The sequence below is a fragment of the Drosophila navojoa genome, chromosome 4 (genome assembly GCF_054131105.1).
Source record: "Drosophila navojoa isolate 15081-1374.11 chromosome 4, UAZ_NAV_1.0, whole genome shotgun sequence".
NCBI classification, from domain to species: Eukaryota; Metazoa; Arthropoda; class Insecta; order Diptera; family Drosophilidae; genus Drosophila; species Drosophila navojoa.
Window position 1 is genome coordinate 21,166,732 of NC_142892.1, and position 120,703 is coordinate 21,287,434.

Genomic DNA, 120,703 nt, shown 5'->3' on the forward strand with positions numbered 1-120,703 from the left:
TAAGTCTTTCCATTTTAGTTATGGTTATAATCTCGTATGTTTATCAAGTTGGTTTACATTTTATTGTTAGCATTGCATGAAATACTTTCATTAATCACTCTTCCAATAATTTTCAAGCGCCAAGTTCTTAAAACACACACACATTTACACCAATTTACTGTTGCACATTAGACAACATTCTACAGCATTGACCATTTGCAGAAATGATTATGTATGCGTGACACTCGTGCCACGACGAAGTACCCAAGCTCAGTGTGGCTAGCCTCCCCCTAACTCCTCCTCCTTCCGCTCTCCCTTTCTCCCTCTCTTTCCCTTAACCGCATTGGATAAGTTATAAAAGCAAGCGAAAAAAGGATGAAATTTGTATGCACTACACTTGCATAACATTGACGAAGCCGCTGCTGAAAGTTTCGCCCTCTGCTTGGCTGGCTACAATGGGCACTTCAGGCTTCAATCAGCTCGCCCCGATGATCCTTGGGTGGCCGACGATGTTAGCTTTGTTGATATTATCCCTGCGGCAGCTCGATTTACACCAGCTCATAAACGCTTTGTGATGTAATAATGTTTAATAGGATTATATTTTGGACTAGGGTGAGATTTAATGCAGCGGTGTGAAAATGTGTGAGAATGAGAGGGCCCACATTGTAGTTCTCTGTTATTCGTATGGTTAATACATATAAAAAGACCTCGGATATATTTGCGATACTTAGGAGTTTGTCCTAGCAGCGTCTATTGCCTGCTGCTAATCCACCATGAAAATATTTTGGCAAACGCATCTTAAGCTTCTCGCTTACAAATGCGCCTTAAGCCGCCGTAAGCCCGGGCACATATCGCAACACCTTTAAGCGCCACGTAAGTGCCGAGCCGTGCGTTGCATGCATGTGAAATGCAATTCAATTTCCTCTCTGCTGGCATCGTCCTTGGTCCTTGGTCCTTGGAGTCATGTCGCTTGGCTGCATTGCTTATTGATTGCCAGCCTTAATTCTTCAAACAGCTCCAGAAAGTCACAGCTGTCGTCATTCCCTTAATTTACAAACATATCCTGACCAGGGTTTAGTGGGCTCTTGAATCGCTTTGGCAATTACCTGAAATTGTCAGGGGCTTCAATTTAATTTGACACACATTTGAACTGAAATCACGTAGTGCATGTCAGGCAATTAAAGTGGGACTCACACTGAACGACATCGGGAGTACGAAAGGGATTTAAATGCAACTTGACACGAGATTCCCAGAGAGGCTCATGAGATTCTGTCTACACAGTATGTCAATTCATTCAGTAATTATATGTTATCCACCAGTCGGGTGTATTGACTAACAGATGCCCTGCATGAACAGGCATTCACGTCATTAATTTAGTTGCTATATTCAGTATATTCGTCTGTTGATCTTGACCTGCCACCCTTTTAAATGTCCAAATGGAATGCGTATATAATTTGAATCTGCACCGTATTTAATTGGTTCTTATTTTTTAAATGTGCGCAATTTTTTCACATATTTTATTATATAATACAATATTTATACCATTAAAATGCATAAAAAATAAATGGTGTTAATATTTAATTGTTTGATGAAATGTGCCGGGAGTAACAAGCAGTTAATATCAATTCGTACCGCTAACTAATAAACGAAGTCAATTCTTTGGCTTACGAGATCTTGTAATACATATGTATGTGTATATACATATATATGCCTTATTTGCTTTGCCACGTCCCCTTCTTCCTGTTACATATATTTTCACATAACCATTACACCCTTTCATTTGTAGTCTTCTGTTTATATAGCAGATCTGGTTTGAGTTTTATGCTGATTAACAATATATAATCTCTTTGATTACTTACTCATTTCTCATTATTAATATTATTACATTAGACACTTAAGTATTGCAATAAGTAATATGATTACTGTCCACAGCAAATAATCGGTCTCACTACCTACAGTTTCTCTATTTTTACAGTCCTTGTTAATGTCCCTGAGGCTATGTTCTACATGGTCAACTTTCTAAGGTTAGTGCCGTGGGTGTATCTATCTGCCAGTATCTGTGTCTGCTTAACAATTGATTGTTGTAGTTGTTCTGGTTGTTGCTGTTGCTCTTATTGTTGTTGTTGTTGACGCTGTCAGGTGAAAAGTAATTGAAGTTTCCCAACAACTTTTGCCATCAAACAAACCGACAGCTGCTCGCTTTATCTGTCATCAGCGACACCGCCCACGGCTCAGCTCTGTTTGTCTGTTGGCTCTTTGATGTATTTGGCTCATAGTTTCTCCTGCCTCTCGTCTCAGCCCAAATGCGAATTGCAATGCGGCGCTCCGATTACGTGGAGAGTGTCAGACTCGAGAAAAGAAAAGTTTTGAGCAACTTTCCCACCGACTATAACACACACCGAGTTGGCCGATTTGTTTACACGTTCTGTGCGCCGCAAATTATTTGCATGTGGAAGCCTAACAGCTCTCGTTCGGGTAAATCTCGTCGATTAATCTTGTGCATATGTTGGGGTCCTTCGCACTGTTTGTTTTGCAGTTTGAAATTTTCAATTTTGCACTTACAAGATTTTATGTTTGTGGTCTTAAATTCTGGCAGGTTCCTTTTCTCGTTGTTCGTTTCTTGTTTCTCGTTTTTTGTTTTTGCTTGGCTCTCAGTTTGTTTAGCCTGTTGGTTTTGGCCGAGTGCCAACTGGGGGCGTGGCACACAACTTGTGTAGTAAACACGAGCATTCGTTAGTGTTGCGTAACGTAATGAGAACTACAAAGAAATCTCGCTTAAGCTCGAAGCGAAGATGACCGTAATATTAATTTAAAATAATGCTATTCTTGCCATTTAATGGACTTTATTCTGGATTGAGAATTCATTTTTAATATTACTTATTCTTTCAATTTTATATTAAACGAATAATTTTTGGTAAATTAAATATTATTTTTTTATTAACTATTGTAAAATCATAATAAATCATAATAATAATCATATTAATCTTTTGTTAATTAAATATTATTTTTTTTATTAACTATTGTAAAATCATAATAAATCATAATAATAATCATAATGATATTCTTTTATAAAGTATAATTCTATTTGTATTTAATTTATATATTAAAAGAAAAGTGCTATTAGGCAAAAATTATAATATATTTAGAAAATAAAATTATACAAATTATATTGAAACCAAAATATTTTGATATGTATGTAAATATTTTATTTTTTTTTATTAAACATTATTTTTCGTTATTATTATTTTTATTTTCGTTATTACTATATTGTATATTATTTACTATATTTTATTTTATTTTTTATTTATTACATTTTTAAATTTAGTTGTATTATAAATATTTTATTTTATTTAACTATAATCTTCTTCTTCTGCTGCCATTTCCTGCGCATCTCTATGATGATATCTGATAACAGTTGGGCAAAGAATTTCAATCAGCTCTCAACACGTTTCTGTTTACTTTGGCCACACATTTATGAGCTGGCGTTCGTCTGCTTATCAGGTGATTAGTGCTATCAACGCTGGCGGCCATGTTGCCAAGTTCAATAAAGACAGGATTAAACCGAGAAGTGTCGGTCTTCGTGCGTGTGTGTGTGTGTGTATGTGTGTTATTGTTTACGCCTTTGGCATTGTAATCAATACACAAAAAAAAGTAGATGAGGCGAAAAAAGGCTGACCTAGAACTGCTGAGTAGGTGGGCTTGACGTTTGCCAGGGCCAGGCAAGCGTGTAAATGCAATTTCCGTTTGCTGCAGCCGGAATTTCGTGCACGCCAAGGGAACTCCTAGTGACTGCTTGACTGACAGCGGCCAACAACAACTATGGCAGCAGCTCAGCAGCAGCAGCCCCAGCAGCAGAGCGACTGGCGTCAGTGGCAGCCACAGGGCCAGCATGGTGGGACGCCATGCTGATGCACTTTCCTGGCCTGGTGCCTGCCTGCCTGCCTGGTTCGATGCGCGAATAACATTTTTGCCATTTTTACATAGAGAAACTTACATTCAATTTTCGGGTTGCGTTGCAATTCATTCACATACATACATATATCAGACGTGAGACATTTATGGCCGCGTCAATAGAAGTCTGTTTGCTTTTACCTTTGCCATTTTTTTCCTATTCCAAATATTTCATTTTCCATATGTAAGCACTTTTGCTTGGAAAACCATCCACGGACTTATGCTATTTCACAAAGATTTTTATTTTTATTTAGTTTGTTTTCCTTTTTACATGTTTGTACACATAAGGAACCGACTTGGATGTCCGTTAAGAATATATAGACCGATTCTATATTCAGGATAATAATACATATAAATCTAAAATTGAATCAAAATATGCTTTATATTAAATCAAACTGTAGTAGAGTATATATTTTATAGTTGATGTATAAAATGAGATAATTAAATGAGAATAGTTAAATAATATATATAAATTTAAGTATAATTTGCAATTTGATACCATATAGAAATTTTAAGTATATCTTATATTAAATCAAACTAAAATAAATTATAGTTATATAAAATAATATTATATCTTTAATTACTAAACTCTTATGCTACCCTCTTCTCATCCTTACAGACCTAATATTATTATACTTACTCTTGCCTATTCTCATTTCTATATATTATGTTTTCATCCAGATCATCTCTTAAGGGCATATAGGCTTCGGCTTCACGAAAATCAACATAGTTTCACGGTTTTAATATCCTTTTTTGTTAAGCTCATATTCTGCATATTCGTTTCGGCTCTCGCTGAACTCATTTCGAATCACAGTGCAGCATTATTGGAAGCATTCGCTGTTGTCTTCTGCGAATAATGTGGGTTATTGCTTTTCTGTAAATATTGTTGCGGCATTCAGTGCCGACCTCAACTGCTGCCACTTCTTTTTGTTTCTTTCTTTTTTTTTGTTGTGATTTAAGAAAAAGAAAAAACAATAAAATTTCACTTGTTGTTGTGCGCAATGAATTAATGTGCGAGCACGTTTGTAATATTAAAAAAAAGAGGCATTGTTTTCATTTTGTAATTTATTGTGAAACGGAAGCGAGATCAAAGAACAGCTCTCGTGCTAATATATTTCAGTTGAATGAAACTTGTATTCAAATGTTTTATTTTAGTGCGCAGTTTCGCACTTTAATACGGCCGTATAGCAATGCACACGCACTTTTATTGCTCGTCCGCGAAGCCGCAAACGCTGTGAAAACTCGTAAAACACGCGTAAGAATCACCTTAAGTGCAGCCATCACCCCGTCCAAGTTGCTGCCTGGCTGCCCGACTGCCTGAAATGCGATTTCGCTTGCTCAATGCTGCAATTTGTATGCTGAATGCCACACGCAACAAACTGTGGCAAGCCCTGAGAGTCGAACGAAAATGAAACTTTAAAGCGAGCACTCGTTTCTCGTTTCTCGCCTCTCCCCCCTCGCCACTCGCCCATCGCCATTGGCAATTAAAAAACGGATTCTTATCACATGTCGTACTTTAAGCAAACATGTATTAAAAATCTCTTTCCTTACAATTGCTGTTGATGAGTTTCTTTTTGTTTTTCATGTAGGCGGCCCTCTTGAAGCCGCCACAACAGCCATCATCAAGAAATGTAAGCAACAATGGGCACGAGCCACTTGGTTAAGAGTAATTTGTGCGGCAATTAGTGTGCGAGCAGGAAGGAAATACTTTAAAAAGACCCACGACATACATAGGTGCCCACCACATAACGCAGCCTGATGTGACTGCGGCAGACATTGCTCTTGTGGGGTTGCTCTGGCACTGTGGAGCTTCTCAAGCGGGCGCAATTATGATGCTTGCTTCAAAGTCTATAATAAACACATTTGCTTTAACATTGCTGCCCAAAGAGCTCTACATGTTGGCAATAAATATAATGTCGCGTTCCCTTCGATATTCCGCACACATCCACCTTTCCCAGTATCCCCCGTGGCACTTGAGACGCCTCGTCGTGGTATGATAAGCAATGCTGTCGGCAAGAGCGACAAGTTGAAAGCAAACATCAGTGCCACAAAACAATGCATGCAACAAGGACTACCAGCAGCAGCAACATTCAATGAAATGTTCGAGCAAAGCACTTACAATAAAAATGTGTCGAGCGAGTCATAGAAGTCGTTTCGTGAACATGGACACACTTAAATGCTCGTCCAGCACTTGATTCCTCTGGTTGCCTTGGCTGCAGTCAGTGGCAGTCAGTGGCTGCCAAATGCTTCCTGCTGCCTGCTGATGATGGTATTTCAGCACCAGCTACAGGCACAGAGTAAGCTTCAGCTCTGGCTGTTCCGCTTCGCTCTCTTCGTGTTGTCGGAATGCCGTTATTGTTGGCATCCGTGCCGTTGTTGTCCACTTGGCTGCGGCTTCCGTCGTATGCCGTTATCGTTACATTTCCTGCCCCAATTGCAATCATATTACAAGCCACATTTAATTTAATTTGTTGCGGAAATCAGAAAGATACTTCTCTACATGTCCTCACACACACACAAACACACACACACAGCTCTCGTCGCTCCCCCTTTGATTTGAGCAACCTTTTTGCATCTCAGCATCTGCAACTGCAACGCATTCGCACTCTGCGGTCAACTTATGGCATTCGGTCTCTGCTTTAATGTGCCGGAAAGAACATATCTGACTCTGGTAAGTGCCAACCGAACGGTCGTTGCTCTGGACACCAAAATCCTTGTCTTTGTTCTTTTCCAAGTTGCCCGCACTGCAGCATTCAAACGAAATCGAAAACTCACTCAACTCAAATTAAATCAGCTCAACTCGGCTCGATTCCCCTATTTGGCGTCCTTTGAGTATTTTTTCTCAGCGCATGCGTCAACTTTTGACTCCAATATCTACCAAACATCTGCTCCAGTGGTTCGAGAATTTCTATGTTTTTCATAGAATAACTCAAACCTGTTGCTTGGGCCAAACGCAATTTCATAATTACATTTGGGAATCGTTGCTTATCCTCATGAGAAATATGAAATTTGTTGACATATGTTGCACAAATTATATTTAATTCAAGGTTGTTCTATATTTATTTACCGCCAGTATAAAATTTGATGATAATTTTTAGCTTTTTGTACTTAGTACTCTACATAGAGAAAGATAAAGATTCCTGTATGGAGTATCAATGCCAATTTATATACATTAATAATTTATTAATTTCTCATATTATATCTCAATTATATTAATTAACTTTCTTAAATAATTAAAATAAATAATAAACTCAATAACATCAAAGCTTTTGAGAAATGATAAATGTTAGATATAGATAATACTATAAGACCAAAAAACATGTCTATCAATTTCAAATAACGGATATCAAGTCAATGAGCTTATCAATAATTATTCATTCATAACCTTGGTCAAGGCGACACTTCATCGATACTCTTCAAGCAGAATCCACCTTGTTATGCGAGTATAGCTTTCATTAGTAAACAACAGGGAAATCGGCTTATGAATTCCTTTCAATTGACGAGTTGACGGAGAAGTCTTTGGCCAACTGTTGATCTGCAAAGTGTTTACGATTGTCTTTATGCGCCTTTCGCTCGACTGCTGCTGCTTTGCTTTGGCCATTGACCACGTGCCAAGCGATGGAAATGAGCCTTTTCGACCCGACGCCAATTACGTGGGCAACAGACAGCTTACAGAATTCTCGCCAAGGGCCACAAAGGCGACTTTCTAGACGTCATTTTGCGCTTTGCAGCAAACGGCGCCATTATTTCTCAAAAAGCGAAATGAAATGCCCAAGAAAGCCTTTGATAAGTAGTAGCCAGCCCGAGGGGCAACACAGTCAGCTTTGCTGTCCCTAACCATTCGCCTGCGATGTCCAAGTAGTTGTCCGTGTCTGTGGTCTTGCCCTTGGCCTTGAGATGTCTTCAAAAGGTGCCACACCTGCTAACGGGACTGCACAGCAGCACGTCCTTGTTGCTTTGATTTAGAGAATTCTCTGCATCTTTGCATAACTGTCAATGTGATTTCGTATTGAACCTGAGCAACTACAGCTGAGGCCCCACAGACATTTCCAACTTGTCATTTCAATTTAACACCAAATGCGTTTGCATTTCCTTTGGCATTGACAATAAGCGTCAATCATTAGTTTGAAATAATGAATTCCCTTGATTAGTATTTAATTATTTTGTAACTTTGTTAGTTGATTAGCCTATTGATTAGATTAGCATCAAAGTTTTGGCTAATTATTTTATAATAAGCGTGGTTATGGTGAACCATTGACAGTGCTTGGCCTATGATTTACTGTATTTAAACTTGTTTGAATAAGATTATTATTATTAATATTATGGTAGGTCAGTAAAATCACTAACCAGAGAACACATAGACCGGACACGTAGTGCAAAGCGTTTTGCACACTTATTTTCAAGCATTGGTTCCCAGACCGTTCGTATTTGCTCGGCTCCTCACTTTTTAGGCTTGTGCTACTAAAATATGGGAACACAAAATCATTTCTCTTCATGCGCTCGACCGAGATGGTCGATTGTTAAACAAAAGATCCCTCTATGCTAAATGTTTCCCTTGCTCTCTCTCTCTCTCGATGCTCTCTGCTCTCTCAAATGTGTATATGTGTGTATGCATGTGAGCACAAGCAGCAGCTCTGAGCTGCCAGCTCACGAAAATTGAAATTTCTTCGCAGCAAGAACCCATGCCTTCCCTTCTGTGTGAAGAGTATACCGAACTTATCAAACCGTTTGCCAAGCTCGTGCAAAATATGTATATGTGCTTTCGATTTTATTTGTGGAAAGGGTATGAAAGCGTTGGTGCTCATAGTGAAAATGCTTTCGCGACGAGCCTGCACGCACACACTCTCCCTTGCTACATGTACTATGAGCATTTGTATGCCTGTGTGCGAATCTCTTGCTGCTAGTAGCAATTTTAAGTCCCAGCATTTGCATTTGGTTGATCTTGTGAAGTGCTCACATACATATGTATGTATGTATGTATATACATTTGATTGTGTGTGTATGAATGGGATCTGAATCGAACAATTATGGGATATCACTTGTAGAAGCATTTGTATGCCTATGTGCTTTTACATGTGCGTGTGTGTATGTGCCTGTGTGTATGCATGGGACGTGAACATTGGTGTGCATGTGTGTACGCATGGGACGAGAACATTGGCTGCCTACCTCAACTAAGAATTGTCTGAATGATTTTGGGTTCGAAATGAAGAGGCGCGCTTATAACTAAAGTGACAAGTGCATATGCCAATTCTTTTTAGAAGTTTTTTTTTTTTATTGGCATGCACCTGTATATGTATGTAACTATATGAACAGGTACAAAGGATCGAAAATCGCATCCCATTTGTATACTGAGCCAAATAAGGTACTAAACTTTTTTTTTAAATTCCTTCTGATAGACAACCCAGGATCATTAAAATTAAATCCAGGTGCTTAAATATAAGCGCGAGTTACCCGCCAGTAGCTATACTACACACATACACATACAGTATGAGTTATTCGACGGTCACAGTGCCACAAAGAATTGGCATATGCACTTGTCACTTTAGTTAATCAGCTACTTACATAAATACATACATACATATGTATGTATAAGCACGCCTCTTCATTTCGAACCCAAAATCATTCAGACAATTCTTAGTTGAGGTAGGCAGCCAATGTTCTCGTCCCATGCGTACACACATGCACACCAATGTTCACGTCCCATGCATACACACAGGCACATACACACACGCACATGTAAAAGCACATAGGCATACAAATGCTTCTACAAGTGATATCCCATAATTGTTCGATTCAGATCCCATTCATACACACACAATCAAATGTATATACATACATACATACATATGTATGTGAGCACTTCACAAGATCAACCAAATGCAAATGCTGGGACTTAAAATTGCTACTAGCAGCAAGAGATTCGCACACAGGCATACAAATGCTCATAGTACATGTAGCAAGGGAGAGTGTGTGCGTGCAGGCTCGTCGCGAAAGCATTTTCACTATGAGCACCAACGCTTTCATACCCTTTCCACAAATAAAATCGAAAGCACATATACATATTTTGCACGAGCTTGGCAAACGGTTTGATAAGTTCGGTATACTCTTCACACAGAAGGGAAGGCATGGGTTCTTGCTGCGAAGAAATTTCAATTTTCGTGAGCTGGCAGCTCAGAGCTGCTGCTTGTGCTCACATGCATACACACATATACACATTTGAGAGAGCAGAGAGCATCGAGAGAGAGAGAGAGCAAGGGAAACATTTAGCATAGAGGGATCTTTTGTTTAACAATCGACCATTTCGGTCGAGCGCATGAAGAGAAATGATTTTGTGTTCCCATATTTTAGTAGCACAAGCCTAAAAAGTGAGGAGCCGAGCAAATACGAACGGTCTGGGAACCAATGCTTGAAAATAAGTGTGCAAAACGCTTTGCACTACGTGTCCGGTCTATGTGTTCTCTGGTTAGTGGTAAAATGTTAGCTATATGCTGAATTTAAAACAGAATATCATACTCGTACACTTTCGAGCTTATCGATAGTAATCGATAGTCTTACATTGGTCTAGTAACGAATTTTCATGGGATAAATATGTTAATTACAGACTCTAATTGGATACGCTCGTTCCATTTGGCTGTTTAGGGTGGTGGTGGCCAAGGTGCAACAAACCAGTTTGCTAAAGACTACAGCCCCGCAATGAAGTTGATTCTACTGCTCACATTTGTGATGGCAATCGCTTCGGCGAATAGTCAAGATCCACCGGACTGCTGCTTTGATGGGTATGGCTGCCCCCACGTATTCTGTCCTAAATCAAGAGGGAAGTAAAATAGAATAAATAATAATTACAAGTGAATATAAATGCTTGCCGAGATCATTGGAAAATGCATAAAGTTTTTTCATTATGTTTGCAAAACAGTTCGGCTTTGAGCTCAATAAAATATTAGTAAAGTAAAGATTATTCTTTAATATGATTATTTTATGTGATCAAGAATTTACTCTCTCTAAAATAATTGAAAAAACACACGGCTTAAAAATGTATTTCTGTTGTATAAAAAAATCCTTTTATTGCGAGTCATTATTAAAAAATATATGCATTCATAACAAAATAAATACGCCCTGGTCATTTGTTGAGTTAAAATTAAAGTTGACACACAAAGGAAATGCCAGCTCGATTGTTGTTATTGTGTTTGTTGTTGTTGTTTGTTTTTTTTTTTTTTTCTTAAACAGCCAGAGGCTGTTTTCATCAGGCTAGCAGCAGTCGCACAATTTCCAGCACAATTTTTTCGCCGTATTTTTGCTTTTGCATATAAAAAGGGAATGAAAAATAAATTAAGATATATTTTGAAAAAATGTTTTGCCATAAGTGTGGATATGGATGGGCACGTGCAGGGCTTTGACACGCCTCTGGGCAAATGCCGCCACTCAGCTGGCTGCCACGCCTCCACATCAGCGCCTCCGCTCCATGTACTACAATCATTTACGCCATTTTGTGAACGTAATGAAGCGTGCGGCTGAGCCTAGCGGAAATGCATCGCAAAAAAAGCAGAAAAGGAAAGAAAAAAAATAAAACAGGCTGCTACAATGGAAAAAACTGGTTGGATGTGAATAAAACATTAATTGAATTTTTCTCATTTATTCATTTATATAATTGGGTCTCTGTCTGCTTCAACGCTTATTGCAATTGCATATGATTAAACGCTCGCCGGCCAGCGTTCCGGCATCGCCGTTGGCCGAGTCGTGTGTGAAGTTGCGGCATTTACGAAAGTTAATTTCGTAACGCTTCAAACATTATTCATTCTTCATAATTTAATTCATCAGCGTGAAAATGTGCAAGCGCAAAGTTTTCGCTGGGAAAAGCCTGAAGTCTACGGAATGGGCTTCGCTTATTTAATATGCATTAACAAAAGTTACGTAACTGCGATACCCTAGCCAATTGCCTGGAGGGGTGTTTCGATGAGGCTGTAAGCTGAGCTGAAATTCAGTCTTGGATATAACTGTTCTATGTATAAGCTTGAATATACTTCTTATCTACACTCTTTTAGAATTGACTTTGCATATTATTATCATGTATACAATATTTGTATTGCCTTTAACATATCTTGAATAGCCACTCAGAACGTAAGTTACGGCTGAGCACTCAAGATGTATTCGGCTCGGAGCAAGGCTGACAGCTAGCCCGCCTCCAGTGCATTGCACCTGACGCTACCCATTGGACTTCTCAGTGTTTCCGCTGTCAGAGTCAGAGCTCTGTCTGGTGGATACGCCTACACAGAAGCGCAACGTAATTGCAAGGGCTCTGAGTAAAAAAAGTCTTTTGTTTATTTTCTGCAATGGTTTTTCTCCGTTGCTCTCTTGACTTTTTCAGTTTTCCTTCGAGCTTTGTTCTGGCTGTTGATCGTCGTGTGCAGGCTGCAATATGTACAGCAAAATAGCAATACACCTATCTACACACGTACCCCTTAGAATCACACACACGTACACGCACACACACACACACACACGAGCGCCGCCATTTAATGGCACTGTCAGTCGCGCATTGAACAACATCAATCATACGCAGCGTGGTGCGGCATTCATATAACGCCTCAAGGCACAGAATAACTTGAAGTGGGCTGCTCGAGCCGCTGCTGCTGCTGCTGCCGCTGCCGCTGTGTTTACTCATGCTGCAGATACTGCGCTGACTTGACAGCTGGCACCTTTGACAGTCTGCTGGAATTGGGACTGGGCGGGGGCTGGAGAGTGAGTTCTTTCGGGGTGTGTCTGCTGTCCATTTGCTTGGCTGTCACTCGTCGCTTCTGCTGCCGCACCGTACTGCAGTGTGATTAATGAACCAAAAATTGACCTTGATTTCAGTGAGTACCACACCCAAGTCTGCTGTCAGTGCTCAGCCATTCCATTCCCAATATATATGTATATATGTGTATATGTACTATATACAGTTCGAATCAGCACACTTATTAATTAATTAATTATGATTATGCCACGCCCTGTGCACGGGTCAAGCAAAGAAGGACAAACTTACTTTTTACTTTACGAGTTTGACATTTGTGTGGAATACGCTGTTTGACCATCCAGTGGGGCATATACGAGCTTTACTGTATGGTATATATGTATGTGTAATGCATAAATAAAAAACCAGTGAATATATACCTATGTATGTATATGGTAGAAAATACATATTATTAATTACGCATAGACATTTTTTACTAAAGTATTTTTTTGTATTTTTTTTTTACTATTTTTTTTCTGAAAAGTAGTGTTATAGGCAAAAACCATAATAAATACAGAAAAAAAAATAAAAAAATTTGCATTATATCAACTAACCCTATTGGAGAAAGAATAGCATATTGTTTTTTTTTTTTATTTTTTTTTATTATTTTTTTTGTATTATTACTTTTATTTTTTTTTGTAATGTATATATTATATAGTATATAATAATGTAGATATGCAAATGAGAAATATTTACCATTTACATTGAACAACAATTTTATATTAAAAAACAACAACAAAATATATTATCATAAAAACAAAACAAATTTTAGGCAAAATATTAAGAATTTGCAAACATGTTTTTAAGAATTAATAACCAAAGTATTCAAATTAAATTTCGTATATTAATTGTTATTTATGCAAACAAATGTGTTATGCATATTAATATTTTAAATTTATATTTTATTCATGTAATAATATTTTATGAGTTATTAAGTATTGGTTTATTGCTTATATATTTTACAACTATATCGAGAAAGTATAAGATGTCTAGGTTTTTACACTTCAGCCTATTGAGTAAAGTCAACATGTTGGCAAACTTCTTCTGTTGATGTTTGTGATAAAACGTAGTTTTCGTTTCGTTAGATTTAGTTCGGTGCGCTTCGAGTGCCACGCAAGCAAATTCATCAAGCTAATAAGTCCAAATGGGTCCCATTTTGTGATGAGGGTAGTATTTGTTCGGTTAACCAGCAAAAATGCCCGTAAACTGATATCCATCAGCTGAGCACGGTTTTCGGTTGGGGCGCACATTGCGTAGGCATTTCTAATTATAGCTGTGTGCAATTTCTAATTGCTTACGGCAAACAAACTAACAAACAGCAACGAGGGCCAAGGCAGCTAAATAAATAGCCACATTGTCACAATTCGGACACGTATTGCCAAGTGCGGGTTAGCTCGACCCACTGCCGCGCGGGCGGCGCTGTTTGTGCAACGCACACAAATTATGCTCGAAATTATCAACAAGCAGGCGGTTGAGTTCACCTTAGCCGAACCGTGTATACACTAGTTAAGCCTTTACTTTCCCCATTTCCCCTCATTTCCATATATATTTTCAACTGTAAAAGCTTTACATCTTCATTTAGAGCCTCTGGTCTTGCCAGCCTCTCGATTCATTAGACAAATATTCCATACAGAGTATGTACTCTTCATCTGTTTACTTCTACACCCGCACGAGTGTATGTGGCACTCGAGCGCCATTTCAGCAACTGCTCAGACTGCTTATATATGCCATACATATATATATATGTATGTATAGCATACTTTTTGGGGCAGGCCCTGGCTGCGCCTTTGGGGCATTTCGCTGTCCGGAATATGGTTTATTTTTTTTGCCACTGTTTGGCTTAGCCTTTGTGATTGTAAGTGCTGGCAGCTCTTGCTCGCTCCTGCCTTGGTCTTTGGCTGTTCCGCTTCTAGGATCCGACTGTTTGGCTGTAATTAGAAAATCTGAACGGCTCCATTAATAATGTGTCAGTTTTGAGCATGGCAATCGGCCACGCGCATCGACTGATTTATGTGAGCCGCTGGGAGTCCGGATGGCCTTAAGGCGCATTTAATGTCCTGCTATTTGATTAGTCAATATGGGGGAAATGGCAGCGGCTTTTGCCACTTCCCGGCAGACGACAGACGACAGTTGGAGGACGGAGAATGCCAGATGGCAGACGACACTCGGCTTGGAGCGACCCTTTCACTTCGCATCTTGACTACTAATTGAGTAATTTATGCGCATTTGTCGCTGCGTTTCCGTTAGCCCAGCACCAAATCGCACGGAACTTCATAGCCCACTTGTGTAGGCATAGGGATTTGCCGCTTCTGTTCCCCCAAAGTCGCTTGAGCCTTGCGGCGCATTATCTGAGCTGACGCCGCCGCTGACAATCTCGGCAGTCAGCTCGTTTTTCTGCCTGGTCTTATGTGAGTGAGCCTGTCGAGCCGTCGTCCGGGCAAATTCACAAGACGTGACAGCCAACTCCGGGAATTTCGGTGTACGGGGCATAGTCGGCGCGGCTCAGTCTATGGCTGCTGTTACCTTGATTGAAAAGCCAAAAGGCGCACGCGGCGTTTTCCGGCTGCCGCCAGCGCGCTAAATTAATTTGACATTTCTGGCATTGTTGCGGCATTGTGGAGGCGGCGTTATCCTAGCCCTGATTTATGCCAAAAGAGTTGACACACTCCTGCTGCCACAATGCCAGCTCCAATCGTGTCGCGGCCGCATTTCGGTTTATTAGCGGTTGCCTCTGCGTAAATTAGATTCACATCGCGGCTCAGCTAATAGCAATCCTATGTTGGCCACAAATGATTGCTGCCAGCAGAGGAGCTCTGGCCATGTGAGCTAGCCCTATGGCAGCATATGATATCAAAGATTCGGTCTCAACTGCCGGAGTGCTTCATTCATCAGAGTGTTTATAATAGAAAAAGAGGCGTGGCAGACCCAGCTGAGTCGAGCTGACTAGTTTATAAATAATAATCGATAATTTTCATTTACATTAACAAAAACAAATACGTTACAGAGCGTACTAAAAGTAATATGACAGTTAAAATATTCTAATTAGATACGCCTTCCATTTGGCTATTTAAAGGGAGTCAGACCCAAGTGGACAAAGCAGTTTACTGATGACGACAGCCCCGTTATGAAGTGGATTCTGCTACTCACATTTTTGATGTCAATCGGTACGGCAATCAGTTTGCCACCACCGCTTTGTTGCCCTTTCAGTTGCCTGCATCCATCTTGTCCTATGTATCATTAATTCCTTTAAAGAGTCAAAAATAAATTGTTCGTGCAATAAATACAATTGTTGCAGGCGATGCAATTATCCGAGTATATATTTTAGAGGGGCTAACGTATAGCTTTCAGTTTCTTTAGCAGTATAATTATATTAACTGGTTGTTTATTATTGAATTTTGAATTTATGCATTATATAATAAGAAAAATTGAGTGAATTTTAACATTTTCAAACTAAGATAGCTAATCAAATACGTGACAGAACGTTATCTAATCAAATCAACTAAAGATTATAATTAGATAAGCCTTCGATTTGGCTATTTACAGGGTGGCAGATCAAGGTCGTGTTGACTGTAGTTCTAGTTATCTCTTATTCTATAATAATGTTCAAAATATCAAATTGGCTCTACCAAAGTACAACTGCTTGTTTTTGAGTCCACCTTAAAAACGTGATAAGCTTGCGATGTAGCAAATCTCTTCTATAATATTTTCTTATTTCATTTTAAATTTATCTATTTTATGTCCATTTGTATGCAAACTTTTATACGTTGTCATTTTGTATCATTAGCCAGTCCTTTTTTGAGTTTATTTTCCTCTTCTGCTTTTTTTTTTGTGAGGTGCAAAACAAAGCACATTGACAAGCTGAGCACTGGACTCGGACATTGCCCAGATTCAGTGATGCGTGGCGCGGCTTTATGCTTTGTTATGCATTCAAGTGATTTTTTAGCTGCTGTTTGGGGATCCGAGCGAATAGATTGAAAAATACTTTTTTGCCGATATGCTTGCCTCGTCAAGAGAAAAGGGCATATTGGTTACGTATCGTGTTCTTCTAGCTGTTGATTATGATATTTATATGAGAAGACTTTGCCTGCGCCACAAAAATGATTTATTGCCACAATGTGCCAGCCTGGTCACAATTTGGGCTCAAGCATCTTTGAATGCAGAATACTCAAAGTCGATATCTATTTTTATACATTTCCGAGGAGTAGGATTAAACTGGGAAATCCAAAAGCAAGCTCAGTGTTAAGGCTGTGTACTATTTAATTTAAGGAAAACCAACGAAAATGCTGTAAAAGCTCTAGCTTTTAGTTTTATTTTATTTTATTTCATTTTTTTCTTCACGTGGCTAAAAGTTTCAAACTTTGCCAAAATTCAGTTAGGATTTGGCCATTTCCTGTGTCGTGCAACTCTAACAAATCTCGTTGCATGCTGGACATGCTCTCTCGCTCTCACCCTCTCTCTGTCTCTGTCTGTATACATATATATTGTCTCTCTATATATGTTTATATAGTACATATTTACCTTGTGCATCTGTAAGTAATTTCCTGCCCCGTACACTTTGCCTCCTGTCCACAATGTGCTGTTCAATTTGTATTGTCATTGCCAGCGTTCGCCCCTCTTTGGCTTTTTTGCCACATCAGCAATTGAGTTTTTATTTTCATTGTATTTATTTATTAACTTTTTTAGTTACGGCTAAAATGTGTGAACATTGTTGTAAGCATGTAGTTTAAAGCGTCATACAAAGACAAGATATGGATTAAAGACCTTAAGTTCATTTAAATTCAGTTCTCTGCTTTTTTCAGGAATTTCAAGCACCTTTATATTATATCTGAGGCTCAAACTACTTATGTATATATGAAAGAAATGTTGACAGAGAAATGTCTTTAGTTTGATAGAGGTCACAGCTTACCAATATCTATGGATCCTTTCTCTCACTCACACTTTGAGAGAGGAGAGAGACGATAGGGTGGACCTTCGAGAGCTCTCTCACGTCACACTTGAGATGGAGAGAGGAGAGAGAGAGAGAGAGAGAGAGAGAGAGAGAGAGAGAGAGAGATAGAGAGAGAGAGAGAGAGAGAGAGAGAGAGAGAGAAGTAGATAGAGAGAGAGAGAGAGAGAGAGAGAGAGAGAGAGAGAGAGAGAGATAGAAAGAGAGAGAGAGAGCAACCCATGGCGTCGGTTCTTCGAGAAATTCGCTTCAAATCCTGAAGCCTTTTTCATTTTTGTGTTATTTAGTTTTTACAATTATTAGCAAAAGGAAACCAATAAACCATTGTGGATAGGCAATCGGCATATTGATTTTATTAAATGTATTTAACAAACAGAGGGAGGCGTGACTCCAAGTATGTTCTCCAAGTATGTCTTTAATGCTTAGCTGAACGATCACACACTTCAATTCCCTTCACTTCACTTCACTCTGCTGCATTGCACTACTGACCAGGCACGGACGCCCTTCATATAGGGCGACTTTCACTTAAAGCCGGTGCCAGGTGAGATCGTTGCGGTCGAGCATAAGATAATCTTCTTCTCCAGCTTCGTTTTAATCAAACATGAATAACAGATTAGTACTGTTGCACACATAGAGAACTGAAATGATCTACTGTAATTCTTCTGCGTCCATTGCTATTGGTAGGTAGGACAGACTGGGAGAATTAGGGAGACAGATGTACAAATAGACATGCGAACATATATATAGGTAAACAGAAGAGCATAGTTAATCGGATAACATCAATTCGCTGCTCGAGAATATATATGCTTGATAATGAAAAGTGCTGATATGCTAAATAACTCATGTATGTACATTAATATTAATATTTATTTAGATGACACTGTAGTTTCTCCTTCAACCGTATCGTTCCCTGAACGATGTTTATTAAAAGAGCGGCACACAAATAGTTGAACGAAAAGCGCTCAACCTAAGGCCAAAACGACATAACCGAAGGAGACTGTAGAAGTATGTTTGTTGCCGAATCGTTATTTTGACATTTTATTGACGGTTTTATATAAAGTATGCATATATAAATAACTGTTCATATGTACATTTTTGCTAAATTTTTTAAAAAACTTTTTCCCTTTTTTTCCCTTACACAAAAACATTTTGAATGTCTTCAGCATTAGGACTTTGAAAACGGATAGACGGATGAAAGGACAGACAGACGGGCATGGCTATATCGACTCAGCTCGTCGTCCTGATCAAGAGTATTATAGCTGAGGAGGTCTGCGATGATTCCTTCTGCCCGTTTCATACTTTTCACTAAACCATTATACCTTGATTTCCCATTTCCAATGGGTTCAGGGTATAAAAAGACTTCGGAATTTCAATGATACAATCACAATATAAAAGTTTCATGAAGGAAGACCATTCACAAGAAAAGTTATTAAAAAAATTAAGTTTCCTACACTGCAGCCCATGCATGTTTATGCTTGCGTGCCTATGTGTGTTTGCGAGTGTGTGTGTGTGTTTCTTGTGTAAGCAGAGAGACGCGAACAATTATCGAAAAATAAGTTGCTCGAAGAGTTCAGAGGATCTCCTAGTCGAGCACTCGACTATAGCTTTCATATACGTACATATATGTACATATAAGGTTGTTGATTTTTCTGAATCTCATATGAAAACTTCTCTCTCTGAAGATGACTTCAGTATAAATCTCTGTAAGTGCACCAGTTAAGCTCAGCTGATTTCTGTAGCTATGTCACTTAGCTCAATCGAGTCATGTAATGTAGATCCTCCAGTTCCCTTAAGTTGTGCTCTGCATATTCAAAGCTCACATTCTAATGATTGTGGCTCCCTGAATAGTCCACAAACTGTTTTGCAGGGTCGAGTCGAACGTTTCAAGTAGGCAAAATTACGACCATTCTATAATTGTTCGCCCACAAATCTCGTACTCTCCATGGCTATGTGTGCTAATTACGACTAAAAGTTAAGCGGATGCGTACGTTGGCATTTCGCTGCGGTTGCAAATGCCCAAAAACAATTTTTGCCGATTCACGAGAAAGTAATTAGCTCGCGGTTTTCGCCATGGAACTGAGCTAAGTCTATACGGGACTTAAAAATTACTTTTACATTGTTTTTCAATGTTGCATAGCAAGAGCAACGGCAACAAAATCAACTCGACAACTCGGTTGGCAGAGAGATGAGCTCGCAGCCACAACTGGTCACTAAAAAGTAATTTTCAATGTGCATCGAAACTCAATCAATCATTCAAAATGCATAATACACACACACAGCGCACACCCACCAGGCAGGGAGTGATGTGAGTGGAGCAGAAAATTGAAAAATAAAACATGGCAAAGGGTTTTCGCTTTTGCCATCTGATGGGGTGCGGCGCATTACGTCATAGCTTGGACAGTTGTCAGGCCGTTGGCAGGTAGACCGACGAGCAAATAATGAAGCATCAGGCAACACGTGTGGACTGCTCGACTTGTTCCGGCCCAGGAGCGAAGGCATAGATGAGTGAGGAGAGAATGTGGGGTCACTGGAGCTTACACATTCTACTTTAAAAACTTTCTAGTTATTCATAAAAAGTGTTTAATTTTAGTTTGCTATTCCTTCTGCGAGATCGACATCTAGAGAGAGAGGAAAAATGAGAGAGAGAGAAAATGATTTACATTGAAAAGGAAAACCATTTCATGGTTGTTTTCATTCTTCATCTCCCTTTATTATAGTTGTATGATAGAGATGGAGAGAGAGAGAGAGAGAGAGAGAGAGAGAGAGAGAGAGAGAGAGAGAGAGAGAGAGAGAGAGAGAGAGAGAGAGAGAGAGAGAGAGAGAAAGAGAACCCATTGAAAATGGGAAATCAGGGTATAATGGTTTTGTTGAAATGTATGTAACAGGCAGAAGGAGGCGTGGCAGACCCCACAAAGTATATATATTCTTGATCTGGGCGACGAGCTGAGTCGATTTGGCCCTGTCCGTCTGTCTGTCTGTCCGTCCGTCCGTCCGTCCGTCCGTCCGTCCGTCCGTCCGTCCGCCCGTCCGTCTGTCCGTATGTATGAACGCGTCGATCTCAGAAGATATAAGAGCTAGAGACTTCAACTTTTTTTTAAAATGTCCGTATATATCGCGCGCATGTCAAGTTTATCACTAAAAAACGATAACTCATTCCGATATTTTTTTATCGATAAAAAAACCTTATCGAAAGTCAGTTTAAAAATTATATCTCCTACATCATTATAGCTAGAGTGTCCAAATTTTAAATATATATTAAGACGTATTTTATACAGTTTCGGTTTTTGTTAAAATTTACCCCCCACCCCTAAATCCACCCCCTTACCCTCATCTTTGTAAAAGTCGTATATCAAATACTAGAGACTTGTACTTCGGTATACACATACATTTATACATCATGATTACGTTCTAAAAGTTGTATTACGATCGTACGTCTAGAAATTAAATTATTCAACAAATAAGTTCTCATAATATTGCCAACACTGCAGCGCGTGTGTGTGTGCGTGTGTTTGTTTGTATGCGTGTGTGTGTGCGTGGGTATGTGCGAATTATTATTGAAATATCAGTTGCTCGAAGGGTTCAGGGGATCTCGTAGTCGAGCAGTCTCGACTAGAGCTTTCTTACTTGTTCTTTTTCTTTTTCTTCTTTTATCATTGTAGCAGTAGAGATGATAAATATATAAAAATTCTCATGAGCTACACTTACTTTAGACGGTGCTCACAAAAATTCTCTGTGCAATTCATATAACTATAGGCAATATTTAAATTTCCATAAATAACTAATTGAATTACTGAAGGGCTCATATGTAAAAGTCGATTTATTTATTTCGCATACAATATTTATCTGGAAACAGGGACATTTCGCCTCAACGGAATTTCGCAAAACCTATGCAAATCAAAGCGCTAAGTAGGCATTGCCCGCGGCAGCAAAGGATCAAATATTTGTTGGTAATTTGAATTCTTTTTAAGCTGCTCGAGCAACTCGCATGTCCCAGACACTCGCACAGCCTTTGAGCGCCCACCGAGCGCCCGCCCAGTACCCAGCCAGCGCATACCCCATTTCAATTTAAAGCCATAAATCCACAACACATGCCAAGCTGAAGGCGCTGGGCGCAAGGAGCAAATGTAAACAGCAAACAACAAACAAATCCAAAAACTACTTTTCAAGTTGACACGCTCCGAGTAAAGACCCTTCAGAAATTTACATAAAAGCTCCGCCCCTCTCCCTCTCTCCCTCTCTCTCTCTGTCTCTCTCTCTCTCTGTGTCTATCTTGGCTAAGAGGGAAAGATAAGTGTGATGAGTCAACTGGGCTGTCGCCCCAAAAATCTGGCTAATTTTCTATGGCCCGGAATGCCTAATGAAGTTCTCGAATTGTCACCGGCAGATGTTTTGGGTCAGGCTGTGATAAAAACTTGGCTGGCTAGCAAATTATACCAAGGTCTGTCAAATCACAGGCATCCTTAGCGCAAATTTATGGAGAAATAAAATTAATAATTGAACATTGAATTAGAAATCATTTACGTAGATAGCTGACGTACTCGAAATAGTTGTAGCTGTAAATTATATCATTTAATAAATTAGGCAAATCAAAAGAGAGCAAGGCTCAATAGGAACAGATATTCAATTATGTGCTGTTGTTATTAAATGAAGTGGGGATGCCTCCCACCAACATATAACATATTTCCCAGTTAATCCGTTCCCTTTGTGCGGTAGCTATGAAATTACAATAAATATATTTAGTCAAATGGAATTATGCCGAGCTGATGATAGGCACTGCTGCAAGCTTAAACACTGCCCAAAGTGCCCGGGGAAACGCAGAGCCAAGTTTTTGCCGATTGAGTTAACAGGAGCAGCGAGCAGGAGGCCGGCCACCCGCAGCGCACAGAAGTCCATGTGTGCCCATCGATATTGAATTAAAGCGATAACAAATTGTAATTACCGGGCGTGGGCCAGAGGTTGGAGCTAATGGAGTTTCGCCCGGCACAGCACTGCGCAGTGGCAGCATAAATAAACAAATTGACATAAATTAGTAGAGATTGAAAAAATTGCTGCCACTAGTGCGCTGGTGGATGCGCTCACACGCCGGCTCCAGTTGCCCCTGGCCTGGTTCTCCTCAGCTATAAATGTCGTTTTTATGGCTGGCCACGTGTAAATCTTCTGAGGCTGCTGAGCCATGCGGAGCCATCGGCTGGCCTCCGTGTGTGGCATAAATTAAGCGCTAAATAAGGTCAAGAAATAAATTTCACTCTGATTGGCCCCAGAGACTGCCAGAGGCTGCCGTCAGATCATCAACAAGTTTCCGGTAGCTCATAAAAATCACTCAAATCGCTCAGATTACCTGAAGTACTCAGCTCAACTCGAGCAATACTACGTGAACTGAGGAGTTTAAACTCCGCATTCTGGACTAGAGTTGTGAGTCAGTACAACATTGTCGAGCTCGGGTTTCTCTTTCTATGTTAAGGAATGTCAACTATGTGAATGTGTAAAACATTTGTAAGCATTTAAAATTGTCATTTATAATTTAAACTTATCTACAGCCCCATTATGAAGTGGATCCTTCTGCTACTACTTTCGGTGGCAATCGCTCAGAGCACCGCCGATGAAAATACTAATATATTCCCTCCCACTCATCCACCGCTCTGCTGCCCGCGAAGCGCCTTGTTAGCTTGCGGACTAGCCAGGAACAACAAGAGGGACACTAAGATGAGTGTATTCATCCTCCTCCCTAAACGCTTGTTTTTCAAAGGAGTAAATATTGCTAGTGGCGATTATTTAAAAATGTATCCAATGTCTTTCATTACGTAGATCTTCTCAAAAATAATATAGAATACATAACACTATATAAAAGGGCTGACTGCTTCTGCTTACGCCTCGTCTCTGGGGACATATTTAGTTTATCCATTTTCATGGAATAAATATTTAGATAAATATATAAAATAGGATAAACGTTGACATTTTAAAACTAAAACAGCTAATCAAATACGTTATAGAACGTTACTTAATCCAATCAAATACGTTACAGAGCGTAACGTAACGAAAGATGCCAAATGATTTAATTAAATGCGCCTTGTATCTGGATAATACAATTTTGTCACACAAGCAGTTCACTGAAGACTACGGCCCCGTTATGAAGTGGATTCTACTGCTCACATTTGTCATGGCAATCGCTACAGCAATGAGTTCGCCCGACCACGTCCCACCGAAATGCTGCGAAAACAATGAGTGCCAGCTTCCAAGCTGCTCTAGACGATGATTCATTTTAAGCAGTCAAATATAAATTCTGCTTGCCGTGGCCATTAGAAAATGTGTAAAGTGTTTTTATTGCTTTTGCTAAACAAGCTAAGGCAGTCGACTCTCGCTATGTTGCTAATTCCGGAATGAGATGAGCTCCAAGTGAATCCGATTGTGGTTGCGCCAGTTGTGGATCAGACAGTTGTGGATCTGCAGCAGAAACGTGGAAGAAATATCCACTTGTTTGTACAGATCTATGCACGATTCGAGTGTCGGCATGTCTGAGAGGACCTCGAGCGTTTAACTACATTTTGTATCTAATTGATATGCAATTAGTCACAATTTTTTGTTGACAGCTCCTCAGCATCCTCTGCTTGCTTCGCTCAGTCTTCAAGTAGTTCTAGCTGAAGAGAACAGTCGTATGCCAATCGAATGCGAATCGGTAAAGAATAAGCCAAAGACTTGGTGAATGAAGTCGCACATTCGAGTTATTAGTCTGCCACTTGATTGCGTAATCCGCTTTTCGAATTAGCTGGAATTGAACAAATGCTGTGTTAATTGCGCCATGCCATTACATCATTAGGTGCATGCATGCACCGTCTATGAATATGTAATTGGAATTTGCGCAATAACGATTCGATGTCTTATACGTTATTGAAAATTGTGGTCGTGCTCTCATGTTCGCCTTGCAATTAAGTTCAAGCTGCCAGACTGTGTGTTGGCATGTGACATTTGACAACAATCCCACCTACCCACCAATACACACATACATACAGAGAGAGGGAGAGGGCAAGTGCGAGTGAGCACAGTTGCCAAGCCACAGGCACCGGGCTGGCAATATTAGCGGTGATATGACAAACAGCGAAGTGGAAACCATCGCGAAGCAAACACAAAGTGGCCCGTTTGTGCAGCAGCCAGAGCAACAACAAACCCAACCACTCAGAAGGCAGCTACGTCTAGGAATGGGCAACGGCGAAATACTCCTCTATTTTGAGTGACAAGCCACCAAAGAACTGGAGAGCGTAATATTCAGGTTCCGCTGAGATTTCGCTTGAACGTAACTCTGATTCGACTTGACTTGATATTCCATGCAAAAGAAATGTTTCGATAAACAAAATTAATTTATTATTCTATAATACAATTTTGATTCGTCTTGATGCTTTAGTTTATTTTGTCTTGTTTATTTATTTATTAATATTTATTTAATATTTATAATATACTAATTATTTTGAATTATTTATTATTTATGAATTCCTAGCATCATTCCTAGCAAATGAAAAACAAATCATAATAATAAATGAAATTAAAAAATAATCAAACATATTTCTAAAAAAATCCCATATTCCTCATATTACATATTCTTGGACTTAGGGTAGTTTCCACGGTATCAAATAGTCACCTAATCCGAGCCACCATAATCTCTACTGAGATGTAGCCGACATATGTCGCCGCCAATGAGCATTATGCGCTTTTGTGGGTTTTTAAGTTTAATTAGTGAACGCTGCCTGGCTGCCTGGCTGCTTGGCTGTTTGGCAGGTCAAGGAGGTGGCTCTGACGCAGCGCCGATAAAATTACGTTGTCGATTCGGTTTTGAGGTTGGCGAACGGCACCACTGGATGCGAGATGAGAGACGAGTGTCTCTGTGTGTGTGTGTATTTTGGGTTCTAATAGCTAAAAGGTGGCATTCACTTCAAGAGTTGCCAACGCAGTATAATGAGGGGATCTCAAATGAGCATAAGCTACCTGTTGGGATACACATCAAAACATACACACACACAGAAATGTTCCCATATGAATTTCTGGCTGCTGATGAGTATTGAATGCGCTTTTGAAGTTAGCGCAGCTCGTTAAAAAGTTATTAATGTGGCGACGTGCTTATCGAAATAGTAACCATGTGGAGCCTGGTATGGGCTTTACAGTTTAGCCTGAAATTGCGCTAGCATTAATTAGTAGCTCATCAGCTATTGTACGGGAATATAAAATACAGCAAAACTTGCTGCTGAATATTGTCGCAGCCAATTTTTGGCTCGATAATTTGTGTGCTGACATTTATTGCACCCATAAATTGATTGGCAAACTTCGCTGCATCTGCCCAATGCACAGGAAATCCATCTATATATGCCCCTAGAGTAAGGCATTTATGTCAAGCGAGACTGTCAACAAATTGCTTGCAACTGCCAACTAGAAATTTTAAATTGAATGCCATTAGGATGGGCTTTATGGACATCCATAAATATATGAACATTTTCTATTTGCAAAAAAAATAAATAAAACAAGAATGAAAGCTCTAGTCGAGACTGCTCGACTAGGAGATACCCTGAACCCTCCAAGCTGATATTTTTTATCATTCTGCACTTCTTTTATGCACGCACACATACATACACATGCATCCACCCTCACGCGCCCGCGCTCTGCTAACTGCGCAGGAAGCAGCGACTGCGCTTGGGCTGCGCTGCAGTGTGGACAACAGTAATAGAATTTACTTGGTGAATAACTTCTTTTGTAAACATACGATCTTAATGAAACTTTCAGAGCGTAATTATATGGTCAAAATGTGTGTACATTCCAAAGCACAAGTTTCTAGTACTTGAAATACGTTTTTTACAAATTAGGGGCGAAGGGGGCGTGATTACAAAATGTTTGTATTCATTATATGTATATACACAGTAAATATAAAGTCTCCACGTCTAATAGTATTCCAATGAGGCTCAAAAAACAAAATCAATTTTTCGATTATTCTCGATAAAAAATATATCGGATGAGTTATCGAAAAAATAAAGTAAACTCGTACTGCGTATGGTATAGACGAGTATGCACACATTTCAGCTCTCTAGCTCTTATATCTTCTGAGATCTCGGCGTTCATACGGACGGACGGACGGACGGACAGACGGACGGACGGACGGACGGACGGACAGACGAACAAGGCTATATCGACTCAGCGTGCTGATCAAGAATATATATACTTTATGGGGTCTGCGATGATTCCTTCTGCGTGTTACATAATTTTTCACAAAAACATTATACCCTGATTTCCCATTTTCAATGGGTTCAGGGTAAAAAAATAGGTCTCTACTCTGTATATGCGATTATTTCGTTACGGAGCGTTATTAATCGAAAGATGCCCTTTACAGATTGTAATTAGATACGCCTTCCATCTGGCTATTTGAAGAGTGTCAGACCAAGGTCCAACAAAACAGTTTATCGAAGACTACGGCTCCGCTATGAAGTAGATTCTACTGCTCATATTTTTGATGGTAATCGCTCAGTACACCACTGATGCAGATTTGAATAAATTTCCGGGCTGCTGCCCACGGGAATTTTCTGCCAGTGCATACCCCTTCAGACCAGGCTTCCCACCGGAATGCTGCCCTTACTGCAACTTGAAAGATTGCGAATATATATCTAAATCTGACCACACAGAGGGTATTGAGAATTGAGAGTATTCGTCCTCATTCTTAACCGCTTGTGAATTTCTTTGGAGTAAAATTTTATTCAGTTATATCAAATGCCTTTTGTTACGTAGATATTCTTGAGTACGTTACAGAACGTTCCTTAGCACTTCAATGGAATTTTAAATACCGGAAAATAAAGTTTACAGATTTGTCAGGCACATCAGGAGAACCTTGAGGAACTCGAGTGCTTTCAGGATTGTTTATTTGTCTGTTCATTTCTATTGGTGTGGCTTTTCAGTTGTGCTGAAACTATAGCTTTATTGGGTTGCAACCCACACTGGTGCGTTCATTAATAATGCACTGCAGGGACGTTAATGAAGCTGTGAGAGCAATTAATAAGGTGGCCCGTACTGGGGCAGGGGGTGCGGAGTACGGCCTTGAAGCTGGTGGCACAGCGCGGCTGATTTATTTATTTACTTCTAAGCCAGCCTCAAATTGAACTGAGCAAACAGCAGGAAACTTCAAAGTCTGGCAGCACACTGCACACTGTTGGGCATTTGTTCGGCTGTTGAGTTGGGTCGATGCAAACTTTGGCATTGTCAATGCTTGCCCGGCACCAAAAGGTTATTCGCGACGGCTCGGGAACAAGAATAACGATGGAAAGAAGTGCTCGCTCTTTGGTTGCATGGCTTAATTAGCACAAAAGGCAGCCTTTGCAAAAAGAAAACTCAAACAAATTGGTTTTAAATTTCAGCATGAAATAGGTTCACATCCAGCCGCTAAAGCCGCTGAAGCCTCTCAGGCCCTTCGACTTTTCTCAACTTTGCAAAGCAAAAGTAATTATGCGCATAAAAGTAGGCAACACTTTTTTACTCGTCGATGGCAGGGCGGGTTCCTGTGCCCAGTTTGCCCCAGACTTGAGAAGGGTGAGTCCGTGCTTCGAATATGTAAGACCCAAAAGCATCTACTGCCATGGCATTTAGCATCTGCTGGAAGAAATACTCAGTGAGCTCAGCATTTGCAGGGTATTTACTTAGCTACTACGTGGCAGCAGAAAAACCAAATCTCTTATTCTTGCTGCCACTTTTTGCATTGAAAAGTCAATTTTATAAAATGGAAATGTAAATTATTGAACCGTTCAATGATGCAACAGCGGGCAGGCGAAATGGAATCCACCGAAGCCAGTGGAACGTCTAATGTCCCGTTGACAGCTTAAAAATTCACTGGAATGTCCATTCATATTAACAGCTCTATGCCTTTATATTATTATACCCTGAATCCACTGAAAATGGGAAATCAGGGTATAATGGTTTTGTTAAAATGTATGTAACAGACAGAAGGAGGCGTGGCAGGCCCCACAAAGTATATATATTCTTGATCAGGGCGACGAGCTGATTCGTATGTCCGTATGTTTGATTTCAGAAGATATAAGAGCTAGAGACTTGAAATTTTTTGTTTTTTTTTTTTAAATACCGTATGTACAGCGCGGATGTCGAGTTTCTTTTTAAAGGCAGATGCCACTGTAGCTAAATTTGAATGATTTTTAATTATTTTAAATTTGTCAATTATACATTAGAATATGTAGATCATATGCTGAAAGTTTCATTAAATTCGGTTAAGTCAATCGACGTTAAAAAATAACAAAATATTTGATCAACTAACAAACGTACGTGCTGCAGCAACAGCAATTTTCCTGTACTTGTGCACACATAGAGTCACATCAGCAGTTAGTTTGGTTTAGATATGCTACTTGGCGCTGCAGCAGTGAATCTCTTTCAGTTTTGCCATTGGAAATTCGAACAGTGAGGTGGTGTCGTAATTTTAAAATTTTTATATATTTAATTAAATGAGTTTTCTATTTTATTTATATTTTTAAATACATCGAAATTGAATTGTTAACCATAGTTAGTTTCGTTCAGGGTAGTATCTAGTCGAGCACTCTCGACTAGAGTTTTCTTACTTGTTTTCAGTTGTGTGTCTGTGTGTGTTCCGATCGCACTGCTGTCAGGCGATGCGCGGCTCGCTGATTCCCGATTCTCCGAGTCTTTAACTACAAATTACTTGCTGAATATTCATAATTTGGCATAACTATTTTCGTGTTCTCCTCGAGAAACCTTGAACAAACATACTATATTATTTTCTGCTCTTACTCCATACTTACATATGTACATGTAGTGGCCAAGGCGAATTACATATACTCCGATAACAATCAGACGATCGCGGATCACCACATCAAATCGAACCACCAGTTGAAATTCAAGATTGAGTGACTTGTCGTCCTTTTTAAATGCTTGTGAATTTTGTAAGGGGTAAAAAACAAGTTTGATAGCAGCGCTCATTTAAAACTGTACCCAGCGTCTATTACGAAGTAGATATTCTCGAAGAGTTAAATGGATTCCATTGATGGTTTAACAGTTGCTACTCCCATCACATTTTAGTTCACTAATACATTAACACTATTTTATATTTGATACTCGCATCTGATGACATTGAATTCAATTTATGCATTTCAATTTATGCATTTTCATGGAATAAATATTTACATAAGCAATATAAAATAGGATAAACGATGACATTTTCAAGGTAACACGGCTCATTAGATTCGTTACAGAAGCTTAATTAACGAAATATGCCAGTCGAAGTTCTAATTAGATACGCCTTCCATTTGGTTATTTAAAGTGTGTCAGACCAAGGTCCAACAAAACAGTTTATCGAAGACTACGGCTCCATTATGAAGTGGATTCTACTGCTTCCATTTTTGATGGCAATCGCTCAGTGCACCACTGATGAAATCTATTCGCCATTTCTGGGCTGCTGCCCACGGAATTTTCCTGTCAGCGCATACCCTCCAACTGACGTACCCCCACCGGAATGCTGCCCATTTTGCCGTTTGAGAGATTGCGATCCACCACCACTGAAATCTCCTTCTTAAACGCTTGTGGTTTTTAAAGGAATAAAATACAAATTGTATTTCAGTACATAGATATTCTTGAAGCGAATATTTTTTTATTTATACGGGACACCTTATTTTTAATCTGTTAGAATTTAACATAGGTAAGGGGTGAAAACTTATTTTTTATAGAAAAATTATCCTAACTGGACATTAAAACTTAAACTTAAATTTAAAACTTATTTATACTGGGTATGTGAAATAATATTATTAATGTGTGGGGAAATGGAGCCTAAACATCTATTTATAAAGTTAGAATGCAGCTTATCTACTCTAGTTGATGTTAATTCTAATATGGTAGGCTATGAATAATTTTTAGTATTTTGTTTTGTAAAATTTGAATCTTATATGTAAGTGATTTGATTGTTTCTGCATACGCCTCGTCTCTGGTGACATTACTTAACGCAATATGCCAATTAATGAATATAATTAGATACGCCTTCCATTGTGTTATCTAAAGGGTGTCAGACCAAGGTCTTCTAGACCGCTAGTATGAGTCAAATATAAATTTTGCTTTGCGCTATTAAAAGAAAATGTATCAAATGTGTTTTATTTCGTAGATATTCTCGAAGATTCAAAATGATTCCATTTTTAGCTGAACAGCTTTTTCTTTTTTGAATAGCTATTATCTTAATATTATTTTAAGTTAAAGTCGTGCAGGTGATGCCTATCCACTTATATTTTATGGTGGCGGTCGTATACTCAGTTTCTTTAACTATTCGTTGAGTGAATTACAATAGTATTAACTTTTTGTTGCAGTCAGCACATTTAATTTATTAAGATATTTACACTAGTTAATAAAAACACGGGGCTTGTGCACACGCCGCGTTTCTTGTGATATTGAGGTTTGAATTAATGCATTTTCAGGGCTGAATGCTTTTTATTGTTGGACAAACCACAGGCAAGCAAGGACACCAGGCGATATGGCAGGAAAAGGAAAATGTCGGGCATTGGCGACTGGCGACTGGCGACTGGCAACAATGCCAACACATTTCACACAAATATAAATATTTGCCTTTGCCACATGGAGGCGACAGAGAAACCGAAACAAGCTGCCTGCCAGACAGACACCCTCATGAATTTCGCAAGCGAATCGCACATGCTGCGAGGCTGCGAGGTTGCGAGAGGGTGGAGCTGGCACAATCGAACCCCGTTGCCGGCTCTGGCTGCTTTTGGTATGTGTAGACAGCAATCGTAAATAAATATTCTGATTTATTGTCTCCTTTAATATTTCCGCACAATTTATGCTCGCAGCTCGAGCAGTGGGAAGTCGTACAATTAATATGTTTACCCGGCGTATGCTTTATCCCAACTTTAAAGCGTTTCTAGAGATTTGGATTTGAGTCTAGATCGATTCAACAGTCGGTGCACCGTGTAAACTCAGCTTTGCCATATGGCATTGAATATTATAAAAAGATATTTGAATCAATGTCTCGCCACGATAATTTAAAAACGCCTCAATTTGTTTTGTTTCGGTTACATTGTGTATTAGATACAGCAAATCGGTACAGCAGAGCGAATCGAGCATTTGTCAGCTTGACAGCTGGCCTGATTGAGCCGCACAGTTGAAATGTGAGACAAGTCAGAAATCGCATTTGATTTACCTGATTTGCTAGCTGGAAGGCGAGATGATGGGAAGTTGTTAAAGTGCTGCTGGTGTCTTTCGGCCAAAAACAAATAGCCAACCAGACAAAAAACGAGAATAGCCGACTTACAAACTAGCAGCAAGGCATGCACAAGCATGTCGAAACATTTGGGCATTCGGCATGCCATTTGGCCACAGACGACAGACGAAAGTCCGCAATCAGCCAGGCTGGAATCGGAGAGGGATTTGCTCAAGTCCCACTCTCCGCACACCCCGACAGCCCTTGACAGGCGCTTCATTGTCGCTATCATTGTTGTCAAGCGAGCTTCAAAAAGGAACAAATCAGAAAAAAAATTGAGTTTTCGTGGAGCAGAAGGCAAAAACTTTTACGCACGTTTGTCGTACATATGCCAAATCTGTGGCTCGTTTTTGCCTACACTCTTCTAGAGGGTATACAAATTATGTCACGACCTGTGATATATTTCTCTTCGATTATATAAACTATACGATTATGTTCAAGTCTGTGTAGGCCAAGCAATATATTAGATTAGTCCTTATCTAAATTCAGTTTCAGCTTCAGTTTTTTATGGCGCACCAATTAAATCTTTATTCAACTAGAAATCTGCATACTTGTATATTGTTATGGTTCTACTTTTGGATAGGGTATATACATATTGGTGTAGAGTTTCCTTTTGTTTTGTTTGGTTCGTTTTTTGGCATTCGGTCGGTGCCCCAAACTGATGAAGGGTTTCATTTGATTTGGTCGCTTTGCCATTTTTCTGGTTTCACCGCCTGTTACACTTGTTGTACTTGCTCTCTCTCTGTGTGTGTATGTGTGTGTGTTGTTGTAGAGCAATAGAAACATGTCTCCTTACAGATACATACAAAAATCAACTTTAGACATATGTTAGTATTGAGGAAATCGCCCAAATTTCCATATGGCAATGGCAATGAACTAAGAGATGAAAAAGTAAATAAAGAAATAACGCAGATGAACATCGAGTAGAACACTTCAGTATTAGAATTATCCTGTTGAAATATTGAGTTTTAAAGTTTTTTCATTTAGTCTAGTTATAGTTCCAACAATGTAAAATGAATCTCTGCATATCCATATGAATGCAGGACTTAATTCTTCATCTGATGAAATGTGAAATTAGATTATACTTAATACACATACAAATTAATTTAAAATTAGGAGATCATTTAGAACATTTATATTTTCTTCTATTCCTCAATTCCCCAATTAAAGCATTCCTATTTATTCCTATTTAGCTTGCTGTGGAGCAATGTGATACAGTACTGCCAGGAGAAGTTGCTTTCTGGCTGCTGCATTTGCTGCTTCCAGCAATTTCACATTCAACCGTAACGATTTGACAAGCCAAAACTTAGCGCATCTGTTGCCACTCGCAACCTGCTGCTGCGATGCCTTTGCATATTGAAGTTACAGTTGCGACCTGTAGATGGCGCTGCCTGCTGAGCTGCGTATGCGAATGCTCATTGAAATCAATTTCGCATGAAGGCAAGGTTCAAATGGCGCCACATGAGATCCTCATCCAGATGCACATTCCCGTTGCCAGCGGTTAAATGAACCGGAAGTGTTTTATGCAGAAAGAGATGCAATTATTTATATGTGTGTAAGCACCATCTGTGCACGCACACACATACACGCATACCTACATACGTTTATGCATATAGTGAACTATTTGTGTTTGTGTATGCCTCGGCAAATGCCAACAAACGTGCAGAGCTTTTGGCATTTGCATGCAAACGCGCAAATATGAGAAGCCAAGCCCAATCCTCCATTTAGTGGATAGCTGCCACTTAAATACCCTGTAGGCAATGCGCATTTCGCAACGGCCATATGCATTCAGTTGGTAGCCAAAAACTATATATTGCGTTTCATTTGCAAAATCATCATCATCAGAAGATTCCGTTCTTTGGCTCTGCTTTAGATGGTAGATTTACTGTAATTTTTAGTTTTTTTGCAGGGTATCAGTGCAGGCATGCCTACCCCACTCGGGTACACTTAGTTGATAATTCTACAATTTTGCTTTCTATGTGCAACGTGCTCGTTCCACTCGACGCCTCTATACCCTACGCCAGACAGCGAGAGTGAGAGGGAGCGAGAAAGAGAGAGAGAGAGATGGTCTGCATTGCACTTAAGTGCTTCAGCGCTTTGTGCGGCATTGTGTTTGGTTGACAGAGCAGCTCGGCTAAACGGCAGCCGGACAGACGTGCCAGCCTCCAGCTAAAAGTCATTAGTTGCAGTCAACGCAAACACGGACGCTGGACAGCAGTTGGACAACGGCTCACTGCTGTCTGATGATGATTTCCACAGGGGCATCGCTTTTCTTTCTTCGCCGAATTGGCGCTGCGAACTCGCTATTTAATTTGCTAATGTGCCCGAGTCAAGCACGTGTGCATCTTCATCCACATCAGACAGCATCTGTATCTCTAAAAAGAACAACAGCTACAAATATGTTGAATATATTAAAGACATTTGGCATTTGAAATGCATTTATTTTCTCGTTTTGATTTCATTGGCAATCGTGAGGAGAATGAGTCGGGATGCTGTTGTATTCTGAGCTCCAGGCAATATGTTGGGTCTAAGCTTAAGAATTATTCGACATCCTTCAGTTTCAATTTAGCAATGTTTTTATAATCACGAAGAGGAAGGAGAATTTCCCTCTTCATATGCAACCACACAATAGTGTAATTTTTCACTTATCAAGAGCCATATTGCCTATATATCTATAAAAACATCCGTCTGATCTTATTTCAAGTGTTAGCTAAAATAATCAAATGCTTCTCCTTTGCTTATGGTTATTGGGCTAATGTGGGCTTCGAGGTTTCACAGCTTGGAACTGTGAATAAACGAGAACTGTTCGCAGCAATGTTTCTTTAAAGTCCTGTACAATTTGCAATAGAATAGCAAACTTTATCAATTAATACAGAGCCTGCATGTTATTGATAACTTCAACTAGTTGTCGAAATTAGTATCAAATTTGTTTAGTCCCCACGTACCCACAGTTTGTGCGTAATTCACTTAGTTAAGTGCCCGACAGTCAACGCAACTTTTCACTTTAAGAGACATGAATGCAGAATCTTAATTAGTTAAAGTCTTTAGCTAATACTTGTTGTCAAACTTGTAATTGCAACATGACAGCCAGCTCCAGCCACAGCCAACGATGTGCATCTAATCGAACGAAATTCCATTGACTACAGTCAATTGAAAAGTTTTCCATTTTCACGTTTTTGTTTTCTACCTTCTTTCCCTCTTTGCTCTCACACTTAGGTTTAATCCATCGAATATATCGCCTAACTTGCCACAACTTTGCTTCCTTTCTTATTCCTCCTCTCCTGTTTTTGAGTGACATTTTTCGCACCAAAACTTTTGCTCAGCGCAACTTCAACAAGGTTTTCCCCCCCTCCTCTTCTTCATCATAGTATTGTTGTTGTCGCTGCTGTAAGTCATTTTGGTTAAGTGGTTTTACGCGCTTTTCGCACTTGCGAAACAGTTCAGCAAAGTTCAGCTGTTGACTCGCTGTTTACATGTGCAAAATTTCTTATTTGATGAAAATAATTTCACACCATCAAACTCGTCCGCTGGGAGCGAGAAAAGGGTATATAGGTTTTCATTGAAACCAAACTATGTCAACTGAGCTACCATTAACCTTCTCCATTCACAAAATGTGTAGGAAATATTACAATCATATTCTAAGCCCTTCTGTGGGCGTGCCAAATCTGAAATGTTTTACGACGTTTGTTTTACAGCTAATCCCGATTTAGAGGTCTTGAACGGGTATTGTGCAGTCGGCTCCAGCCGACTGATAGGCTCTTGCTTGGACACCTGACAATGAAATATACAAAGTATTCAGCAACATATTCCCCTAGGCACGGCTGCCTCTGGCTTTTGGAATGTTTTGTGAATTGAGAAATTTGCGCGTGCATTATAGGGAAAATGCACGAAAATTTGGCATTAACTCTTAAAGTAAATCTAGATAAGTTGAAATTTTGCATACACTTATGGTAGACTAAATCAGAATTTGGGAAAAATTCGAAACAAACGATTGGAACTCGCCTTCATGTAATTTAAAATGACTTTATTGAATTCATTGCTTAACGAATGCAAATCTAAAAGTCTACAAATAAATTAAGGGAAATCCTAGAGTTTCTGCTTACCTATTGGCATTACCTTTAAAGTGCTTTCGGTATACGCTTCGACTGTAACTTTAGCTCGGCATTAAATCCTGTGGCCCCACAGTGAAGTCCCGCTGAAAACTATGGCAGTGGGCGTGCCGGAGGCAGAGCCACAGGAATTGCAACAAACCAGGGAAAAGCAAATGGAGACACATATTTTAAAGCTTCTGCTGGAAGCAGAAGGAGCAGCCACAGAGTCGCACACACATAATGGCCATTTGTTTGGACCCGTATGTGGTTATGGCTCGGAACGCTTTGGCACAATCAACTACTGAGTTGGCAATTTTTTGGAGCTGGCTAACAAACCTTTCGGTAACCCCAAACCTAACGGGCGGAACTAAGGTAACCAAACCAGAGACCCACCACACACACACACACACACACACACACACACACAAACTCTCTCTCTCTCTCTTTCTCTCTCGCACTCAGTGTGTCTGTTTCTGACGTCTGCATTTGGGTTGTCTAACGTATGACGCTGTTAGGGCTTCCGGTCTAAAGAAAAATTGTAATGTACTCAGTTGGACGACTGGCAGCTGCGCCTCGGCTCGGGCCCCACATGAGTTACGGTCGCACATTCGTAATGATTATGTTGCAGCAGCCACCGGCAGACAGCTAGTCGCCTACCTGAACACAGAGAGACCGAGAGAGAGAGAGAGAGAGAGAGAGAGAGAGAGACAGAGAGGGAGGTGAGGCACATTTTCTCTTTTGGGGCATTCAATTAGAAACCAAAGTTGACGCACCCAAAGGACCTGGCCCGGTCCAGCAACTGTTTATTAATTTCGCCTTAAAATTGCGTAGCTCTGCCGTTGCCATGGTGCCGCCTGCATAACTCTGACTGCAGGCATTGCTGCGCGTTGCTTGGCCACATGGCAACGAGGACAATCAGCCGTCTGATTGCGGCCAAAAGCGCACAAGGCCAACAGCATGACCTTGTGGTCCGTAGCCAAAATATTCTTAGCACTTTGTCTGTGCCTGCGTGAATTTGAAATCGCAAATCAGATTCGCACGGACTCACTGAGCCTCACTTCTGTCTCGCCAGGCGTGAGCTTCAAGTTGGCCAAATGAACGCGGGCAATTGAATTAAAGCGCATGCAGTGCGTCCACGCAATTTATACGAAATCCACTTAGCAGCAACCACTCTGCGGCTTGTGCCACGATTTTAGGCCTGATTGCGTAATTGTGCAAATTACTGACTGCGCAGCGGTTGCATTGCGGCATTGCGGCCAGTGCCATGTGTATTTGAATACATGGGGATCCGAATTATCACAAATTACAGCAGCAACATTTAACAGGAGCATGAAATAAATCGAATAAATATATTATGAATGCGAGACGCATTGTCGCCCCAGTCGAAACGCAGCTAAGGCTAATATGTAGTTAGTAAGGTGTGAGATTTTTGAATGCCTTTTGTAATTTTTGAGATATTTATTTTGTGACTTTCACGCTCGCTGCGAAAACCCTGTCAATTTGGCAAATTGCATCAATTATTGATTGACCTCTACCTGCAGCCCTTTTTTTATTTTTATTATTTTTTGGCTGTTTGCTCTCAACTCAGACAAGTCTCCCCAGCGAGTGCTCGGAATTTGTCAAGCCTTTGTTCGTCAATTCAATATCCAATAACAAATACACTAAGGCTGACATTTCACTGCAATCAATTCGGCCAAATGGTCCACAACAATCGTTGGCCACTCTCCATTCAAGTGTGGGCCGAGACGCCAACTGCCAAATGCGAAAAACAAAATACAAAATACGAAATACGAAATGCCAGATCCCAGATGCCACTTGCTTATTCCAAGCGAATTTCAAGTATTTTATATATTTATTGTGTGCTCTTCTGAAATCTTAAATAAATCAAGCGAAATACTATATATTGGCTTTTGACAACTTTTAGTCATCATTTTGAAATGGAAGCTGAGTTATTTATATAGAAATTTGTCTGATTTTTATAGTATTTTTGATTGCCTAAATTCTAAGGAATCTTAGATAAATATTATATTAAATTTAAATAATATTTTCGACCATATAAATTTCAAGGTACGATAAAGTGACTATTTTTTAATGATTTTTCTCAGAACTATAAATACCCTTGGTCAGAAAAAAAAAAAAAAAAACAATGCACAGCCAACTTGAAAAGATTCTGTTGTAGTCAAGCGAGGCACAATATCTTTTCACATGTGCACACACACAAACACACCCACACACACAAGTTTTTACAGTCATTAGTCGAATGACATGAACATTGTCCAGGCAGTGCTTAAATCTGCATTTAAATGGCCATTAAAATAAAGTCAGATAAGCCTTAGCGACTACCAAATACCCTTCAGCCAAAGCCTGACAATTTGATTGGGCTTAAATTGGTCAAGCGTTTACTGCGCTCATTACGCTCATTATAAATTCATTTCGCACATTAAAGTTGCATTTTTCACTCAGTGGCCACCCACACGCAGCCACATAAATCTCAAGAGCATGTGTCTGCATGTGTGTTTGTGTGGTGCGCATGTGGCTGCCCTGACTTTGCGGCCATAAAAAATTGTCATTAGCATGCCATGAATGCCAAAACCAAAAAGAGGAAAAGTAAAAGCAAAATGAAACCAAAATGTAAAGAGAAAACCACATGCGAGACATTTGTGACTGGCGAAATTCACAAAGAAACGAAGAGAAAGAAAGAAACAGAAAAGAAACAGAACAATATACAAGTACATTTGTCAGAGAAGCAACGCAGAGACTCTGCTCGAGTTGAAGTTGCCACAGATCGGATACAATTTATATTTATTCACGGACAAGCCAAACAATAACAAACATAAATCAAATAATTTGAAAGAGCTAACCAATATTTTTCCTACACACACTCAGATAAACATCCTTTGCGATGTCAGCGCATTAATTCCCGCATCTCTTGGGGACGCAGCGGCGCTTAAGTGTCTTTGGGTTGAAACTTCCTTAAAGAGTCAAGCTGTTGAGTTATGTGACTTGAATTAATTTCATAATTATTTAATACACGTTGACAAAGTTTCGCCGTTCGCCTCTCGCTCTCTTTGTTACTTTCGCCGTCTCTTACGTAATTTGCGAAACTTTCTTGCTTCCACCCGCCAACTTTGGCCATTTGGAGCATTACGCATACGCCCCGTGTCGAGCGTTGTCAAAAGTTCTGGGAATGCCAGCATTTTAATTGAAAGTAAGACAAACGAAAAAATAACTCGGCCCACTTCAATATGAGCCGAATTACTTGTTGCTTCGCCCTTTGGGGACTGCTCCATTCGCCCCTGCAGTTGCAGTCGGCCCAGTTTACTTGGCCGTAAATTATCAAGTGACAAATCGCCTGTCTGCACACTTCTCCTATGTGTTCTGCCACTTGTTTGTTTGCTCTGCAAACCCACAAACACAACAACAACAACAACAAAAGCTTAGACACACAAAAATACACAGTAGACAATGACTACATCGAGCACATTTAGCACGCAACAATCGACACATGTGGCATCCACAAATGACTTGAATGGAGTGCGAAATTTGCAAGACAATTACCTAATTGACACAGTCTGCTAATCGCTTGCCCACTGCAAATACGCTTTGAATACAGAGAGAGATTTCTGCTGTCAATTCCTAAAGCGACATTAGACTGGAATCAAATATTCTTTTAAAAGTTGTTATGAAATCAAGCATGTGGGACGTTTTCCTGCTGTAATCATTTTATTGACTAAAAGCAATTTGAGCTTAAGGTAAGCCAGAGTTCGTGATATCAAGCACATGCCCCGCTACTGGGAATATGAGAAACTTTATGCCGATTGCGCTTATTACAACTCCCAGTGGGCTGGCTGCTTGACTGAAAGCAAACAAAAACTGTGTGATCTAATGTATTTAGGGGCTTAATATGCGGCAAGTGCCCATCAACTAAATAGGCACTTGACATTTTTGAAAAGTTCTATCCCGTCGAGGAGTGTCCGATACACAAATCGCTGTTTTATAAATCTAAATATATTACTATATATATATATTATATTTTTTTATTTTTATATATATATATATATTTGTTTATATATATATATTTTTTTTTATTTTTTTTATTCACATTTTCTAGTCCACGCTATTCACACTTTAACCGCAGAGAAGCCTTACAAATTTTTAAATTCAATTCATTATAAAGGAAAATATCAAATTTATTTTATCTGAATTTTATTTCTTTTGGAAATGCTTTTACTGTCACAAATTGAGCAACAAATACAATTGGGAATACAATTTAAATGAATAAATTATTTGCAGAGTCCTGAGACTCTTTAATGTCCCTTTAACAACTTTCAACCAAATGACTTTAAAGCAGAAGATTAATTTATATGTAAACTATTACACTATTATTTTATTTAGAATGAAAGTAAGTGCTCATGGCAATAACTGAAATTCGACTAAAATATAAGGTGATTAAATTATATCTAAATCAAATCTAACTCTAACAATGTTAGTAAATGAATACACTTGACTTTGATGGCGATTGGTGTACTCTATACCCAAACTCATGCTCCGTTTGTGAGCGTCGGCCTTGCTCTACTTTATATGGAAAATGTTTGTTGCTTTAGCCGAAAATCACTAGCGCATAACAAGCCAAATAAATGTGCCTATTTCACAGTTTACGCCATTTAATACGGCATGGCATTCACAGCTCGCAGCACCGCTCACTCAGTTATTCTCCGTGTTGCATTTCTGTGTATATTAAATGATATAAGCCGCAGAATAAATAGTCTCTTACTATCGTTATTTACTTGTATTTTCCTGGAAACGTGTTCATTACTGATATGAATCGATTTATTTTAAGTTTTGCATGCGCCATTAAATTTGAATTCGGATTCGATGCGCAGTTTGGCAAGCAAATAAATTGCGTGAGTTTTGCCCATTTTTTAAATGATTGGCCGAGTCAGCAGTAGCAAAAAATCAGACAGCAGAAAAACCACATGTTTATGCATTTTTTATTCAACATTCATTATTTATTAAATATTTCATTTAATTCAAAGTTAAAACGCATTCTGTATTTGCCGCTGCAATTAAAATTAAAACATGTACTTAATTGGTTTCTATTGACAGCTAAATCAATTGTAATACTCTTCTGTGACGGCTTCCTTTGGTTTTTGTTTTTGTTTTGTTTTTACTCTTCACTTAACAATTCCAATTAGTATATTAATACAAACACATATACTTGTATATACATTCATACATATATATATATACATTCATATTTGCATATTTGCCAATTGAAATCTAATTTCATTCGTTACTCGACTTTATGCCTGTGGTTTAGTTCAATTTAAAACATTTTAATTTGCATATTGTTATGCACAATTAATTAATACGAGTTGCTATTGGCAATAGAAATTGATTTTCAATTTTTTAATTTATGTATATATTAGTTAATATTTAGCTTAGACTTTGTATACTTTATTTACCTTGTCAATGTTTAACATACAACAGACATTCATGTAGTATTTGATGCTTATCGTATCTTAGTTCGTTTTAGAAATCTGCCTAAATTACGATCAACTTACAAATTCATTTAAAATTATAAAATTTGCGATTACTTGAATATTTATTTATTTTGTCTGAGACTTTTTACTTATGAGTCTTTCACATAGAGTTTTCTACATATACATACACACATACACACTAGACATATGCTTGTTCTCTAGCTTAGTTTGTCTTCAGCTTAGTCTAGTGTTAAGTATTTTAAAATGTTGCCTAACTGAGTTTTACAATTAACACAAACCTTATGAAATAGGTTCTCATTGAAGTGGTCTTCCATTTCAATACTTGGCCTAAGTCTATTTGAATTAAAATATATTTATATATATTTGGCTTCTTTTACTCTTCGCTAAAATTCATTTGAGATTTCCGTTGAAACCCCTTAGCTTAGCTGACAAATAATTTCGTGAGTATTCATATTCATAAATTATTTATTCATAGTCATAGTCGTAGTCGAAGTCATAGTCACATTCAGATGAATACAACAATACAACATTTCACATGTCAACATGGAATTCGTCTTGCTTATGCTCTACTCCACTTAACAACTAACACACATTACGTATACGCCGTGTAGCTCTTCACATTTGGCAAACCAAAAGTACACAAAAGTCGCTGACATTTTTTTGAAAGCTTCATTTGCAGGACATGCAGCAGATGTGGCTTGAGTTGCAGGAGAACAATTTGAGAGTATAATTGTCTGTCAACGTCGGCCACATGGCCTGACATCAACTTTCAAAAAAACTGGGGCTCATGGTCAACAGGACTTTGAATACTTTTGGTTATTCGCCTCGACTCCACTCCTCTCCACTCCCCTCCACTTCCACGTCAATTGCAGCACTCGAGACTTGTTTTGCAGCTCGAAATATGCAATTTACTGGTATGCTAAATTATATTATACTATGCAAGCGTGTCGAACAGCTGTACTCCTAGAACTAAGTTAGCTTAGACATCTGGTTTAATTAGTTTCCCAGAGTGGGCTTACATTGCTATTATATCATATTGAAATACACATCGAAATAACGACTAGTTCTTGTTGACTATATCTAAGAGTTTTCACTTGCTTCGCATGGCGTCTGCTTGTGAGCGCGTCCGTCTCCTTGGGGAAAGATTTGGGAATCGAAATGGAATATTGACTCGATCTCAGATAGCCGAGACTCTTTAATCTCTCTGCCAGCACTCAGTTAAATTTCAATTAATTCTCTTTGTCCCGTTCCAATTTGCCTATTCTCCGTCAGCCTGTCAGTCGGTCGAGCAACGTTTGCCTCCTCGGGCTGTGGCTGTGGCCTGCGCAAATCCCATCAATGTCAGGCTTAGGCTTACTCTGTTTGGCCAGCCGTTGTTTGCCTTCTTTTTCTCTTTCTTTTTCTTTTTTTCTGGGGGTATTCCAAGTTGGGCAACTTATTTTCTTTGGGCTTCAGCTATTTACCTTTTGTTGTGGTTTTTGTTTTTTACGCAGAAAGCCAAATGTCTGCGTTGACAGATTTCCGCGCAATTGGCGAATTTTCATTCCACCAAGAACAACAGAATGTGAAAATAAAAGAGGAAAATCGTGCGACAGTTATGCACAAATTTGAAATTGAAATGGAAGTGACGCATATAGGCGAACCGTAAAGGATGCCAGCATTTTAATGGATTCTCTTGACTCCCTGCAAGGCAGCGAGGTAACCGAGGTGCTGTAGGTATATATATACCTATATATGTATGTATATATACTGTGGAGTATGTTTGGAATTGGTTGTTAACGCCTTTGGGGCCTGCCTAGATGACACGCAGACTGCCGCAGTCGGCGCACTTAGAGACTTGATATCAACGATTTGAGAAGCTGCTTGAGCCAATTGCTTGGGGGCTCTGTTCCATGTTCTCCGCGCTCTGCTCTCTGTCCTCCGTTCTCTGTTCCAGCGCAGCAATTTTCGCATCGTTGTCACTTTATTTGGCATTTATCAGCACTTTTCGCGCCGCACAATAGGACTACAGCCACACCCACTCGCCAAGGCGCCCATGCTCCGGCATTTTAGTTTATGCCACATTCCCAGGCAATTCGCTGTCCTCGCGTTTCTCTGCCTAGAAATGGGTTTCGAAAATCTGAAAAAGGGAGAGAGAAATAAAATACTTTAACATATTTATGCATATTGATTCGAGTTTACATAAGCAATAAATTGCTTTACATAAATTTTACAAATTCAGGACACCTCACTCAGTCATTCAATTGAATATGTAGTGACATACATATATGTAGATATAACTGTTAAGGCAGCATATTTCTATTTGGCTAACACAGCGCCTTAGAGCCAAATGCATTATGCTGACAAGCACCAACACCTCTCCGCTGCCCGCCTTCAGTTGACCCATATATCCGGCCGCATAATTTTGCACCCGGCGTCGACATGATGACCATGTCATGGCGTGTTAATCACCACTGCCAAGGCCAAAAGGCAAATGAGCAGCAGACGAGTGAGTGAATAAAAATACTTCCAACGGACACGCCCACACTGGGGTCGGACAGCACCCGCTGGCTGCAATTAGCATTAGCCACTTGTTGCAGCTCGCTCGAGGCCATGGCCATGGCGCTCCTCTGTTGTTTCTCTGCCCACACTCCTAATAAACTAATATTACTTAACGCAGCATTGACATTCCGCAGCGAAGCTTATTAAAATTATAATTACTGACCATAATTCAACTGTTTCATTACCCGCTTATACTTACAAAGCAGACAAATCGATGTGGACAAAGAAAAACAAATGTTACATTGCAGTAAAATGCGTAGAGTTAGTTGGAAGGCAAGGCTATTATATGAACTACTTGGTAATAAGTTGGAATTTGGATCTGACTCAGTGCCTAAGTAGTATTGTTTTTAAGTTTAAGTTTTACACTTTGTAGATATGTGAAAATATTGTTAAAATAGATTGCTGTTAACATTAAATGTTAGCATAACATAGGCTTGAGTAACTGTTAAGTTCAATTAGCAGAGGAAGGAAAAGAACTAGCCAATGAGAGCAGACAACAGGCAGTCATTTTTCTGTTACTGCAAAGCGAGAGGTGTGAGAGCGAAAGAGAAGGCACAGCTGTGGTTCGATTTAACAGATCACTGTTAAAAGACTCAAGACTGACTGAAATGCCGACGAACAGAGAGACAGTGCGGAAGAGTAAAGGTGTGGCTACATACATATAAAAAAGATGTGATACTAAAAGTTAAGCACAAATCTAAAGATAAATAAATAAAAGAATTCCTTTGCAAAGTTGCTTTCCTTTTTAACAAAAATAAAATTTAAATTTCACTCTTGCTTTTGTGACATATTATACTCTTATTAAAAATTCTGAATCTGAGCTGCATTTCCGTTCATAATTAAACGCATTTGTCGTCTGCCAAATAAAAACCAAATACAATTTCCTTGCTCGGTTACCAACAAGGCAAGAAAGATTTTAATGAAAATATTTTCTCGATTCTTTCTGTGTTTGTTTTGATTGCATTCCTGGATTTTTAATTTGATTTTCCGCTCCGCTCACGTGCACACAGTCAGGTGAGCTGAGATTCACAGTTTAATATGCCACATACCAAAAACTCTGCCGAAATATTCTGATCAAATTTGTTTTTGTGCTTTGAATTTCTATTAATTCGCGCTTCGATTCAGTTGCCTCCAGTCCTTGCCTAACCTTTGACTTTCAGTTATAGGCCCGCCCAATGACTGAACAGATTTGCTGGCATTCAATTAAAATTCATCGAAATGCTAAAAATAATGAGCAAATTCCTGGGTTAATCAAAAATTCAAGAAAATAGTTATAATTTGAGACGAATTTCCGGTTGAACTTTCTTTTTGTATTAAAGTCTATTTGTAGAGGAAGTGATCTGAATTTTAAATTATGTTTTAAGTCTATGGATAATCACAGAAAAATGTAATAATATTTATTAATAAATCCTATAGTGGGCTATACAAGTTGATTTAACATTTAAATTTGTCTTTCAGCTTTTTCTTAACACCTACCCACGAAATACATATTTTTTGCACAATAAAGGCTGGCAGCACTGGCAAGAAGTCTGCCAAAATAACAAACAATTTCCATAGGTTAGAGTTTCGCACATAGGCATAAAATGCTTATACATGCGTGCAAAGGACTCTCAGTGTGTGAAAATGCTTTTTTACTCAGCCGGCAAATAAAAATGAACATGTTGAGAGAGGCAACAGCTTTCATGATGCTCTTCTACTAAGCAAGGAAGTAACGGGACCTCTTGATGAGCAAATATTAATTTTCGTTGCTTTCGTTGCTCTTTGCGCACGCATACATAGAAACATATTTGTATGCGAGAGAGTACAGAGTCACTGGAAGAGAGTAAGAGCGGAGTAAGAAAAGAATCGTGCATAGCAGACCTTCGTTTGAGTTTCAACCACCGCGGCTGAGCGCTCGCAGCGCACTGATGTTGAGGCGCCTTATTTCTGTCGATCGAGCCTAAAAGCAAGCGGCCCGAGCGCATACGAAGTCAAATGCGACGCTCTTTACGAACCGTGTGTGGAAAAAGTTCGCCTCTTCTGTGTGTAGGCTAATTAGCATTAGTTTAGCCAATAGGCTTAATCAAGCTCACGCTCAGCTCAGACTTAGGTCAGGCCTCAACACGTAATCAAATTTCGAATGTATTGATTTCGGTTCTTCTGCCTTGCTGTGCGCTTCTTACAACTATGTTGATTTTCCATAACGCACACAAACACAGACACACAAATCTTGTTTTGTCGATTTGGTTTATTGTTTATTTATTGTTTACGATAATTATAATTCAAGCTTCGCCCATAAGGTTGCTCAAATGAAATTTCAAATATTGTTTATCATTTGCGGGGCGCCACAGTGCTGAAGTGTAAAATGTTTAGCATTAAAATAAATATTCATTAAGAAATCCCCAATGCGGAACCTTTAAGGACGGCCCACAACCCACATTAAGGCGACCCGAGCGGCTCTGCCGTTGATAATTGAAATGAAATTTCAGCCAGCCAGCCAGCCAGCCACAACTAGCAAATAAGAAATGCGGAACTGAACTCCAGAACAAAGGTAAACTTTGCCTTGAGCCTTCTATGGAATTCGGTCCTTTGGCCGCCTTTTGCACACAGTGCAGAGTGCTGGAACGGGATCCGGGCAACTACCTTTAATGCCACTTTATTAAGTATTCATTATTGTCAACTTGGCTTGTGGGTGCGGGCACTGCGGGAATCGGACGGGCTCTGCGGCAAAGTTGAGCCCAGCCGAACCGAACCCAGCCCGTGGGCGAGACTTGACCAGGATGGGTGTGCGAGCTCGTGCAGCCTGGAGGAAGGTGTGTTGCGGTCCGTTGAGATGAGAGGAACTACATCTGTGAGGTGGAACATTAATTGCCAGCGGCACATTGATGTTTATGTAATTAATTTTAATTGCAGTACTTTTCTCCAGCTCGGCTCGGGCGCCAAAAGTTTCGGTTTATTGTTTTGTTGTTGTTTTGTTTGCTCTTTTACAGTTTTATTGGCGGGCAACATTTGCTTTCATGCTGGCATTTGACAAAGAGCTCGCCGCTAACAGCCCAGCAAAATCAATAATAACAGCAATAAAATATTTAGCTACATCGCCGCAGCACACACGGCGCACAGCGCAATAAATAAATCATTAACCGTGCGAGTAAATAAAACGAAGCTAAGAAACATTTAACAACTACAAAGCATGGCTTTGATACACCGTCAGCACTGTAGCTACCTCCATTGTATTTTCTCGACAAATAACAAAGAGCGGCCCAACGGGCGTATACGCAATAACTAAATTATTGCGCATACGCTTCAGCACAATGGAAGCAAAGCAGTCATTGTGCGAGCTCATAAGTAGAGCAGCTGAGAGGAGCTTTTAAGCATGACTGTCATATATAGTGGAATTGAAAAAACAAACGTGAGCATAGGTAGGTAGCATAACTATCCAATACCCTGTACAAAGCAAGAAATGTTAAATACAATACATAATAAACAGTAAATACCGAATCAGGCCAACAGATATAACAATTAGAAGAGCAACTATTATAATTAGCAGATGCATCCATCTGTGTGTCTCTCTTTCATAATTTATTTGACCCTGCCTCACCTATATAGTTCATAAAGTACAAAATATACAAAATGCTACATTCTAAATGCTATATACCATTATAAGAAGTATTTATCGTTATTGAATTAGACAGCTAATTAGTTGGATCTACCTCTAACGATCTATCCTTTTCACAATTGATTTCCTTGATTCTGCACCGCGTGCTCTATATACTAAGTATTTAATAAATACTAAATTAGACATTTAATGAGTTTATGATAATTAATAGATCAACCTCTCTTAATAATTCATTTCTGTGTTCCTGAACCACCTACTCCATAGCCTCATTATATTACTATAAATAGCAGATAATAAATAAATACAATTAATACTTGATAGTATATACTAAATTAATGAAGACTGCTAATGAGTTTTTGGCAATTAGTAGATCTATCTATCTATCTACCTATCTCTTTCTATTCGCCCCTTTTGCGATTTTCTTCTTTGATTCTTAGCCAGGGTTACGCCAGTGCCCGGCCGTCAGTCAGCTGGCCAAAATTTACTGTCTATTAGGCAGCTCATCTTAAACTTTGCTTTATGGCGCCGAGCGGGCCGGGAATGGCCTTTAAGTTGCCTCAATTAGCGGCCGGCCATAGACAAGCTGTTTTCCGCGTGGGCGGCGCTGGGCCAGAAGGACTCTCGGCCCAAAAGCACGGCACATGCAGACAGGACATGCACAACCTGCGGACGTGCTGGCGAATGTTCATTTTAATGAATCGCATGCTAAATATAGTGAGCAGCAGGCGCCATGCCAAAATAAATGAGTTGCTAATTAGGCAGACGAACGGACGGACACACACACACATACACACACAAATAAGTAAATAAAAAAGAAAAACACTTGAAATGAAGCTCGAGCTGATAGCCAGGTTAGGCTATCAGCAGGCTGGAATCTGTTAACTGGATGTGTGACATCATCCGTTTGATGTTATTAACAAACTCTAAAATTCTGTCATCGCTTTTTATTTTGAAATTATGCGCGCACCACGAAATAATTATAGAAAGTGCCGAGCAAAAAGCCATTTAAATATTACAAATGCAAAGTACAGCAGAACATTAAACACTCACGCACACCCACACCCACACACACACACACTCGCTTAGAGAGTATGCAATGAAATTTAATGAGTTAAAAAGATGTCGCTTTAATGCAAAAAGGACAGCCGGAAGTAGACAATGGGCTAAGCCCCAGCCTCAGCTCGGCTCGGGAAAGTAAACTGATGTATTTTTAATTGTTGCATATATTACCATAGATTTAAATTACATCATGGTACCCAAATTATGTATGTGTATGTGTGTGTGGGTGTGGGTGTGGGTGTGGGTGTGTGCCCACGCAGAGGCCAAAGCTCAACCAGATCCTCAAATAACTTGGCAAGTTAATGAGTGCGTAAGCACGCCCAGCACATAATAGAAATGTATGCATAGTACCGTTAACATTTTCATTAAGCATATATATATATGTACGCATGTACATATGCATCCATATTTCATACTTCTTTTGAATTCTGTTTCACTTACGAAACTAAATATTCTATTTGTTCTACTGCACTTTTGCAGCTATTTCAATTGCTGTGCTATGCGTGCTCGGCGAGTTCATTAAAGTGTAGTCTCACTGTATTTACATAAATGTATATTCCGGGCAGCGCAAATGCAAATATTTGTTGTGCTTGTGACAACAGAGCGGACAAGCAAAAAGGCTTCAACAGGCGCCAGCTCTCCCGCCGTGGATTGGGCTCGATGGCTCGATGGGAGACCTTTTTTTGCTGTTGTTGTCTTTTGTTGTTTTGTTTTTATTGTTGTTTTGCTTTGTTTTGTTGTCAGCTCGAAATTGTTTCATATCAAGTTTCAAATGCTCGTCAGCTGCGAGTGAGATAGCATTATTTACTAATTAATATATAGCTCCTGCTGCTGAAGACGTTATCTACTCGACCTAGATCAATAAAGTTTATCTTTCCCTCGGCACGAATCGATATCAATCGATTTTTGAAATTCCAATTGCCACAGCTGAAAAGTTTTCTACATGAACTCAGTTGATTATTGAGTTATTTGGCAAATGCACATATAACTGTGTTTTCTGCTTTGCCATATAGATATGTGATGACTCCGCACGCCCTATCACCGCCGCACTATGTGGTTCTCATTAAGTCAACACAGCTGCAGAGATTTTCCTGCTTGGATTCGATGTGGCGCATCAACAAATAATGTTTTCAGTCTTATGCCCAGGCTAGATTTGCTTTTTGCCGCGCTGTGGGATGAGCAAAAACTGAAAAATGACTCTTCTATGCGATTTTCATGAACTCTACTATGTGGGTCTGCTCGCTTGTGCTCTTCAGTTGTGGTGTAATAAATCTTCTTTCCCTCACCCTCTCTCTCTCTGTGTCATTCTCGGTGTCTCTTTTTGTGCTTACCCTAATCCTCTCTCTACCTCGTCTTATTTACATAACTGTCTGTGTGGCCTCTCGTTTGTAAGCCGCTTTGGGCTAAACATTCATTCACATATTTAGGACTGGCTTAGGACAAGAGTAATTCATATAAATATTATATTTAAAAGAACAAATTCGCAAAGGGAAAACACTGTTTGCCAGCTCACATGATTTTCAGATGCAAGGGAAAATCTGAAAAATTTCAAGTACTAAATAACTGTCCGACAGCGGAATAGCGGAACAGTGGGACACCGGAACAGCTGGGAAGAACTTCATTTATTTGCGCATTCCATTACTTATGAGGGCCGGCGCTTAATTTGGTTGCCCTGCCAAGAAAAATGATGAGCAATTTGCCCGGCGCTATCCAGGGAGCTCTGTGAACTTGAACATTGTGAGAACTACATTTCCGCTGTCCGCTCTCCGCTCTCCACTGTCCGCAGTCTTGTTGTCCTTGCTCTTGTTGTCACCGCTGGAGTCGCTGAGATATTTGTGTTCATAAATTGCGAATGGCCCTAGTCGCTTATGTGTTTAAATTATGTAGCATTATTCAAAATATTAACTTGAATTCACACAGGAACATCACAGGGGCATGCCGGCCTGCAGCTCCTGTCTCGGGGCCTGTCTGCACTTGGTCGCATATTTTAAACAACATTAAATTCCTCGCTTCTTTACAAGTACATCTCTTTTGCTATATTTTGTGAAAATTATCACAGACTCACACTCCAGCTGCTTCAGCTGCTCCAGCTGCTCCGGCTGCTCCATTTGCCCCGGCCGACCCTGTTTAGACCCTCGCTGCGGTCTGTTTGAGAGTTTATAAAATAAAATTAATTTGGCTGCGGCATGCGTACAGTGCGTATTAATGTATGTGGACAGGGCGCAAAACCGACATCAGCTCATTACTCAAAGAGAGTCTGAGAGTGAGACAGAGTGAGAGAGGGAGGGAGAGGGATAGAAAACTGCGGGAATTTCAATTTTAATTCACTCACAGCGATTAAATAATGTATAAGTTACCCAGGCAGGGATTTCGTGACAAGATTTGATTGATATGCCAAGCACGTTGATGGGCGGGGCTAAGAGAGGAAGCAAATCATAGCGACAAATCGAACAAGCAGCAGGAAGTGCAGAGGCAGAGCTGACAGCCAGATAATATTCAATATATATTATAATGATATTTGTCTCATCGATTACTGCGACTGTGATTACTGTGGAGTGATTCAAGTTATGTAAACTTCTTCGAGTTAAGGCCAACTCCTTTTTCACATTTCCATGTTAACCTATACCACATTAAAGTCTGCAAAATATATTATTCTGTAGTCAAATCTGCAAACTCAACACTTGTTTGAATTCAACTACGATTTTATATATCTATAATCTCACGTCACATAAAAAAAAGCCAGCTTCATCAAACGCCTCCGAATTGATGTTGTCTGTGGCGCTGGTCTAAAACAAGTAAGAACGTTGCAGTCGGGCGCTACCGACTGCGGAATACTCATTCACAGTCCCTTTGTAAATTTAATTTAATTTGGCTTTAAAAAAAAATTAGTACAAAACAATTATGCTTTTTGATTATATTGTAGCTTTTGGTAATTTTTATCGAGTAATCGATAATTATTATATTGATCGTGCACTTTTTGAGTACAAATGTATGGTAATTTTCGTTAATAGCTTTCGGTCACACCTATTGCAGATTCTTTAGCGTTTGCTTACATTACAAAAGCGCGCTCTTTAGCATTCTAAGAATTGCGATGATTTCTGGATTTTCTAGCTGTTGTTGTAGTTTTGTCAGATGACGCTCTGTTATTACCTTATTGTATTTTAGCTACCAGTTTGCAAAGCAAAGCAATAGCGTGGGCGCTAAAGGCGTCGCAAGTTATGTTAGAGTGGCGGAGGTTCAAGTCTCCATCAGGGTTGAGTTTCTTTTTTTTTCATACATATTTCGTTTTTTATAAAATAGATATTTTATTCTTCTTAAAAAGCCCTCATATATGTATGTACGCATATATGCATGTATATGTATGTACATACATAAGTCTGCACGCATATGTAGCATCAAGCATTCCAGCCTTTCTTATGCACGCGCTCATTTGTATGTGTGTATGTATGTACACATAAATGCATACTCTAGCGTTGAAATGAGACTGATTTGTTTTTGCTTTGTTTTTGAATTTACCATCCGCTACTCTCATAACAAGAATCTTATTTTTGGATTTCATTTTAATTACTATTGTTGACAGTAGGCGGTAGCGCTGTCGGCAAAGGCGCCGGCTAAATATGTTTTTGTTATTTTGACAAACATGGCTTGGGTGCGAGTTCAAATCCCGCGGAAAACTCTTTTTTGTAAATTGAAAATTTTGTTATTTTAGCTTCTTTTATATTTTTTAAATATTTAAATTTTATTTTTAAATTTTATAAAAATGTTTCCTTCCGTGTTATCAATGCCTATTAAGCCTATTTGTATATACATGTACATACATAGATAGCTCAGGCATATAAATGTCGTAATTTGATACTACAAATGCCGATTGCCACGCCCCTAGTGGCCGTAGACACATCATTTTTGGCCAGTTCTTAGAAAGAGCTAACGGTAACGTAAATGCGAAATTTGAATGCTTACGCTCAAAAAATGTGAAAATTACAGGGTATTTTTCGATATGCCATGCCCCCAAAGAGGCGTGATAATTATTTTTGGGGCATCGATAGAGGAGGTTACCAGTAACTCAACTATCCAAATTTGAAGCTTCTAGGTCTTAAACTGTAGGAGATATAAAGTTTTGCGGTTTGCCACGCCCCCTTTGGGCGGATATATATCCACCATAGCTTGTTGGACTTGGGTGGTCAACTCGCGTATATATACCAAATTACAAGTCTCTAGCATCAATAGTGCCTAAAATATAGCCAAATTTGAAAAATTACTATATCTTCAGGTCCGATTTGCCACGCCCACAGTAGGCGTAGACATAAAATTTTTCCATCAGTCATTATAGAATTATAGCATTAGCTCACGTGCGAAATTTCAACGTTCTAGCTTTAGAACTTTAGGAGATACAGTTTTATCTGATTTGCCACGCCCCCAATGGGCGTAGATATATCCACCATAGCTTTTTGGACTTGGGGGGTCAACGCGGATCTACATACCAAATTTCAACTTTCTAGCTCTTCAACTAACATGATTTCTGGTATATCGGAAAATGCATTTTCCGATTTGCCACGCCCCTAGTGGGCGGATCGGGAAAATTTTAACACTTTATAAATCGGAGCTATACACGAGTATGTGTTCCAAATTTCAAGTCTCTAGCTTCAATAGCGGCGAAATGAACTGCGTTCATACGGACAGACGGACAGACGGACAGACGGACAGACGGACAGACGGACAGACGGACGGACGGACGGACAGCAAGACGGACATTGCACAAAACCAATATACTAATTCACTTCGTGAATGAGTATAAAAACAGCGGGAAAAAAGTTCGCTGGCTCGTAAAATGAATGATTGTTTCGCACTCATGTGTGGAATCGCACATCCATTTCTAAGAAGCAAACCAAAACCGAGACCGAGACCGAGACCGAAATCCCGACCCAGTCTCCCTCGAGCCATAATGACATGCAGGTCCTCAGCATGTTGACGAGCTGTCGCTCGTAAAATGAAATAAAATAAAATACAAAACAATGCGAGCCAGTGGCATAGGAGTGAAGCATAGTTATCACGGCCCAGGACAGGGCAGGGCAGGGCTGTCCCAGAGAGCTGGCTCTCGTGATATCAATCGCAATCGAGCTGCCAACTCTGATTAAAATAATGATAATGTTCACTTCGGTTTTTGTCAACTTTTCTGATTACTTTTTCTTCGACTTGGCTCTTGGCTAATGTGATTGACTCTCGGCCAAGAAAGACAGCTGCATTAATTATAGCCAAAAAAAAAACGCATTAATGACTTCCACCGACCTAAAGTTTTTGCTGGACAGGAAAAAGGCGTGGGCCCTAAAAGGTTAAGTAAATTTTGGCTTAGAGAGAATATAGATATTTCCTGAAATTCACAGAGCATCAACTAGCCGCCTAAACTTTACAGCTCTGTCGCTTTTGTTTGGCATGTTTTTGTTTTTTTTTTTAGCTGTAATACCTTGAGGCAGAGTTATGTGTGTACCTGGACCATAAATTATAGGGCGTGCAGCTGCCAGCTTTTCCATATATATACATATATATATTCTTTTACTTTTTTTACACATTTTTTGTGCGGACACGCCCAGACAACTGGCCTGCCCTCAAAGGGAATGGGCCCAGCTGCCTTTCTGGCGCATTTATGGTTATATTTTTAAGAACTTTTGTAATGCTCTTTGCCAGAATTCTTCGCCTTCCAACCGAGTTTCTTTCGTTCCTTCGTTCTTCCGACTTCCACGAAAGTTTTCAACTGGCATTTAGCAAAGTAAAAGTTTTTACTACTTTTGCATAGATTTTCTTTGTCCGTTGCATAAAGCTGATGTACCTACCCATTCGCAAAAAATGTTACTGAGTATAATGGGCCGTCGCTCATATAACTTGGTACAAAGGGGGTTAACAACATTTCTATTGTGTTCGTTTATGATTTATAGGGTATCTCGGTGTCCTGCCACTTGGGCTGATATTGTTTCGCATCATGCTTGAAAATTATGACCACCATGTCGAGAGATGTCTTTGTTTACTTTCCCCCATTCAGTTTCCTTCAGTTTTCTCTTGCGCTTTCTTTGCTGCTCGCACATAAATTAAGAAATGACGTTGAAAAAAATAAACACTCAAATGATTGTCTTTGTTGTTGTTGTTGTTGTTGTTGTTGTTGTTGTTGTTGTTGTCGCCTAGTCTGACAGCTCATGCAGAGGCCTGCCTTAGCTGGGCAGCTCTGACATGCTCCCAAGTCCCGAACCCGAGCAGTTCAAGCGCCGCCCGCTGACAGGTGTTTCGTGCTTCTACGCAATTACAACGCCTCGATGAGTTGCGCCAGACCCGAAACATACACTGAGAGAGAACTTTCGGCATTGCGAAAAACAAAGAAATGAAAGAAAATACTTTAAAAATACATAAGAATTTTTTCGTTTTTCTTTAGACTTACATGAGAGTTTTTTCAGTGATTCATAGTATCAATTGGGATTTTCTCTCAGTGTATATTCCCTTTGGCTACACCTGTTTACATATTGTCTCCATGGGCCAGGCATTTCCCTCTGATTTTGTATGAACTTTTTATGCTCGCCGCTGCATAATTATTACAGCAGCGCAATGACAAAGCCGAAATCCTTGATAGAGGCGACGCCTCTGCCTCTGCCTCCGCCTCCGCCTACGGCCAACGGCCTTTACTATTCATACAGGCACGGATTGTGTTAACATTAAGTATACGTATTATGATTGTAGACGCAAGGGTTTTTGTTCGCCAGGACGACGAGGCAGATATAAAATTACAAGCAGTTAAATTGGATTTGAAAGGGAAGCTGCACAGGTAGCACGAGATTGACAAACGCTCTCAAATAAGACTCAAATTTCAATGGAACTTGGAAGAGAAAGCGAATATAATGTGAATGTGAATGTGAATAAAGGGAGTTTAAAGCCCAATTTGGCAAAATAAAATACAATTTAGATAATTATTGAATGGAGACTCACACTTTGGCAATCGTTTTGCAGAATGGACATGAAAAGACTGAAGCCCTGACCGAATTATAGCCCACTCTGGGCTGTTGCTGAGGCAGTTATTAAAAGGCGTTTTTCGTTTCATTTCACTTGTAATTATTAACTTGGCCATTTCCAGGCAATAGGCAAAAGGCAACTGGCAAAGGCCATCAGGCAGCGGGCAATGCATTCAGCTGAGTTGGCCTGAATTGCCTTTTCAACTTTAATAAGAGCCAAGCCGCAAGCAGTTCGCCAAGTTGCCGCTGCTCGACTGCTGCTGCTCGAATCATTAAACACGAAATTTAATTAACTGTTGATAAAGTTGCTAATAAACGCGCATCCGCCTCGCGCCCGGCAGCAGAGCCTGTGGCTCATATTAAGTGGCATTAAGCCGTGCTGACAGCACAACTCAAAGAATTCGCAGAACTGTCATCGGGTGTGGAGCGAGCAACGCCTCCGGTCCGGCTGCCAATCTGGCGACCCAGCTCTTTTGTGGTCAGTGGTGCGTGCCGTGTGTGCCATGTGTGGTGCTCGGCGGGTCATAAATTATATAGAAGCACTCACTATTTATGCTGAACTCTGTTGAACCGAACAATCTTCCGCCAGGACTCGCCACGTGCTGACCAATGTTTGCCATCCGCATCCGTTTTCAGCACACCTGAAGTTCACACTGAGAGGGCGCACGTGCAGGCAGCGCTGCCACGCCCTACAATTATACGCATTTCTCCCAACATACATATATATGTATATATTTATATATGTATATATTTGTGTGTTTGTATAACTCGATTCGACACTTCTTGCCCAATTTAATTGGGCATAAACGCCGTTCGCTTTTATAGACGTTTCCCATCAATAACACAGTCAGCTGCAAATGCCCATTAAACGTCGTCACGTGCTCCGCACACTTGGCCCAAAGCAAGAAAACAAATATTTTTTCAGTAAATTAACAACCTCTCCATGGACTTTTAGCAAAACATGAAAGTATAAATTCAAAAAGAGAAAAACACAATTCTAAACAAACAAAATCGTATTTACTGATTAATTTCTGCTATGTTAACAGAGCTAACTGTTAACTTTAATATGCTGTTATCTTAACAGACTGCATCCAGTATTGCTTACATCAATTTCAGTAACAGTAAGCAATAAATAAATTGAATAAAATTAAATTGTAAAGAGCTCGTTTTTACATAAATACTTTTTAGTTAAAGCATTACAATATTCCAGTCAATAATTAAGGTTTGAGTTTGAGAAAATCTTTCATGTTAAACAATATATATTGTATAAAGATTAACATCTTAAAATATATGTATAAATCCCACATATTTAAACGTGGATTTGAATGCCACGAATGTGATCATCATGAATAAAAAATAGATTTAACTGTTATCAAATTAAATATATTTTGTCGTTAATAAATCTCAAATATTTGCATGTAAATCTCTTTCAGGAATTCCCATAAGATATCGATGTGAGAGATTTTTTGTCTTTGTGGAACTTTGTTCAGCTATCTGCGGCATTCAGCCCAGTGTGAATTGACAGCAAGGCGAAATGAAAATTCGGCAATGCTATGAGCTACGTGCCCGGAATATGGATCAGCATTTCCCACCTCCTTGGGGCCATGGCAACAGTCGTATCGGGCACTTTTGATGAGTGAGTTAAATGCTTCAACTGTTTGTTTGCAGTAGAAGACAGAAGGATAACAGGGGGAGTACAGTCGGCGATCCCTGGAAGCTCTTCGGCCCAGCATAATCGCTATCCACAGTGCACAGCGAACACGGAGAGACGGCCTAAATGAGGGTATCTATTTTGACTAGGAGGCACATTCCCAAATTTATTGTATTTTGGCGTAATTTTTATGATTTATTTATCATCTACTCGTAGTAACTGGGCGAACTTTGGGCCCTGCCCCCCCGTTTTATCGAATGAAATTTATGACCATCAATTTTATTTTGATGTATGCTCCGAGTTTTTGTTTTAAGCGCCCAAACACCAGGGACATGGCCTTGTGGTTGAGAGAGAGACAGAGTGAGAAAGAGAGAGAAGGAAAAAAAACAGTTGGTAGAAAACTTTAAGCTCATAAATTCCATGTGCCATTCGGCAGGTGTTGGCACATGTGGGCAGACAGGTGATGCGGGCTTACCACGTCGTGATAGCGGCCTCATTTGCGGAATGCTTTTCTCACCTAATCCTGACCACTTTCAGTCGTGAATGTATTTCCATCGGCCTAATAGTTTCTTACCTATGTTGTTTTTCTTCAGCCTCGTCTAATTGTTTGCTCAACACCTTGGCTAACTTCCTGGCTGACAGAGTGCTCCCAGCCCGAAGCGCTCATTGTTCCCGGCTACCTCGCTCGTTGGCCATACAACATAATAAAAGCTTGTTAACTTAATTGCTTAATTGGCCTGGCAATGCCATGGCCCAGGGGGGGAGTGGGAGCGGGTAGCAGAATCAGGTATGCCGGCGAAAGCAACGCAGCTCTAATGAAAATGTTGTTTTCCCTTTTCACCTCACACATTAGGCTGATTAGACACGGGCAACGGGAATAAAAATAGAGCCATGTGGATATAAGTACATACCGCAGACACACACACTCACACACACACGCATACACACATGCAAACGCACACATGTTTATGTGGAACGTGTTGAGTTTTACATTACTAAGCTAACTCGAATCTCACACCCCTTGATAAGTTGTAAAGTTAAAACGGCAATTGCAATTTTATTTAATTATACTCTAATGAAACTTTTGTACTATAGCTAAATACAGGGTTTAGTTAACTAAATAATTATTTTTCTAAACGAATACCAAATTTATTTCTTTGAATTTATATGCAAATATAAATAGAAATTAAGAGAAACCCCACACATTTACATTGCTTATTAAGTATGTCAAATTACATAAACATGTTAGTTTTCATTGCCAACATAACTGTAGGTAAACATCTTTCTATTTAATGTAAGTGTATAACTGTTATATATGTATGTATATAAGTATCGTGGGTATATGTGCAGGTATGTAAGCTAACATTAAGCTGCTTTGAATACAGCGCATATTCAACTGTTATACATTCCATATTTATGCAATCGAAGCTAACAGACCACTGTTATGATATCCAGACCTTCCTGTTCACGACTGAGTCTTTTAACAGTTCTGCCTAATTAAGATGGCTGTCTTCCTGTTAAGCTAGTATTTATGTTAAATAACATTTACGACTGTTAAACATATATTTACGTTAAGCTACTCTTAATGTTAAACTACATTTAAGACTAGGATAAATAAAAATTTATCTGCTCTGCAACTAACCGATATGATAATATTTCATTACGTAAACGATATTCTCATATAGTTATATACCCAATATATTATAAAGAGTAGTTCATAGTGCCACTATCACTACGCACACACACTTGTCATTTAGTTAAGAACAGAGATTTGCCCTTTAATGCCAGGCTGTCGTACATACATAACTACTCTGAGTCCCTGAGACAGCTGCTGCTGCTGCTGCTGCTGTTGCGCTATCGATTACAGTTTGTGCAAAGCCAGTCACCCCACACAAGGAGGCGCACATGAGAGACAACCGATGGCCAACGTCAATTAGACATTTGCCATTTGCCATTTACCATTCGCCATTTGGCATCGGGAACTTCATTAATCGCTTTTATTTCCTTCAACTGGCAGACTGTCGGGCTGTCAGTCAAACTGGCTTATGCAGCAGCTGTCGTCAGCATCAATCCGTTTTAGCTAATACACATATTGATGTGAATGTTGGAAAATATAAACGTGTTTCATTAAATACACACACAGAGAGAGAGAGAGAGAGAGACACTAGCCAAATGAAACACATGCTTCATGAGACGACGTAGCCGAATTTAAGAACTGAACTCAGATCGCTTAGGGCAAACATTTTATTTTACGGCCAAAGATTTTACGCTGTGACTGTAAGTACATATTGATATCATATTATGTACATATGTCTGAGTGTATGTGTAAGTGTGGGTGTTTGATATCCAGCCAACGACCTTCTTATTGTTGCCATTAAATTCACACGCACACACACATGAATAAAGCAGAGGGGGCGTGGCGCATTATGCTTGATTTTTATATGCAACGATTTATTGTAGTATTGGTTTAATCAGGCTCTTTCGATTTTACAGCGCACTTGGCCACTTTTAGTGTGATTGATTGACATGGGCAAAACGTTTCGCTGTTAGGCAACATTAAAGCTCCACAGCAACAGCAGCCAAATTCAGATTGCTTTTGCATGGTTATCTTGTATAATTTAAATAAATATCGGAATTCATTATGCGAAAAACCAAACTGAATTCAAAATGCCAATTGGCCATTTCGGAGTGCTATACATAATGTGAATTATTGTTGAATGCAACAGTAAATGCTGGACTTCGGCTTATCAGCAACAGTAACAGCAGCAGTAACAACAACAGTTACAGCAACAGCAGCAGTAACAGCAACAGCAACAGCAACAGCAGGAGCCATCGCATTGGGAGGCGCATAACTGATGGCATGCCGAGACTCAAACAAACGTCAGGAAAAATGTATTTTTTTGAAAAAAAAAAAAAGTAGAAATATGATCACAATTGTAAAGTTGGCATTCTAAAGAGTCAACTTGCTCGGGTCCCCTCCAACTGGGCGAGTTCGGTGGCATTTGCCATTCACAGCAACCAGACAGCAAACAACAAAATACAATTTAGTTGTAAAAAAGTTTAGCACTAACTCGCTCTGGCAAAGTTGTTTACAGAGACAGCGAACTGCTGGAGGTGGGGAGGGAGAGGGGGGATGGAATCTGCTTGGTAAGCCCCTGCCAGCTGCTTCAAGAACTCCCACAACGAGCTGAAACTTTTTCCGACTTCGTCTGCTGCCAGTCCGGGTCCGACAATTGCCGTGCACAATTCCAGCTGCAGTAGTTGCAGTTCTCATGCATAATGCATCAAATGTGCTGCTGGCGCCCGAGACGGGACCATCAACTATATCACTTACCGTTCAGTCACCAGCACGCCGTGATTTCACTGTTTTTAGTGAGCACCGTGAATGAGTGTGTGTGTGTGTGTGTGTGTGCATTTGAATACAAGTATTCAAAACATTCATTTTATGTGCTTTATTTTATGCCAAGCCGTGCTTTCAGCTTATTTACTCACACACTCACACCCACACACCGACACACATCATGTTGCCAACGGGTAATTAGAATCTGGGTATGATAGTAGTGTGTGCCACTACTAAATGCGACCCGACTGAATAATTCATAAATTAAAGGCCTCTCGGACAACAGCTCTGAAATTGCGTTCATATGCTTAGTTTATTCATGTCTGTCTGTCTGTCTGTCTGTCTGGCTTCAAAGCCAACCGCAAACATGGCCAAAATGTAAACAACAACAACAACACAGCAGCAACAGCAACAAGAAGACCTTTTCATTTGTATATAAGTATGTATGCATTTAGATTTCAAGTGTGAGCAAGTCAGATAAAAGAGAGATTTGAGGGAACATGTTTGCATAGGCAAGGACCCAGGCTAAACTCTGCTTGATTTGCTAAGCACGGCAGAAAACAGTTGCCGAATTTCTTTGTGTGAAAACATTTCAATTCTGTCAGCAAGTCTGAGGTCTTTAGAAACCCAATTATGTACTTAATCGATATGCCAAAGAATATAATTTAATAACAAGTCCTACAGATGTCTAGCTAGGCAGCTCCAAGGCGACAGGTCAAACATCCAATGCAGCCAACACAGCGTAGATAGGGTATTTAATGTCAGCCAAGAGTAATGTTTTATTATTATTATGTTTTTTTTTTTTTTTTAATCCAATACTGTCTAACAAAACAATATCCATTGGCATTAGTTATAGACTTAATAGAATTTATACACTAACATTGTCTGTTACTGCTACTGTTGCTGCTGCTATTGCTGTTTCCGCCACTCCTTCTGCTACTGCTACTGCTGCTATTGACTTTTCTGCTACTGCTTCTGCTGCGGCTTCTGTTGCTGTTGCTACTGCTGCACTGCTGTTATTGCTGGTACTTCGGGAATTACTGCTGCTCCCACGTTCTACTGCTATTACTGCTACTATTGTTACTGCTGTTATTGTTGCTACTTCTGTTATTACTGCTGCTTCTGCTGTTGTTGCTGCTGCCGTTCTGCTAATGCCATAAAGAATCTTTTAGTCAAATAGAATTTCAATGCCAGCGTTATTTATACATTTTATGATTGGCCATTTCAGTTCAGAGTCCCAGACACAGACAGTTAGCCCATAATGTGCTGCCCATAAAAATTATAAATAAATAAGGCCAATGGAAATTATTCAGTGTCAAGGCTTCATATTTATGAGAGAGTGGGCCTTATCATAGGCAACGGCTGTTCACCATTTACCAAGCCATTTATCCGACTATTGCAATTGGCTATTTGTGTGCATATATTATGATCGATTTCTCTTTTAGAACGAGCTACCCCTTGCGTATACCACCTGGTCCAAGAGCTTGCCACGTATCGTATACTTTATTTTACTATGGCAAAATTTTTGACAGGTGACTTTTAACTTACATGTAGACTTTTGATACACAAAAAAAAAAAAAAAAAACTTAAATAGTTCATTTAAGTAGATTTTTTATTATGGTATAATATAATTTTTATATATATGTATGTATCAGCAATAAAAAAAAAGTATCTCTAGTCAAATCTGCTCCATGAGGAGCTACCACGAGCCCTGCTCTTCCTTTAGGATCACGAAATAAACAACAAACAACGCACGCAGTTTGTGTAGCGACTGCTCTTGGGCTTAAGTTTTGGGCTCTCTAATTACATATAGTACGCTGTCATAGTCGTAGTTTCTAGTACTTAGTTCACCGACCTCCATAGTAAATTAAGAATGTCTAGGGCGTACCGCATACCGCCATGCTTAAAGAACAAACTTAAATTGATTTTTGTCGGTAATTTAATATGGATATGGCTATATCACGACATGACTATACTTAGTTCGTTGCCCTGATTGAGAATATACATATATCTATAATGTTACATAACTGAATGTTACATACACTTTCACAAAACCATTATAAGTGTATAGAGCTATTTGGGTAGATATTGCACGGAGCTTCTTTCAAACTTGTTTTCATACTATCCACACGTAATGAAACTAGTTGATACAGTTTTACATGATCGCTGCAAGCAACATTTATATGTGACTCCTTACAAAAAATTACAATCTTTTAAGCACAATTTGGAAGATCGCACTTTGGGCAGCACTTCGGTGGAAAGCCATCCATTGGGGGATATGAACTGATCGGATACTTCCGTGGACAGCAATTCGGTGGTACACCTACAACCTCACTGACCGCCCCAGCAATTGCCATCAAAAATGTGAGCAGTAGAATCCACTTCATCACGTTGTAATCTTCGAGTAACTGGTTTGTTGGCCCTTGTGCTGACTCACTTTATATAGCCAAGTGAATCGAGCATATCTAATTAGAATCTGCTTAATTCAACTAATACTCGTGGAAAATTGTCGCCTTGGATTATCGTTCGGTAATTAATTCGCTCCTTTACTTTCTAAATACCAAAGTTCGTCATTATATAATAAAACAGTTATGTAGCTAAAATGCATAAATTGAATTATCAACACAGACATATATGAAACGGCAGGAGCAACAAAACATTAAAAATTGTTATTTACTGCTAACCATACAGATCTAAGTATTACGAGTCAGTTTCTCCGACAAATTTAATCGAATGACTAATATATCTTCGAGAATGACAACTTAATAAAATACATTTGATACATTTTCAAAAGAAGCGTTTATAGTTGACTCCTTAAAAAAATCGGGGTCGAAACTTAACTTAACTTTATCAGGCGGAACGCAGGAATGCAAATAGCATCGTGGGCAGCATCCCGGTGGAAAGCCGGGAACCAGAAAAGTGTTTTTAGATTGATCACATTCATGTGTTTATTAAAGCAAAAACAAATTGTTCTTGTTCCCATTTTCAATAGGTTCAGGGCATGAAAATAATATATATATGCATACATACATATATACAGTCTGCAATATTTATGTTAAAGCGATTCTCTGAAATTCAGAAAGACAAGAGCATATTTACTTTTGGGGAGCTGCCTTAAATATTCTTCAATTGATATTTGATTTTCTTGCTGACTTTCGGTTTAGTTAAATTTAATTTAATTGGGGCATGCCCTCTGGTGCTTAGCCCAGGCTATGTTGTTTGCTTTTATTGGCATGGCTGTCGCATTGCTGCACACGATTTATTCCAGCAGTGGAAATTACTTTTTCACTCACTGTTGACTTACCACCTGAGCGCCTCTGCGAAAGTATGCCAACGTTGATTCTGCCTCGCAGCGCAACAAATGAAATTTGCCAGCACAAAAAGCATATGAAACTCATGCCAAATGCAGTCTCTGCTCTGCTCTGCTGTCTCCTTCCCGGCTCAGCTGCTGCTTCATCAGCCGGAGAGCCATTCTGCACGAGCTCTGCCTTTGAGCTACTGCAAATTCCATAAAAGTCATGCAGGCTCCGAACTAAGTTTCAGTGGGCCGCGCTTTGTGAGGAAATAGATTGCATCATCGAAATATTTCCTCTCAATTTTTCTTTCGATTCCCGCTCTATCCTGTTGCTTTCTGTGGTAAGCAGGTTTCCCTCTTTTCCCTCTCGTATTTTCATGTTTGCCGTCAAATGATGAGTTGGCAAAATAATATCGACATTTCTCTCACTAAACTATTTATACTGCTGCGCCTCCTGCTCCTGCTCCTGCTCCTGCTACTCCTACTGCTGCTGCCTTTGCCAATTCGAATAAAATATAATAATAAATTGACTTTGAGTGACATTTATCTGTGAAGTGCATTAGCTGAAACACTTTTCAATATTTTGCATATCACTTGAGAGCTGCATTCTGTCATGGATTAAATATGCCCTTATCGAATAAACATATATCAGAAAGTATCTAAAGAGGAGGAGGGAGAGACAGCTGTGCAGTCTCTTGATTGAGAAGGAACGAAGCCCACTATGATTAATATGGAAACATGGACTACTCACCCTGTCTCAGTTACATCGCCTGCCCGCATCAGCTCCATCAGAGCCAACCACGACGATGTCCAGCTCTGGCAGCTCGGCTGCGCTCTGGAACAGGCACTCGCTCGTCTCCAGCATGCTGATTCCCGTCGTGTTGTCGGAGCTGACGAAGGGCGTCTCGCTGAAGCGCACCTCCACCGTCTGCTCGTCACCGGAGTCGATGTAGTCGCCGTCCTCGTCTGTGCGCCGGCGAATGCGACGGGTGAGCTCCACCTGCTGCTGCTGCTGCTGCTGCTGTTGCTGCTGCTGGGACTGGGACTGGGACTGCAATTGGGACTGGCAGCCGTGGAGCAGGGCAGCGTTGATGCCGCGTCCACTGAGTATGGGGGAGACGGCGCCGTTGCCGTTGCCGTAGGTGGGCTCGCGCGGAATGATGAGCAGCTTCTCCTTGGGCAGACAGGTCTCCTGGGTGATGCCGTTGTCGTCCGGATCGTCCGCATCCAGCCTGCCGCCCGGGCCGCCCTCGCCGTTGCCGTGGTGGAGGCGCGGGCCGCAGGTGTTGCGATCGCTGCGATTGTAGCCGCGGGTGATGTTGATGATGTTGTTGTTGGAGGGATTGAAGCAGGGCAGCACGTGCTTGAACTCCTTGCGGAAGTTCTCGTTCAGCCAGGCATACAGGAAGGGGTTGTAGCACGTGGAGCTCATGGCGATCGAGTGGGCCACGAAGAAGAAGAGCATGTAGAGCCGCCACTCATTCGACTTGTCGTCAAAGTCATCGAATATGTTCACCAGGTTGATAGGCAGCCAGCTGAGTCCAAACACGGCCACCATTGCGATCAGCATGCGATTCGTGCGCTTCTTGCGATCGCGGTCCGCCTCCTCGCGGCGCGACGACTTCGAGCCGGGCTTGGCCCTGGCCCGCTGGTTCAGCTTGACTGAGATCCAGACGTAGCAAATGGATATGATGAAGAAAGGCAGGACGAACTGCAGCGTCGTGGTGATGGCTCCGAACACCTTGCGGTAGTGCTCCGACGGCCAGTTCTCCTCGCAGACGGTGACGCCGTCCGTGATCACCTGCATGTAGGCCTGGGCAGCCGAGGTGGCGTCGGGCGCGGGATAGCCGTAGCTGCGGCCCCAGCCGCTGGTCTCATTCACGCCGATCAGCTGGGTGGCGTTGTCCATCACCTCGTTGGTCATCTTCATGTACATGCCGTAGGGCACCGTGGCCAGCAGGGCGATCACCCAGATGCTGACAATGATGCCGATGCACGTGGAGAGCTTCATGCGCGGGTGGAACGGGTAAATGATCACGAAGTACCGATCGATGGCAATCGAGGTGAGCGTCAGCGTCGATATGTATATGCTGCAGCCCTGGGCAAACGAGACCAGATGGCAGAGCGTCCGGCCGAACGCCCAGCGGCCCATGAACGTGTACAGCGGCGTAAAGGGCACGGCCAGCACGCAGAGCAGAATGTCGGAGAGGGCCAGGTTGGTAATGAATATATTGGTGACCGTCTGCATGGCCCGATTCCGCAGCACCACGTAGCAGACCAGCACGTTGCCAAACACGCCCAGCACAAACACCGTGGTGTAGAGCACATAGAAGAAGATCTGCACGAACTGATTGTGAATGATGCCTGATTTATCGCCATCCGCGGCGTCCACACTCAGGCTGGCGACGGTGCTGCTGCTGGCGGCGGTGCTGCTGGGGAAGCTGATGGTGGCTGCGGGGCTGATGGTGGTGGTGGTGGTGCTGCTGCTGCTGCTGCCGTGCGTCGCCAGCGTGGCCAGTGTGGTGGTGCTGCTGCCACTCCAGTTCATGCCCAGCACATGGGGCAGCTGCGTGCTGACTGAGACCAGCCAAGCGTTAACCGTCTCGTTGCTTACATTGGCCATGCTTAAGGACTTTGTTTGGATACCTAATGAGTCGCTTTCCAGTTGGAGACTCTGCTCAAGGGCGGGGGCCAATGGCTGTAGCTGTGTGACTGCGACTGAGTGGATTGCTGTTGTTGCTATTGTTATTGCTGCTGTTGCTGTTGAGTCCTGTCCGGTTTTACCGGAAGTACGCCACTTAAGCAGCCATTTCCGTCGTCTGGGCCGGATCACGTTTCAAGTTTATCTTTATCTTTAGCCTTAGCTTCAGCTTTATCTTGAATGCCTTGTCACTCGTATTCAAAAAGTTTGCCTCAATATTTGGCGCATTGCTAATTGCTCCAATGCTAAAAAGATAGAAGAAATTCAGAAAAATCATTAGCATTAGATTTGTAGTATAAATGTAAAAGTTCATCCGACCGGAATTGCTTCTTAGTTGGAATTTGAAACTTAGTTTGCTTACTGCTTGCTCACTCCCCCACCCCCTCCCCGTGCACACTTTCATTTATAGCTGTTGTCCCGAAGGATTAAGCTATCCCCTTGCCAGCCATCTGCCTCAGTTGCTGTCTCACTTGCACACACACTTTCTCTCTCTCCTCTCTCTCTGTCTGCTGTAAAGACAATGTGGCTGCAGCAAAATGCGCCAAGGCGGAAACCAAACTGTGCCACCAGAGCTCAACTTTTGTATTGTCTCAGGGCAGTTTATATAACTCGAGTTGGATAAGTCAGTGCGATAGAGAGAGAGAGAGACACCAGCCCTGACACCTTGGCAGCTCATTGAAGCTGATATGCAATGCGAAATGACGTGGAATAGCGCAAGGGATTCCGATTAAAGCGAAACATTATTTAAAACTGACTTATGAAAAAAACTTATTTCTTTTGGAAAGAGTCTCTAATACTGTGAGAATATCCTTTTAAAAAGTAAATGCGATTTTATTGCTTGTCTTACATAGCCATGAAATAGTCAAGGATTTATTTGATTTATGCTTGCATTCAGCTTGATAATATTCACGTGTTGAAACCAGCACTTACAAGATCTCAAAAACATTTATATTTGACTTCTTAAAAACGCACTCAAATATTCGCTAATTAATAATAATAAATACAAAGTTTAAATGGAGTTAATATCTGAGTAACAAAAGAAATTAATTCTATATACAGTTGCAGAAACTGAGATAATTTAAGTAAGCTAATAGAACATTAATTTATATGGTAAATTATATTGGTTTTTCGAAAAAATAAAGAATGTAATATCCGTTGAATTTTCAGAGTTCAGTTTACTGTTTTCTGTTATTAAAGTTGAACTGATAACAAATTAATAGATGAATTACGTTAATTACGTGCACTGACGGAGTCAGTCAGAATATTTGAGCAGCTATGCAGCTATTAGATCGAGTGCTCTATGCAGATGTGAAGCTAATTGCATGCCGTTAGCCCGATTTCAGTGGAAAACTCTTCAAAGCGCAGTTCCAGATGCCTGCACAGCCAACAGCACTTTGATACGCCTGCCGCACCTGAAAGGAATGCACAGCGCAGAGCCTAGCCCATTGCTAAATGCAGAGCAGGCAAGGAGCCTAATTTCAATTAGAAATCCAAGTTTAGATTTATATACAGTGCAGCGCGTGGCGCTCTCTGAGCTACTCATACTCTTGAAATATACAAATCAGTATTTAACAACCCCTACATATGTATGTTAAATCTGTGTCAAAGCTTTTTCTTTCTAAGTCGAACGTCGCACTGATATAGCTCCTCTCCCACTCAGCTGTAATCTAAGTCTGCCATCCAATGCCTCTCTCTCTCCTCCTCTCTCTCCCTTTCTCTCTCTCTCTAAATATTCTTAATGGCAGGACAAGCCAGTTTAATTTGCCTTTCCATTTATTGCTTTCAATATTGAGAAAATACCTTTTACCAAATCAAAGCCCAAAACAGCGAGAGAATGTCAAAAATGGTTGAGCACCGCGGGCGAAAGCCAAAAAAATATAATAACTTTGATAAATTAATAGACGGAAGTGTGCTAAGACGCTGGCCCGGCATCCGGGGCAGGTTGGCAACAGACGGCCGCAGGATAGGCTGCAGCACGAAACGAACTGCGACAGCCGGAAATTCCGTAAAAAATGGCAGTTAAGAATTTTATATTAACGGGCCCACAGCCCGTAGACCGTAGAACGCAGACCGTAGACCGTAGACCGTAGCCCACAACAAAGGCGGTAACTACTCAAGCCGTAAACATTATCGAAATCATTATTATTATCAGGCAGCAGCAGCTCATCATCAGCATCATCATCATCATAATCATCATCATTGTCGTTGTCATCTTGCTTATCCCGCACATTATCTTTACCAACAAGGCAGCACAAAGCAGCTGGAGTGTGTCGTCCTGCCGATTCCTCCGACTGTCCGACTGCCCGACAAATCGACAGCCGGTGCTGGTAGCGTAAGCTGCGCCACTTGGTAATTTTAATTTTGATGCATTTGTCACCATTTTTTTAGGAACGATTTATCTTCCAGCTGTAATGAAACCAGGCATTGGTGTCACAGCCAACCGCTTACTTTAATGGGATTTACTTTATGTTTTTCCTCTTCTTTGTGCTCTGTAGAGGTGAAGCATAGCTTCGTATAGCTGCCTGCCACACAGCAGCTCCCTTCTGCTTGTACTTATAGCTGTTGCTACATGTATTGCCTACTTATAGGCGTACGTGAAGCTTTTATGGATTTTCCTCCCTGGTCTATCCAAAGGGACAGGAGGCGGCTCTGGTCTACGTGGCTGACCCTTTGGAGTGGAAGGAGGAATTCCTGGGAAGGAGACTTGGCTTTTCACTTTTACTTTCTCAACTTTCCCGCACTCTCCCTACACACTTTGTCGGACACTTTGTTTTATTGCTTTATTTGTCAGAGCTGGATGCTGTTGGCCCCAGGAATTGTGAGAGAAAATTTTGCCTCTTTATGAGAGAAATAAAACACGAAATAAGTTGAAATAAAAATTAAAATATATAAATCGTGCCAAATATAGCGTAGATGCTCTTGGACTGTTTATATAGTCTTTCATAATAACTCTAAGAGTATCAAAATAACTTAAAATCTTCATTGAGACACACACACATATAAATATATAGTCTTGTAGCCTGCTTTTGTCCATTCGTTGTAAATACAAAAGTGAATCTAATTATCAATTACTCTCGCACATGGGCTAGAGTGTGAAGATTATGCGGTCTGTTAAGTTAACAGCGTGACGTTATTCTGATTGAAATTGAATGAAACTCAAGCTACTTTAACACTGTTTTTTATCTTTAAGTCAGTAAAACGAGCTAAACTGCAAATTACAAGCTCATCTAAAACTAAATTAGTAGTACGCTTTACTTATTGTAAGTTAGTTAATGTTAAGGGTAAAAAACAACGTCTCTTCCTTACATCTTAAGTCTTTTAAAATTAAATTAAATATTATTAGAATCATAATTATTTAGATATTATTGTTTTTGCCTCTGTTACTAGATACGATTAAGAATGTTATTTTCTTCTGCATAATACAATTGAAGCTTCAACAGAAGAAGTTTCTGACAATGAAGAGGTAAGTGATGCGAGTTTATTTCTCTATTAATTTTGGGGTTTGATTTATGTCCATAATAATAGACTGCAAAGTCTCTCATATTGGGTTGGTTTCTAGTAAATGCTCATCAATCCTGCTATAGTTATCCTGATAAAACCAACTCTTAAGATGAATTTTATTCGATAACAATGAAATTACCATGATCTATAGCACAATGTAATTCGCATTTATTTTGGCCAGCATTCCTTTTGATAGGAATCAGGAAACATTCTATTCATTTCATGGCATGCAAAGTGTATGTAATAAATAAAGGCAAAGTTATTCAGCAACACGCAAAGAAAGAAAATTCAGCTAAAATCTCAAATTGATTGCTTAAACTTGACTTAAGCCCTCAACATGATTGTTAATTCGAATATGGTCAGCCATTTATATATATTGTATATATACATATATATTCCATCCACTTAAGTTTCGTTTGTTATAGAGCAACGATAGCGTGTTCAAGTGCCTCAACTCGGATGTATTTAAAGCAAAAAGAGAATTCTGGCCACAGCCACAGTGACCAAAGAGACCCTTAACTACTTTTTAAGCCATTTCTCACACACAGTAAACTATGCCATTAACTTGGCCATAAATTCCACTAATGATGGTGGCAGCCCAATATCCCAGTCCGAAGTTTTCTGCTGCTACGAATGATCTATGCCCAGTTGGCTCTTGATGCAGATGTTGCTGCGGCTGCTCCTGCTCCTGCTGCTGCTGCTGCTGATGATGATGAAGGGGAGTGCACGCCTTTTAACATTTTCTTCTAATTAACTTGGCTATTTTTATGATAATCAATTACAAAGTTTCTGATAGAAACTTTTGGCTGGCTTCTGTGTGTTTTTGCATTGAAAAGTTTTGGCACGCATCAAAGAAATTACGGAACGCTTGATGGATGAAGGGGCAGACGCACAGCTGGACAATCGAGTGACGGAATTGTAAACATGTGTTTAATGTCAGTGTCAAGGCATGGCGCATCGTTTCTCATCGCATCACAATGTCCCGTCCCGCCTCGCCTCGCATCGACTCGCATCAAATCGAATCGAAATCGAAAATTTAATTAAAATTCACAACGGCAACCACTTAAAATTGTTGCCCCATTCCGCTCGAGTGACCCAACAGCGAAGAGCACTTTGCAAATTGCTGAAATTTCGTACATTATTCATTTGTGAATATCTATTCATATCCACAAACACACACACACACACTCATATAGAGGCAGACTGACTGATTCCATCATATATATAATTGTGGGAACTGCGACGAGAATATTTATTTGCTGATTTATGTGCTCAACAACTAATTAGAGAATTTATTTCCATTTAAGCGCACAATGCACTCGCACTCACACTCACACTCGCACTCACACTCACACTCTCATTTGCACTCACAATGAGGCCAAGTCATTAAACATTCAAGTTACTCATTATTTGCATTTCATTTCTATGATATATATTCCTCAATAATTGTAATTAATAATCAAAATGAATATATTGAAAACACCCTAAAATAAATGCATATAAATACAAATATAATGTACATATAGTTGTATATAAATATGTACACATATATGCTACAAAGTTTATTGTTTAATTATTGTGTATTCGAAACAAATGGAAAGCAAAGCGAGGTCCCGCTGTCCCTGGCAGATGAGTTATCTAAGTGACCCAGTTGTTCGGGTAACTGATGAGTGAGTGTTCGTTTGATTGATTGTGGATTCAGCTGATAGATGGGTAAAGTGCTATATTTTATTATTGCTTGTGGTTATTTAAAAAGTAAAACTTTTCGATAGCTGAACTTTTGGCTGCAAAAAACATTCAACAACAAAACGAAAATAAAACGGCAATAAATTCACAAATAGACAGAAATTTACAATTTATATTTGTCCTCTTTATGCCCTGAACCCATTGAAAGTGGGAAATCAGGGTATACTGGTTGTGTGAAATGTATGTAACGGAAAACGAGGGGCTTCGATTTTGCGCCGTCTGTCTGCCCGTATATATGAATGCGTCGATCTGAGAGCCTGAGAATTGGTATTTTGTGTGGGTTTCCATAATAATAACGATATTTTTTTACCTTTTATAATTCTAGATTATACCAATACGAGTTCAGTATATAGTTAAAACTTTGGAATCTTATTTTAATATATTTATAATATATGGAACTTGGCTTAGCTTAGCTAGGATACAAATTTGTCTTCAAAGGAAATTTATAAATACAAAAATAATTCTAGATAAAACATACAGGCAAACAAAAAACTATAAAATATTTCTATATAAAATACATATAAAATATTTATATTTTTTTTATTTTTGTTAAGAGCTCCACTTGTTACATATTTCATGTAATTAATTCATCTATTACTCAGAGTGCGCGCTCGTATTGCAACTGCTGACAACTAATTAAACCTGGGCTGCACTTAGCTGGCTTTCGTTAAAACTATCATTACTTTTCAAGAGCCCATAAATTCTGAGAAAACCAGCTCAATGAATGCTTAAAGGCACAGCAAAGTAGAGGCACTTCTGCAACCGGTTCGTCAGCCAGAAAATAAATAAATTATAGTATTCATTAGAAATGCAACAACTATCATAAGCTGGCTGTGTTGCAAACTAGATGCTCAAATTCAAATGCCCTAATTCCACGTGTCAACTGCGATTTGCCTAGGCGGAGGAGTCTACAGTGAAATATGCCCCGGGACTCACGCATTTTGCGATAAATGTCGTGCCCACTCCTGGGCCCTAGGGCCATTGGGCTAAGCCCATTACGGGCTGTATGGGGCGAACGATAAGCGATAGCACATAAAGATAACGCAGAAATCAAACTAAATGGCTAAAATTGGCAAACAACAGCAGACAGCAACAGGAAATCTAGGCAACGATAACAAAAACAAAAACAAAAACAAAAACAAAAACGAGAAAAAAATCTAAAACGAAGAGAAAAACAACAGCAACAGCAAAATGAAAACAATAAAAATAAAAATCGCAGTTAAACATTATTAACACATTCGATGTGCGGGCATGCGGGGTAGCTGGCTCTTATAGCCATTAATAAGATTGTTTTTGCATGAATTTACGGCCCGGAGCATGATATTGAGTGACCCGAATGGAGACCAATCCCCCTCGCCACACGCCTCTGGCAAACAAACACGGAAAAAAACACCCACACACACACACACACAGAAAACAACAACAAGTTGAGCAAAAGTAAATAAGGCTGTGCTAGGGCCTGACTGGTCTATGTCGTTCGTTGTTCGTGGTTCGGTTCCTGAGTTCCATTCGAAAATTGAAATGTTTGCCAACACCGGCGCACTAGCGAGTGTTCTGGTCCAAAGACAAATTTTATACAAATTACAGGGCCACTTTTGGACAAGGTTCAACGAGCCGTGCGCTGACTGAGAGGTGCAGAAGGGAGGGAGGAGGGCTTGGCCAAGGAGTCTGAAAGAGCAAGTCCACGCAAATAATACACTCAGACCAAAGCACTTGTCCCACAATGGACTCTGTTCTTTTCAAGCTTTTGTTGCCCTCGTGCCCTGCGCTCTGTCTGTGGGCGTGTAACCGTAAATCTCCCGAATACAATTTGAATATGGAAAGCAATTACGGATGGATGGATGCAGCACTCAGCGAGTAGCCAGGCAATTATAAGCCATCAAATTTTGTTGACTTTCATTCGCTGTGTTTTCGCTTCTCCTAGAGCAGTTACAAAGAAATTTATATGAGATTTGGGCGAACATATTTTTGTAGAATTTGCTCTTAATTCGAGTAAACAACGTTTGGCCCTGACAAATCAACTTGAATAACAATTGTGCATTAATGTTGTCAACATGAAACATGAGATATTACATTTTATATTCCCTTGAATAGCCAAATTTAGGTAAAGTTGATTTCAGTATGGGTGTCATGGTCTATGAGCCAAAATACTTGACAAATCTCAACTGGTTGCAGCTCGACTTGTGGCTAAAATGGCATCAAATAAGTCAAGTTGATGTAAAAAATATAAAAATTGAATAAAAATAAAACAAATTAAATATAGATATGCATATGTATATATTCATTTTAATTATTAGACAGTATTTAATATAATATAATATTTAATAATAATAATAATAATATTAAACATAATTTTAAACTCAGATTGGATTATTAACAGGGAGTTTTCAATGTTTTTTCGATGGTATCTTTTAGTCAGTCAGCGCTGCTTTCGTGCCGCTCGTTAAATCCAAAAAGCTGATGATTCAAATTGACTAGAATACCATTGTGAATGGCACCGAAAACATGTCGGCATGCATTGCCAGAGCTGGCAGATGCTAGTCTGGGGTTAAATGCGCCATGACATGCCACATAAGCTGCACACATCCGTCCGTCCATTCGTCCATCCCTCGAACTCGAACTGTCAAGCTGTCCAACTGCCTGCCTCCTGCAGGCGAAGCGATGCGATGCGATGCGTTGCACTGCGTTGCGCCGCACGACTAAGCCAAAAACTATTGAGAACTATTCACATATTCATATTCGCATATGTGTGTAAATATGTATGTATGTGTATATGTATATGTATATGTATGTGGCAATGCACTGAGCGAGAGTTGATGATGTGGCCTCGGCGCTGGCAGTAATAACCGTGGCTGAAATGAAATGCCAAGGACACGATGTCAAAGCTGAACTCTGAGTGTCATTCGCCAAGCAGGGGGCGGGGCCCGAGGTGGGCAGCCAGTGGGCTGGGCCTCCGGGGCGAACGTGCATAAAAATGAGTAATTTACCAAATGGCAGGCGGCCTGCCTAACGAGGGGACTTGACAGGTCTGCATGTCTGCGTGCGTATACTTATCTACATCAATCTGTCTATAGGTTTGTCTGTCACGCTGTCAGTCTGGCTTTGTGCCTTTCTTTCCGCCGAGCCATCAAGAACAACAATTGAATTTTACGCCAGTTGAATGTTGAATGTTGGATGTTTCCAGGACATTTGTCTGAAGACAGCTTAAGGTAGTCATCCGGTAAATATAACTAATTTGGCCGCACTCTAAAAAATGTGGATCAAAGTCTAACAAGCTAATTTATAATATTACAAGCCGTAAGGCTTACGAAATTCCATTTGAGCCAAACTTTTCTCTAGTGGCAACTAAAATAAAATTCATTTAAAACTACCTTCGCACAAATTGAATACCCCTCTCTCTCCCACTCTCTCCCTCTCTCTCTCTCTTTCTGCAAAGTTGAGAAGTTTGTATATTGAATTTGCGGCTCAAGCCACAAAAACTAGACAAGATACAAATTTGTTGTTTATTTAAAAGATTCGTGGACAAAGTCATCGAAGTTCAAGAGCCTTCAAGTTTTTCTAATCTAGGCAGCTCCAATGTTTAACCCGACCACTGAAGTCTCTTATCTGTTTGGATTTGTGCCTTTTCATTGTTTATATTGCTCACTTGCCAGGCCGTTTAACCTTTTCAGCTGGCATTGGCAATACGAGCAGCAGCGCCAAAGGACCTGCCCGACAGCCCAACTGCCTGCCCCACTGCCCCACTGCCTGCCTGCCCGCCTGGTATGGTCATTGAAGCGAGTTTCCCTTGTCTTTTGACGCTATTTGTTTGCACAACCTTTAGCCGTCGCACGCTTTTCCTTTTTGCTGCCCTGCTTACAGCACATGGGAGATGGCACACGGCACACGGCACACGGCACATGGCACATGGCACGAATAAAAACCAATATTAATATACAACTAAAGGTTGCTCCACAGCAGAACCACCCAGCCCGACCCACCCAGCCAGGCAGGCAAATGAAAATCAATGAATTTGATTGCGCAAATTGTTGGCAACTTTTGTGGCTTAAAGTGTTGTGTTTCTGCTGCACTGCCAGGGCTGCCGCTGCACTTTTGGCCAAAGATGTGCGGTTCAAGGAGCAGTGACCATTATTAATTGACCATTTGCTGCAGCTACCCAGCTGACTCTCTGACTGCTCGACTGGTTGCCATTGCAACTACTTTGTGGCTAAACAGACGACAATGGCTTCCATAAATATTACACACACACACACACTCGCACACACACACTCATGTTTGGGCAAGGGTTTGTTGTACTCGTTTGAACCTTTCTCTTGGCTTATCACTGCGGTTGCTGCCTTATCGAAGGCAGTGCACTGCGCACAAGTCTTTAGTGGCCACAAAAGGTTGCCAGGCAGCCCCACATAATGTGGGGCCATTCGCAATAGTTGGGCATTGGAGCGTTGAATAGCATCATCAGCATCAGCCACATTCCGGGGCGTGGTCATTTAACAGTCTGTTTTGATAGGGCCAAAAGTATCATGTGAGCTTGGCCAAGAGCCAACATGCAAATGGTTTCATTTTTTATGCTAAGCCTGGCTCTCATGTCTGTCCGCCAGCCCGGCTGCATGCAGGAGCTCATTATAAATGCTTTAATTAAAACTAACTCGCTCTGAGCTCGGTTGGCCCCGTTCCTAATTACAAAAGCAAAATGCAAACTGCTTCAATGGACGCTCTCGACTCTGGCATATAAATGCAGCGTAAACCTTATCTCAGCTGCCTTCCGGTTTTAGACTATGCAAATTAATGAGCGTATTACTTCTTTCTGACTTAATGCAGACAAAATGTTGTAAATGGCGTTTTAATCAGTGCACGAGGCCAACAAGCAAAATTAATTAAATGCTCACTTCAAGCACCAACCACCCAGCACCACCCAGCACCACCCAGCACCGCCCAGCACCAACAGCTTTCGCCTCGATAGCGACAGCCGCAAACGAAACAGACCCACTCAGCAACACTTGCCCCCCTTTTACTTTCCCTATTCGCTTCTCTCTTCCCCCTTTCCACTTCCCCCTTCCCCCTTCTCTCTTCACTCGCTCAGGTCTCGCAAGCTGGATGCTGTCCTCGCTGCGCTCATCAATTTTTGCATTTTAATGATATTTGAGCCGCGATGCGACCGCGGACAAAAACGATATCGACATAGCCAACGCGCACGTTGATTATGACGGTGCCGTGCTCATGACCAAAATCCATCTATGTTAACTCGAGTGTTGAAGGCCGTACTGCAAATGCTCTTTATTCTGGCTACGCTCAAATGAGCAAAGTTTTTGATAATAATCTTTGACGATGTTATTCAAACCGAAAACTTTAAGCTAGAATTTTACAAGTCATCAACTGGCAAGTCCTTAAATGGGAAATTACAAGCAACAGCTTCAGAGTCTAAAAAGCATCTTGAATAAGGCTCTCTTTATTCTCCTAGTTCATTTTTAATATACAGCTGATGTAAAATATATAATTCATTGATGATTTTACTTATAACAAGAGAGATATACATGGAATCCCTGCAAATAGCATAGCTGACACAGCTCAGCCAAAGCACTCTGAAATTTCTTGAGCTTGCAACTTTTTCAAAACTTTTCCCCCTCCGATTGTTCCCATTTGCATATTTATTTATATGAGAGGCCAAAACATTCTATATTTTGGCTTTTTACCATCCCTATCGTTCCTATTCTCATAAATAATAAAATATATCAAATTGACTGAAGAGTATATCCGGTTCGATCGGAGCGCCGTCCCCAGGAACTCGCGTTTCGGTTGCTGTATCTATTTTGGCTGAGCATCTGCCGTGACGGTGGAGGGCATTGTGAACCTTTCGTTAAATTGAAATGTAATTAATTTCTGGTGCACACGCTGGCCCCCTCCGGCCAGGGCTGCTTGATTCCCAGGGAGTGCGTAAAATATTAAACAAAGCAGCATCAAAATCATAACCAAAACTGTGCCGAGCTGTTGGCCAACGCGTAGACGGATAGTAAATTGAAAGCGAGCCGCCCATCCCAGCGCTCATTTGGTATGAGAGCCAGCGAATGCGTGTGCCGCGATTCCCTCGAGAAATTTTTAGAAATCCTAGCCAGCCGAAGGGGGGCCATGTTGCGGCCCGGCCGCAAACGTTTGAACAACCGACTAGATTACTCTGTGGCAGCTGCTGCGAGACTCTGGCCCGGCCTTGAGCGAAAATAAAAGGCAATCGTTTTATTGCCAGCGCAGATTGGCCATAAAAGTGTCACCTGTGACTTGCCACGGACCGCAAGAAATCAAATAGATTCAAGCTGCGACCGATTTGCCAGCTCCACTTCACCAACCGCCGAACGCATATATACACACACACACACACACACATATATAGACTGTACATGTACATTTATATATTCATACATATATAGAGTCAGCCACGACTTGCTGTAGATAGACGATATACATAATTTATGCAAAACTAACACAGCAATAAAAGGGGGCAGAGAAAACACGGCAGTGGAATGTGGAACGTGGAAGGTTTACTTGGCGCTTGCCCTGCAAAGTATGCCAAATCAAATGTATCACGACAGTTACAACCAAAGGGGGCAAAGGGGGCAAAGGGGGCGACATTAGCCTGGTCAGAGTACAGGGTATGCGAAATGTTCTTTGCACAACTTATCGCAGTCAATGCAGCAGGAGTAAACACTTTCGCCTCGCAGCTTGTTTGATTTAAATGCAAATATACATCAGGACATCAGTACATGGGGATAGCAGGACGGCAGGACAGCAGGTAACTTCAGCAGCAGCCGGGGGTGTGTCTTGGCCAGTTTGCGCAACGGCTTGTCCCCTTTCGACGCCGTTAAGCGTTAAGGACAACATCAACGTCAAAGTCAACGCTATTTTCGTCCTTTCTCCGCTCGTGCGACTTCAGCGAAATTCGCTGCTATCAACGACCATTTGCCATTTTCTTGTTGCGCATTGGTATGCAAAGTGAAATGCGTTTTCAGCCCTCTTCCCATCTGCCTCTCCCTTCTGCTTTCGCCCTCCCTCCATCACTGCCACTGCCCATCTTTGGTTATTCAGCCCTCGTCAAGGCCACAAAATGGACCACTTTTCCCTTTGAATTGGCCCAGCTTGATGTCAATTCAATTGCGGCTGCCGATAATAGTTTGAATGGCACGACTTTTGATTTAATTGCACTGATAGTCTAACTCTATCTATCTCAGCATGTCATTGATAAGAGACTAAGCAGAGAAAAGTTTTTAAGCGATATTCAAAGCGTTTAAATTACTGATTATTTGATTTCAGATATCTTTAAAAAAATTTTATTCTTGTTATTTATTTGTTTGTTAGTTGGTTTGTATTTTATTTATAGTAAATAAAATTCTTTTAATAATTAATTTTAATTTATTTTTTATTTAAAAATCAACTGAATTCGTTGAATAAATTTTCAAATAACGCAGTAAGTCTGTTAGCAATAGAAGTTCTGAGCCCAATGATTCTTGCGAATTTGGGTAACAGGCAATGAAGTACTATATACATATATATTGCAGATAAGATCAACAAGGTAAGCTGGTCAAGTCACGTATGTATGTCGCCTCTCTTTTCCGTTCGCCTTTCTGCCTACCTATTGTGGTCTGTATAAATACATCAATCTCTTGAGACTATATACCTTATACATAAATATAAATATTTTTAAATATTATAAATATCTAATTGTAATGTTTAATTATATATTTATTGATAAATGTATAAATAATTTTTAAATAAAAATCATCAATAATTTGAATTTAATCTATTGAACGCAATCGTAATTGTTGTAAATATTTCTGAAATGTACAAAATATTTAAATAATAATAATTCCCTTTTATTAAAAAAAAAAAAAAAAAAAAAAAAAAAAAAAACAACTTGCTTCAATCCGTCTTTATTATATATAACTCATATAACCACAATAAGAGTTTCACATCCCATAGGGTATCTGCTAGTCTGGCGTTTCTGAACAGAGCACTAACACTTGCAGCTTGCTAATGAGAGCCATCAGCATGTAGCAATGCCTTATACTATTCGCCCTCTTAATGCGACAGCTAAAGTAATTTATAATTAATTACAGTTATAGCAACTAGAGAAAAATGTGTACAATTTATATGAAAGAACGAAATATTAAAACTAATAAGCCGAAGACCCCTGCTGCCAGTGCTCAGTCCTTACTTAAAGATAATTTTATATTAATTGTAACTTGTTAATGATTAAAATTAAAATTAATATAACAAACATGAAAACAGAAGAGTAAACAAAAATTCAGCAGACTTTGTTTAGGCCCTATGTTGATTATGTTTCCTCCTCATCTCTAATTTAATATATCTCTCTCACACTCATTCTCTCTATATTAGTCTCTCACACCTTCTGTTCCTTTCATTCCCTCTCCATCTTTCCTTCAGCCTCACCCTCTCGAGCTCACTTTAATGCTATCACACTGCACATCTCTAATCAACACAAACACTATGGGATCAAGTTTTCCTCATTTTTAAGCCCGCTCAAATAATAAATTCATAGCACAAAAGAAAAGTTTTCACTTTTTGAAGACCGCCCACAATACCATAACAAAAAGAACATTCTCTAATCAAAGAGTGAAGGCAAAGCATGTTCATGCATTTTTCATGCACGTATTCGAATAAGCTAAATTAGTTCGAGAGAGAAGGAAGTCTTAATATGGGATATATAATATAAATGTATTTTTGTAAGTATTAATCAATTTTAATTTATATTTATTTTGTAAATAAAGTCAACAAATTTTGTATTAAAGCATATAACTTTAAGGGATTGTAGTAAGTATTATTATTTATATTTTTACTAAGCCAGCAGTTGATGTGGAAGCAATTGATAGATTTGTTTTGATTATATAACTCTTATAAAACTATTTATAAACCTAAATACATTGATTGCATCTCATATACATATTGATTAAATGCAAATGAAACATTGAATTTGATAATGAAAATATTTGTAGAGTCATTGCATTTAATTTACAACTGATATTACATGAGCAAGCCGACGTGTTGTGAGAGCTTTACCTGAGTAGTTCTAAAATTAAACACTATTAAGCAGACTTGGACTGGGACACACACACACACACACACACACACACACCAACGTACTCTAACAAAACATTGCGCATTTGAGCATTAAGCTGTTACCCGTATGAATTAAAAGACAGCCAAAGACAAAGCAATCAAGGCAAAGTGTGTGTGCGACTGTGTGTGAGTGTGTGTGTGGGTGGGTGTGTGCTGCTCTATAATAAATGCTCAAATCTACAATTGATGGCATTGCTGCCAGTTGGAGCAAATTCAAATCAATAGTTGGCTAAGCAATCAAACATATTGAAAGCATTTCAATTGTCGTTTCGCTTGCAACAACTTTGGCACTGCAATGACAATTGGCTCGACGCGCACATACCCCGCACTGCTGACTATTTGCATATTTGCATATTTAATTAAGTACGGTCGCTGTCTGCAATGCAGCTCATTCAGAATAAGAAACAGATGAGGGAAAATCAAGCCGTATTAAAAATAAATTCACTCATTCCTCAAGCATTTCCTTTGTTTGCCCAGGCCCAGGCCCAGATGCACTTGACTCTTTAATAACATGGGACTTTTGCCTTGTCTGAAATTCTTTTCTGTTTCGGTTATTTTTTTCTTGGCTTGTTTGTTGTGTCGCTGAACAAGCAGCCGAAATGAAAGTTGTCTGCTGTCGGTGCCGCTTTGAGTACAAATAAAACTTTTCTTCGGTATTATTTTTGCTTTTCTCTTCTCTTTTTTTGCCTGATGGGTTAGCCGAAAAGTTGACTGGAAATTGAATTTGTGCGGATGTAATGAATACACTCTGGGCTGAGACTGTGCTGGGGCATCCCAAATATGTCGAACTTATTAGCGAGTGCGCTCTTTTAGTTGAAGTTCCTTTCGGAACTCGCTTACCCACCTGCAGACAATCGAATTAATTTGAGGCTCGAGGTTAAGTTGTTGCCCGTGTTTAACTTGCACTTGAAGCCGAAGGCCTGGCCCAGGCAGCTCAACAAAAGTCAAAGCCAAAAAGTTGTATTTTCTTTGCAAAACCGACGCGTCGCGTCGCTCGGCGTCCCCTCCAAATGCCAACTAAAACGGAACCGCAAACACAGCCATGGACCGTAACGTGGCGGATTCGCACTCGAGCACGCACCGGCACTTGCTCTTGACTTGGATTTGAATTTGTGGCGCTTTTGGCTATTCGCGCTCAGCTGTCACACGGCCGAGAATCACGCGCGAGTCTTGGCACCTTGTGCACCTTGGCTGGGCAGATGCGGCGTATACGCAACGAACACGCGTCAAATGTTCTGTTTATCTGAATGAGCCTAAGAGACTTGTAGTTGATTCTTTTTGTGTGAATATGTTTATCTCACATGCGCCGCTTCGCGTCCAGCGCCAACGAGGAAACACAAGCAACTGACGACAGCCTCGAGCTCGAACCGACTCGTCGTTGGCAGCGCGTTCGCACTTTCTGCTCTGTCATACGCCGTGTGTGTGGCGACGCCGACAACGCCAAACGACGACAACGACAACGACGACGACGACGACGACGACGACGTCACGACGCCGCCGCAGCAGCAGCGCTCACGCCGGCGTTCCCGTTAGCCAACAGGTTATCTGCTGATAAGCGCTCGACTCCACACGAGTCGTCAATCAAGCAATCGGCACACCCGATGCAGTTCCCTGCCTCCAACCCGAGGCAGAGCTCTGCGCGCTGCAACGAAAACATCGCCGAGTGAGCATCGAATGGAGCTGCGAGTGAGTGTGAGTGTGATTGAGTTGAATGAATTGAGTGAGTTCTTTTTCCGTTTCAGCTCTTGGAAGTCTTGTGATTCTTTTTGCTGCATTGCTGGCAAATATTTCTACGTAAATATTGTGACAAATTGAAGGCATTTGCGCAGAAGGCAAAAAAGTTACCCAATTTTTTGCAACTCGCTGAAAAAACAGTTATATAAACGGTGAAATTTGTGATACGCTTGAAATGGCTGCAAACATTATATTCATTACACAAATTACATGAGAAAGCATCAATATGCTATACTCTGTATTATTTTGTAGTATTTCGTGGAAATTTTGATTCACTTACTGTACCTGAACCCTTGCTGCCGGCAACTCTTAAAAAATATGTTATTTTTGCATTTTTAGATAACGAACCAAATTTGTTCAATGATTATGTAACTGTGATTTGATACAAGCTGTTTTTATTTTTCTGGGAATTGTAAAGAAATTGAATTTAGTCACTTTTTTGGCGTACTTCCCTTTAACTGGAGCGAAATTCACAGTAAATTTGATAAACAGAAAAGGGAAGCTAGCAAGGTTTGACTTGGCTCAAAGCAACAAAATATGTATATAAATGGAACAAAAATATTACCAGCCTACCTTTAGAATTTTATTCATAATTATGATTGAATATTGATGCTAAAATGTGATTTAATTTATTCTTGTTTTCTAAGAAATTAAATTTGTAATTGTGATTGATTTTAACTGGAAATAAATTTTAAATAAATTAGATATCAAGTAAAAAGATGAGTCGCAAAATGTTTAGATCAAATAAATACATTACCAGCCTAGCCTTAAAATGTCATTTTATTATATTGTATAAATGCTTAGAATATATTTACTAATATTCAAATATTATGATATTATATATTCAAAGCCAAGATGTAAGTATGGGAATAATGCAAATAAATAATTTACCAGTTTATGCTCAAATTTCGCATTTAATACATTCAATATAATTTTCAAATCTCCAGTTACAATCCCTTTAGCGCAGCAAACACAAGATGTTATTCATGTTTCCAAGAAGCAGCTAAGCCAGGTAAATTTAAATAATTGAACTCTTCACTTGGCGAATTGTATCAAGGGCCAAAATCAACTGCATTACACTCAAATCAATAAATAGTACAGCTCTAATCACAACTAATCAATCAGCTCGACTATAAGTAATTGCAGCTAAGCTTTCCCTCAGACAGCCAGAGCTGTTCACATTTATCATGTTTATTTTATGTTTTTGAGTTCTTAAAATTAATTTATCACAACCAAATCGAAATATATTTGTTTTTAAAAGTTGCATTCCTTTTCTTTGATAGTTCCACTGAAGAGCCCATCAAGTTTATTTCAATACCAATTAAAATTCCACTTGAATCGAATCTTGATGTCAAACAAGGCTTAATGCGGACAGTAAACAGTTGTTGGCCATTCAAATTTCTTAACAATACTTGAATGCCATTCTGACATTTATTTGCACAACATTCAGTGATGCGAGCTCAAGTGCTTTGGCTAATCTTATTTAACACACGATTGTGTCATATATACATATGTGTGTATGTGTGTGTGTGTGTGTGCGTCTGTGTTGCCTTATCCAATCTGTGCTATTAGCCTGCTCAGTTATTCATCTGCTGCTTAACACATGCTGCCTACCGCGAGCTGCTTACTTAATTTCTGTTATCTTCTTAGCGCGTTCCACAGCAAAACACCAGACATCGGGGCTATATACATATACATATATGTACATATATACATGTATGTGTATATGTTATATTGTCAAGAGGCCCACGGCTACGATGATGGTTGTCAAGTGATGCAGCTGCGATTTATTTATTAAGGCCTGTCGACTGGCTGTGTGCCCTTCCTCTTACTTTCTCTCTCTCTCTCTCTCTCTCTCTGTCTCTCACTCATTCGCAGCAACCAACTCCACTTGAGCTCGTTTTCAACTGCTGTGCGAATTCTCTTAGGCTCGATGCGGTAGGGTTCCTTTGGTGAACGCGCACGTTTCCTCACTTCGGTGGCATTATGCTTCATACTTCTTAAGCACATGACATGACACATTTTATGCGCGGGCAAAGTGATGTGAATAGTGACTGCCGCCACTCCTTCAGAAGGCACACCATGTGACCATAAACAAAGGCCGTTTGCTACCTGGGCGGCTAACCAATTCCACCAACTCGGGCCAAACTCATGCTTAAAGAGCGAAGGAAATTCTGTGGAATTTTCAAGCAACGACTCGCTTCCTGTGACTTTTTATTTACCTTTTAGGCATAACTTGACTCTGTGTGTGTGCATGTGCGTGTGTGCGACATGTGAGCAACCAAGCAGACATCTCCTGTCGCTGTTGACATTGTAAAGCAAATCCGCGTTGCGCATACGCCGCGTATGCCCAGCAGGCTGGAGGGCTGGCTGACAAACTGGCAGCTGCTTTCGAACCTGGCCAAAAGTCATTCAAGGCTCTGTAACTCACGCTAAATCTGAGGGATAATTTACATGTGTTGCTGTTCATTTGCGACTCTCTGCACATTCTTGCCAGCCGTCAAAGTGGCTTTCCCACTGCAAATAAATATTATTTAAATAAATACGTAAGTGTACTTCTCTTAATTGTTTGCCTAATAACTGCAAATATTTCTTTTTAATTTTGATTGATTCACAAATAATTGTAGTCTAATCCAAGTGCCAAGCAACCTGCCAGCAGTTCTTTTTTCTGTTTTTTATTCATAAAAATATTTACAAATTGTTTACGCCAAATTCTTGCCTAAATCTAAGAATAATGACGACTAATTTTAGTATCATAAATCCGGTCGGCGCTCTACGACACAAGCTGAACACATTTTTCCCATTTAATAAGCTATATACTCTATGGAAGGTATTCGAATATCGTCAAGGCATTTGCTACGCATGAATGGAAACTGAAATGGCTGAGAATATGGCACGAAACGCTGACCGTCTGTCTCTCTGTACGCTATTCATTCAGTGCTTGTTCTTGACATGTAACCTTGCATTAGCTCATTTACCTTTTGATATCTTACATATGCTTAAAATTAATAGATAACAGATTTATCATTATACTCATTCGCGGTAGTAATATGAGTATATTGGATTGTGCAATGTCCGTCCGTCTGTTTAGAGCTAGAAACATATGCTCGAAAATATCGTCGAACTATAGGGTAATCAATATGTATACTGAATGGGGGCATGCCAAATTGAAAAGCTGAGCTGACAGCCCTGAATGAGTATTCGTAGGTATTCAATAGGTAACGCCCGACTGCAAAGTCTTTAATTATTTCTCTTCATATTGCAATTGTCAAATAATTAACAATTAAACATTTAAGTACATATTCTATTAAAATTATTTAATATTATATGTATAATATATTATAATATTATACATATATAATATAATTATATTTAATTTACTTATATATTATATCTGCTTACCATCTGTAGCTTATAGCTGTAATAAAAATATTTCCACCTTCGAAGAGGGTATATAATAGCCGGTATGCCGTTCTCTTCTAGTTCTCTTTGGATTTTTCTGTTTTTGTCACTGACCTTTGGCGCATATTTTTCAGCCGATGTTGCTTCTGTATATATAGTATATATAAATACAAATATTGTATACATACAATATATTCGTTTGATTTATTTTTAGCATTTGATATGAAAAGCCATTTAAATGTTTCATTTCTTCTCTGCTTGTTGACGGCGAACGGGGAAATCTCTTCATTGCGCAAATAAATAAGCTCTTGCAAGTCTTTTGACTTCGCACCACTCAGGTACAATATTTGCTGAATAATATTCTTGCTCTTGTTGCTGTCTCGCACATATGTAAATATTGCTTAATTGGAATTATAATATGCTGAGGGACCGTAGGAAATATTTATTATATGTATGCCCAATTGACATATCTGCGAATTGAATTTCTTTCTTTTTTTTATACGTGTCTTACTTTTCGACTTCGATACTTCGCTGTTCAACTTCATTCATAATTTACGAGCGAAAATGTTTTATTTCATGTTTTATGGCAAATAAATTATGCCAGACAACGCATCGGGAAGCAGACGGGACACCTAAGCCAACGATAAGAAGTTGTCGAAAGATGGCAAAATAATTCCCATGTCCCACAATGGACGACTTCCTCTGCAGCTGCCCAAAGCGAAGCAGAAATGCTGGGGTTCGAGCGGTTCTCGACTAGGAAATACCCAGTGGGACCTAATCCTTTTTTTCTGTAGTATAATTTGCTATATATTTTATATTTTCATATCCCAAAATGGGAATTCAAGTTCAAAGACGCACCTAATGTGAGATACTTAACTAGAAAATACCCTGTGGAAGAGTTGAAAAGAAATCTAAATACTTTTCTTATTTGAGCTAAATCTTTGAAATATTCTATTATTTATGCTATGCACAATATGAGTATACCCATTGTTAAATTCATTTTAGCAATACACCATGACAAATCCTCGCAAATATTAGCTTTCTCATGAGTGTCGAATTGTTGATGCCCTAACCATATCTATAAATTTTTATAGATATAATACTGTATATTGCGCGAAGCCAATTTACGAGAAATATTTCCCATTCAAGAGTTTTTATCTGTCTTATCTCATATCTCCCTTGAATGCATCCATAAAATTGAAAATACAAATGCGCCACTGATAATTCGCAATACCACAATTTGTAAACACATCCTTTATTGAATATATCTATATATGCATGCAAGGATATCAGAGCAAAGCAAATGGAAAACGGATAGGTCTGAATTTATGGACGCTCATTGATTGCTGCTTGGGCCCAATCCCAACGAATTTATGTAAATTATTTGCTTCTTCTTCTTCTTCTTTTTTTTTTTTTTTGGTGCTCAATGCGACTTTTATGGAGATAGAATGCAGCTGTGTCCGGGACAGACCAGAGGCAGGATCAGGCAGGAGGCGTCGCTGCCGACAGAGCGTAACGAGAGAAAAGCAATGCCAAAACAGAGGCAAACGTTGTGTATGTAAAATGGATTGGGGCCGACATCTTGAGAGAGCGCCTTGCGTGCAGTCAATGAGCCCAGAAGTTGTAGGAAGTGGCTCTTAAAGTGCTCGAAGTGCCGGCCAAGGACTTGCCAATTGAAATTCGTGAATGTAGCAAAAAATAACTGAAACACAACGACAACGTGCATGAGTGTGAGTGCGTAAGTGTGAGTGTCAATGTGTGTAAGTGTGTGTGATTTTTGTGCATAATATGCATGCATATATATGTATAAGTATATAGTATATACAAGTGGGCCAAGGCAACCAACAGACATCCTACTTACCATATGTGGGTCATTTATATGCAAAGCATGGTCCACGCTTACGATATGCTCACTCTAATAAGCCGGGCACGTGTAGTCCTCGCTGCCAGGTAGTCTCTGCTGTATTAACGCAAAATTGGCTTCTCTCACAGCTCCTGTGCGTATCAACTATAACAATTGAGCGAGTGCTCGTGCATTGTTGCCATTCGCTCTATACCCTGTAGCTAAACATTGACAGGAGTAAGAAAAGGAAATTAAATAAAGATTTTGAGTGCCTGAATGGAGTATGAATAGTGCAGAGTTTCTAGATTAATTAATTTTCCTGTTATTCTTCAGTCTCTTCAGAAATGGGTATCAAATATTCACAGCTCACATTTACTGCAAACCCTTGTCAATACAATTACCCAGCTCTTATTGGCAAATTTGATTTTACATGGCTTTATATGTAATATAATATCAAAGTTGCCTCGCCGGGCTATAAGCTCCCATATTTTAAGAGCTAAATGTAAAAAAAAAAATTGCAACAGCTCACGTAATTCTGTATAATCAAATAATATTGCGAAAATTGACTGCGAATTATATTGTGAACTGTATGGCAACACGTGCCAGTAGGTCAATTCGACAGATTTTTCAGCTAACAACGAAGCATTTCACATAGACAAACTCTGACAGTTGTTTTCAGTTTTTTCTTGACTCGACAGCTCATTATAGATAAAATTAGACAAGAGCAACACTTGCATATTGTTGATATAACAACTCTGCCTGACCACCTTTTTGTGGATTTTGATTGTCTTATGGCGTATTTAGTTGTCCTTCGGAACATTTAAATTGAATAACAATCGGTCGTATTCGAATCATATATATTCATAATGATTTCCTGAGCTGAAGTCTCAGTTGTAGCAATACATAATTGTTATGATTTTTTTTATATATGTATATAATTGACTTTCTTACGAATTTTATGGTTTAAGAATGAAATTGGCAATAGAAATGATTTATTTGCAATTGCTCTCGTCCTTTCTAGTGGTCAATAATATGTATTCCTCTTTGTTTTTAATTTTTTTTTCACTTCAATGTTTACTACACAAATATATGACAACGCAAATATGAATATAATATTAATATATACATATACCGAATGCATAATATATAACCACTATGCAGTCTATAATATGAATAAACTCAATAAATATGCAAATAATTCAACCAAAAAATAAATAAATAAGTAAAAAAAAAAAAACAAACAAAAAACTACAACAAATAAATATAAATAAAAAAAAAGACAATTCAAATAAAAAATAAAGCAATCAATCCATAACAAACAACAAATATTCCACAATGATTCATTTATGAAATCGATTGCAGCATCATATTATACACTCGATTGTGGCATAAATAATTTGCTCGAAGAAACCTGACGTTTGGTTGCACAACGTGCCCTTGGGAGCAGGAGTTACAGTTAGCTAAGTGCCGCTTGCTATAAGGCCGAGCCAACAATAACCTTTGGCCTCTTAGCGAGCCATTTTTGCACTTTTGCTCCGCTCATTTTTATGGTTTAGCAGACAGCCAAAGCTTTTCTTTCATTATTTTCCTTCCTTTTTCATATTTCCACTTGCCTCTTGCCTCTTGCCTCTCGCCTCGTGCGTCTTTGTGCGTATGCAACAAAGAAAGCATTTGCACTTTGCGTCCACTTTTAGGCGTCAAGTCCTTCCCCATATTTATGGCACTCGCTCGTAAATTTCTAGACTCTTGTTGCGCTGGCCAACGAAAACAATAAAGCGACTGCTTATCGCGCTCGGCCAATGGACCAAGCGCAGCATTCAACTCGTAAATGATTTTATGTGGAGAACGCTATTGCAGCTGTGATATCCCAGGTATTTATGCCAACAACTGGGCTAATGACCCGCGGCGGCTACTTACTGTCCTTTCAATATTACGTATACGCAGCGTGTGTCTATGGCGCCAAAGATGGCTGCTAAGCTCTACTTGAGTGTGTGTCCATGTGTGTGTGTGTGTGTGTGTGTGGTTAAACAAGTGTCATATTTGACCAGAACACAAACAAACACACACACTAACACACACACACACACACACACACAGAAAATGGCCTGCATGGCATTTTAGGGGCAGTGAAACTTGAAGCTAGCCATTTTGGCCAGCTCCCAGCACCGAGTGCAACTTTGAGTCGCCAGTGTGGCCAATGTAGTAGCTCGCAGCTACCGCTCATATTTCTCACTCTGTTGGCCAGCCTCTCCCACACAGCCCCGCTTCCTGCCACAACCCCAATATGGTATTGTGAGCCTGCCGTTACGCCATTATTTATACGCTTATTTGTTCATTTTGTGTGGACACTCGGGGCGCTACTCGTTGGCCGGACAAACTCCTTGCTTAATTAAAAGTTCCAGGCCGCAAGTTTTTCATATTTTTTTATATTTATTTAATTCTGCTGTTTGCACTACGCCAGCCCACACACACTTGAATACTCTTTAATAAAGTGGAAATTAATATTGCAACAAATATTTATTTAAGCCTGCATAGCAAATATTTTATTTGTGACCTTTTGGCTGCACATTTGTCGTAAATATTTTGATAATGTGCAAATTAATTGACGGACTTCATATTTTAATTAATTATTTTGTTGAATGAAGTCGGCTCAAAATAAATATAAAATATTAATGCAGACTACTTTTTATCAAGTTAAATTGCATAAATCAAAATGAACAAAAAATGTAAATTGCAATGAAATAAAAGCTAAAAGAACATAAGAGACCATTTGACAAGTGGACAAACTATAATGATAAGCCGATTGCATAATATAAATATTTAACATCACCATTTCGATCTACCGCCCAAGCAGCCCTTACATTTATGTCGCATCATTTTTATTATTTAATCAACTCTTCGCTCTTACGCAACTGCGAAATGAAGAAGTCAACAGCTTATGGCAGCTAGCTGCGCAAGCACATCGATAAACATCAGCCCGAAGCAGGGCGACCAAACTGAGCTGAGCGTAGTAAATGAAAGCCGAGCTGCATGAGACTTGGCCAGAAAGCAACAGGATAATTATCCTTGCCATATGCTCATATGTCCGGCCAGCCAAGCGTTGACAGTTGCTCACTCGAGTGCCAGCCCGACTGCCTTACTGCCTGGCTATGTAATTGCAATTTAGACACTGTACACACACACAGACACACACACACACGCATATTGTAGCTTGCTTTTTTTGTGTGTGTCCTGTTATGCTGCGTAATTTTTTTCGCTGTCATGCGGCTAAATGTGCAAATTACGTGACGTTTTTATTTCATTCGCCAGCCGCTGCTTCTTTTATTTCATTTTCTCACCTAATTTTCACAGCGTTTCATCTCAAGTCCAGCCACACACACACACACACAGACTCAGACACCCTCGAAAGAATAGCAATTTGTGCCACGTGTGTGTTTAACCTAATTACAAGAATCTATATTGTTCCTGGCTACAGCGCTGGCCATAAAGCAGCCTAGTTAGGCTTCCTTGCTGAGAACAATTAGAGAGGATGCTTGTTCAGCCGACGTTAGCATAAATAGGCAGATGCATCAGCATTCGGATATAAATACCCAATTTCTTTGAATTCCAATTATAATCTAATGAATAAATAATACGCAGCAAAACAAAATATTAATGGCAAACATATTGCTCGAGTTCTGTGAATTTGTTATGGCAAATAAGACCTATTTGGGTATTATTTTTAGATAGTCTCCGCAGTCCTGTGGTTGCGGCTGCTTGTGCCAAGCTGCTGAGCTGGCTTGACACAGATGATGAGTTCTGCTTCGGTAACTATTAAAAGCAAAACTTTCAACTGAGGCGCAATTATGTTTAAAAATTATCTTGCTCTCCATAAACATAGCCATAAACCGCATGTCATTTCAACAATATTGTAACTATCACATGAAAACTTTGAACTAAATTATAATTGTTGAATACGTCAGCCATAAACCATTCACATTATTGAAAATGTTTGTTTTCTTGCTAAAAACATATTTAATTCCCACTTCAAATGATTCCAGTGGTTTGATTTATATATGTATGTATATAGATATGCACTTTGTGTGAGTATAAAAAATTCTTATCCTTTTTTAAAGCGCCTAAAAATGAATGCAAAATTTTTGTAATAGTATTTAAGCGTAGTTAAATTTTCCTAATTTAAATTAAATTTATTTTTAACATTCTCTGTCTTTGGTCATTCATTGATCATTTGAGTCTATGACTGGTCGTCTTCTTCTTAGAATTTATCAATTGGGCTGATTGGAATGAGCAGGATATCTAGAAAACGTAAAGTCAGCCATTCGATGAGCGAATTTTAAGATGTTATGCAAACACAACCTAAAATATATGTTAGGTTAATTATTAGAGTCCAGAGATATAAAAGTTTTGCATTGGGCTTATTAGCTTTCAAAGCACTACTTATACCGACAAAAATGTTAATAAAAACCAGTCAAGTTCTTCATCTGCTTTGATGAAGCCGGAGCCCCTAGTAATACTCATATAATTTATTATTATTATTATTACCTACTCCAAATAAATAAATTATTAATTTTGATGCAGTTCAGATTCGAACTAAGACTGATTGCATTAATACTTCCCAAATCGAAGCCCCCAGTAGACAGTGCTCAGCTATTCTTTGGCTATATTTATTTATTAAAATTTGTAACTAATATAAATATGTAATCGCGTTTCAGGCCAACACTAACGCTGACTTTTATTCCCCATCCCGGTTCTCAAACGCTCTTCAGCCAGACACATTGAACTGTGCTCTAGCCTGAAATATTTGATTATGACCACAATTTTATTTCACTTTATATGTATATTTATTTTCCTTTTTATTCTTATACATATTTTATCTGAAAGAAAAAGCAACTAAGCCATTAATCAAAAAAAACTATTTTAGACTCCTCGTAATCCCGCTGATTCTTGACCAACTGCTGTAACTTTGTGTTATTTTTTGAAGAGTCGAATGCATTGCAATTACTTTTTTGTTAGCAGCGAATTCTGCATAATCATTCGACTTTTGATCATAAAATGTGTAACATTTTATTATACTGTAAAACAAAGAGTGTAATATGATTTACCGGGTCAAACCAATAAAGAAGACAATCTAATGCCAAAATTGGCAATTAAGGCGCATACTTCACCCGCAATACCTTCAATAATAAAACGCTGGAGTACGTGTGGGATCATTGCGACGGCCCACTCCACTGTGTCCCCCAGCTCTGTCCGTGGCATCGTAAACAGTTTTAATGAGGCGCCAAATGGATGCAAGGCAAAAGCAAAGCAGTAAAAATGGGACGCCCTGACTCTTGCTGCATAGTGTAGATTTCCAATTTAAATATTTGACTTTGTACTTAAGTTAATTTCTATTTAATTCGATTCGAGCGTGCCTCAGCTCCTCACCCCTCACACCCCCAGCAGCCAGCATATGGGGCGTATGCGCACTCTTTTGATATGCAAAACAGCAAAAATATTAATTAGCCGATCTAATATCTCGTGTAACATGTGCGCCAAGTGCCATTTATCTAATTTGCATAAACAACTCTCGAGCAGTTTTCATTTTAAACACATTTTTCTTGTGATGCGCCGGCGAAAGTTGTGGCCAGGCAAAACTTTTTGCTTGTTAGTCCAAGCGAGCGTCTAAATTATATATATAATGCATAAATCAGCATAAAAAGGCAGAGTCTGAGCGATGGACGTTGGCCAGAGCTGTAAGCTCTGCATTATATATGTGCTTAAATATATCAAGGCACCTTTTTTATTACTTTTGTTTTCCCCTATTTATGTTGCTCTCTTTTGTTCGCACAATCAGCTGCGGGCCAAGTTTCTTTCAAGTCCATCTAGTTAATATGTTAATGATGTTGAATCGAGTCTATATACGCGAGAGTATGTCTGGCAACAAAGTGCTAAGAGTCATCGTTTAGCAGGTGGGAGGGGGGAGGGAAACGGGAGGCTGCAGCAGTGGTTGAGCTAGCTGAGGGAAGGGGCAACTGGAGCGGGACTCAGTTTGCGGCTGGCGAGGTAAACGCATTATCATCATTAAGCACTTGCTGCAATTAAGGCGCTAATTGAATTTCTTAATGAGCATAATGAGTCAACAAAAGCAACTAAAGGCGACCAGGAGGAGAACTAATGCTCTGGAGCATGCCAGCAATTGAGGAAGCTACACATATACACGTAGATATATGCATATATAAAGTCATTTATAATGAGAGTACTCCATGTTATATTAATGTTGATTGATATTTATTCATAGACTCACATTAATATTGACAAATTCTTAAATTGGTTAATTTTAATTTATTAAAGTTTTATTATTATTTATCAATTATTATTTTATTATAAATAATTTATTTTACTTTTATTTATTTGATTTTTATTTTATTTGTTATTTACCATTTTTTGCAGTTTTATTATTGATTATTGTTATTATGATATATATATTATGAATTTATTAAGTATTATTTATCATTTATTAATTTATATTATATTATGAATTTATTATTTTATTATTATTCCATTATTATTTTTAATTTTATTTATTTTTCTTTATTTTATTATTTTGTTGCTTTGTTATTTGTTATGTTATTTCACTATAATATATTATTAATATTATATTTTGTATTGCCTTAAGAGAATAAAGGAGATGTATCCCTTAGAGGATATATTCCTCAGCTAGTTTCACAACTTTCTGTCAGTAGGTATGAAAGTTTAAATACATATATTTGTCGTTAATAAAGAAATATAACTCAGCGATATTATCTCTTAATTTAATCAAATTACTGAGATTTCATACAAATATGAAATTAGACCATATATGTATGAGTAACCTTGCTCTACTGCATTGCCATATTATCACATTAAATGACACACTGTCATTATAACTGATGATAGAATCTAAATCGACACGACTGTCCTTCAGGATCAATAAAACTAGGTCACACCTTTCCTGCCTGTCGAATTGCCTTTAACAAAACCTTTGGAAAAACCTTGGAACTTCCGCTTTGAATGGAAAAATAAATATACATAGGTAAAAAAAGATGTGAGCATCCATCAAACGTAGTTATAAGCTTAATTATCAAATCATAAATAGCATTGATGGAGAGAGAAGACCAAAAGGAGTTAGCCGAAATAACTCCCTAAAAGCGCCAAGAAAAAGGCGTTTCATAACGCAGGTAAATAAGTAATTCGATGCTGCTGCGAGGATCAAACCCCTTTCGACTAATTTTAATTTTTCTATTTTTCAACATACATATATGCAGACATTGTATGTAGATTAATAGATAATAAATATTTGATAAAATAATACTTTGACTAGACATCAATGGATCTTACATGCGATTGAAAGCTGCAACCGCATGGAAACAATATTTGTACCATTAGAAAGAGTCAAATATGTGGCAACTGTAAGTCTAAGAATAAATTCAAGATTATATAGCCAAATAAATAGCAGACTTAGAAAAGTAACTAATGTATAGAGCTGGTTACATGAAGTCTAGCCTATGCTAAGCATTAAAAGTTACAGAGTGGATCGATTTCAGGTGTCGTTTCAGTCTTTTGATGATTGCATATATCAATGTGGCTTTGCGACTCTACTAAAATCATTTTAAATATCTGTGGTACTATGGTACCATGATTCATGATCTCCAAACACTCATTGTATGGTGTATGCCATCTAAATACATATACTGGGATTACATTAACTTATCCGTGCGATTATTATTAACGCTTTTGGATGTCCTTCGGAATATTAATCAGCTTCCAGTGCAACAGCGGCGAAAGTAGTCTGAAGTTATGTACACCTAGTCTGCCCAAGGATTTCTTTTGCTAAGCCAATATATTATAAATAATCATAATAATCACAATCTAGTCAAATACGGAAGGTTCTTTAATAGATGGTCGGCCTTCAGCTCTATTGCTCGACTTGCAAAAGCTACTGAGCTGGCTCTCAATTTCCACAATTAGGTATTGCTTTCCTTAAATTCCCAACTGAGCATTCAATTTCATTGCAAAATTCTCATATTTTCTTCTTTTTTGCATTTTTGTTTGTTTTTTTTTACAATTTTTTTATTTGCATTTATATTTTATATACAATTTTACAATAATTTTTGCTCTGTTTGTTTCATTAGCTCGTTTGTCCATATCCAGTTTCTATATTCGTATATATCATTTTTGTTTTCATATAATATTTTAAAAAAGTAAATGTATACATATTTGTATATATGCATAGAGCAATACAGTGATGCTTGAAAAACTGATAGACAAAATATTAACATAGGAATTTCGCTTGTTCGAACGCAAATTGAATATTTCATATATAGAATGAGTAATTAATTCGAACATTTTTATACAATTCGTTTGTATATATATGTATATAACTTGAAATAGTCGCATATATGTATGTATAAATATAGTATGCTTATACTATATACAATTGTTTTATGTATGTAATTAACGCTTTACAAATTTCATTGCACTTATCAAACGTTGGATTGACTACAGTGGATATCGCTAGTAACGGAAATACACATATACTTTGTTCGAGAATATAAAACTATATACACATCGAGCATGAGTGTGAACTACTGAAATCTGCGATATCTAATCATGTACAGACTAATCTGATTTGGTGTTCGAGCTTACAAAAATATCGACAACGAAAAAGGAAACAAATTTCAATTTTCAGCTTTTATTGCTTTGATTAACTAAGCTATACAACATAGTGAACAGATCGAATGCTAAACAAATGAACAAACTATATATATGTATATGTACATCAGCTTAAGTTTGATAAGATTTATTGCTTTTGGTTGCATATAGCGGATACCAACTGTAGTATGTTATTTACTTAATGCTAAGAAGCCTTTTGTTAAACTGCCACAACGACGACAACGTTTATATATTTATTAAATTTGTTCACTATAGTCGATATGTTTACTTAAATTATGAATACATGTTAATATATATATATATATTATATATTGTATATGGTGTATAAGAATGCATAATTTCATATATCTACCTCGTTATAAATACACACACACATACATAGGTATGTATGCACATAATGCTTGAGTTTAGTATAGTTCTCACACGTCTAGTAGTATGGTGTCCATATTTCGGGCTTTCTACTAATTTAAATAGACTTAAAACTTCGGTTCTAGCGGCCAGTGAAGGGCATTCATGCAACGCAATCGCAGTTGCAGATGTTTTATTCACAGTTTTCATCATATATGTATTTTAAAGCTTAATTTCATTTCGGGTTTCTCGTGATGTCGTCAATTGTTCTAGGTATATAAGTTCTATGCATTATTGTTTCGAATAGCCGTGTTTAGCAAACTCATTTCGGTTATACAATATAAAAAGCCAATTACTAAACAACAGCGACTACTTAGTTAAAGGTTCTCACTACATACATGTATTTATATATATACTATTTATATACACAATAGTTTATATTTTCGCACTTAAGTTCAATTATTTGTCAACTGATATTTGGTTAGATCAACCAGATGCTCGTACAGCATATCCTCCTGGGGCGTCAGGCCTATCATTATCCAGCCCGATATGGCTGCAATGCTCCGCGTCACCGAGAGACTGCTCCAGACACTCTGCACACTGTTGCTTAGCTGCGATGGGAGATTCAATTAGAATTAGTTATCGATTTCAATTGGGAATTCCCAGACATACCAACTCCTGTTGTGTTAGCGTTATGTTGGCATTATTATTGATCAGATAGAGCTTCTCGTCGATGGAGTCGGAGCATATAGTCAGGATTATTGTTGCGAAGTACAGCATTGTGATGATCAGCCATCGGAATGATATTAGCTCGCTGGCATTCGAGAAGCTCCAGCGGCATATGTCCATGCTGAAATATAGAAATTCTTCAGTATTTGAGTCTAGGTCTATGGAATATAGCTATTGTATTAATTTGAATGTTAATGAATTATAGAGAGCATATTGGCTGTGGGCAAAGACTTTCTTGCTGTTTACCTCACAGCAACATACTCAGAGTTTTGCACTCTGTAGAGATCAGGTCAGGAGTTGGCTGATCAGTTGTTGTTTGAGATTTATATACTGAAGGGATCTTTGACTTCGTGTTCCTTTTCACGGAACCTAAGCCTGATTATGGACTCGTAGCTCGAGCATTATTTAATTAATAAGTTCGTCATATTGAACATATGTATATATGTATATATTTTGGTTATATACATAAATAGTATAAGAGAGCCTGACGACAATTGGTGCTTGTTCGCACATAGCAAAAACTTTGTCAGATTACAATCAATTCGTGTTTAAATAGTAAAGCTTTGCGTGCATCGACAGCTCTGAAGGGTTTATAAATTGGCTATATTATATATATATTTGTATATACAAATAAAATAGTAAACAACACGACAGCAAAAATATCTCGTGCTTAAAACAAACAGTGAAAGCTCAATGAAAACAATATTATATTTGTTTATCGATATAATTTATAAAATATAAGTATAATTCGAAATTCAATTTAATATTTTATTTTTTTCTCTACTTAGTCTGGTGATTAACTACGTTATGGTAATTATGATATATATGTGTATCATTTACAAAATAAACACAATTAGAAATTTAATAGGAATCAAGAATATATCATGAATATGGAAGAAGAATATGGAAAAATGTGTTCCAAATTTTCCACAATTTTTGCACGTAGATCCACAAGATCTAGATAGGTCATCTAACGAGCCAAGAAAAATCAAGTAAGGCCCCAATTGCCAGTGCTTAATCCTTAAATTAGTCTTAGTTTTAGATTAATTAAATAAATAAGTATGTAATACCTCAAATGCTAATAAACCCAAATTCAAGTTCAAATGCTTGCAATTAATTAGCCCATTTTATAGAGACGATTGTTTGTACAGTTTTTACCTAATGTGTTTCATTCGTATAAAGTCAAATTTATCATTGATTTGGCTATATGTCTATAGCAATGTATATTAAAGAAGATCAACCAACTCAATATGAAAGTCGGGCTGAGCAATGCTAAAAAGCCCAATGATATTTAACGATGTTATTTAAATCAAATGTATTATTGAATAACACTCTTACTCATATAAAAATTTTTTTATACATATATAATTTTATAAAAATAAAATAAAATAAAATAAAATAAAACAAGTTTGTCATACTCTTGCATCAACTTTAACTAAGCGAATGACTTGATTAACTGAGCTCACGATCCAAGCTAACAATACATATATATACTTTATGAAGGTGCTTAGCATTATCAAATGTTTTTACATATATGCTCACACTCAAGTTGACGCTTTTTTAAACACTTTAAACGGAAAGTAGAGTATATAAATATCTATCTAAGTAATATGTAAGCTTCTGCTGCTCCAGTAACCTCGTCCACGTCGCTTATGGTTGCACTGGGTCAGCAGTAGCATATCCCACTGGCATTTATCCAAGTATTCTGGCATTTATATTAATTAAATTAAAAGCTCAAGTGAACTAGCAAATAGCGTAATATCCTACGTGTATGCATACAGCTGTGACTCCGGAGACGGAAAAGGTCAAAAGCTGCACAGGATGCCGACGGAATGGAAAAGGCAAAGCCAGGCAATACACCAATGACATTTGCGAAAGACGCCAGCATCACATAAATCACAGGACACAGGATAACGAGGCGAAATGTCAGACTGACTTTTACACTTTCACTGCCCGTGAGCTGGGGGACAGCGAGAGTGTCGAATGGCAATGGGCAAAGACAGTGGAGCCAAAGCCAAAGTCAAAGCCAAAGCCAAAACCGAAAACCGAAACCCAAACCCAAACCGAAACAGACAAAGGCAGACAATTTCAGTGTTGCTCGGTCTACCAAAAAAATTCACCCACAGACACACATACACACACACCACACACACACACACACAGTCAAGCATTCGCTGACTTTAAAGGTCAAGAGTGCAGCGAGCGAGCAGCGCGTGTTCCCTGTGTGTGGGTAGCGCAAAAAGAGCAAAGTTTAAGAGCATTAAAATGTATACATATATATGTATATATATATGTATATGTATGTATATATAAAGTGCTTTTTGTATTTTTCTGCAGATGATGAAATTGACTACGCAGCGAGCATAGTAAAAATGATTGCAACAACGGAGAACAGACAACAGGCAACGGACAACAGCTGACAGCAGCCACGAAGCCAAACAAAGCGAAGCACTTGAAAATTTTCAATTCAAAATTAAGTATAGCATACTTTTCAGCGCCCAAGTGGCAATATTGACGCAACATGAGGCGCCCACGCGTCACACTTCAGTGAAGGAGGAGGCGAGACGAGGCGGGGCGAGGCGAGGTATGGCCCAGAATTTAGTGCCCGCCTACTATTCATATGCTCTTGACAGGAGGTGGCAGCAATCTCTATTTGTGTAGGCTTGTGTGTATGTGTGTGTGTGAGTGTGCGTGCGTGCATGTTTTTTCAATGAAATGTGCGGGTCGCTTGAAGGGTTTCCACCTTGGGGCCAGTCCCGTGCGCTTTGAGGTCAATGTGTTCTTGGGGCACCCAAACAACAACAACAACAACATCAGCAGCAGCACTTGGCTAGCACGCACACCAAACCTCGCCGCCCAGAAGCACTCGAAGTAAATGAATTTGACTTTCATTTTCTATATATAGAACGCTGCTGACGAAGGCCAGGTCTGGACACTTGGCAAATGGACTAATTGTGATGATTGATAAGAATGGAAATCGAAATCTAAATATATGTATATGTGTATGTATTCGTATGTATATCTCACGTATTCACTCACCGATCGAATACCGAAACCAGGCAAATTATGGCCAGACAATAGAACGTATTCAGGTAGATATCAGCAAATCCCGCATAGTCGCCAATCAATGCAAGGGCTTCGCTATTCGCTGTCGACGTCGTCGCTCCCGCCGCTGAGCCCGCTCCAGAGTCCGTTGCCTTAGCAGAGTTGGTCAGTTCTATGCCCAACTTTGACATTTGGGCTGTTGGTGTTGTTGTTGTTGTTGCTGCTGCTGCTGCTTCAGCTGCTGCTGTGGCAGCTGTGGTCTCGCCCGCAAGACCCATGCTATGGATGACCTTTGCCCAATCCGTGGGATGGCTACTCATCACAAAGAGCAGATGGGCCAAGGCTAGACCAGCTAGCAGCCCATGGCATATGTTCGAAATGAGCAGCCAAATTCGTTGAATAACACAGGCAAGTTGGATGTTGCTCGAGATGCCATTGCTGCAAAATAGTAAAGCAATTTATTAATAATTTAATACACGTATATATATATATATATATCTTAAATAGTTATAATGCACAAATAAAATGAATAAATAAATGCGCTAGAATTGGCATTATATGTATATGTGAACATTTAAATAAATTATAAATTGAAATTTCTTGTAAAAGTATATAATCATAATAAATAAATTATAAATGAATTATTATTTATTCACTCTACATATACCGTCACACTGGTTTAAGACAATAAACTGAAACAAATAAACAATAAAAGAACATATATAAAGTAAATACAAATAAAAAGTAAAAGTACCACAAGCAAATAAATAAAAGAAAAAAAAAATATTAAATATTTAAAAAAATTGTATCTAAAAAAAAAAAAAAAAAAAAAAAAAAAAAAATCCTTTTCATCTTCAGTTTAATTATAAGCTATGTAGAATTCTAAATCGAGTTTCCATATATCAAAATTTTAACTAATTATTACTTCTAACAACGCTTTATTTTATTTAAAAAAAAAAATAATTTTTAGCCCATTAAAATCCCTAGAGCGAGGCCTTCATTCCTAATATTATATTAGAGCTCTAGGAAAAAATTTATTTGTTTAAGCTCACCCAGAAATAAGCTGAAGGAACATATGTATACAGGTAAAAAAGCTGAGCAGCAATAATAATAAATAAATATTTGCTCATCTCAAGACTTCGTACAACGACACTCAATCTGAGAATACACTACGAATACTACTGAATACTAAATACAAGTCCTGAATATAGTAAGAGATTTAGTACAATATATCTAATCAATAGAGTTGTTAAGATATCAATCTCGAATGACATGATGAGTTCCACATCATGAGATGATATCAAAAATACATTTTAAATAATCCCTGCTTTCATTTCAAATTGTATTCAATCAAACTGCCCAAAGACTTTGTAATAATTTTACATTCACTGGGGATTAAGTCTTTGTGAGGCGTTTGTCAAATTGTGTAAGTTAACTGGTTCTTCTGGAAATCAATTTGAATGCCTTTTAATGCCTCCTAAAACATCTGACCACGAACTCGGCTCAAGGCTCCTTGCGCAATTTGTGCACACAAAAGAGCTGGACGGCTGAGCTTTTCTTGGAATCGAGTCTTGGGACTAAAATAAACACGCAAAGGACGAGAGACAAGATAAGCATGAATAGCAACAAAATTTTCATTGGAAATCCATTGGTTCAAATTAAATGTGTTTGTCCCTGTGTGTGTGTATGTGTGTTTGTGTGTGTTTGTACTAAATCAGTCTGAGGGCGGATATAAATAGCGTGTAACAGCCGGATTAGATACACGCAACAGACATAAGAGCATAAGAATAGACGGCCACGCGGGTGTCGCCACCCGGCTTAACCCACCGATTTAGGTTGGCATCGAGCAGACAGCGTGTATCGCCGTAGCTGCCGCGTCCGCTAGCCGAGCCGCCGCCGCTCGAGCGAAAGAGACGTCCAGCGCCGCCCAGCTCCGCTGCGGAGATGCCATCGATGCCAATGCAGCTGCTGCTGGTGCCAGCTGCGCCGCGAGCGGCACCCACAAAGGAACGCTTGTAGTAGCTCTGCTCCACTGGTCGATAGCCCGATGACGTCTGCAGAAACATTTTGTCGATGTGCGCGGGCGTATCGTCCGTGGGCGAGACGACCGGAGTGAATGGATTGTAGATCTCCTCGCCCTCGGCGGGCGCAATGTCATCCGCCAGCTCCTTCAATATGGACGATAGCCCACCAGCTGAGTAAAGCTTGCCTGCAGATAACAGTAAAAGAGCGAGACAGAGAGAGAGAGAGAGTGGGTGAGCATTGCAACTGCGCAGAATCGTGTTTGTTGTGGGTTGTGTAAAGAGCTTTTTCTCAATGGAATACAATTTGGCCATCTGGGTAGGAGCAGGAGCAGGAACAGGAGCAGAGCCTGATACTTACTGATGAGCTGGCCCCGCTTGTCGCGCTGCGATTTCGTCTTCCGATGCACTCGCCGCTCCTCCAGGCTCTGATCAATCTCCAGTTCGCCCGACAGCGACGCATCATGCATGTCGGAGCACTGCTTGAGGTAGCGCATCAGCGTCTCGTTGGCCTGGCGCACCTCCATCTCGCCAGCGGCTATGAGCTTCCGTTCCCGTCTCCGGCGGGACTCCGACTTGCTGCGCTTCCGCCGCGGACTCTTGTCGAAGCTGTTCCGCGAGCGCAGCGAACGCTGGGCGGGACTGGCCTGAGGATCTGACAGCGATTGCTGCTTGCGCGAGGCACCGCCGCCCACGCCGCCACCTCCCCCGCTGCTGCCCGCACCCATGCTCAGCGCAGAGGGCGTGGGCGAGCTCTGCTTGAGCTCACGATCAATGTAGCCCAGAATGCCGCGATGGAAGGACGAGTCCACCTCCAGGGAGCGCAGCGCCGGCGACTGCGGCGAGTGGGTGCGCCGCGAGCGATGTCCATGTGTGGCCGGCAGCTGACGCAGTGTCTCCCGCAGACTCATTGCATCACCGGACGAGTTGCGGCTGCCGTCGCTATGCTTCGTTGGCTGTGTGGGCGACTCCAGGTGCATGGTTGCCTCGCCTTCTGCTGCACCAGCGTCTGTCGCCGCCGCTGCCGCTGCTGCGCCCATCGGCTCATCGGCGCCGAGGGAGGCGCTCTCCTCCAGCGTGTCCTGCGATGGCGGTGCATGTCCGTTCACCAGCACCACCGTCTGCTGGGAGGTTTGACTAGGTGATCCCACCATTTCGATGCTGTCCGCCGAGCTCTGCGCACTGATGCGACCCGCTATTGTTGTGGCTGTTGTAGTTGTTGTTGTCGTCGATGCTGTGTCGTTGAGCGCCGCCGCACAGCTCTCGAGTGTCTCCAGCACGGCCTCCGTTACCTCGAGCTCCAGATCGGGCGGCGTATTGGCCGCCGCGGCCGCCTCCCGCTCCAAGCGCCGCTGTCGCGCCTCAGTGCGTCGCTGTCGCTGGTGCTGACGATGCACCTTGGGCTGAGTCGCCTCCATTGTGTGCTAGCTCAAATCTCTCACTGTCGATTCAATTATCTCGCGCTATTTCCTCTATATGCCTAGTTGTTGCTGTTGTTCTTGGTGTTATTGTTGCTGCAACGGCTGCTGTGTTCCATGAGCTACGGCGTGCCCTCATAACAGGTGGATTCGTCCAGCAGGATGCGTATTGAACTTTCGAGCAGGCGAAGTTGCGATGCTGCAGCTTTTCGCTTTGACCCAAATAATTATGCAGCAAAAACGTCGCATGCACTCGCTGCAGCTACACCCGCGCACCGCACACAGACAAACAGACACACACACACGCACACACGGGGACCCACACACAGCTGTGCTTAGCCTTCAAGTATAGTAATTTCCTGTACACAATTTGGTAGCAACTGCTTCGATCAAGGCTCAAATATTTATATATTGCTTGAGGCTTTCGCTGCGAATAAATTTTGTAAATTCACTTCAAACAATTATATTTTGTGGCTTCACAACGAAGGTCGCCCGGCGGAGACCTGAGAACCGTGTGTTTTGCTCGCGTTCGCGGCTGCTAAGCGACTGACTTGGCCTGGCCGAAACAGCAATGCAAAATGGCCCAAAACGAAACGCCCTGGCGCTGGCCTGACTCCCATTCGGTGGTGGCTTGTTGTTTGTGTCCTGCTTCCTGAAACGTAGTAACGAGCGCAGGCAAGGCGAAAGCTTTGCACAATGACGTCAGTAGCTGTGCGTGGTTAGCATTAACGCCCACACACACACACGTGTGTGCAGGCATTATTGACAAATTCTATTTATAGGCAGCCGCCAGTGTTGGCAAAGGTGGGGGATTTTTGTTTTTAGCAGCACCTTGCTCCAAAACATTTGCGAGCTTGCTTTCTGGCTACACTGAGAGAAACTTGACAGACGTTACTATTTTGGAATTGATTACATTAAATATGATATCATATGTATGTATATGTAATGGTATATATTATATTATTGTGTATACATTTTCAACTAATATTCTAGCAAAGCTCTACTCGACTACTTAAACCTCTCTCTGCCATTGCCCCGACCCGACCCCGACAGGAATTGATTTACAGTAAGCAGCTGTCGTAGTTTTTGCGACATTTTGCCTACTCACACTCTCGCTATCGCCCTGTCTCTGTCTGGCCTGCTGCTTTGCACACTCACACACTCTCTGACACTGCCTTGCGCTCTGCTGAATCGATAAATGCGTGGAAGCGTCTCAGCGTGGCTCAAGCTACTGCGCAGCTTTCAGCCTGTACATCATGTTGATGACGTCAATCGAGAAAGCTCTCGAAATCAAAACAACAACGAAACCAGCCACGAGCGAGCGCCAGCACAAAAGCCGGCAAAAGCTCACCTCTCTCTCTCTCTCTCTCGCTCTCTCTGTCTCTCCCATTAGCACGCGGCGCTGCCATTCCGAAGGCGTCAGGCAAATTTTATTATCGTAAAGCGTGCAGAGGCGTCGTCTGGCTGCATCAGACACGCAAAGCAAAAACAAAAGCGCGAAACGCGATTCGCCAGCGCAAAGGCCTCACAGCTAATGGTCCCTGAAATGCCAAAAGGCGCTTGGCACTTGAACTGTCGCACTGAGCTCGCTCAGTCTCTGTCCTCGCCCCTGTGCCCTCTCTCTCTCTCCCACTCTCGCTCGCTCGTTGGCTCTTACCGCATATTAGTCTTTGTCCCTTTTGCTCTTGCGCTCAATGCAAGCCGTCGACATTGAGCACACGTCATGACCGTGACGTCACAGCTTGACGTCAGTTAACACATTAGCCAAAATGTTGAGAGGGCCAAGTGGGAGCTATGAAGTATTAATGCAATGCCTGTCGCATAGCGTAACTTGTTCATTTAGCAGCATTTCAGATGATAGAAATATCTCAAAATTAGAATGGCTTTATTTATGAATTGAAGCTTTTATCAATAAATACCCCTGCACATATGTATATAAATGCAAGCAATTGGCTCCTGTTTAAAGACATTTTACGTATAACTTGGTAAGGAAGAGGCTTAAAGTATATCATATCTGCATTCAACCAATTCTGTAACTGAAAATTCGTAAATATATCATTTAACCTGATACAAAAAAGTAAAGAACCTCCATTAAGCTATCACTAATAACATTAAAAACCTTAAAAATTTATTAAAAGTCGTTCATTTACAATTCCCTTCTGAGTTCACAAATGTCCTTCTAAATATCCACCATAAAATGCTCGAGTCAAAGCAAATACCCCTCCTTTTAGACAAACTGGCAACCCTGGTCGTGATGCGTTGCCCCGGGCAACTGCGCACTTGTTATGTCAATAACAAAACCAGCTAAAGACGCAACCGGTTAAGGCTCAGGCAAAAACTGCGCATTAGACAAGGAGCAACGCAAATGCCTGTGCTTGAAGCACCCGCCGAGTACTCGGAGTCCTCGCCGGAGCACTCACTGCAGCCGGAGGTGCCACTGCTGCTGGCTCCACTACTTCCAGGCCCCGCTGCACTCGCCCAGCTGCGACCGCCCACGGCAGAGGCGCGACTGCAGCAACAGCAGCAGCAGCAGCTGCAAGTGGAGCGACAAAATCGTCGCCAGTTGGAACGTCGCAACTCCTTCGACCGGGATGAGCCCATTGTGGAGGAGAGCGAGCACTTTCCGGCGTTCGTGCATCTGCTGCCTGTGGTGCTGCCGCCTCAGCTGCCGGAGCCAACGCTTGATGAGCTCCTGGTAAGTGTGTTGACTGCAATCAATCGGTATCCCAGATTCCAATCCTTCCATCCTTCCAGCGTCGCGTCACACAACGCACGGATCTGGAGCAGGTGGAAACGGTCCGCCTGCGTGTCATTTCCTATTCAGTGAGCCTGTCCAGGCTCTCGCTCTTCCTGCCACGCCTGCAGCAACTGGATCTCAGCGGCAGCGTGCTGAGCTCTCTGCGTGACCTGGGCTACGGCCTGACGCAGCTCACCTATCTGAACATCAGCAATTGCGGGCTAAATAGCTTCGATGGCACCAGCGGCGTGCCCAATCTAAGAGTCCTGATTGCCGATGACAACATGATACAGCGCGTTGGCCCCTTGACGGAGCTGAGCCAGCTGCAGATGCTGCAGGCGCGCAACAATCGCATCAGCGAACTGGGCCTGCTCTCGTTTCTGGGTCTGTGCCCACAGCTCAGGGAAGTGGAGCTGAGTGGCAATCCCGTCTGCCGTTTGCCGCTGTATCGCGACATGCTGAGACGCAGCGTGGCCACGCTGCAGATCCTCGATGGGCAATCCATTAATGAAGATCAGGCGGAGACAGGCACTGAAGCAGACGACAACCACAGTTCCTTCTCCAGTGACTCGGAGTCTGCCCCAAGGCCGGCAACTGCTCCACATAACAACAACAACCATAATAATAATGCTGCAACTCGACGAGCTGCATCAGCGTTCGTCACACTGGACTCGACACGCTATCAGCGCCAATCCTCCACGTCCAGCACACCTGTTGCCGGCTCAGTGCTGGGCCTGGTGCGCCAGCGACGTCGACGCAGTGGCCATGCCTGGGTCAGCTCCTCCAGCGGCTCATCGTCGGGCAGCTCCTCGGCCGGCTCCACCCGTGCGCCCTCCATCAGCTCCGGCTCCTCGCAAAGCAGCCTGGATATGCACTCCGCCGCCTACACCTTCCATGCCAATGGCACCTTCGATTAGAAACGATGCGAGGTCACAATTGCTCACAAAACAACTAGAAATTTATTGTGATTGATTTTTAGAGATTATATAAATATTCATTCATCATTTGTTGTTAATTAATAAAGCTATAGAAACCTTGAGGCTCTTTTTGACTAGTCTGGGCCGGTAAAGGAAAATTCATAAAGGGAAATTCTACAAAGGAATTGTACGTATAGTTATAATTTGTTGCTGTATAGTGAAATTAAGGAAACTTTGATAATCTCGAATTATCATGCATGGAAAGAGATTAAAAATCGGTCATTAAATTCAAATATGTATACGATATTGAAACGGATCTGAATTCTTTATATAAGATATAGACCTTGCCAACGAATTTTTCTCTAATTATGATAACATTTCGGGCAATCAGATTATTTCTCTTTCTGTCTATCTATACAGTTAAGAAAGAACTATCAATATTTTTTGAGGTTCTTCAAATTTATTGACTTGAAAATTCGTTCCATTTTATCTAAACTCGATTCTACATTTTTCATATAAGACCTACTTCTTTCGGTACTGCTTTTATATTTAGACTTCTCTCACAAAATAGCTCAAAGTTTCTGTAACTCTTTTAATCTACGAGTTGTGCTTAGAAAGTAATTACCTCAACTTCTATGTACTTTTTAAGCACACCTCGCGCATATGCACTATGTATCTTAAATCTATCTAGAGGACTTTTAAAACTGGACCAAAACATTGTCTACGTCTACGCACTCGAACTAATTGTGTTTGTGATGAAGTGCATCAAATCGTGTTCATTTGCTAGAAAAAGTCGTCTCATCTTCATCTTTATCTTCTCTCATCCTCGTTCTCATCCTCATCCTCTCAGCTTGGCTACTCCGTGTAGGTGTACTGGAACAGAGCTGCCGATGGAGACCGGACCGGCACCAGTTGGCTCTGGCCGTTCGCATTGCGAAAGACAATGTAGTCCCGGCCATTAATCATGCGTCGCACTCCGCCGTTCTGGTTGCCGCCGAGAACCAGGCCGTGCCCCTTGCCCGCCTGAGGCCAATGGTGCTGCTGGTGCTCCCCGCCATGATTGAAGATGCTCTGATACGGAGGCGGTGGCGTCACATTCTTGGCATGTGTGGAAGAGCCCAGCAGCTGCTTATCGCCGCTGTGAAGCCGTCGCAGACCGCGCAGCCACCTGGACGGCTTGACGGACTGCCCGTTGGGCGAGCGTCCGATGCCGTGCCGCGCCCACTTGTTGGCCTCGTGGCGGGCATTGATGTAGCGGAACAGCAGCTCTGTGGTAAAGACGACCAAAGAGGTGGCAAAGCCGGCCAGCATAATATAGTAGGTCATCATCAGATCTCCGTTCCTCAACTGGCGCTCAGTGCTGCCCAAATCCTGCGGGCAAATCTCAGCGCTGGGCAACTCCCGGGCCGAAAGATGCTTGATGATGCCAGACTCTACCAGATTGAGAAGCCTAACAAAAGTAATTAATTAGCATTTGATATCAACAATTGACTGCTTAACTTACTCTGGGTCGAAGAGCTCGCTAAGGTTCGAGCCAATGGGATAGGCAAAGGTTCGCTTCTTCTTCAAAAACGGCTCCTTGGCCATGGCGAAGGGACAGTGCACTTTCTCGTCGTTAAAACTGACCGACTTACGGTACAAGTAATCCCTATAAAGCATTATATTGATTGCAGGTCGATCTCGCACGAACACATATCCATTCCGCTCCACGTAGTTCTGCAGGTTGTACGTATCATTCGAGGTGTCCGTGAACACGGCATAGTTGTTCTGAATCATTCGATTGAGCAAGTATAGGGATTCATTCGTCTTCATGAAACAAGAATATTTAAAATTTATCCATTAATATATATATCTGTATCTGTATCTGTATCTGTATCTGTATCTGTATCTGTATCTGTATCTGTATCTGTATCTGTATCTGTATCTGTATCTGTACTGTATCTGTATCTGTATCTGTATCTGTATCTGTATCTGTATCTGTATCTGTATCTGTATCTGTATCTGTATCTGTATCTGTATCTGTATCTGTATCTGTATCTGTATCTGTATCTGTATCTGTATCTGTATCTGTATCTGTATCTGTATCTGTATCTGTATCTGTATCTGTATCTGTATCTGTATCTGTATCTGTATCTGTATCTGTATCTGTATCTGTATCTGTATCTGTATCTGTATCTGTATCTGTATCTGTATCTGTATCTGTATCTGTATCTGTATCTGTATCTGTATCTGTATCTGTATCTGTATCTGTATCTGTATCTGTATCTGTATCTGTATCTGTATCTGTATCTGTATCTGTATCTGTATCTGTATCTGTATCTGTATCTGTATCTGTATCTGTATCTGTATCTGTATCTGTATCTGTATCTGTATCTGTATCTGTATCTGTATCTGTATCTGTATCTGTATCTGTATCTGTATCTGTATCTGTATCTGTATCTGTATCTGTATCTGTATCTGTATCTGTATCTGTATCGTATCTGTATCTGTATCTGTATCTGTATCTGTATCTGTATCTGTATCTGTATCTGTATCTGTATCTGTATCTGTATCTGTATCTGTATCGGTAATCTGTATCTGTATCTGTATCTGTATCTGTATCTGTATCTGTATCTGTATCTGTATCTGTATCTGATCTGTATCTGTATCTGTATCTGTATCTGTATCTGTATCTGTATCTGTATCTGTATCTGTATCTGTATCTGTATCTGTATCTGTATCTGTATCTGTATCTGTATCTGTATCTGTATCTGTATCTGTATCTGTATCTGTATCTGTATCTGTATCTGTATCTTATCTGTATCTGTATCTGTATCTGTATCTGTATCTGTATCTGTATCTGTATCTGTATCTGTATCTGTATCTGTATCTGTATCTGTATCTGTATCTGTATCTGTATCTGTATCTGTATCTGTATCTGTATCTGTATCTGTATCTGTATCTGTATCTGTATCTGTATCTGTATCTGTATCTGTATCTGTATCTGTATCTGTATCTGTATCTGTATCTGTATCTGTATCTGTATCTGTATCTGTATCTGTATCTGTATCTGTATCTGTATCTGTATCTGTATCTGTATCTGTATCTGTATCTGTATCTGTATCTGTATCTGTATCTGTATCTGTATCTGTATCTGTATCTGTATCTGTATCTGTATCTGTATCTGTATCTGTATCTGTATCTGTATCTGTATCTGTATCTGTATCTGTATCTGTATCTGTATCTGTATCTGTATCTGTATCTGTATCTGTATCTGTATCTGTATCTGTATCTGTATCTGTATCTGTATCTGTATCTGTATCTGTATCTGTATCTGTATCTGTATCTGTATCTGTATCTGTATCTGTATCTGTATCTGTATCTGTATCTGTATCTGTATCTGTATCTGTATCTGTATCTGTATCTGTATCTGTATCTGTATCTGTATCTGTATCTGTATCTGTATCTGTATCTGTATCTGTATCTGTATCTGTATCTGTACCGAACTTACCGTACGAATGGCATACTCAACGGCTCCTCCTCGCATGGAGACAAAATGTTTGTTCTTCGTTAGAATATCGTTGACCGTATTGTAGGGCAGAGTGAATTTCGAGAGGGTCAAAAACGCCGTCAAATTGGCCGTGTAGAAAGAGGTTAAAATCGTAATAAAAATCCACCAGGTCGCAAAGAGGAGGCGTGTCGAGTCTGAAGTATATGTATGTTATATATGTGTATATAAATTTTAATTGAATCGACAAACTCGGCAACTCGGCGATTGCATGTCCAGTGAACCGAGCGCAGTTCACGGGCCAAATGCAGCTCAAATTGCCGATGGCTATCGCTGCATTAAGCTTAATTGCTGGCTCACCTGCAATGGGCGAGAGGGTGCTGCCCTGCTTCATGAGTGCGCCGTAGACGAACCAGGCGCAGTGGCCCAGGGAATACGGCTGCTGCGTTGTATCGCCGGTCAGACGATTTCGGACTATGATCAGCATGTAAATGATGGGTCCGACGGCCAGCAGCGAGACGAAAATGAGTATCCAGACATAAAATTCGAAAGGCGCCAGCAGGCCAGAGCCGCCAGCCGACTCTCGCGGACGTCGCATCACCATAATCCACTCGCCCTCATCCAGAGTCGTTGTGGAGTAGAAGACAAAGCTGCGCTGCTCCGATAGAGAGGGTATGAAGGCAGCAGCTATATCCACCTCCTGTTATCCAAGAGTGAGCGAGAGAGAGAGGGATCTTATCGATGCTAGCTTATGGGTGTATGGGAAACTCACGCTATTGTTGAGCATTTCAATGAGACTGCGATCCAAGTCGACTTTCGAGCCAAGAATGTTGTCTTGGGGCACAACCACTTCGTAGGTAAAGTTGAATTTCTCTTGCAGGAACTCGATGATCTGAAAGGAGACGCCATGACCCACCCGAGTGCCATTCTCCAGCACTTGGGTGTAGCTCAGTGGATAATCCTCGAGCGTGGCTATGCGCAGATGCCGGCCATTGATCCAGGCCTTCATGTTGCGCAGTTTCTCCCGCTTGTTACGCAATACCTCGAGCGTTTCCATGGGCGTCTCCTCATCCAAACCCACGTTCTCCGCGTGCACATCGAGGGGCACATCCGTTACCACGCTGCCGAACTCGTCAAGCAGTATTAGTTCCTCAGGCAGCGTATGATTCATCGGCGGACAGGCCAGGCACAGCGCGGCAGCCACCATCAGCTCGATTCCGGTGGCCATCTGGATCAGTCTCGACTCAGACTAGACTCGACTAATCTAAATAACTGTTAGCTGCTCTAATATCTGAGAAACTTTTTTCGCTTTCGCATACTGGCCCCGAAGTACAGTTGCCAATGACTTTTCCTTTTTCGATTTTTCCACCGACCGTTAGAGACAGAGACTCGAGCGTTACTAAAACTTGAATTTCCATGCAGCTGGCACCCGGCGAATATGTGTAAATATAGCACGCGTGTGTGCCTGACCCACAACAAACACAATTAACAATAATGACAAGTGTAAATATGACAGGACACAAACAACTAAACCAGTTGCGACTGCCCGCCCCGGAGCAGATTGTAAGTTTTGATTACGATTTCCATTCTCTGCCGGGTGAGCTGACTGGGCTAATGAAACGTCGCTGCGACTATTGACTACTTAAGAAAACACAAATATAGTTCAAGTCCAATCAGGACGGATGATTGCCTAATAGCTAATATAGGATTACCAGAACAGACTTTCTTATGAAGTGCTTACGTTCAAGGGCATCGCGAGTCCTGTGGGTCAAGTTTACAGTTATTCAAATGCCTAATAACCGCAGCCATATGCGTAATATGCCACAATTACAGCTTAGTGGGCAGACAGAATGAAATAATCGTTTGAAGGAAATTAACGAAGAAAGTTGTCGAACATATTTAAACGAAATCAAAATCAATGTTTAATGAGCAAAGCATAAACTGGACCTAATTGATTGGCCCACCAGCTCAGTGAATCACTGCTGGAGGAATTAGTTTATCGCTCCACTCTCTACCTTACAGATTCACCAACTAACCTACTAATTAAGTGTTCGACTAACTGATCAGTCGAATAATTTATTGACTCACTGGCATACCAGATTTTACCCTGACCTGAATATTTTAACAATAATACTAAACAATAATAAATATAAAATTGCTTTCTCGTCCTCTCTCTACCTATCTCTGCCTATTTCTCTCTCTCTCTCTCTCTCTCTCTCTCTCTCTCACTCGCTCTATCTACTGATGTCTATGACTATCTTTTTCGCTCTTTCTCTCTCTATCTTTTAGTGCCACATTAAATATTTTCAAATATATTTTCAACTTTGCTTTAATTAATTTAATTTTTTATATTTTATTTTAATTTATATTTATTTTATTTTTCATTTAAGATGAAATATTTTACGTGTTTAGATATATGTTAGGTTTAATTAAATATTACACTAATTTATTTTACTTGGCACTAGGTATTCATATTCCTATTTACATAAGCTATATACACAGTCACTGCTCTCAGCAGTAACCTAACCAAATCGGCTGCTGTTGTCCAGTACCTCAGCACTGGATCCGATAGCCAAACTGTTCTGGTTGCACTTGCAGTCCTCGCCGTCCACACGGCCCTTGCCGGAGGTCAGGATGCGCATGCCCTCGGCAAACTTGGGAAAGCCGGACATGGTCTCCTTCAGTGTGGTCATCATCACTGGCAGATACATGAAGAAGTCTTTGAAGTGGCCCACGACTGTGTGGTAGTCGACGGTTCGGCCACTGGCGGAGCTGCCTCCCGCGCCCTGGTAGCTACCATCGCCGTCAATCTCATTGCCAGGCGAGCCATAGGGAACGGCAGTGCAATGTCGCATGGCTAAAAAGTGTCAGAAAATCATTTAAATTCCATCGCTGAGATCGACTTACTCAAGTGGGGACTTACCCAACAATAAAATAATTGCGGCTGCTAGAAATTCTCTGTGGTCTGTCATGATGTCAACTTGGCTCGAAATGCTCAGCACTTGCCACGACTGTTCAGCATTTATAACATTTCAAGCGTTTGCTTGCCAAGCAGAATTCTTGATGCGGACTGAGTTTCAGCTGTTTTGTTGTGGTTTTCACTTTTCCGCTGAATGCAGCAGAAAAACTCGAAACTCTTGGCGAAAATTTGATTTTCAATGTTATTGCGAAGACCTCTCTTAAGTGGAAATGCAAACCAAAAGGTTTTCTTTTATATTGTGTGTTTTTTTTTTACTATTACAGATGACAGAATTGGTAAGAAATATAATTAATATACATTATATCAAAATTCAAATCAATTTTTATATTGTTAACGACTTCCAATTGAATTTGAATGGAAAATTGTAATCCTAATCTTAATTTAATATATAAATAATAAATAATTTTATATGTATTTTTCCATTTAGATTATATAATAAAATTTAATAAAAAAAAAAGAATGCCAACAGAACAACAAAATTAATATATTACATATTCAAGCTGCATACTCCAGCTCTAACAACATACAAGCGCTAAGAACAATCACAAATACTCATTAACTCCACTTTACCAAAGAAAAAAGGGATAAGAGTGCCTTGGGCCTATTTCTAGTCTAATTAGAGCCCATAGACAGACACACCAACTTTCTTGCCAATAACTTTCCTAGCAAAATCTTAAAAACATACCATCCACTAGACGAACATTTTGCACAATATTTTTCATAGCTCCATCTATTGTATTTCTTTTGAACTAATAGAGTGTGTGGATTGAAATCATTTCCATAGGTGCACACTGACAATAATGCCATAGTTACAGTTGAAATACATAGGTGGCGCTAACAAGCAACTTATTGGAAGTGCTGAAATTGACATTTGAAATAATAATTAATTCAGTAATATTGGAGAGAAAATTACATTAAAAAATTAGTTTTTCCAATAATAAATATTTAAATATTATAAATAAAAGTATAAATAAATATAATGGAATTGATTTATGTATAAAAATAATAAATAATAATTTATAAATAATAAATAATAAATAATAAATTATAAATAATAAATAATAAATAATAAATAATAAATAATAAATAATATATAATAAATAATAAATAAAAAATAATAAATAATAAATAATAAATAATAAATAATAAATAATAAATAATAAATAATAAATAATAAATAATAAATAATAAATAATAAATAATAAATAATAAATAATAAATAATAAATAATAAATAATAAATAATAAATAAATTAAACAATGTATAAAAATATTAGAATATTACACTTTACACTATACAATATTCAATAATTGTTTTTTTTTTATAATAATAAGAAATTCAAAAATCGTTCAATTTATAATAATTCATGTTTTTTAAAATAATTAATAAGTAGTGTATTGTACATATGTATATTTATAACTCAATGTATAATATACTTTTAAATATTTGTGAATAAAAGATTATTCAAATTCATTTTTGTTTTATTATGCAAAGAAACTTATGAATATTGCTAATTAAAAAGGGACTGAACTTTAATTGATTCAACTTTGTTGCAAAAAAAAATAGCAAGTAAAAATAATTGATTCAAAATTGATTATTTATTTATTATTTATTTATTTATTTAAAACAACATCCCAATCAAGGCAAGTTCAAGTCGTTCTATATTTAACAAGCTAATTGTACGAACGAGTCGATTAAATGTGTCAAGTAATTGTGTCAGAGCTGCAATTATCGAAAGCCGTATTAAAAGTCTATTTAATAGAAATAGCTAAACTTGTCGTGACTTTGCAATGACTTGAATAAGTCAAGAACTCTAAAACTCGATGACAATGCGCGAATGCGAAAAAGAGTTTCAGTCCGATAGAATTTGTTGAGCTAATCAAGTCAAGTGACAATCAAGCAACAAAATTCGCCTCACTCGCGCGTTGCTTTCTCAGCCAAGTTCAAAGTCAAGAGCAAATCGACACCAACCTCGGCTAGCGCTGAGGGGCCAGTCCGCTTTATAAGTGAAGAAAAAAAACGAAAAAAAAAACGTTAATAGCGTAATTGATGTTTTTATTCCATTCACCTTTCAGCACCTGCATACGAAACCGTTGATCATCGAAAAAACCAAGTAAAACACGTTTCGCCTTATTTAAATTGGCCACTATTATGAGCCGGGATAAATGGAATACTGTTTTAATGGCTCAGAGGCAAACGGATTATTTGTACCTTTTTTTTGCGCACCTAGTACAGTGCGTATGCCACACGACAGTTTTATCAGGCCCAAGTGGACGTCTCGCATAATCAATAGAGATGTTGAGCTGATGACTGTGCTGAAATGCTAATTTCGTATGCTTAACGTTTGTGATATTTAATGGCTTGTGATAATCATTATGATTGCCATTATGATTATAATTATTATGTGTATCTTCATCATTACCATTTGAACTCTAATTAATAGCGTTGCTATCACTTTCTGGCGGTGCACAAGCATTTGAAACTTAGCTTAGCAAAAAACAAAAAATACAATAACAAAAAAATATTTTCCTTATGATCATCATACTAATTTTTAATTCATCATTATTATTAACCAACTCGACTAAAAAAATGTTTATTCATATTCATATAATTTTCTTTATGATTATATTCATTATCATTTTCATTATTATGATTTTCTTCAACCATATTCACTAACTTCATCATCATGAACATTATCGTATATATTCATATCGTTAGCATTGTCATATGTATTGTCATTGATGTTATTGGATTTATCATTATCTCCTTTATGATAAGCATCTTTTCATCTTTTAATCCACTTTTATTTTCAATATTATTACGAGATCCGTTATTACTTAAACTCTCATTACTTTTACAGTAATGTTTGGCTGCTATATTCATTACTTTATTCATTATTATTATTTTCTGTATTCTTATTTCAAGTATTCCGATGCCAGCCAGAGCTACCCTATCCTAATTGTTATGGGAAATATGTAACTAGCGGCCGACTCCAATCGAGTGCCAGTCACACGCGCATTCCAGTCCCCAATCCAGACGCCGATATGGAAATGAGTTAGCGAATTCTGCCTTCGGCCAGCTGATTCGCTCGGCCCCTCATCAAATATGCGCACATCGTTTGACTTACTCATTAGACGCATCGTAAAGTTTTCTAATTTCTAGACGTTTATTTATAAAAGCGTAAACGAATACTACAAACAAAAATGGTCGAGACGTATCACAGTCGATGTTAGTTATCTAATATAAAGGCTGGCAATTGTCGGACTAGATGACGAAGTCGGCCCGACTATTCTCTCTGGTGATCAGGTACGGACGCTGCTCGGTGGGGCAGTTGAACTTCTCGAACAGGTGCTCGCTGAAGCCGCTCTTCTCGCCCGGCATCTCCAGCATATTGTTCCAGATCGCATTGGCCGCCGAGGCCTGGCCCCGCTGGCTCAAGTGGAAGCAATCCTCGGAGAAGAACCGGGTGTCCGTAGTGCCAGAGGGCGTGCGCGGAAAGTCGTCGAATTGGGAGAAGGGCTGCACATTGATGGTGAATGTCTGCAAAGAGATGAGCGATGCTTAGAGTATTTCTCTGTAGATCCCTTGCGGACTCACTTCTGAATTGAACTCCGGCAAGTTGGCAATCTCGTAGTCCTTGGCTATCCAACGCTTCATGATGCCCTCTAGGTAATCCAAGTGCTTCTTGCTCTTGCCCACAAGGCACGGGCACTCAAAGGTCAATGTGGTCTGACAGATGGGCGGCAGTCCGGACAGCTCAGTCAGGAACCGTAGATTAGGAGCTGGCACTACATTCAGCATGAGCCGCGGCACATTGTCCCTTAGATAGCGATACGTCTTTAGCATGTTCTGCTCGTGCAGCTTAATCGTCAGCTCCGGCTGTGGGTGGAAGCAAATGTCGGCGCAAAAGTCATTGTTGCCTATGAACATGGTGACCAGCTTCCAGTCCCGGGTCATGTTCACGTGGGGATCGTTCCTCATGCGCTTCACCAGCACCTTGGCCATGTAGGGCATGTCGCGGGACATGGCGCCCAGCTCGGCCACATTGAAGCGCGAGGAGCGATCTGTGGAGAGGCCGTCCCTAAGCGAGTAGCCGTAGAGCTTGGGATTGAACTCCTTGAGTATGTTGGGCAATGTGAGATACTTTTTCCAATTGTATTGCCCGCCAATGGACCAGACCACGCCTCTATTCTCCACGGTCACGTGCCCCAGATTGGTGGCGAAGATGCCATTGCCCGCGGTCAGGGAGTCGCCCATGCCGCCAATGATGTCGATGTCGCCGGGTCGCAGCCGATGCACGCTCGTCGGCCGCTCAGCACTGCGTCTGCCGGGCCCCCGTTCCGTGTCGCAGAACTGGAGAAGGGCGCGCGTGCGCGGATTCGACTTTTGGGTTTTCTGAAAGACAAACACAATTGGAGGCTACCAAATGGCTAGTAACAGGCGCAGCAGGACAGGACTTACGCCGGCATTGCGCACGCGCTGCACGTTCGCCGGCTCGTCGCCGGATCGCCCGGTGAAGGCCAGGCTGAGCAAGCGCAGTGGCCGGTAGGCGTTCCTGAAGGCCACGTCCAATGACGTGCGCTGTGACGTCACACAGCCAATCAATCCCAGCAGCAGAACGAGTAGCAGAATAAATGACAGCTCCCGTGATGGCGCCTTGTCCATTTCGTCTTACAGCTGAAACAACATAAAGATTAATGGGTGTGTGTGTGTGTGTGTGTGTGTGTGTTAGTGAGGAGGGCTCGCAAAACTCTTGCTGTCGTTGGTGACGTCCTCGACACTGAACCAGTTCTGCGCATACATTGCGTTACAGAGACGTCGACGCTTTGCAAGTTTGTTCACCTTTCGTCGCTTGTTTTGATTTGCCTTTCGGTCGGAATAAACATTTATGCTTAGTCAGGTTTGTCTGGGCCGATTCTAGCATGCGGCATTAAGGCATCCGAAAATATTATGCAAATGTGATCTCAAAATCAGAAAAAAGTATAATGGAAATAAACGTTCCGCATATCTGAGAAGACGCTTCAACGGCTTCTTTAGAATAGATTCTCCAAATACTTCGCAGCTGGGATAATTATCCACAGAAGCGTAAAGTTCATTAGGTGTTGACCCTGAGGCGCCAGAATGTTTAATTTTAAGTTATTTTTAAAACACTAATCAGTTTTAACTGTCGTTTTATTTATGTTTTTAATATGCTTAGATTAAGCCTAATCAACAATTGTCACTCAACCAGCTCGATCTGTTCCGACGTTCGGCACGCTTTCGGCAGCGCGAAAGAACGATAAAATAAATCTATATTTTTTTTATAAGTTGGTAGGCGGAAGTCTTGGGCGATCGAACTGAATATGCGTGCTAAATCCAGTTGCGATCAAGATTCATGCAGACTTTGTTTTGTTTCCTTCTCGCATTATGCGCATATCTCAAACAAAAGACTTGGAACACAAACGCGGCGAATCAGATAAGAAACGGAAATGCAGCCGAACCACACTCAATTAGTCGGATTTAGTGAATATTTGAATAAAACAAGCACATAACACAACAGTATATTTATACCTTTAATTAAATGAAATTTAATCGAAATTGAAAATTCACTTTAGTTTGATTCACTCTTTGTTTCTCTTCGCGTAAATCTTGCAACCGAAAGAATTGCACAATTACATAAAAACTGATTCACTTCGATGTTGCGAATTTATAGCCCCAGAAGGCAGCGCGTCCGGCTCTGTTGACCGCATAGAATCGACTGCCCGGTAGAATTTCGGAATATGCTGATTTTATATGGATTGCCCGTGAAGCCGGACAGCGTTGTACGCATAGAACGAAATACGAAATAAAATACAGCAAAAAATAATGAAAAACATATATAAAGATCGTAGCTGTATACGAAACACGTAAAAAGAACAAAATACAATACAAATTAAGTGCGAATTTTCAGAATCGAGTATGCGCAACTCGCAAATACCCTGTGTACAATTGAGCAAAGCAGATATATTCTAAACATCTTCCTGCTAATTCAATATTATTTGCATGGAGCTTTGTAAACTGAGTTTATAAGAATTTGCAACCGGATCTAACTTAAAAATATTAAAATTATTCTAATAAATAATATTAAATAATTACCCAATTAAATTCTATTATAATTGTATAATTGCACTTCTACAAATGTTTAATTACAAACGCTAAGAAATATCAAAAAAATACAACCGGTTATAATAAAATGATTGATAATATATACCATTTGAGTCTTTCGTTAATTCGTTGATTAAATTGTAAAATAATAAATAAAATATAAGGTTTATATGTATTTAATATTTAAAAATCAGCCATATTTGATCTGTTG

At 39.9% G+C, this 120,703-nt stretch overlaps 6 protein-coding genes across 6 annotated transcripts; 1 reads left to right on the plus strand and 5 right to left on the minus strand.

Moving 5' to 3' along the window:
- Nucleotides 1–41,401: 41,401 nt before the first annotated feature.
- Nucleotides 41,402–82,410, minus strand: sNPF-R (short neuropeptide F receptor). The gene is made up of 3 exons (XM_018102628.3): nt 81,862–82,410; nt 64,698–66,892; nt 41,402–43,595 (listed from the first exon to the last, which is right to left on the minus strand). Exon 2 carries the CDS (start codon nt 66,567–66,569, stop codon nt 64,704–64,706), a length of 1,866 nt encoding a protein of 621 aa, XP_017958117.1. The 5' UTR covers nt 66,570–66,892; nt 81,862–82,410; the 3' UTR covers nt 41,402–43,595; nt 64,698–64,703.
- A 14,836-nt stretch (nt 82,411–97,246) lies between these two features.
- On the minus strand, nt 97,247–104,922 carry LOC108652451 (uncharacterized). Its single transcript, XM_018102638.3, has 5 exons — nt 103,192–104,922; nt 102,637–103,018; nt 100,804–101,247; nt 97,708–97,885; nt 97,247–97,646 (listed from the first exon to the last, which is right to left on the minus strand). The coding sequence occupies exons 1-5, from the start codon at nt 104,246–104,248 to the stop codon at nt 97,491–97,493; spliced, it is 2,217 nt and encodes a 738-aa protein (XP_017958127.1). The 5' UTR covers nt 104,249–104,922; the 3' UTR covers nt 97,247–97,490.
- A 1,529-nt stretch (nt 104,923–106,451) lies between these two features.
- LOC108650617 (uncharacterized) lies at nt 106,452–108,022 on the plus strand. Its single transcript, XM_018099804.3, has 2 exons — nt 106,452–106,943; nt 107,003–108,022. The coding sequence occupies exons 1-2, from the start codon at nt 106,614–106,616 to the stop codon at nt 107,900–107,902; spliced, it is 1,230 nt and encodes a 409-aa protein (XP_017955293.1). The 5' UTR covers nt 106,452–106,613; the 3' UTR covers nt 107,903–108,022.
- Nucleotides 108,023–108,390: 368 nt separating this feature from the next.
- Nucleotides 108,391–112,983, minus strand: Ir76b (Ionotropic receptor 76b). The gene is made up of 5 exons (XM_018100739.3): nt 112,162–112,983; nt 111,750–112,089; nt 111,393–111,586; nt 109,407–109,708; nt 108,391–109,352 (listed from the first exon to the last, which is right to left on the minus strand). The coding sequence occupies exons 1-5, from the start codon at nt 112,615–112,617 to the stop codon at nt 108,758–108,760; spliced, it is 1,887 nt and encodes a 628-aa protein (XP_017956228.1). The 5' UTR covers nt 112,618–112,983; the 3' UTR covers nt 108,391–108,757.
- An 830-nt stretch (nt 112,984–113,813) lies between these two features.
- On the minus strand, nt 113,814–114,449 carry LOC108651239 (uncharacterized). Its single transcript, XM_018100749.3, has 2 exons — nt 114,313–114,449; nt 113,814–114,246 (listed from the first exon to the last, which is right to left on the minus strand). The coding sequence occupies exons 1-2, from the start codon at nt 114,359–114,361 to the stop codon at nt 113,912–113,914; spliced, it is 384 nt and encodes a 127-aa protein (XP_017956238.1). The 5' UTR covers nt 114,362–114,449; the 3' UTR covers nt 113,814–113,911.
- Nucleotides 114,450–117,513: 3,064 nt separating this feature from the next.
- Nucleotides 117,514–120,127, minus strand: LOC108651234 (phospholipase B1, membrane-associated). The gene is made up of 4 exons (XM_018100743.3): nt 119,920–120,127; nt 118,831–119,046; nt 117,967–118,764; nt 117,514–117,909 (listed from the first exon to the last, which is right to left on the minus strand). Exons 2-4 carry the CDS (start codon nt 119,032–119,034, stop codon nt 117,634–117,636), a joined length of 1,278 nt encoding a protein of 425 aa, XP_017956232.1. The 5' UTR covers nt 119,035–119,046; nt 119,920–120,127; the 3' UTR covers nt 117,514–117,633.
- Between the last annotated feature and the right edge of the window lie 576 nt (nt 120,128–120,703).

Excerpts from the sequence above, each read along its gene's own strand:
- LOC108652451 (XM_018102638.3), bottom strand. The coding sequence starts at position 104,248 with ATGGAGGCGACTCAGCCCAAGGTGCATCGTCAGCACCAGCGACAGCGA. Across the intron at positions 97,886-100,803 it reads CTGGTTTCGGTATTCGATCG|CATGGACATATGCCGCTGGA; the intron begins GTGAGTGAATAC and ends TCTATATTTCAG. Across the intron at positions 97,647-97,707 it reads CGCTAACACAACAGGAGTTG|CTAAGCAACAGTGTGCAGAG; the intron begins GTATGTCTGGGA and ends CTCCCATCGCAG.
- sNPF-R (XM_018102628.3), bottom strand. The coding sequence starts at position 66,569 with ATGGCCAATGTAAGCAACGAGACGGTTAACGCTTGGCTGGTCTCAGTC.
- Ir76b (XM_018100739.3), bottom strand. The coding sequence starts at position 112,617 with ATGGCCACCGGAATCGAGCTGATGGTGGCTGCCGCGCTGTGCCTGGCC. Across the intron at positions 112,090-112,161 it reads TTGAAATGCTCAACAATAGC|GAGGTGGATATAGCTGCTGC; the intron begins GTGAGTTTCCCA and ends CTTGGATAACAG. Across the intron at positions 111,587-111,749 it reads CACCCTCTCGCCCATTGCAG|ACTCGACACGCCTCCTCTTT; the intron begins GTGAGCCAGCAA and ends CATATACTTCAG.
- LOC108651239 (XM_018100749.3), bottom strand. The coding sequence starts at position 114,361 with ATGACAGACCACAGAGAATTTCTAGCAGCCGCAATTATTTTATTGTTG. Across the intron at positions 114,247-114,312 it reads CGCAATTATTTTATTGTTGG|CCATGCGACATTGCACTGCC; the intron begins GTAAGTCCCCAC and ends GACACTTTTTAG.
- LOC108650617 (XM_018099804.3), top strand. The coding sequence starts at position 106,614 with ATGCCTGTGCTTGAAGCACCCGCCGAGTACTCGGAGTCCTCGCCGGAG. Across the intron at positions 106,944-107,002 it reads CAACGCTTGATGAGCTCCTG|CGTCGCGTCACACAACGCAC; the intron begins GTAAGTGTGTTG and ends CCATCCTTCCAG.
- LOC108651234 (XM_018100743.3), bottom strand. The coding sequence starts at position 119,034 with ATGGACAAGGCGCCATCACGGGAGCTGTCATTTATTCTGCTACTCGTT. Across the intron at positions 118,765-118,830 it reads AGCGCGTGCGCAATGCCGGC|AAAACCCAAAAGTCGAATCC; the intron begins GTAAGTCCTGTC and ends TTTGTCTTTCAG. Across the intron at positions 117,910-117,966 it reads TGCCGGAGTTCAATTCAGAA|ACATTCACCATCAATGTGCA; the intron begins GTGAGTCCGCAA and ends ATCTCTTTGCAG.